A 142637-nucleotide genomic window follows, 5' to 3' on the forward strand; every position below is an offset into this window, starting at 1 on the left:
CCAGGATACAGAGACTAAAGATGCATATAGTTTGCTGTGGAGGATTGTGGCTCATGCCTTTCAACAACTAAGTCTTTGTTTTGACTTTTATTGTCCCACAAGAGAGGCAAAATCACTAGACATTTGCTGCTGTTGTTTTCCTTTGGTTACAATAAGACTTCCTGATTTACTTCATAAGCATGTTTATAAAAGGCTACATGGGTTAATAATATGCCCACTGTATTTCCTCGAAATGTACTTCCTACCCTGGAGCCGCTGTGTTTTTACAGTGTACTGCAGTCTAGTGGGAATAAATGTATGACCCTATTGAGAGAATGGCATGTTAAAAAGCTAAAATCCCTGTTGTGTGATTTCCTGTTGCACTGTGGGAGAAAAGCTCTTGGGTCAAAGTCCATTTCCTTACACAAGCAATAATAATAATAATAATAATGGTGACGTTGATGGTGATGAGAAGAAGAAGAAGAAGAAGAAGAAGAAGAAGAAGAAGAAGAAGAAGAAGAAGAAGAAGAAGAAGAAGAAGAAGAAGAAGAAGAAGAAGAAGAAGAAGAAGAAGAAATAGAAATAATATCCATCTCAGATTTTAGAAAACAACGAATAACATTAAAACATTTCTTGAGAGATAATGGAAAACACAAATAGTGACAACTTTATAATTACTTCTGAACATACTGATGTCATTATTCCTGTGAAGGGCAGGGACCTTGTAACGGTTAAATCCTTTCAGCCAATAGCGTGCGGGCGCTGGAATCTCAAACAGCGAAAACACTGTGCTGCATTCAAGTGCATGTAGGAACTTTATAATCTCAAACGTTATTCTCAGAAGGAAGAATGTGCCTCTGAATATCTGAGCGAAATGTACCAGTTTTCCAGTGTGCAGGCCATGGCACATTTTTGAGTGCCGCAATGATGGGCTGTTTTTGTCACTGGATGCAAATACCAGAAAATAAACGAATTGACTCGAAGTGTGAAATATAGAAGCATACACTTCGAAAATGTGATAATGTATGCCTGTCAGGGGACTCAAAAACACTCTCCAAATGTTGGAGCACAAAATGGCAAGCCTTCTATTTTTGATGTTCTCCTATTTTAAATAGGTGGTACCTGAGTCACAGTGTGATTGACATCTGTATCTGCAGTGGTGACATGTAAATACATTTACTCAATTAATGAATGTAAAAAACGAGGTATTTGTACTTGAGTATTTTCACATGATTATACTACTTTATACTTTGACTTTAGTACATTTTGAGGCATATTTTTTATTTGTTTACTCCACTGCATTTATTTTACATATTTAGTTACTGTGTAGATTTAGGTTATTAATTCAAAAATATAAATAAACTATCACATATAATAAATTATTACAAATTGTTCCTTAACATTTTGGAGGGGACTGTGAACGCAGCATCATGGGCGGGTCTTGTGAGTATCGGTTTGGTTGATTTTTACTCTGACTTCAAGGGACGAAAGACAGCAGGAGGGGAACACGGAGGTCTTTAACAATTTAACAGCTCACTCTTGAAAGGGTAAGAGTTTTTATTTTTTCTTAAACTCATTGCCTAACCTGAAGAAGACGATGATGTAATAGGAAAAGTAGCTTCAATAGACGCGTTAAGGAGCCGAGGTCCAGCAGCAGCTCGGCGAGTGGAAACCTGTTACTTGTTTAGAAGTTTTTCAGCGGAATGGCGGCGTGTTTCGACATTTAGTTGATAGTAATAAATGATGAAAAGTGAAAAGTAAGATCAACTTGGGGACACGCCTGGTTGTTCTCTCCAGTCGGTCATCTATCGGCATTCCTTCCACCGTGACCCAGCCCTGTCTCTACCCACAATTTACTTCATTACGTAATTTAATTATATGGACTTCAGACAGAAAGAAAGCATTTCTACTCGCTGTTAAAACGTTATCGCCTCTTTCTCTTCATGAACCTGTTTGACTAGTAAAGGGGAGTTGATGGCATCGGATGGTTTTCCTTTGGACAGGAATTTTTGTAAAGCAAAAAACACATTTAGACAACTGTGTGAGTGAGCGTATTTGTTTAGTTGTGTAGTCCAAAAGTCTCTTATCTTCGCCTGTTTTTCTTTGAATAACTGATAAAAAACATGTATCCGTCCCAAGGAAATTCCTCTCTCGGAGTCACCACACCCTTGTTGTGCTGCTCGGTTCCTGTAGCACAGACCCTCATCTCACAGGCTCGTCTTTGCACGTTCCTCATGTCTTTGCACGTCCCCATGACAAAAAGGCTCCCTGTTTTTATATGAGATCTGCAAAACTAATGCCATGTTGCAGCTGCACAAAATGCAATTTTGTTTCTTTCTACGCTTTCCAGCACACATAATGTTACACTGCAGTCAGATACACAGAGGAGGAATTATTACACATATCTTCAGTTCTATGTGTGCTTGATGGGGAGTCAGGTGTTTAGTTTTTGTGGCTACTACAGGAGAAAGTATGATGTCATTGATGAACAGCTGACTAAGCTGTTTGCAAGTAGTGGTCAGAAATGGAAGTGTTACCCAGTCATACACAAATAACACTTAAATCAGTGCTACTGCAGTGTCAGGACATGTTGTGGAAGTTCCCCATCTAGAACACATTCATGTAAAAGCAGAAGTCGTGATGTCTGCTGTTGTCAAAATCATCAGTTTTCACTTTCACTTTATCAAATGATGTAGTCCAGAGCGAAGTGGGCTCTATTTAAAAGCCAACAGATGTTTTTCCAAACAAATGTGGTGTACTCTTTTGAAAAAGAAGAGCATATCAACGGAGAAATCCTTGCAAGAAAGCAATTAAAGTATTGAAAAAGTTAGATACCTGTAAATAAAACATTGATTTATTAATGGTTTGCAAGCCTTTCTCTGACTTGTGGTGCAGACACAAGAAATACAATTACATGTATTTCCTCAATGTTGTTATACAAATGATTTACGGTTATAGTTTTGAATCGGGACTTTTTGTGGATCAAGAAGCCAGTAAATGTCATGTGTCGGAACAACATTGGTTTGAATATAAGCATTGGAATGAATTGCAGGTCTCCCTTGAAAAGGAGATCTATGATCTCAATGGGACCAATCTGGTTAAATAAAGGTTTGAAATGAAATGAACTTGCTGTACAACTCTGTCATGAGGGAGTACTACGATGTCAATCATAGTGCAGTCACTTGAAGTTAAATGAGTGACACTCCCACCTAGTGTTGCACGGTGTACCGATACTTGAAAGGTACCGCGATACCCTGCCGTTAAAAACGGTACGATTCCTCCGTTTCATTAGTATCGGTACTTTAAGAATGACGGGGAAAAGTACTCCCGTGAAAAAGCGCCGTTTTAATAAGAGCCGTGTGTGTTCAGCGCTGTGTGTTCAGCGCTCTGCTTCCACTCCCTGCAGCCGTGCCTGCAGTCCCGCTCCTCTCAAGCACGTTCTAAGTCCCTCCCCTCTCTCGTGCACGCGGCCACGCGCTAGCTGCCAGAGCATGTGAGAAAACGAGAAGCATGGCTGCAAGTGGGAGTGCAACTGCCGCTGCGCCTCGGCTTGTTGACAAAAAAGACGCCAGAAGTCTGTGAACGGGCCGTTCAGGTGTTCAGAGCAGAGCTCCCTGTCGGAGCGGCAGAGCGTGATGTGCACGGAAAAGTGTTTCTGTCGCAATATTATCGTTGAGCAAACGTAACTAGCAAACTAGCATCACTATCTGCTAACGTTAGCTTTAGCCTTCGTTTTCTATTAGTTTTTTTCATAGGCTATAAACGGAGGTGGTATAAGTATATATCTTGTACTTGAGTAAAAGTAGAAGTACCCAGGTCTTGTACTTGAGTTAAAGTATAAGTACCAGAATGTAGGAACAATCCTGCAATTAAAATGTTCCTCAAATAAAAGTACAAAAGTATTATCATCAAAATATAGTTAAAGTAGCGACAGTAAAAGTAGAAGTACTCAGGTCTTGTACAAGAACCACCAGAGTGTAGGAATACTCTGTTACAGTAAAAGTAAAAAGTAGCGACAGTAAAAGTAGTCATTGTTTGATTGGTCCATTTCAGAATAATATATATGATATGTTTTATAATGATTGATCATGAAAGTGTTCTCAAAGCTGGTGAAGGTGCAGCTAGTCTGAAGTACTTTGTAGACTGCAGGGTAGCTGGTGAAGGTGCAGCTAGTCTGAAGTACTTTGTAGACTGCAGGGTAGCTGGTGAAGGTGCAGCTAGTCTGAAGTACTTTGTAGACTGCAGGGTAGCTGGTGAAGGTGCAGCTAGTCTGAAGTACTTTGCAGACTGCAGGGTAGCTGGTGGAGGTGCAGCTAGTCTGAAGTACTTTGCAGACTGCAGGGTAGCTGGTGGATTCACTCCAGGTGGAACTAAAGTCTGATTCAACACTTGATTAGATTTCACATCATTCATCCAGATCTGTGAAGTAACTAAAGGTATTAATACATGTAGTGGAGTAAAAGTACACCATGTACCTCTGAACTGTAGTGGATTAGAAGTACAAAGTAGCAAAAGAAACATTGAAATACTTAAATAAAGTACAAGTATCTCAAAATTGTACCCAAGTAGTACTTGAGTTTATGGACTTAGTTACTTTACACCAGTGGCTATAAAGATAGAAAGACTAAGCCTTGCACAGAGGCATGACGATACATTTTCAAAATGCTCAACAGTGCTGCCAGAATTATAAACTGACTGCTACACAATTAAAATAAATGCTTTTATATATTTATATTAGATGTGACTCTTTGGCGTTTCTGTTTTTAGTAACTGCTGCTTTAGTTGTTCTGGCTGCTAAAATCATTGTTATTCCTAATTTTAAAGCCGATATTCCGTGGGGTCGGGGGCTCGGATCCTTGTCACCTTTTTCATACCTGATGAGTTTGCATCCCTGATTATATTTAAGACTGTTTCCCTTTTTTTAAGAAAAGTATCGAAAAAGAATCGGAATCGCAATTCTTGACTTGGTATCGGTATCGAAACCAAAATGTTGGTATCGTGACAACACTACTCCCACCCAGCCGCACCACCAGTGTATGTAATGTGTGGAATGCAGCCTATTCTTTTCTTCTTGCCTTATTGGGGTCATCTCGGAAGAAGCTGAATGGCTAGGTCAGTACATAATCCTTAATGGAGCTGTTATGGAGCTACATCTCATATGCCAGGATTGCCAGAGGCCATTTCACCCTGTCGCTGAACTACATTTTGTTCTCCTTGGCATGTTCTCCAACACTGACCTATTACAAGTGTTGTTGCGTATTATACGTGTCAGACTGAGGCAAACACATGAAGTTCTTCCTTGCAAAGCTTTAGGAAGTGGGATGGAAAGGGGGTTGCCCAATGAACAGTTTTTCCATCCTGCTACCAGCTCTTTTTTCTTTTTGTACTCTATCTGCTACTTTGTGTATTGTCGAGCTATAGGTGCTTATAGGTCAGTCAATGTGTTCAAACACAATGTTCCACAGAACTTTCCATCAACAGTGATTTCCAGGGAGGCCAGTATCATACTGAAAAACATATTGCAAGCCGTTTCTTTTACACCAAACGCAGTTTAATGCTTAGCATACTTTCTGTTTTGTAGTTATCTGATGGTGATGTACAAACATGGCCGCTTGGAAAATGGTGTCTGTGGGCTGGTGCGTGTGTCAGATGCAGAAGAGAAAATCATCTGGGAGGAGAATTATCTCTGGGAGGGTTTCCTGTTGGGATCTTGGTACTTGCAGTTCAGGAAATCCCTAAAAGCCCAATTTGTAAATGTAAACATTTCTTCTGAGTAACATTAGCATCAGAGCCCCTAGGGATGGGTTCTGATAGCCCGTTCCTTTTTTTTGGATCCAGTTCCCATTTGGCGAATAACCCAGATTTGTTAGGCAGAGATGCTAACAAATCTCTCATGAAACCTTCCATCTGTCCTCACTCTTGTATTATCGAAGAGTAATGGAAAACCTAAAGGCTGCAGGCAATACACTGTGTATACAGCTGTGTTGTGAATAATGTAACTGCTATGGTAATAAGATTGCTGGCTATTCTGTGCTCTCTGACGCTGGTGCCTGTATTCAGATAAAGATCGTAGCTCCACTGAACAATGAGTGTTTGAGTCTTCTCTTAAGAAAAAATGTAGCCTATCAACTCGCATCAATTAAAGGATCTCCCTATTAAACCTTTAATCATATATCAACATGTGACAGTCATTTGTGTGTGTGTGTGTGTGTGTGTGTTTTGAACATTGAAAACGGAAGTGTTTCTGCCTCATTGTCATAAGCGAACAAAAGGTGATTACACATCTCTTAGGTGCAGCTATTTATACATTTCACTGCAGCCAAAGTTGAAAGGTAAACATGATATGATAAGGCATTTCAAAGGATTCAGATTTGATGCTGCATATGAATAATATTCAGATGCAATGGGAACTCAACCCTCGCACTTCACATACTGCAGGGCACAGGTGGACTGGGTGGATGAGAGGATCTGTGGTGGTGTTGGTGTTGGTCACTCCGTCCAAGCTGCGTACGTGTGTGTCAGCCTTGGCTTTTCATTTGTGCTGTGTGTGAGTCGGAAAGGAGGAATGCAGCACCCTAAGGATACGGTACATTAGCTCCCTGATGGTGACATCACACTGTCTGCAACACAGGAAAAGGGAGAGAGGAAAAGAACGAGATGAGGAGAGCAAGAGACCGGAGGAGGATGTGTTGGAGAGAGGCAGATAAAGGAACAGTGAAGACAAAACCTTGATTAGCGCCCTTCCAAATCCACATTTATTCATCCCGTAATTATGGAATAGTAATGAAATAGTTACACTTTGGTATGTTTTAAGTTTCTCTATCGGTTTCTTGTGCTACAACACGTTCATGTAGCAGTTTTGATCACCACGCCTCTCCTCCCTTCCCTCGATCTGTCGGACTTCTCCGTGTGTTTGTTCTGCGCGCAGAGGGCGGATGAAAGGATGATTCTGTGTGATATTTCTCTCTCCTTCGTCCTCTACTCTGAGCTGTGTGCACTGTGATGAATCGGGCCGGGTGAGTCTCAATGGCTCTGTCCTATTTCAGGTTCTCGTTCTTGAGCTGCTTCCTTGGCCTGGATCCTGAGCAGACACTTCTGGTTTTATTCAACCTCCATAATCTGAGCTTGGCTTCCACTTCTCTACAATTTGTTAGCCAGTTTTAATCAGAGGTCGGTCCAGTATGTATACTTAAGCATTAAATATTTAGTTAGCTTTATTATACAGCAACACACTGAACACTTAGCCTCAAGTGTCTACATTGAAATGAATGAAGCGCTCTCAGTACTTTTGGTCAATTAAGGAAAGTACAGCCGGCAGCTTCTTTAATAGTGTCCTTTAAAACAAAACTTGAATTCATGCTTAAGTCTGTTAACAGGTCTTACAGGAGTGTATTACTTCATTTGGGCAGTGTTTGTGGCGTCTGAAGACAACACGTTTGAAACTGAAAACAATCCTAAAAGTAAGCTTACCAGACCTGTCGCATAAAAAAACAAAATCCATGACTCAGCTGTTGTAGTTGCATTGTGGGTAATGTAGGCAGCGGGTTTTGACAATAAAAAAAGTTCCGATTCATCAATGTTGAGGCTTTATTTAAACTGCCCATCGAGACCCCAACAGTGTTAAAACCATGGTTTCTAACACAGCTCGATAAGGGTTAGACTGATGTACATTTTTTGTATTTTTGCTCCACGTGGATTGTACACTCCACAAGAAATCAACTGTACACGACACGTGTTCCCAATCTGTGCCATGTTCTCGTTCACAGAGACACTCAGAAAATGTCAGCCATGTTGTGCCTCATGTATAATCCCGTCCTCAACATTTCAACCAGGAGCAAAAGGAGGAGATACTGTTGGAGGGAGGGATGCTGTGTGTTTAGAAGAAAAGGGTGAGGGGTGTTGAAAGTGGGTGAGACATTCCTCCAAGCTGACGTCCTCCCACAATGTTACACAGTCTGACAGAGTTGTGTGTGGGCATTCAGTGACCCGCTATTAATCATCACGTGGAATGCATTTTTGCTGCTTACACTAATCAGTGTGTCGATACCTGAGCTGTTAACACTCAGTCAAAAATGTGTGTCTGTAACAACTCAAACTCCTTGCTCATAAGGCAGCTACAAGTGTGCTGTTAGTGCACAGTTCACAGGGAGTCGTCCCACCAGAGCTGCTTTTGTCAGTTCCCAAGGAAAAGGTAATCGGGAGAGAATGCTGAGTCATGTGTGTGTATAGATGCAGGACTTCTGAGCAGCTACAATCCTGTTTGTTTATCGTCTCCTTATTCGATGTTTATATTTCTCTGCCCATATTCAGTAACTTCTGGACAACATCTTTAGGGGCTGAGATTTTGTATATAATGCACCTAGAATTTGACAAAATAGAGGAAACAAGCGTAAGTTGTAGTTCATCCGTTACATAACATAATTCACCATATCACAATTCCCATGCTCTGTCAAACCAGATGGGAGAATGAGACAACACCTTCAGGTTTCTGTGTGGATTTTCATTGGACTTAATCATTTTTTGAGATGGTATTTTATATTTCTCAAAGGTTATCACGTTGGAAACTTTTCATAATGTGAAAAGTAGAAATATGCTCTTCGTGTTACATAGTAATCCACCAGGAATGTGCCCTAGCATGCATTTAATTGGACACGCATGCAGCAGTGCCTCGTCATATGACCTAAGGTTGCGTAGGTTAAGAGCCTTACGCCTACTAAACACAGCCGTGGCAAAGGTGGTAAGCATCATGTGATGAGATGTCACATTTATGCAAAACCTTTTTGAAATGAATAATATCATATAATGGTTTATAATAGGGCTGCCAGTGAAGTCACTCCCATTGAGGGTAGCAGGAAGTTGGACAGCTTCACACTCAAAATACTTAAGCCAAAATGCACCTGCCAACAATTGAAAGGTGCGGTTTACCTGCACATTGCCACTGAAACAGAAGCATTTTTTAAATCCCAAAGCAGCTCATTGCATTTCGTGCTGCTGAAAATATCATTAAGAGAACAGCTGTTTCCTCCACCCATTGTTCACTCACAATTCTGGTTGGTTCTACAAGACACAGCAGGGCATTTCAACAGCTGGCACACCCAGGAATAAATCAAGTGAAGACTTGATATGCATTGCGACTGTAGTCATCATGGATCCATCGATAAATACCTGGGTCAGCTCAGATTCTGTGGATTGTTGTGTCGGTCACCAAATGCTCAATGTCATCACAATGAGATATGGCTTACAGTAACGGCCCGTCCACACTACAGCTTCAAAAAAAGCTTGGAGCTGGGCTTGTCTGAAGCTCGACCAACAACCAATCACATGAATCTCCCGCCCCTGACACACAAGCAGCGGTTTGATTGGCTAGAGCTTGTACTGGCATATGATTTGATTGGCTGACGCTTCCACCGAAAGCTTCAGAAGCTTCAAAAGTTGAACATTGCTCAACTTTTGCAGCCTGAAACGCCAGGAAAGCTCCGCTCTGCTTCCCACAATGCATTCGGCGAAAAGTGACGTCACCCCATTCAAAGTGAATGGGCAGACGCGTTGGAAACCGTTTTTGAAGCTGTCGATGCTGTAGTGTGGACGGGCCGTTACTTATGAGTCTTATCATTTGGACTTCTGGAGATAAGTCTCGAAGCTTATTGGCGACTGATAAGACCAGACCTTAGCTTTATGGCCCCTCACTTTTGTGTTCAGTCGGACACTTGGTCCTGTAACAACGGAGGTGAAAACACATCCAGAAACATACCTTGATGATTATGCTTCAGTTCGTCTTGTACATGACTTTTAATAACAAAGCCTTTATGTTTATTGTCTTTATCAAATGGTCCACAAATTGCAGTGTTTCTCTAAAAACCTTGAGTCTGCTGATCCATGTGATTTAGAATGTGTCTTTTATTGCTTTAATTTCCTCTTACCAGTTCTAATGATCAAGATTGGCTAATGTGTAACCAATCTGGGGTGAGAGTGGAGGGATGAGGGAGGAATAAGCGTTCTTGCAGCATGTACGGGGAACGAGAACTTTGTCCCCTGCATCAGCACACAGGGACAAACATTACGCAACACAGGATCACTCTTCTTGGGACGTGTGTGTGTGTGTGTGTGTGTGTGTGTGTGTGTGTGTGTGTGTGTGTGTGTGTGTGTGTGTGTGTGTGTGTGTGTGTGTGTGTGTGTGTGTGTGTGTGTGTGTGTGTGTGTGTGTGTGTGTGTGTGTGTGTGTGTGTGTGTGTGTGTGTGTGTGTGTGTGTGTGTGTGTGTGTGTGTGTGTGTGTGTGTGTGTGTGTGTGTGTGTGTGTGTGTGTGTGTGTGTGTGTGTGTGTGTGTGTGTGTGTGTGTGTGTGTGTTCTTTGTAACAGAGAAATGGAGCTGTGTTATCATGTGACTGGCTTGGTCTGCGGCTTTGTCTGTCCAATTCACTTCTACTTATGAACAATTTTAATGTAACCAGGATATTCACTTTTTAACTGATATTCACTTTTTAACTGAGTGTATTTTGATTGTTTTCCACTCTAAAACAATGTCCCCCAAACACTGATAAAGGTCTACTTACGTTACATAAAATCAACGCCTGACTTAAAATATTATTGTCATAATACAAAGCAAATGGCATAGCAATAAATAGCTGCACACAATGTGCCAAGATGATGCTCTGTATTTAATTGTATAATTAAGGACAAAAATATGAAAACAAATCATCACTAGCACCTGCAGATGCTCACCTAACGCCATCTCTGTTTGGTGAACTGGAGCTAGCAGCAGAGACTATTAACTCAGTAATATAGCATACAAATAGATAGTTGATGAGTTAGTACTTTCTTTAAAAAAAAAATCAAGATGTTCCACAGCTGCTTTCTTTACAGCTGGCCACTCATTCTTCATTGTTGTCAAAAAGTGTGTTAAAGTGTGACAAGTGTATCCATGTATTGGCATATTGAACAGGCGGTTGGTTTGCTCAGCCTTTCTACCGATAAACTAATCACCTGTCGTATAAATCACTGTTTAAGGGGAGCAGAACGCACCCTAAAATCAACTATTATTTAGAAAAGAAATCCTAGGAGACTCTGTCCCAGCTTTTTGTGTGCCCACCCATTGGAGCAAAGGGAAGGGGCATTATCCCCACTGAGCACCGTGTGCTGCCTCTGGCACAGTCGCTGAGAGAGCTCCTCGTCAATACTAGGGATGAGAATATGAAAGCAAATGTATATTCGAATATTCGACCCCCAAAAAATGGTTAATCGATTAACTGAAATGTACATACCCTTTAAAAAAATTGGGAAAAGTGTTTACCAAACAAAAAGATTTAATTTTGAAAATTAAATAAAAACATGTTCAAATAAGTATAGAAACCAAGTCGAATTTGTCAAATGTATTGAGCCGGTGATCACAGTTTGAACAGTTGCCAGCTATAGGCCTACAGCTTTCATGCTTAAAACATAACTTGGTTTTTAAATGAAAGAGGGATCAAACACGAACAACATAACGGGTTAGGGTAACGTAACCCTATTACAACAGAGATCAACCTATAACAGGGCTTATGCACAGAATGCAGCTATTCATACTCATTCTTCTTTAAGAATATGAGCATGTCTACTCAGGGGAGAGGCGGGTGCGGAGGCGATTCACTATCAGGCCAGCTGTAGAGAAGACCCTCTCAGCTGGAATGTGGGCATAAGAGGAGGTTTGAGTCTGCGTGTAGGGAGGGGCAGCAGCCATATCATTAACTAGAACTAGCTAGATCTGATGGATTTGGACATAAACGCGAGTGAAGTATAACCGGACACCAGAGAGAGAGGGATCCGCACCTGCAGCTCTGCCCGCTGAGAGGGACCGGTGAGCGGCGCAACACACACCTTTAGACCTAACACACTTAGCTATGGCACTGTCGTATACATTGAATTATTCCATTTGATCGTGTGTGTGTGTGTGTGTGTGTGTGTGTGTGTGTGTGTGTGTGTGTGTGTGTGTGTGTGTGTGTGTGTGTGTGTGTGTGTGTGTGTGTGTGTGTGTGTGTGTGTGTGTGTGTGTGTGTGTGTGTGTGTGTGTGTGTGTGTGTGTGTGTGTGTGTGTGTGTGTGTGTGTGTGTGTGTGTGTGTGTGTGTGTGTGTGTGTGTGTGTGTGTGTGTGTGTGTGTGTGTGTGTGTGTGTGTGTGTGTGTGTGTGTGTGTGTGTGTGTGTGTGTGTGTGTGTGTGTGTGTGGCGCAGCAGCAGCCTGCTATCACAGAGAACAGGTGGCTTTCTCCAAAGAGACAAACTGACAACACACTGGTCTGATTGAATGTGTGGGGGAGAAACTGAACAATTGTCTTTTCAATTCTTGTGGTGAAAATGGTAACCGGGGCCAACACAAGCTGAGAATCAAAGGAGGGGTTTGGAAATGCAAATGTCATTCTTGAACATCCACAAACGCCTGGGCTCATTATCTCTTTAAACTAAGCAGTAGAAATAAATGATATATCAAGACGTCTTGAAATGACAGAATAAACGGTGTTGGTCAGTGCGTAGAGGAGCCACCATGCGGCCTGTAAGAATTGAACTGGCTTTAGTTTCTCTAAATATTTGGTATCAACAGGACCTCCCCAGCCCACCTGCTGACCAGTTCAGAGGAACCAACTGTTTATTCACATAGTGCAGCAAAACCCTGTTTACCATCCCACAGCACAACAGGATATGGGTCATGCTGCAGTTACCAGTGTATGTGTTTGGGTTGGTTGATCTTATGAAGTTGATGATTATCAATTCAGTTATTTATCAAGTGCTTTCTTGTGTAAGGCCTTCTTCTTGATTGTTTTTAAGCCTGCAATAAGTTATTTTTAGCCACTTTGCAGGGAAAACAAGTTGTAAACAGAATCATGGCATATAATCACCCCTACATTTATATGGGGAAGTTGTTATCGAACAGATTCTTATTTACTAACCCAGTAGATACAAAAACAGCATCCTAAGTTACGGGTGCTAATGTTTCCTCTTTAGCTCTTTCTCGCTCCACTAACTGCTAAATGCTCCACCTTGTTCCCCACCCGGTTGTTTTCTGTGCCTGAGTGCTGTTTGACTTGGACACTAGGTGTGAAGGCAGAAGGGTAGGTCTTTGTTTTGGTCCAGGCAGTCGTAGGATGGTGAAAGCTGTATTGTTGGCAGGCCGCCAGTACGTTGTGTCATCCCCTACTGCCGTGTGTGTGTGTGTGTGTGTGTGTGTGTGTGTGTGTGTGTGTGTGTGTGTGTGTGTGTGTGTGTGTGTGTGTGTGTGTGTGTGTGTGTGTGTGTGTGTGTGTGTGTGTGTGTGTGTGTGTGTGTGTGTGTGTGTGTGTGTGTGTGTGTGTGTGTGTGTGTGTGTGTGTGTGTGTGTGTGTGTGTGTGTGTGTGTGTGTGTGTGTGTGTGTGTGTGTGTGTCCAGATATTTTTCTGACGAGCCACATTTCCCTCACATACTGTATATGTGGACATTCTCACGTAACTGACACAATATGGCACGCATACACCTTTTAAAGGTGGGGTAGGTCATTTTGGAGAAACCAGCTCGAGTGCGCTAGAATTTGAAAATACACAACCTGCCACTTCCTTACAGAGCCCCTCCTCCATTTTTATGGATTTTTTTTGTCAAAGCACTTAAGATATTCATTGCAATCGGGATGTTAAAAGCATTCCATGGAATGTAACAACAAGTGTATCTCGAGCCGGTTTCTCAAACTTACCTACCCCACCTTTAATGGGTACAAGCAAAGAGGATTGTGTGCAATACAGGAGACAACAATAACATCCAGAGCTTTGGATCCCAGGCCACCGGGATGTAGAAGACACACGAGGGTTGTTTCTAATGTGATTGTGTCAGTCTGTGCACATGCAGCACTGAGGCTGCAGCATTACAGACACTGTGGCTCTCTTCCTGTCCCCCCCCCCCCCCCTCCCAGAGCAGACCCTCAGCCGGACTCTGTTTTCCACCTCACACACAGGAAGGGAAGAGGGTGCGGCTCTAAAACAGACTTAGATCATCTTTTTTCCCCTCGTCGCCTCACTGTACTATTTCTGGTTGCATTGTTCCCCCTCCCCCCTCTGGTTGAAGACACTTTCTTCTCACCAGTTTACTGATGTTTCGCCTCATTGCTTAATATATAGACTGACCTCAGTGTGTTCTGTTTGCAGATGGCTGCTATCAGGAAGAAGTTGGTGATAGTTGGGGATGGAGCGTGTGGGAAAACCTGCCTGCTCATCGTCTTCAGTAAGGACCAGTTCCCCGAGGTCTACGTCCCCACTGTGTTCGAGAACTACATCGCTGACATTGAAGTGGATGGGAAACAGGTACTTTTCTATCTTTTGAAATGTCTCTTTTATTTTTAGATGATTATGAATAATTAGCAGTGAGGAAAATGTTGTACAATTTCTCAATTACAGGACAATTTGGATATACTTATATATAATTTTCCCAGTCTTTAAAATGCTAAGACATGAACATTAGGTTTTTATGAATGGTTTTATATAGTTTAGAATGGATTATAAAGCTAAATGTGGGAGCACCTCAACCAACAATGCTGCTGATGAGAACCAAGCACCATCAAGATCTGTTGGGAAAATGCCTATTGTTAGGAAATGTGTGTTTTCTTTCATTGTTATAAAGCGCCAGACCTCTAGCCAACAACAGGAAATGAATCAGTGCCACCTTCCTTCCATGTGTTGAAACCCCCCCCATTCAACATGACTAATGTCCCATTTCCTGTCCCTGTCTCCTGTGCGGCATAATACAAGATGGACTGTACTATAAGCCTCTGAACTGTGGTAGACGGATGCATTTAAAAATATGAATGAAATACTGCATGAGTCAGTGAAACCGTGTCACTAGTTATATTCCTATATAATATTAAGTCATGGTTACAACAACCAAAACCAAAAGCTTCAAGGAGGAGTTTAGCCAGGCCACAGATGGAGGCCGGCTCCTGAGAGACACTCAATGGTAAAAGATTCCAAAAGCAGCTGAAATGGAAAAGGCTCGGTCATGTTTTGGTGTTGCCCAGTTTCCCCAAACAGGAGATGTGGCTCAGCTCAGTCCGCTGATATATCATGGAAACTGCCAGTGAGGCTGTGGTTGTCATGTTTACAAGGTTGTTTAGTGATTAAATCAGTAGGACACGAGATAAACTAGGAACTATGATTGCAGTCAAAGTAACAGACCAAAGCTATTTGGAGACTCTTAAGCCAAAATCAAGATGATGCATGCGAAGCTGCTACTAGGCTCCCGTGTAGAAGACATTTCTACTTTCCACTTGAATTGTAGGATTGCCAGCATGTGCTTCTGACCCGGCTGAACTCCAATGCTTTTTTTCTCTGCGTTTTTTAAATCTGGAACAGGTCATGCACTCTGGTACTTCTAGAAGTTGACTAACAACCTAAGAACATCTTGTGGGAACCATGTCCACCTCTGGGGACTAGTTATTTTTTAGGAATTAATTGTTTTAAATCCTTTTTCCTTCCTCCCTCAAGTTTTTATGTTCCTATTCTTGTTGCCCATTTTGTCTTTGTCTCTTCATCCTGCTGTTGATGAAGTGGGAAGGTCCTTCTTTGTTTTGATGATGTCTCAAATTGAGTTTCTAGCTAGTAGCCACGTGCCTCACTCGTGTGATTTGTCTTCCCGTGTCCCCAGGTGGAGTTAGCGTTGTGGGACACAGCAGGTCAGGAAGACTACGACAGGCTGAGGCCTCTCTCCTACCCCGACACGCATGTTATCCTCATGTGTTTCTCCATAGACAGCCCTGACAGTTTAGGTAAGGTCACACACATATTGCTAAGTAACATTTTCTGAATTATTCTGTCATTTTCTGGAATAATAGTCAGTGACATCAAAAATTGATAAATGTTCTTTTATTTGGTAGCTTGAAAAAGTCTCATATGTGGGTTTAATTCACAGATGCAAAAACAATGATTATTGCTGATGCTACTGTATCACTGCAGTGTTTCCTCTAGGTGTACTGCTTTGGGGGGGGTGCTGCCTGAGCGGGGGGGGGGGGGGTGAAATTGGGATATATTTCTTTTAAATCCTCTGGAGCAGAGAGAGGAGCTGTGGATTATTGTTATTGATTAGTGCATCAGTGTTTCTTCGGGTCAACAACACTAAACTCACAACTTAAAATGAAAGTGTTTAGTTTATTTAATTAAAGAGCACATGTTCAATGTGAAAAGTGACAGTAGACATAGATTAGTTGCAATATGGTGCTATATATATATATAGACAATGGTAGGGGAAACACTGCACTGATATATGAAACTAATAACGGAAGTTGCCTCTGAGCATAGAAAAGTGCTTTGAAAGAGTGATAATCAATAGAGATGCAGGAAGGCAATTTGGCAAATGCTCCATTATAGTTCCACATCTTTAACCACAATGAGTGAAATATACTGCACTGCCTCTCTGAGGTTTTCCCCTTTTGAATAATTTATGTTTTTTTCCAGTACATTTCCCTGATTTCAACCTTTTGGCAGACATGCAATGAATGATCCATTTCATGATAACTTATTCAGATGGTGTTTGTGTGATTAAAGCATTGGTGTAATTAATCTGTTTACTGTTGTGGTTTAGTCAGTCAATTAGGTGATTCCACACTTCTTAACACATGACTGTTTCATAGCTTAACTAGTTTGAATAAATCATTAGGAAGTTGTAACTTAAATACAGTTGAAAACAAAAATGTTTATTCAACGGGAAGTTAATAGAAGAACCTATAAACAGTTCTCAAGGTTGACCTCTTTGTAATTGATTCTGATGAATGGTTCTTTTATAGACAAATGCACTTTAAGAGATGTATTTGTTTCTACATTAACAAGGGGGGAACACTTGGACTTTAGCGTAGCTGCTCTTGCTGGGAGGGTTCCGAAGCGTACGTAGGAAATGTCACGTGTACTTCAGGCTTTCTCCCTCGAGGTTTTTAGATATGGGCTTTGCTCCAGGTGGGATGTCTACTCTATCGTATTCTGGCATCTCCTCCAGGACAGCACAAGGTTTGGCTAGCAGGCTCCAGCATGTATCAGGGAGGGGTCAGCGACCTCTCAATGTTTGTCTGTGCAGTCACGGGGGAAATGGTGAGGGCCTTTCCCCACTGGCCATGTAGGGAAAGAAGTCTGGAATTTGCTGCATAATGACTTTACTTTTTTTGTTTTCATCCTTCTAGAGAACATTCCAGAGAAATGGACGCCCGAAGTGAAACACTTTTGTCCCAACGTCCCCATCATTCTCGTGGGTAACAAGAAGGACCTTAGGAATGATGAACACACACGCAGAGAGCTGGCCAAGATGAAACAGGTGTGTGTGTGTTTCTGTATCCTTTTTAAAATACATATTTAAGTATAATTATGTTAGTATTATCACCAACCTTGTGCCTAAAGTATTACAAAAAAAAGGTTCCCTGTCAATGTTGTACTATTATATCATGTTCGGGACTAGTTTTACTGCTGCATTTAGTTGAATGTTGGATTTTATTGCAGTTTTTTTAATAAGCTAATTTGACTATATATACTCTGTTGGGTAGTTTAATCTACGGCAATACATCACAGATTCTTCAAATCAGCATATGTTTGTAGCATCGCTGTCATGTGAGAACCACTTATCTCTAAAATATTAACCCTTCATGAGGTCAGACAACTTTTAGCTGTGTGCCGATGGATTAGCAATCTGATCCACGGTTTTTAAATAGTTTAAGGAGAACCTTCTCAAGTTATAAAGGAGTGCTTTATTCAGTTCATCCAAACCTAAAGAAATCACTACATCTGGAGATACATGGATACTGGAGTTTACTATGGACAGGAAGGGGGTGGGAAATAACTCAACAGTCAGACAAGTGAAAAGTTGTATTCATTTCCCATGAGATGTTGTGACATTTTTATAAAATGTAAATACTTGTGAATAGTTCAGTACATTCTTAAGGTACATTCAACCTTTTCCCAAAACTAACAATCTCCTTGTTGAATGTCCACAGCATCATTTTAACCCACTGCCTGTATATTGACCCTCCAGGAACCCGTTAAGTCTGAGGAGGGCAGAGACATGGCGAACCGCATCAGTGCCTTCGGCTACCTGGAGTGCTCGGCGAAGACCAAGGACGGCGTGCGGGAGGTGTTCGAGATGGCCACCAGGGCGGCGCTGCAGGTCCGCAAGCACAAGAGGAGGGGCGCCTGCCTGCTGCTGTGAAGGAACGGAGTCTGTCGCCCAATCGGCACCTGAGGGACGACTCCCCCCTTACACACAGCGCAAACTTAGAGAAACCCTAAATCAATGGCTTCCGTGGACTATACTTACTTCACAATATATGCCACAGGATAATATGAAGGACTGACACACCCGTTTTTAAAAGCAAAACAAATCAGCCTTTTTTTTCTAAACTTTTCCTCTGCTACTCACACACTTGTTTGTTGTTTTGTTTTCCTCCAGCAGCCCCTTTGTGTGAACAACCTGTCCCTTCCTCCTATATGAATGTATGTTTGTATTTCTATGTGCATATACTTTACAAATATATCATGCCTGTGTTATGGTTGTTTACAAAGAAGGTTTTGTGAGTCACATTTCCACTAAATGGCATTTATTTTTATTTTCTTTAACATTATGGAACCCCTGCTTCTCCTTAGTCTCCTTTTATACATCAGCTTCAGTCACGATCCACCCATAATGTCCAACCTATTAATTCTACACCCTTATTTCACCATGTGCTAAATCAGCAGACCTCCATTTCCCCCGGCCTTTCTCTCCTGACATTAAGGACTACATTTAGAGCCTGTTCACTCTGCATTAATCACTGAAACCTACAGTTACTATTTGTGCAGAGAGGTTGTGGACAGCACCTTGCTCCGTCTGTCCTCCATGGCGATGGCATAAAACAGTGGTCTATTGTCATGGACACAATACACAGTACATATCGCTGTGTACTCAATCTGCAGGTTTAGATACACTTACAGATTAATATTTAGGCATATTATGTGTACACAAATGTCTAAATGACAGATAAAATGTTGTTTTTACCTATGTGCCATGTCCTTGGTTTGGCTCACAGATCATTAGCACCCATGACTATTTAAAACTGGGGCTTTGTTGTGTTACAGGCCTTTATTTGACACTACACACAAGGGACGATCCTTGAAATGTGATTGGATAGCCGAGTGCATAGCCAGTAGTTCTATTTCATGCCACTGACACCAAGCATATTTTCTAGTCCCTACATTGATCTTACCAACATCATAAGCAACAACCGTGGTGATCTTTTCATCCAGTACATTCAGCTCCATGGAGATCAGAATGTTACGGGTTTGGCTCATTTCTGGACGGTGCCTCTACGTCTAATATCACACGTCATAGTCCACAATAAAATGTTGATTGTGATGACGCTTTACAAACAGGAGTGGGATGTGTTGAATGTTATTAAAGTATTTTTGAAATACTGCATAATCTTAACTAGTTTGGTTTAAAGCTTGCATTTCTTTTTAAATATTTGTACAAAATGGCTGACACAAAATCTTTCAAAGTTTTTAATCTTTTTATAAATGCATTTACATTCATGTTCCAGCATGGTTTGTATAACATTCTGAATAGCACAATGACTTTTGTTTGGATTACATGAGAAAACTTCCGATTTTTCAGAAAAAAATGTATTACAGTTTCAAAAATGACCATTAACATTTTAAATTTGGTTATAAAAATGTTTAAAGGCAGTATTGTGTAAATCTAAATTGATTAAACAATTAATCATTATTCTAAAAGCAGTGATGATTGAGAAAAGTAAAAACAAAAACAACCCTGAGAAAATAATATTTTCATCGCAATACATTTAAAACTAACAAATTAAGTCTCCAAATCATTTGTTGTGAATATTACAAGCTGTTTCAAGTTAAGTGGAATGAGCGCAGTCCACCGAGGTAGCTTATATAATTGGTCTGCTCTTAACATTTATCAGCTGCTCCTTTCTCACATTTGGTCGAGTTCATAAAGTTTACATAAACCAATAAAAACTGAGATTTTTTGAAAGATGCCAATTAAGCTCAATTTCTTGAAGGGATTAAAAGGCCCATGTCATTTGCAAACCTCGATGCAAAATGTATCAGGAGGGAGGTTTGTGCTCTCCTCTCCTCACAGGTCGCTCCTCCACTCGGGGTCCAGAAGCTGCTGAACAGCGCTCTCTTCTGTCTCCACTGGGGAGAAAAGATTCACAGAAACAAAGAGAGGTGGACAGTTTTGACGTCAATAAAAAACAAATTGAAAGTGTATTATAAGATATTAATGAAAATTCAAAAATCTGCAAGTTACCTTGAATACCAATGTCGATGCAGAGGGCAGAGAGTCTGAGCACCACATCATCGTCTTCCTCCATGTGCTCATAGCCGGTGTAGCCTCCTTCATCTCGACAGTACTTTATGAACCTGCAGACGAGCAGGGAGGGAGAAAAGGATCTTATCAGGGATTGCTGTCTCAAATTAAAATGCAAATGCTATTATATAATTTTTAATTGAAGCAGAAACCAGTCAGCCATGCGACTAGCGCTGTATCTGTCTTCATGTATTGATGATTACATTGACATTTAAATAAAATGTGAATACACTTAAAATATCATGTAAATATTCTGATATTGTGTGACAAATACCGGGCCCAGGTAGCATCGGCGTCCAGCACTCTGGGGTTTCCCACCACGATCAGCAGGGCTTTGGCTCGAGTCACAGCCACGTTGAATCTCTGGAAGGGAGAGCAGCATGTGTCACAATCCTGTTTTGCGTGTATATACACGGTGCATGTGTTGGTGTTTCATACCTTCTCATTCTTCACAAAGCCGAGGTTGAACTTCTTGTCTACCTCTGCGTAATCGGGGCTGCTCCGCACCGTGGACACCAGGATCACTCTCCTCTCCTGGCCTTGGAACTCCTCCACCGAACCGACCTGACACACAAGAAATGTAAACGCACTAAAGACACTGATTCTATTTGATTTGCTTTACTGAAGTGTGAAAAATATTGTTACCTTTAGACATTTCATAGTGTGTATTTTAAGCTCTTTCGCAACTTTGTCCAGGGCCCTGCGGATTTTCTGCACCTGCGACATCAAGATAAAACAGCTCTTGCTTTTAATCCACAAATAATAATAATGTTTGTACTTCAACTTGTACTTGGACTGCAGTAATGCAACAATAAGCTACATTGTACATTTTATTCAATGTGTGTTAAGTTAATTCTGACCTGTTTCCTGTAGGGGGCGATGATGCCGATGTCACTGGGGGAGATGGTGGCCAGGCCCTTCTTGCCCTGCGTCTGCATCAGCTTCCTCACATAGTCCATCAGCACCTCCACCTCTGCTACATTGAAGAATGAAGGGCTGTTGCCCTCCTGCTCATCAACACCGGTCACACCGTGGAACAGCACCGGGAATTTCTGGGAGGTATTTTTTATTTAAAGGGGTTAATAAAATGGTTTGGGAAAACTTTACACTACATACTGAGTTGTTGTGAAATGCAAGACTTTGACTAAACTGCAAGAAACTAATTAACATAGTGCATGTACATACTAACCAAGTGTGATGCACATCATAATCTATTGAATTCTATATTCAATATAGAACTGAGAAAATAAGCAAATCCTGACACCACAAAATGTATAAAATGTCCTTGGATAAACAAATATGTTCAGCTCTAGAATGATAATAAATGGCTCTGTTATATATTGAATAACAATGACACAATGAAGTCTTAAGGTGCAGGCATATTGCTTTGTACTCTTATTGACACCGTCTGTCCAGTGTGTGTACGTGCTAAAAGACGAAGCATTACCTTATTCTTGAGGTATTCCCATCCGCAGTAACAGTTGCGTAGAATTTCATCTGCGCAATACAGCAGCTCTCCCTCGTAGAAGAGCTCGTTGGGAACCTCCAGAATGGCAGGATGGGACCTGAAAAGGACCAACCGTAATAAATTAATCGATATCAAGCATAACATGTCTTTCGAGGTGTGATCAAAATCCATGTCTTGTACCACACCTGTAGTTTTTCAGCAGTTTGGTGACAAAGCGATTGTCGTACTCGCCTTCGACCTTCTGGTAGGGAGAGCAATCTTTCATCATGCGCTCCAAGAAGGAGAACCCTGCAGACAGCAGAGCCTTTAAACTCCAGTAACACACACAAGAAGGGCAAGTCTGCTATTTACGTTAAAGGTCACCTATTATGCAAAATCCACTTGTTCATGTCTTTTATACATAACCATGTGTCCCCTCTGTGGAAAGAGATTCGCTCACTTTTCATCCTGATCCATTTATATAAAAACCTGTCTTAAAATGAGCTGATCCGATTTTGGCCACTTTATGATGTTTGGCTGGTGTAACCATTAGCCAATCACCAACCAAGGTAAAATCTCCTGAATCTCCTCCTAGAGCACCTTTGTGTTCTTTTTAACCAAATCTCTCTCAGAGGGGCGTGGGGAGGGGCTCCTTATTTTCATGTACAGCAACAGACAGAGAATCAGCACTTTTGAAACAGGGCTGAAACAGAGGGGATTATGGGTAATGCTGAAATGATCTGTTTGGTATTTGGAGCCAAACTCTTCAGAGACGTGTTTTGTATATATCTGAGAGCTATAATATATTGATGAAAAACAGTATAATAGGCGACCTTTAAAGTATATGCATAAACGAAAAGCAGTTACTGTATGTGCAAAACTACAGTGTTTATCATTTTGTTATAAACAGAACAGCTTACATGTGAGTGCGTCATCACTTACCCATGCCGTATTTCATCGCAAAAGGGGATCTGAGGATGGGGCCGAGCTGCTTGGGGTCTCCTGCCAGAACAACCTGACCAGTCGCTGCATTGAGGAGCCCTTTATAACACAATAAACAAAAAGTAACCAACACATACCACGTTTAATTCAATAACAGAAAAACACACTGCTTGTTTCCTTGTACCTGCCAATGGGACTAAGCTCTCGGTCTCCACAGAGTGTCCTGCCTCGTCCACAAACACGTGAGTGAAATGACCGTCAGGAATGTCTCCTGTGACCAGCCTGCAGAAATCAGAGAGTTCATAAAAGGCAGTAAAAGCACCTCCATAGAAGTTCATCTGAGGAGTTGACTGTTAGTCATTTGGATGTGAATACTGCAAAATAAAATTGTGAAATGTAATGTTGATGCCGTCATGCAGTTGAGAATGTCCTTGACTACCTTCCAGCTGTTAACAGAGTGGTGACCATGATCCTATACTCCATCAGCTTCTCTTTAGCAGGATAAAGGTAACTATCCACTAACAGGTTAGAGCATGCCTGTGAAAGTACCACAAAAACTCCATTAGGCTATAAAAAGACATTTTTTAACATATAAAGCAACACAAAATGCAGCAGTATGGCAGCAAGGAAGTAAGTGAATGGTCCTGTAACATCTGATGCCACTGCTATGCATCACAACTCGCACTATGGTGTAAATAATATAACTGTGACCACACGACTGAGAGTGAAAGATGTGAACGTCAGTTATGCAATGATTAACTTAAAAAAACATGTGATTAATGAATGGGCACTGACTTTGACTTCTTTCGGGACATAGTCTGGGTCGCGGCTGCTGGCGTACATGCGGAACACTTTGTGCTCGTCCACGTGCTGCAGGATCTTCATGCAGAGCAGATCAGCAGCGCTGTTGGAGGGAGCGCAGGCCAGGATGTGGCAGGTGGCCTGCATCTTCTCTATTTGCTTGATCGCCTCCACCACAGTCACAGTTTTGCCTAAACAGAAATAGAACAGTCAAGGCAAGTGCTTCTAAAGTATGGCTTTGTGCACAGCTCGTATGATATCAGATCAAACCTAAATTGCTTAAACAATGGGGTGCACTCTATGTTAATGTGTCTCCCTTGAAGACGAGACAAATTGATATGCTGGTAATTGCTGTACCTGTTCCAGGTGGGCCAAACACTAGGTAAGGGGCCGGTTTGGAGGAGCCATTCACAATGTGCTGTACGGCCTTCAACTGCTCTTCGTTTTTCTCCAGTTTGCGGTCAAAAAGCCTGTTGACATGAAGATAGAGGAACAAAAGTATTATGTGATGAAAGAGTCATTGTGAACGCACAGTACATCTCCTCAAATGCTTAGGAAGTTTCCTAACTGAGAAAGTGCTTCAAGGCTTCCTTTCTTATGACCTTTAGCATAGGGTACAAGGGAGCATCCTTAGATGGAGCTACACATTTGAAAGCCCCCTCTAAAAAAAACAATTGCTCTGATCCCAACATTGTCCTCTTATTGAGGTTGCTGTCTGTGTCGTGTTCAGACTTCTTCCATGTACACGTAAAAAAAGTCACAGGGTTTGTTTAGCAATGTTGCATAACCAATTATTTCTAAACCGGCATGGATTTTGAATACAGCATTTAGCACTGAAATAGCCAGCTCAAACATGAATATCTATATAACATTAGATACACTCTTCAGTATATGCTAGCATGCCTCACCTGAGGTCGGGAAGCTCAGTTTGCTGGGAGGGGTCAGCGGTTGCCACGGGGAACAACACCTCTCCCAGTTTGACCACAGCTGCCAGCTCTGCCGCTCGGTGCTGAACACGCACAGTCAGCCGGTTGACAGTGAACTCAACATTGAACTTCATGTTATCTATGAAGTGATCCAGCAACCTGCAAACACACAACAAACTGTGTGACTCTTAGATAATAAAAAAAACTTAATATAATAAATCAATACTTTTATTTGCTAATTATAGTATGTTACAATAATGTAGGGATCTTACTTTGAGCTGAAACCGAGTTTGACGCTGTCCAGAAGCACACTATGGACATAACCGCGGTACTTCACCTTCTTCTCTCCGGCAGGATACACCAGCAGGGAATCCCCCCGGAGAACAGACGGGCGGTTCTCAGCCACACCGGGCACCTGGCACGAGAAAGTGAAACAGGAAGGAAGAGAATATGCAGGTGAATATAATGCAATGTTTATTAAATTCATTTTAAATGTATGTATTTTATCTTCATCATATTGCATCATAACCTGGTCTCAGGGATGTATGGTTAACAGTCAGTACATTGCTCACCCACTACCATCACATACTGTAAAGACACCTGTAATGAATGAATATCAATGGCTTAAATACGTGACACAATCACATCACTAATGCTTGCCTTAAAGGTCACCTATTACGAAAAATCCACTTTTTCATGTCCTTAATACATAAATATGTGTCCCCTCTGCATTAAGAGATTATATTCTGTCTTAAAATGAGCTGATCAGATTTTGGCCACTTTATGATGTCATGATTTGTTGGCTTGTGTAACCATTAGCCAATCACCAACCAAGGTAACCCCCCCCCTCTCCCCCACCTTATCACCTGAATCTCCTCCTAGAGCACCTTTGTGTTATTTTTAACCAAATATCTCTCAGAGGGGTGTGGGGAGTGGCTCCTTATTTTCATCTGAAGTAACAGACAGAGAATCAGCACTTTTGAAACAGAGGGGATTATGGGATGCTACAAAGCATGATCTATTTGGTATTTCAAGCCAAAAAACATCAGAAATGTTTTGTATATAACTGAGAACTATATTATATTGATGAAAAAGAGTATAATAGGGGACCTTTAAACTTTGGTGTATGATATGCACTTGCCTTTTTGTACCCGTTTTTAAAAAGTGAAGCAAAGAGTGGTTATGCCAGCACTGAGTGAATGAGTGAGCACATATTAACCTCCAGCATGAGGAGCTTCTTGTTGGTCTTGTCTCTGGACATGGTGGTGTGTTCCTTCTCGTTGTTGGGGATGTTGTATCTCTTGATGTCCACCTCCATCTGAAGCTCCTCCAGATACAGCAGCAGCTGAAACTTCTCAGTGTAGTTTTCCCAGCTCAGGGGACTTTCCAGCAAGGCCCTTCTAAAATAACAACAGGGGAATTAACAAATGTGGCAGTACATATATTATTGTAGTTGTATATAAATAGGAATATTGGCATTTGCATTGAGTGACCCATAGACTCAATGCAAATGCCAATATACACAACAAAAACACTTTGGTTGAGGTAAGATAATGTCTTTGATTAACTGTTGATGAAAGTTGTAGCTTTTATTTTAAGCCATTGCATAATTTATCTGAACTAAACTAAAACTACAGTATTTCCATCACCTGTATCTTAACATACCATAAAGTTTATAAAGCAATAGTCACTTCAAGTATATATTGCGCGATTGGGTATTTTGGGCAAAAATGTATCAAATGTGTTGTACGTGAACATTTTATAGATTTTTTCAGTATCGTAACATTTTTGCGACTAGCCAAATAAGTTTAATAGCAACATTTCCTCATTATGTTGAAAGACAAATAATAACTGACCAGGCTTATGTTCTTTCTAAAACAGTTTTTTTTTTCTGTTGCAAATCAGTTGCATGTTAATGTATTTCTATTGGCTCCACTGTGACCTTTTATAGACATTAACATCATAGTGAAAACGTGTAAGTGAAGATAGGCTTTCCAGTTATTACAAAAGTGTTATCCTTTATCTACTGGAAATATCAAAAACTAAACTCAATGTACCTTTTATCACAGGAGTAAAGCTGCTTCAGTGTCTGGATGAGCAGGGCCATTTCTGGTGGTATTCTATACTGTTTCAGCTCAATCACATTTTTGAGCTGCATCACTGACAGCCTGGAAAGAGGAGACAACATGGACACATTTAGATACATCACCAGGGGACATATCACATTTAAATAGTTACATCTGCAGTATATTTATTATGATTGTGCTGAGGGAATGCTGGTACCCTTCAGGTTTCTGCCCATCCTCAATCGAGAATCTCTCTTCGGGGGTCCAGGCAGGGAGGGGGAGGGGTTTGTAGGGGGCTACAGGAGCCAGCTCCAGTCCTAAGGCAGTTACACACTGAGCTTCGATATAGCGCACTATGTGGAACGCAGCAGAGGACTGCAGGTCTTCTTTGAACTCAAAGGCCAGTGTAGCTGGATAGAAACCAACCAAACTGCAGCGGAAGTTAACCTGGATGTTATAGCTGGCACCTGACAATAGACAGCAACAGGTCATAATGTTTAGTGTAGTCATAGCGGTTTATTGTGTCCATAAATTCTCTCTCAGCTGAGCAAAATATGGCATCATAAATTAAGATCAAATTAAACTTGTTTATGATGTGTGCGCAACCTGGTTTTAGACACAGAGGGTTTGTCTTGGTGACGTTGAGCTCATCCTTCAGCGTGAAGTCCCTGAGCCAGTGCAGCGGGGTGTAGTAGGTGAAATACACTGGTTCTGTTCCAGTGTTTTCCACCTTCAGATTTACCACACACTGTTTAAAAAAGAAAGATATTGATGCAGTGTAACTTAACATTTACACCACCAAGTAGGGGTTAAGTGTTTCAGCAGATGGTCAACAGAGAATGCTGTCGGTTTGCAACATCAATACCTCACATGTGTTATCAATGCGCAGGGAAAGTTTCCCGTTCTGGAACTGTTCAGTGTCAGTGTCAATGCGGACACCATGTTTGTCGGAGATGAATTGAGCCCTGTGGAAGAGAAAAAAGAGCAGGTTTAATTACGTTTGCCTTGTGTCTGTAGACAGTGGCGCATTCCAGTTTTTGTTTGTATTGAGTTGTCTACAAAAAAATACTGAACATATTTTGTTTAAGAGGATCGCACAGTATAGAAATAGTAGGAGGTCAGCATTGAAAAACACAGAGGACTCATAATAGTTGGCACCCGTTACCTGTTTTTCTTCAGGCTGGTCATCAGAAGACTCGCAAGTTTCCTTCGGGCTCGAACTCCCGTTAATGCCTGATCTGCAGAAGTAAAGGTCTCTACTGTCCCAGGACTGGCCGCTCCATTCAGGACCGGTTCTGGCTGGCGTCTCTTTGGTGAATGCCACTGGTCCAGAAAAATAGCTGTGACCTGTGCAAAGGATCACTTGCAATGTCAATTTTGTCTTAAAATGGAAAATTCCCCAATCAAGTAAAAGTGTCCTCTGTTTTGACGATTTGCTTACAGTTTATATAATGGTATCCACACCTTTTTGAAAAGGCACATGTGGTGTTTTTTCTCTGTGCGCGTATTTTAAGGATTTTGTCAGACATGCTTTCACCAACATATTATAACATATTGAATTTCAATACAATTTAAAAATATAAACTAACCATAATGATAAACAAGACTATTCAAAATAGAGATAAATAAACCTCATACATATAAAAAGAAAAGTAAAACATATTTATTATTATTCTTAATCAACTGAAGAACTTAAACACCGCTTTAAGAAAGAGGGTGAATAAAACTAAAACCTGGAAATTACGACACTATAATGACCTTTAAATAAATAACCGATCAACCAGAATAACTATTTAGAACATATATAAAAAAGACAGATGTGTATACTTGACATTGCAGCAGTGACTTGTGGTGCAAAGTGACATCACTATGTGATCTGTCAGATATGTATTAGACTTTGACCCATGAATTAAAACAATTACATTCTTTAAGATTATATTTGTATATATCCAGCTCCCAACTATATTCAGTGTGTCATTAAAGGGACAAGGGTCTCGTTGCAGCTGATGAAAGCCAGTTTGAACATTGTATTTTCATTTTCAAAAGCTGTAGTTCCGGTTACCCTTACATACATACATTATTAAACATAGGCTAAGGTGCACAATATAATGCGGAAGTGCATACCGTGGAGTTAAAGCGGATATTGTCCCTCCGTCTTGTTATTTTGTTGGACATCTTCAGGGCATAGAGAAGTGAACCAAAGTTTGGATCTCTGGACAATGCATTCCTTAAAAAAAAAACATTTCGAAAGTATTAATAATAACAGTCAAAAATATATACAATAAGATGTTATTGGATATCCCCATTATGCAGAATGTACCTGGTCCTGAACTCGTTGTTGTAAATGTCTCTTAATTCCAATCTGTCTGTAATGGATGCTCGTTCACTTTCCTTCAAAAATTCGAAAAACTCGACTCCAATTGTGCAGCGTACGGATAACTTTATATTAACCATGATCGAAAATTGATGTTTGAAGTTCAAATAAGAAAAGATCTGGATTATTCGACCTAATACAGTGAATCCTTCGATACACTCCTTACTGTATATTTACATCACAGAATAGATTCCGGAGACAGCGGTTATCTTTATATCCGCGGACAGTCCACAGGGGCGGTGTTTCTGTCTCTCGTGTTACAGAGCAGCAACACTGAGGCCGGCAGGCTACGTTCAATAAAGCAGGTGCACCCACACAGCCGCTCAGTCCGGAGAAACGAAACGTAACGTGTTTACACATTAAAACCAAAAGAGGCAAAGCGAAACTCCTAACTACGTGGAACAGAGGAGTCATACAAACACATGATCCGGATGAGTCAGTCAGTGAACAGTCAGTAATAACGTGACCTGTCAGATTGTCATTTTATTCTGTATAATGCTGCCTACTCGGTTATAACTGTAAGGATGTAGCAGAACATGGAAGATACAATAAAGCAAAACCATGCTGACTGCAGTCTAATAATAAACAAGAGTGAAATGTTAACATCTGTAGAGCAGTTTTATCCATGGCCCTTTATTGCTAAAATGGGGATGTTTACATTAAAATGACCAGGTAAATAGTCCTTTATAAAATGTATTCACCTTATTGTTCTGAATGTGCCAAATAATCTGTTATAATGTGAGGCAGATTAATCAAAAATTGATTTTAAAAAAACAATGTTGTTGGCATGAGATTGCGAGCTGTGGTAGTTCAGTGAAGTAGACAGACACACACACACATCCAGATAATAGGTGTGCCTATCAGTACTAAACCCACCCTAATGCAGGAAACGTAAACCTATTGTTTAAAGGGTGCAAGGAAAGTCTTACTGGATTCCCTTCAACCTTTATACATGAGGCCAATAAGATAAACGTGTTACAAGTAACAAAGATCATTTAGATTGAGATCATGACTTTGTGCAACTGTTTCCTACATTGTTTTTTGTTATTTTGTCTGGCCTTCCTAAATTTTCCCACACCACTCCGCTCCTCCGCTCCCTTCACTGGCTTCCGGTAACTGCTAGAATTCACTTCAAGACACTGGTACTTGCGTACCATGCTGCGAATGGATCTGGCCCTTCCTACATCCAGGACATGGTTCAACTGTACACCCCAGCGCGTGCTCTACGCTCTGCATCAGCCAAACGACTCGCTGCACCCTCGCTGCGAGGGGGACCCAAGTTCCCATCAGCAAAAACACGTGGGTTTGCTATCCTGGCTCCAAAATGGTGGAATGAGCTCCCCATTGACAGCAGACAGCTTACACACCTTCCGGTGCAGACTGAAAACTCATCTCTTTCGACTCGACCTCGAGCGATAGAACTACTAACAAAGAACTGCTAACAGAGCACTTATATACTAATAAAGGACTGGCTTATCTATAGCCAGTTGAGTAGCACTTGAAATACTTGGCTCTATGAAACCTGATGTACTTATATGATTCTGTTTTCTTCAAGGTTGTGTCTTCCTGGTCGAATGTACTTATTGTAAGTCGCTTTGGATAAAAGCGTCAGCTAAATGCAATGTAATGTAATGCATCGCCAGCTATCAGATTATAAATGATAACGCACTCTGTTAAACTTTCAACGCCTTGTTTTTTAGTTTCCCTCTTTACAGATGAAATTGGCTAAAAAATAAAGCTTCTTAAGTACTCAACTTGTAAAAAAGGGTGAAGATAGAAAATTAAATTGCACACATTAAACACACAGGAGGCTTATCATAACAGTAATTGGTACACTTGATGATGACTTCTTTTTGTGATTATTACAACAAGTATTTGGTTATGAGATAAAAAAAAAAGATAAAAATACTACAGATATTAAAATATCTGTTTACTCAACAACTTGATGAGTCATCTCAATGTCAACTGATAAATACATATGCATAGGCGTTCCCCTAGCATTTCTTGTTTCACAAGAATTAGCAAACCACAAAGTAAGTCAATGTTTTTCTATATGTGTCAGTTGTCAGCAGATGTTACTGATTGTAACCATGGGAACATAGCTCTTCTTTTTGAAATCAGATTAAATTGCAAATCTATTTCCACTTCAATTTTCTTAAACATCTTGTTCACATTAGTTGGTCGAAATATAAAAAAATAAGTTGTTATTTCTACAGCCGGTTTTACATAACCTAATAATGATAATTATTACACAAAAAGTCAATCTGATAGGAAAGTAATGACTCAGATATGCAGTTTTGCCCTGCGTCTTTTCTGAGTGAACGTACACTCACGCTTAGTTTCTCAACCAGTTCTTTATTCTTGCTTTTGTTTTGTTAAATATTCAGCCTATGCGAGGGGTGTTGCTCCTTCAACATGGTTGCAGCTGTTTCTGAATCACTCTTCACTGTGGGGTGTAGATCAAATGCGGAAAGAGAAACCAAACATTCCTCAGTCATCAAGATGATTTTTAGGACAGTGGAAAGACAAACAGAGCAAAATGTGTGGGAGTTCTGGTGAATGTGCTAATTACCAAAGTCACTCTGAGTGTACATTTGGCAGTGCATCTTCTTCTTCTTCTTCCTCTTCCTCTCCATCAGACACTGTAATGCCACGGTAACCCCCTTCTTCCGAGCAGTAATGGATGAATCTACAAAGAGAAGGGATTTTATGAGGCATGTTGGAATTCGATATGTATTTGTCCGAACAAAACTTGAAAGAGAATTAGACCAATGAGTCCTTACTTGTTCCAGATTGGTTCAGTTTTCAAGACTCTCGGGTCTCCGACCACAATCAGTAAGGCTTGTGCTCGGGTCAATGCTACGTTGAACCTCTGAGGAGAGAGTTTTTGTTAGGGTGCATGTATTAAAGAAGTGTCTTTGGATTGTTGTGCAGGCATGAAAGGAACTCAACATTCTAAAAGGAGCATGTAAAATACAACGGAAATCTTGTAAAAATATTGCCTTTCAGTTATTGTGTGTCTTTGCAATGCTTCTCACCTTCTCATTATCAACAAAGCCTATAGAAACTTGTTGCTTGTGTGCAGTCAGTTTGGGATAACTGCGCACTGTAGACACCAGAATAACGTTGCACTCTTTACCCTGAAACTTCTCCACTGAACCGACCTATGAAAAAAGAAATGCAAATTGTTAATGCTGTTCCAAAATGTATTTTATTAAACATGTTTTGTAACAAACACACAATAACTTTCTATCCCCATACCATTATGTTTTCTAAGTTTTCCTGCCTGAGATCTTTGTCCGTCTGAAGGGCATTTTTAATTTTCTCCACCTTTCAGAACACAAACATAGATGATATTAACAGGATTACTCTAACTAGATGTGGTTGTGGTCACTTTAATGCTTGTTCAAACGCAAACGTATGCGCAACTTTCACTTAAGCAATATTGGATACGACACATACTGGCTCAAAGAAGAAACCTATTCAATCCAAAGAAAGTTGTTTCCGCATTACATTGTCACACAACATATTGTACAGCATGTTTTGTAGATTTTAGACAGATATCTATCTATATATTTAGATAAAAACAGCTTTTCTATAATCTTAAAGTGTTTTAATAATGGCGGTCTACAGGAACGTGTACTGCGATTCATAGGCGATTGTTTTTGTGTTGTTTAGTTCTCGGCACCTTAGAAGAAGTAGAAGCTAATTTTGTATTTCCAGGAATATTGTATTATATCCAAGTCTATTAATACATCCAGATTATTGTGATAACATATTCACCTGTTTTGTGTACGGGGTAATGATGCCAATTTCATTTGGTTCAATTTTGGTCACACCCTTTTTGCGAAAATGCCGAACAAGGGCTTTTAAGTAATCCTTCAACACCTCCACCTCCGCCATGTTGTAAACAGAGGGACAGTTATGGTCCCGTTCATCAGTACCTGCCACTCCATGGAAGATCAAAGGGAAACCCTGAGAAAAAGACGTGAGAATAGAGTGAGGGGTAGAAAGAGAGAGAGACTTTGTGTGTGTGCACATGTGGACATTACTTTTCTGGGCAGGCACTCCCAATCGCAGTATGCACTATATGTCGCTTTATCAGCATAAGGCTGAAGTTGTCCAGCATAAAAGAGCTCATTGGGAATCTTCAGAATGGCAGGATGTGACCTGAGAGAGAGTGAAGAGGGAAACAAGGCTATTGTGAATTATGGACATGTTCAGACAAAAGCATGGGATGGTTGCCCGTGGTTTCATTGTGATTGTCGTAATGTGGTTTTATTACATGTACAGCACTTTGGCTCGACCAAAAATCGCTTTTAAATATGCTTTATAAATAAAACTTGATTTGATTTTGATTTGATTCAAAAGTGACATTGTGAAAGGACAACGTGACTCATTAGGGCATCATGACAACTGCACCTGTAGTTCCTCAGTAGTTTGGATACAAAGCGGTTGTTGAACCCGTGCGTCTCATGTGACTTGTAAAGGACAATGTTGTTCATCAGACGCTCCAACATTGACACACCTGCACAGAGTAATTATTTTAAATATTTGTTTGTATGGCTTTAGGTACAGACAATAATAAACAGACATCAAACACCTGACCAATATGTTCAAAAGGAAAAGACAGTTCTCACCTAGGCCATGTTTCTCTGCTACTACGGATGAGAGGATCGGGCCCAACTGTTTAGGGTCTCCAGCCAGCACTAACTGGCATGTTTGTGGATCCAGTAAACCTTTGGAACAAACACAAATTAGGTCACACCTCATGCAGAATTTAAAATAGTGATGTTAAAGCTCTGCTTGCTATTCACCTGCTAAAGGGATGATACACTCTGTTTCTGTAGCCTGGCCTGCTTCATCAACAAATAGATAGGTGAAATGACCTGGAGGAATCCCTCCTGACACTAGCCTGCAGGAGAGAGCAAATCAAAAATATTTAGATATTTAAGATAAAGGAGTTGCTGTTTAGTAATAGTAACACACAGTGGATTATGTGCTTATATATGTGAGTAATGCTGCTGCTATGGCTGAGAAGTGTGTTGAATGTTTAGCAAGTGTCTTGTTGCTGACACTTGCTGATGAATCAGAGATGTACCTAGTTACATTAGTTATGGCTTTTCCCAGTAAACCATGCTATTGAGCGAGCATGCACGCTACCACACTACTTGGAACTGATACACCTAAATGAAAGTCAGCCATTCATTGTAGCCTACTATTATTTCTCCTGTTCTTTTCCTGTTGTGAAATGTCAAAAATGATCATATGTTCGGTTAAAATCCTTATTGGCTATTAAAAAAGAATGTAACAACGTAATGTACCTTCCAGCTGTTTGCAGGGTGGTAACCAAGATCCTTTGCCACATCAGAATTTCTTTATGGGGAATCAAGAGTGTTTTTGTCTTTTCTTGCAGGTTGCACTATACAAAACAAAACAAAAGCCCACATTTGTACAGACACAACAGCAACACAAGTTAAAACAATGGTCTCAGAGAATGAATGATGATATTTGATGGAGGTGAAGCAGCAACACTCTGTGTATTGGTATTACCAAGCTCTTTGGGGGGATATTTGCCACAGGGTAGCTTAGGGCATACAAGCGATACACCATGGATGTGGGTATGCTTCCTGCCCGAATCTTCTCACATAGATGGTCAGCTGCACTGTTGGAAGGGGCACACGCCAGGATGTGACAGCAGGGCTGCCTTGTCACTATCTGCTTGATGGCTTCCACCAAAGTCACAGTTTTTCCTGACAAAAACATGTAAAATAGGTTATTTTAAATGGAAATACAATTCAAAACGTAAGCATCACAAGGCATTAAAGGTCTCCTATGCTATTTTTAGGCATATATTATGGGTCTCAGATATATACAAATATATAAAAAACATGTCTATGATGGGTTTTGCTCAAAATACAAACAGATCATGCATTTTAGATATCCCTCATATCCATCTATTTCAGGCCTGATTCTGGGTCCTTAGCTGGGAAAAAAAGAGGATGGGGGAGCTTGTACCTGCTCAGAATTCTACGAGATACAGCTAAATGCTGCCGTGATTAAACGCCATATCATGTTTCAAACCACATCAAGGATTATTTCTTAAACAGTATGGAGCTCAAACGCTGTTTCTCTTGCAGGTTTACCACAAGGTGATTTCCTTTTTTAATTTCCTGCTTTTTTACACATACTCTCTCCAGCAGGGGCGTGCACAGGTACGTGCTATTGTTGCCCGAGCAACGGCCCGTTTCCCCTTTATGGCTGACCTGCCCCTCTGGAGAGAGCATGAGGTTTTTTTTTCTTTCTGTTGTGGTCGAATCACCATAATAAGCCCACAATTACTATTGTAGTGTCTCGCTGCGGGAAACACACCAGCTTCATTTGACTTCTTCTTCTCCTTCTTCTTACATGTAATTGCCTGCATGGTAAACTCCCTCGACGGGGCCGCTCGCTCTCTTCTCTTGATCGCCCTCTCTCAGAGAACACTTCAATGCCCTCTTCATTGTAGGATTTCTGCCATGTCTCTACTTTAATTTGACCACCTCTGTTATTAAGTTATGGAATACTAAATAAGTAATTAGATACCTTACCGTTACTGCGCTCATAAAGAATGATAAGAATAATGCATATTGAACTGGTTTCATTAATTAGTGAGTTTATTTAAGGTAATTATAGAAGCCCTATTTTATCAGTATGTCTGCAATGGTCAAACTACATTGAATTGTCCCCATGTTTTCTTTAATAGTTACTAACATTAGATATTTTAATGAGATATGGACCGCAAAACAAAACATTTCCCTGGTTTTCATTTAAAAAATCAAGTCACTGAATGCAAGTAGTTGCCTTAGCTGTGAATTACTGTTCAAATTAATTAATGTAATAATCGTTTTGGTCTTATATATTTTTTCGGGGGGAGGCCCTTTTTCCAGTTTAGAGCAATAGCCCCTCCAAGTGTCTGTGCACGTCCCTGCTCTCCAGTACAGGCTAGCTCTGAGTGTTAGCGATGCTTGCTAATGTAAACAAAGACCATATTACGTCCAAAACAGTCGGGCATTATTTCTGATAGCATTGTTTCTGATAGGGCCGTGGGTGTAAAGCCAGCCCACATTTCCGATATTACGTCATATCGGACGCAAATCTGGATCAGCTCTGTTGTACCCCCGTTTTTAGAGATTTGGGTACGGAGGAAAAGAGAGAGGGCTTTGTTTTCTGACACTTTGTGAATTCCCCGACACACCGGGGACACATAATTATGTATAAAGGACATTAAAAAGTGCATTTTGCATGGTAGAAGACCTTTAACCCACATGCATATACTGTACCTGTTCCAGGTGGACCAAATACCAGGTATGGGGAAGGTTTTGCTGAAGCAGCTACAATATGTAGAACGGCGTTGCACTGCTCAGGGTTGCTTTCAAGCTCTATCAGCCTAATGACAGGGCGATAGAGGTGCAAAAGAAGGTTAAAGGTTTGACCCCTCCCCCCCTCTCCCACTGCAGCCAACATGTCAAGCATCCATGGTATATGTAAGTTGCTTCGGAAAAAAGCAAGGGTCAATGTGATGTATTATTGTAGCGAAAAAAGTGACATTTAACTATTGCTTGTCTTTTATCTGCTAACATGTTAAATATAGAGAAAAGGCAGATGTCTAATAAAAAACAAGTACTCAAACATGGGTAAAAAATGAGTAGCAGCATGACAAACAGTAAGTCAGTAGGTTAATAAGACAGCACTGAAGTATAACCTTGTTCGTATCATAATGTTTTCCCTGGCTTCTTGACCTTGAGGAACTCTGACCTGTCTAGGCGTGAATGGTGGGAAGAAAACTTTCCAGTAGGGAACAGCACCTCCATCAGTCTGTGAGTTTGCACCAGCTCAACTGCTCTGTGCTGGTTACGCAATGGCATGCGGTTGATAAAGAAGAGGAAACGGAACCTCATGCCATCCCTGAAACAGCTCAGGAACCTGTGTTTATATTTATAAGAGCAGCACTAAAGAGTGAACAACTTAACACATTCAACATAGCGGAAAACAAACAATAAAACACTTTAAGATGTATTCCTAGTGCCACGTCTACAGTACTAAGTACTAAAAGAACTACCTACCATCCTCCCCTAGGACACCTTTGAAGAAGTGCAGTGATTATTAGTATGTTGTTGCATGTACTTATTTAATTTCAAGCCCTGAGCTTGTTGCAGGAAAGTACATTCAACTTTAGATTAGAGCAATACCAGCTGTGAAACAAACTAAATGCAGAAAAATCAGAGTTCTCTGTCTTCTTAGCTCTGTTTATTAATGAAAAGTGTTGAAACCCCTGTTTCAGAAACAATTTGAAGTCTATCTTTTGGTTAGCACTTGGAGCAAAATGCTGTTTTATAGCTCAATCTCTTATTGATTTGAATCTGCAGCAGTAAAAAAAAGAAGGTGCATATAGATTGAATTATATTGGGCAAATACACCACCAGACAATCAAATATTTTTTGTGTCAACACCTCAAGGGATTCATCATTTAATCCCATTAGTCCACATCTTGTTTTTAAACAATTGTCTTACCCTTTATTACATTGCAGCCACATATTTTCCAGATCCACATGACAGACCCAGGCTTCATAAGATGTCTCATTAAGGCCTCCTAACGGGTTTAAAGGACACAGCCGCAGTTTGTTCCCGACCAGCCTCGAATGGGAGTTCTTAGCAGCACATGCAATCTGATCAAACAAAATGTTAATGTGAATTTACGGTTTTATTCTTAGATGTGAGATGTGTGTGTGTTTGTGTACGACCTTCAGAATGAGAAGGTCTCTGTTGTCTTTGTGTCTGAACAGGGGCGCATCCTGGTTGTATTTCTCAATTTCTGTCTTTTGCTGGAGCTCCTCGAGATGCAGCAGCAGGTGAAACTTTGTCGGATAGTTTCCCCAGTTCAGAGGCATCTTCTCCAGCTCCCTAAAACAACACGCTTAATCAAATTGGATCACTGTAACAGGCTTAGCAGGCATGTTCCCTCTCTTGGAAGTGTATGGCTCAAAGTGGCATTTCACTCAGGATCCTCTAATTTGAAACTGTATTTTGTATTCTTGCATCTGTCGTAAAAACCAGTTGCCTCTACAAACTGACCCTTTCTATTGCAAAACATTTTCTATAACAATATTGTGTGGAATCAAAATGCAGGGAACTGGTTCGATGTGTTATGTAATATCAACAGTCATTATTCAATTTTCTTTTACTTATTACATTTTGCCCTGACCTGTTTTATTGATAATGAAGCTCAGTATTTACAATATACCACAACATTTGGTAACCACTACCTTATTATAATGAATACATTCTAGTACAGATTATGCACTATTATTACTTTCTCATTTAGTGTATATGTGTGTGTTTGTGTACTTTGAAATACATACATGGTGGTTTGCTTGAGATCTTTTATACTGTCTGGCATCTCGTAACCCTTCAAAGGCACCGCCATGGGAAGCAACGAATAATTGAAACTGAAGAGGAAAACAAGAAAGAACACAAGACATTAATGATTAACAATAGTACTGTCCAAAACATCTGCCTTCTGCTTTATTTAAATTGGGAACAATTGCAGTGTTCCATTTGATTTAAGACTGTCCGAGAGGAAGCAGAAGAAAATGTAAAACTTTACACATTTAAACTTTCTGTACATTTGGTTCAAGTCTGAAAAAGGCCATGAGAGATGTATTAGGATTATTAGGTCAGTTGTGAAAACATAAAATGTGTCTGTATTGGACGATTTCGAATCAACACATATATTTAAACAACATTTATATCGCATTATATTAACTTGTTTACCCTTCAACAGGGACCCATTTCACAGTTTCGATGTCGCACAATGAGTCTGGGACTGTAGTGAGGGGCTCTTCATCATATGAGGTTCGTTGGTTGATTTCCAGGAGGCGCATAACCTCAAATGTATCTGTAGACTGCAGCCGTGTTTCAAACTTAAAGACCAGTAGCTGTTCATAGAAGCCTGCATGCTCTGAGTTGAAATGGACCTGGATTTGATATGCCTCTCCTAGAAAGTGCATGGGAGGAAAACAGCTGAAGAAAATGAGGCTTATACAATATTCATTAATGTTAATTTATAAATACTAAACTGAAGATAGTAGATATTTCAAGGCTGGATTTATCATAAAATAATACATTTATGATACACCACATGAAATAGCTATAACTCATGTGTTGTGTTACAGTATGAATTCAGCATCCTCATTGATAAACCACTGAGTTTTAACTGTCCCCAGTGCTGAGCCTAATCTAACACAATACTTTCTGGAGTACTTCGCATAAGGCGTATGAGACCTGTCTCTTGATTGTAAGTGTCTTTGTCATACCTGGTCTAAGAGGGAGTTGCGTTAGCGTCTTGATCATATTTCCATGACAGTCACTGACAGTGAAAATGTCCTTTACGAGTTCAGAAGCCCAAAAAGATAAATAGACCATTTTGACTTCAGAGTTTTTCACAGTGAGGGGCACCATTATCTGTTGGGAAGGAAATGTATAATGAAAATTGTTAGTTATTGTCATTGCAGCAAAACCAAATGCATTCGCACACAAATATGACCCCTTACTACCCACATCCGCCGTCATATGCACATTCTTGGAGACTGCTTTAGGAATTGTACCTAGGTAAGACTTAATACCATCAAGTGTATTTAGTCATAGTGTATTCATTAGGGGTGTTGAAAATAATCGTTTCTACGATGCATTGCGATGCGGACGTGGACGATTCGGTCTCGATGCAGTGACGGAAGATAATCGGTTATAGAGTAGTAACGTTGCTTCCTGATTTTCCGGCCGCGGCTTTACTATAACGTTTTTTCTGTCACTTTAATATCAAATCGGTCGGTGACGCAGAGATCAGGGAACATACGTGACAGCGGCACAGCAACACCGAACACGGAGCAGTCTGCTTTATCCACCAACACAAGAACACCAGTCCAGAACCCACAGCAGAAGGACCCGCTCTGAATCACTCCGTGTTGCTGCGGCTCAGAGACACAGACAGGGATTTATGTTTTTCAAAAATAATCGCGTTACAATCATGTCAGGTTTTTGGTGTATTTAATTAAGTCTTGGATTGCAGAGTATGAATGTCCTCTAGCAATTTTCAGATGATATATACGTGTGTAAAGTTTGTGAAGGCAGGAGGAAAAAAGCTTCCGCGATCACCGTCTCCTCTCCGTTCCTCCAAGCCCCGCCCCCTCCCTGAAAATAATGAGTGACATGCTTATAGTGACCCGATAGAAACTTTATTATTCACTTAATCACTGAGATATAATGAAGCTAATTTTATCTTTCATTCATTGGATTTATGTAACAGTAAAACAGAGAATGTAAGTGTGCACCCACATGCAGTATTTTAGTTTGTATATGCTGTTGTAAATACTCCTGTTGTCTGCTGTGTTCAGACTCACGTCCTGTGTGTGATGCCTCATTCAGGACATTCAGTGTCCTTTCTTAACAGAAGGCCGTGGCTAGAAGCTGCAGCTAGACTGCAGAAGCATTAGCTTTTTGTTTTTGAGGATGGAACAACTTCACACACGGAGGCTAGACCTATACAATTCATTTATTTTGGTTTATAAATTAATGTCAAGACATTTATGTTATTGATTTCTGAAGCACTTTCTAAATAATAAAAAGAGAGTTCATATGTATTGACTGCATGTATGCATTGATGAAAAATAAGCCATGTGCAGTAATATAGAAAATTGAGGATGCAACGCATTGGTATGAATCGAGATGCACCGGGATGCACCGGGATATCGAACCGAATCGAATCGTTGACAGGATAATCGTAATCGAATCGAATCGTGAGACCAGTGAAGATGCACAGCCCTAGTATTCATATAAGAACACTAGGCCCTTGTAGGATAACAGAGATGTGTGGGCTCACGCAATACATTAGGTAATTATATATAGTCAGAATACTCTTTTCTTTAAAGGAATGAGCAACAAACGATTGGCTTTTACTTTACTCATACTTTATTTATATTTGCACTTATTCTTTAGCTTAATCATCAAAAAGCATGTCTTATTAATCATCATATACTCACATTGTTGTCATACACAGTGAGGCAGATCTTCTCTCCCTTTGTCGGAGTATCTGCGGTGACGGTGACATTGTGTTTATTGTAGATCAGCTGAGCCCTGTGTTGTAGGATAATAAGTAATAGTTAAGTAATAGAGGATAAGAAGAGATTGTCAAAATGTGTTGAGATAACAGTGAGTAGTTTGGTTTTTGACAAGACCTCAGAGGTCTGAAAGTAGTTAAGTGTGGGATTTGAAGTGTACTTGTCTTTAAATATAGCAGCAATATCACAACCTTTCCTCTCAGGTCGAGATATGTTCATAAATGGCTCAATTGGAATTGCTGTACTGCTATTATCAAGTGTAATATAAAATTAGTAGGTAGTGAGTAAGAAGACCATTAATTACAAATCCCATGGGCATCAAATATTCTGCAGAGCTACCTTTGTCCAAGTATTGTGTATGATGGGAGCAAACTGAACATGGCATGGCATTTGTAACTGATAAGCCAGATTTGTAGCAGACTGCATCACTTTCTAGTGCTTACCCAGACAGGAATAGACACAGCTTCTGGCACACTGGTTCCTGGCATTTCCTTGGACTCATTATATATCAGTGAGAGTTTGCTGTTGGTTTAAATAATTGCAGTTGTCCCAACTAAACGTGCTGTATTTGTATCATGCTTGGGAGACAGATGCTGTGGAGGAGGGGTTAAACTCTTCAGTTGAGGGCTGATGTAGCTCCCTTTCAAGGTGTATATCATGTTGTGAATTCCTTATCATTGCATTGCTTCCTCCTGTCTCTTGTCCTTGGTAGACAGAGCAGATGGTTTTGAGAAAAACTCCTTATTTCCATTAGCACTGTTTTGATGTCTACAATCCCATAACATGTTTAAATAGTCAATAAAGTGCACTGTATTGAGTATAGTTGAAAACCAGATGTCAAGTGCTAAGATTCTGCTTAATCTCTCAAATCCTCTTCTGTCTGATGGTAGGTAGGTTCACTAATAAAAACCTTGGGATTAAGTTAGCTTTCCCTGTAGCCTTATTAGATAACATTAGATAAAGTATGTTTTTTTTGTTACCAAATCTGGAAATGTGTTTTACAGTGGGAGCAAAAAAGGCATTACATATAGTCAAATTAAATTAAAATCTGTTAATATATGCTAATTAAAAGCATAAATATATACATCTATAGCATATCTAAAGAACACACAATACACAATGTAAAAACATAAAGAATAAGTTTGAGCAAACTATAATAGAATGCCCTATAACTAAACCTAACCTAGTCAAAACATTTTAAAAGTCATGTGACCTGGGTAGTACAGTACCTTTGAATAACAGTAATCACAACCTTCTAACCAGCTTGAGCTTTAAAATTCTAATTCAATGCTTTCTAACCTGTATCGATGAAATAACTTTGCGATTGTCAGACGAGCTGCAATCTTTTTGCGGGCCTGCTGAGCCGTCTTTGCTTCCACATCGGATACATGTTGTGGCCCATTCAGTTCACCATATTTTCTCAGTAGTGTATACTGGGCTGACTGCACTGCAGGCAACATCTGCGGCTGCAGTCTCTCCTGTTCAAGTAAGCTCATTTGGTCCTGATGACACAAGAAAACAGAAAGATAATTAACCCACTGGCTGCAGTATGACTATGCAATGAGTTGTCATTATAGATGAATCCTGTATACTTATGTCCATTACACCATGATATCTGTTGTGAGTTCTTGCTTGTGTTAAATGCAATGCTTAATTTTTCAGGCAGCCTCGAACCTAGAACACCACAAAACATAATGCCGGAACTCAATATATAATAAGCATTTATTCCTCCAAAGAAATGTTGTTGTTCAGTTCACATAACCTCCATGACAGCCAGTGGGGTAAAGTAAGTAGATGTACTCAAGTACTGTAGTTAAAGTACAATTCTGAGGTACTTCTGGTTAACTTAAGTATTTCAATATGTTGCTACTTTGTACTTCTACTCAACTACAAATCAGAATGTACTGTATAGTGTACTTTTACTCCACAACATGTAACACCTTTTAAGACCTGGAGTAAAATTCACAGGTTACCCTGCAGTATATCAAGTAGTTAAACTGCACCGTCAGCTTTTATAACAATCTAATGTATTAATATTTATAATCAAAACATATGATGCATATTCTAAAATGGGCCAGTCTGCATAATGAGTACTTTTAATGTTGGTACTTTAAGTATCTTTTTTGGATTATAATACTTTTGTACTTTGTTACTTGATTAACATTTTGATTGCAGGACTTTAACGTATCAGAGTATTACTACACTCTGGTAGTTCTACTTTTACACTATTTGAGTACTTCTTCCACCTCTGATGGCAGCCAGTTAACATAGGCCTACTACAAGTTACTAAACATAGAAAAGTCTGAATAGCACCATTTAAGACGGTATTAGCTGCTGATAGTGAAGTGAGTCCAGTGTCAGTCTAATTGGGAAGAGTACAACTGAAACACTCTGATGGCAAGAGGCGCTCTGTTGTGCGCGTTATAAACTCAGTCTATGGTTGTGCACCTGTCTTGGTGGAATGAGTATTGCACTGAAGGTACTCCTGTGCCTGACTTTTTTTATGGTATTGGACGAGGAAATACAGTGATAACAATGGTTAGTTAGCTAGGTGTAACTTCCATGCCAAAGACATAGTATGCTTCATGAATCCGCTTAGTGAAACACCAGGAGGAAAGCTAACGTTAGCTTAACTAGCATACACGGATCAGCTTGACACAAGACTGACTAGCGTTAATGAACAACGTTTATAACTGTATTTATAGGTAAGTATAACACTAAGCTAGCAAATTGGTGATTTACTTTAAACATTTTAATTGTATGATTAATAGTTAAAACTGTAAAATAAATGAATAAATCTGCTAGCTAGCTTTGAAACAGCACTAACATTAGCTAACTTTGATATCACAGCAACATAATGTACTCTTTAGCAAGCATATAAGAAAGTTATAAAAACGTACTTTATCGGAGGGCAACATGTTGTCAGCAGGGGACACCGGAGAGAAACTGCATATAAAGTAAGGTTTAGATTTAAAGATAAACAGAATCCCAGTAACCGATAGCAACTGCAAGTGATGCAGATTTTAAAATGTCAACAAGTGTACAGAGGTGTGTTTACTTTTACCCATAGACTGTATAAAGGTTTTACCCCTGGAAATTATTTAAATCAGGTTATGGTTAGGAGTCACAAATGCGTCTGATTAGGCACTATTGAGATAATTTTGCTGAAGAGAATCACAAATCGATGTGGAAACATTATCCAACACCACACCTGGAGTTATGTGCCAATTAACGCCATGGCCTAATTGTTCTGCGCAGTGCGCATGCATGGTTGGGTGCACAACATATTCCTGCTTACTGGCCCAGGTCAATATCAACATAGATTCACATATTTTGCTCTAATTATACTCAAGTTGTAAAATTATATATTATATTAGCTCCTAAACATATTACTAAATGGGGGTGCGTTACAATGTCACCTTGTAAGTAATTTATTTGTTTATTTATTTTTTGAGAAAATTGTGATATTTATATTTGCAAATCATAATGTATTGCCCGCCACCTATCTATAAAACAGAATACATTGAACACAGTACATTATATATATATATATATATATATATGTACATGGTAGACTATCAGGGGGACACTGACACATTATTTTAAATATTAAAGATGACAATTATTGTTTTTAATAAATGGCCAATAGACGTTAGTTATGTGATATTAAACAAACCATAGTTTTGTAGTTGTAGTTTTTGCATAAATGAAGTTGTTAACCAAGGGGGAAATGAAACAGTTGTTTGTTTATGTCTTTGAGATATAAATAGGATGACTTGAGGGAGTGAAACCATTACAAAGTTAATTTGCAATCTGGTCCTCATGAACAGAAATAATTTAGTAAATTAGTCTAAAACAGCTGGCTTGTGTTTTACATCGTTGACAGTTCTGCTGTTTAAGTGACCTACAAATCCTGCCTCTATGAAATGTATCATTTTCAACTAAATGTATAATTGGCTTTATTTTGGTTTGATGGAAAGTAAGTATTTTTTAGAGATCTCTTACCAGACATCTGAAACCAGACTTGGAACATGCTGAACTTTTGAACTATGCACACGCTCCAGAACTCATGTTGGTTAAAGCGTAAGTCTTTATACCAATTGCTGAAAAAGAAGGCTTTGTGGTTTTGACACATTGAGAAAAAAGACCGCGGGGAAGCCAGATGATGCAAGAACAGTGTGCACAGGAAGAGTGAATTGTGTACTATGATTCTGTGTTCAGCTCCAACATCCGAAGTCATCAGAACTACTGTAAGTGATAGTTCAAATATTTAAATACGTTTATTACTCTTAAAAATTAAGGTAAGAATACCCTTCCTTGGAAATGGCTGATTGATCATTGGAATTTCAAATTTGATATGAAGCTGAAAACATGCTAAGGTTAAGCTGTAGTTTCATTTTGGTAACTGTGGTTGATTTGGTTTTGATTGATGCTGAAATATGACATTTGCTTTGCTGGAATTGTAATAACACAGTTGTTATATTTGTGTGTGACTTTTGCTATTGTCAGTCTTTTAGATTATTAAAATGCGCAAAATTAAGATTTGAAAGGGGATAGGGATTGTGGGTTTGTTCTGATGCTGCCCCACACCATAGACTGTATATCCCCACACCGGGGAGTCTCCGCTCCCAACTGACAAGGGGTTTCTCTCCTCCAGGGCCTGTTAGATATTTTTCAACATTTAGACTGTGGCCACTAGAGGGCAATGCAGACTAATCTTTGCTGAGTGTGTTACAGCAGAACTTTTTGCTGCATTTCTTCAATTAAAGGTCTAACATTTAAACAAGCTCTACGTGATAATGACTGGCTATTATCTTTTAAATAATGTATTTTGTCTCTCATTTGTGTTTTGAGCACAAGGAAAAGCGCTATATAAATTACATGTATTATTATTATTAAAGACTTGAAAAGTGATATATAAATTAAGATTCATTTGATTTGATTAAAAGTCGTCTCTTCACTCAGACACAGTAACTTATCTGTTTACTGTTTGGTGTGTCTGCGATTCTTTGTGAGCTTTCAGTGACTGTCACGACATTAATGGCAGCACTGTCACATGTGTTGTAATTACTTGCATTTATTCTTGTGTCAGGCTTGTTATATGGATCAGGATATCATTTTTCTACAGACAGTAAATAAGACACACCCCACATAACCTCATCATGAAATAGGGGACAGTATTATAAATAACATCATTATGTATTATGATATCAATCAATATTTTACTGTCATTGCAAGTGCAATTCAACTCAGTATCTTGATACAGTGTCTATTAATAATTGCATATAATACATATAGGCCTACATATAATATATATTTTTTTTCAGACCAACATACAGGTACAATTATGTTATACATTACAATAGTTTCTAAGGATTTACAATAGAGGATTCTGTAAGTTGTGTTGCTGGTTGTGAGTTTCAGGGTCTATTGATGGTTAGTGTGTGTGCATGTGTGTTATTTGTGTGTGTATCTGAGAGTAGGAGGTGTCTATAACAATGAAGAACATTTGGAAACGGCCTAAAGACGATTGGAGAAACAAGGGGTCACGTTTGTTTGACACAGAATCTTCAGAACAATCCGAGGTGTTTGTTTATCCTGTGTTAGTGCTGTGCATGGGTCTGTTGGTCTGTGTGTTTCTGTCAGCCTCCTATCTGTCTGCGTACCCATGTTTGTGTTTGAAGCTGGATGCTGTCAGACTGTAAGATGACTCAGCTGTCCGGACTGTCTTACTGTACCATCATTTCTCTCTCTCAGCCCTGCTGTGTTAATGTGACTCAGTGATCACCTCGCTGTCCTGGAGGCTACGACCCCACAGAAAGCAGAGATGCAGTGTTTCTGCATCTGTGTGTGTGTGTGTGTGTGTGTGTGTGTGTGTGTGTGTGTGTGTGTGTGTGTGTGTGTGTGTGTGTGTGTGTGTGTGTGTGTGTGTGTGTGTGTGTGTGTGTGTGTGTGTGTGTGTGTGTGTGTGTGTGTGTGTGAGAGAAAGAGAGAGATAGTGCCACTGATAGCAGTGTGCATGTGTAACTGTTTATCTGACAACATGTCAATGCGTTGTGTGTTTGTGTGTCAATGACCCAGAGAGACAGCAGAGCCAAGAAATGACTTAAACGGCCGCAGCTGCATTTCTATGGCAACTGGGTGTTTTAATGGAAGGACATTATGGGCTAGAGAGCAGGGTAATGACCGCTCTGGCCGTCGGAATGCCTTGATCTTATCACCATGGCGAGAGGGGATGCTCTCACTTTCTGATGGTCTAATAGCCCCTGCTCTAATAGACAGGCAGCCTGGGCCACTGAGGTCACATCGGAAACACAGAACCACCACACACACACACACACACACACACACACACACACACACACACACACACACACACACACACACACACACACACACACACACACACACACACACACACACACACACACACACACACACACACACATAAACGTATAGCACTGCTTTTCCACATAAGCCCATAACTGTGTTCAGTTTTTCTGGTGATGCACTGTAACAGCTGGTTACTTATTAAAGCGCTGCCTCTCTGAAAAATGTAGCTAGTGGATGGAAATGTAATCAAGGGGCAGTTTTTTCCAGGAGGGGAATAAACAAGAGAATAGATGAGGAGAGAGCAAATACTAGATAAGAGATTGTTGAAAACCTGTTTGCAGAAGAATGGCCTGTCACTGATTTTGGCACCCTTATACACTCTAGTACTCGCACAGCCTCGTGAATCTCACACAGCACGGCAGAGTGTATACACTCGCAAATCCTATAAGTCCATTTGAATACCACAACAGTCTTCATCTAATCTGTTTGTTTGAAATTTGTGATGAATCGGCAATTTTCAGCAGACCCAACGCAGGCCTTATCCACACCTTTTTGTCCATGTTAAGGGTTGAGTTATTTCTCAACATGATTGGGTGAATACCATTGGAGGAGTGTGTGTGTTCCTTTTTATCTCACTCAATGAGTGAGTGGAGGTTGACTGTAAGGCTATCTGTCCCTCTCAGACACCCAATCTGTCTCTGTCGCTGTGCATGCAGCCTGAGCATACTCACATTGATATACTGGCCTCAGTGACGTTACCTTTCTCAGATGCTGATATCGCATCACCACCAAGTTACTGTGCATTTTGTACTGGCCGGACCCAAAAATGACTCAATTTGACTAACTACAGTCAGTTTTTCACTTGGACTTAATTGTAATCAAATTAAGAGTTTTGATCCAAGGTGAATTTATTTTAAAGTCTATTTCTCTCTCTGTTCTGACAGGCAGACAGCCAGTTCTCAGGGTGAATGCTGGCCTTTACTCAAGTGTCCTATTGAGTTTCCTCAAGTGACTTATCTCCTACCATCCCTGCTCGCATCTCGCCCTTCACTGGATCCAGACAGGGCTGAGCGCCACACTCATCCTGCCCTCCTCACACCAGAGAGGCCTCTCTTCTGGACTCGGTCCCACACTCAGACCCCCTCAGCCACACATCCTCCTTACAGTTGGCAGAGTGCTGCATGATACTCAAGGTAATGATCTTGGTGATGATGATGATGATGATGATGATGATGATGATGATGATGATGATGATGATGATGATGATGATGATGATGATGATGTTGACAGATCTTGGTGCTGCTAATACTGAGTGGACAGTGAAGTTGTAATCAAGAAGAAACACTTGCTGCTATAGCAACCAAACCCCACTGCAGTCAGCATGTCGTTGTGTCCCTGAGCAAGATACTTCACCCCAAATGGCTCCTGTGGGGATTGCCCTCAGTATTCGCTTTGGATAAAAGCGTCTAACAATTAACATGTAATGTAATTAGGAATAAATATATTTCCCAGAAATTGTGAGTGTTAGACTACATTTGGTGATGCTCCTTGCTGTTTCTTATTTTCTTATTTCATAAAAAGGGAACTTGTACTATTTCATCTATTTGTGTTCCGGCAGTTACCTCACGCAAAGCTGCTTGCAGTTATGTTTGTTATGTTGTATTCATCCGCATGTTAAACTATAATCCCCCCACTAGATCCCTCTTTTGTATTTTACTTTTTTCATCCACAATTAATTAGGTGATAAATTCAATGTAACACATTGGGATGGTTTCGGAGATTACTTCTGCTGTGATTTACCCGTAGTAGGAAGCTTTTCAAGCATACACTGCTTTCGCTCTTTCTCTCTTACTCTCCATCTTTGAGTCTACACTATAGGGTGAGCAAGTGTGTTGTATTTACGTTAGAGATATTGTCACATTCAACCAAACAACCCAAGACGGAGACCACCTTCAACCTCACCTTCCCTTACTGCTTATTACTCCATCAGATTACATGTTCCTCGTCCTGTTGTTGTTGTATGTGGCTTGGCTCTCTGCGGTAAACAGCTGTTGGTGTGTGTGCTTTAGTGTCTGATAAACACATTAGACTGTTGTTTACTTTCCCTTAAACTATCTCGGTTCAAACACTTGATGGAGACGGAGCTTCAAGCCAATATTGAAGATCTGAGCTTCATTATATTACTGTGGCTAGTGAGAATACACACACACACACACACACACACACACACACACACACACACACACACACACACACACACACACACACACACACACACACACACACACACACACACACACACACACACACACACACACACACACACACACACACACACACACACACACACACACACACACACACAAACACATTTGATGAGATAGTTTTACTGTTTGTATAAAGTATAAGTATGTGCATAGTGGCAAAACGTTTCCCTGCTCAAGGGGTTTCGTGAGACCATGCAGAATATAAGAGTTATTTATGCATTTACACCCTGTGTGTATGTGTGTAATGGCTGTGTAAGGGAGGGTTTGCATTTACGGTGTACATGCGTGCGTATATCATTTCATATATGTTATTGTGCTGGATCTATGATCTATAATATACACATAGCACAGGGAGTTTGCTGCCTGCCCCCACAGTCTCTGCACGAGAGGAGCAGTTTTCCAGTTTTTGTTGAATCAAAATGTGTTCAGGAATCGTCTTGTGTGGTGCGTCCCAGCCTCTCTGTCTGATTGTGGGTAGAATAAAAACCATTTATTAAGGTACACCAAGAGTTGTGATTGCTTGCCTTCCATTGTATAGCTTTTAGTTATGTTACATACGCTACAAAGTCCAGTTTCTTGATTGTGTAATGTTTTCTATCCTATTATAATTCGTTATGGCCTGTTACAGAGCATTCAGTAAACTTTCCCTTTTAAAAAAGAAAAATAATGTTGAAATTGAAAACGAACAAATTAGTCTTACCTATTTACCTGAATTTAATGTTGTATTTCTCTCACTTGAAGTAGCAAGTTTAAATCTTCCTCATATCTCATATCTTTGTTAACAAGGAACAGTACAACCTCTAATACATTACATCAGGCTCCAGATGTAGGTGTTGTAGCATTAGTATCAAAGCTTTGTTAAGCTTGTGTGAAAGCTCTATTATACTTGATTGAATTATCTCCTTACAGAGAGTGGGAGGCCGAAGCATAAACAAGTCACTCTGAGAGGAGAAAGGGACAGATGAGTTTCCTTCTGTTGTTTTTGTTACTCCAGCACTTTATTGTAAAACTGAAATGATATTGTTCCCGTGGCAGCTCTGTGTAAATGTTTTGTGCGCAGTATCCCTCCATTTCATGCCGAGCGCTTGCTCTGTTTACCACTGTTTACTGAGCGACTGAGGCTACTGTACTGTGTCCTTGCTCTCTATCAGCTGTCTCAGTGCTGGTAGTAGGTGAAGCCCAGTCGGGGGTAGTGTGTGTGTGGGGGGGGCTTATTATTGCTGCACTGGGCTGCTGGCATCAACAGACTGACTGTGAAGACGACCCATGTGAAGTTAAGATAATCTCACATCCCACATCTATAATTCTATGACTGGGCCAATATACGTGAATATACTTATTCTTGAAAGATGAGCAAGAAGATGAATATTGTGTTTGTTTGTTTGTGTGGTGTGCGTTTGTGATTTGTTGTACAAATGAATATGTGTGTATCTTTAGTGGTTTGTGATTTAAAGGTCAGGAGTCTAGCAGACTGGGAGTGAGAAGTTGGCTCCAGTGATGTGGTAAACACATCTTCTCCACTATAAGCAACAATAAACACTCAGTTGTGAAAATGTTTGAGTACAGGTAGACACTACTAAATGTGTTCACCTTTCACCCATATCCGTCTTCATAAGCTAAGGACGATATTTCTTGTTACATTTTGTATAGTTGAGGTTTACGGAGACAGGGCGTCCTACCCATTTGAGCAGCTAATGCTGAGTAAAAGTCACAGGGATGAGCTAAGATTTGGTTTGATTTTGTGTGCATGCTAGGATGGCTCAGCACTATCTATCATTGTCATTCAGGTAGCCATGGTATCACTGTTAGTGTCAGCATCAGTGTGTGTCAGCTGGTATCCCTCACTGGTATCTATGTCTGTGAGGCCTACACAATTTGACCCTGACCCTGTATCTCTCCTGTTTCCCACACCTCTGTCTCTCGATGTGTGTGTGTGTGTGTGTGTGTGTGTGTGTGTGTGTGTGTGTGTGTGTGTGTGTGTGTGTGTGTGTGTGTGTGTGTGTGTGTGTGTGTGTGTGTGTGTGTGTGTGTGTGTGTGTGTGTGTGTGTGTGTGTGTGTGTGTGTGTTGTCAGTACAAACCCCCAAATTCCCCGGCATGTTGGTGGAATTTCGACTATTTTTCCAGGTCACCGTTGTTTGTGCCTTGCGAGGTGTGTCTGTAAATTCCCACACAGGGAGGGAGATAAACACACTCACACTGTCACAAGCATATACAAGCCTCGTCACATTGCAGCCCACACCTTGTAAGGTGAAGAATTCACCGCGACTAACTGTCTTCAATGTCTGTCTCAAATGTCCTTTAACCCTAATGGCTGCTGTCTGTGAGCCGAACCTGCAAAATATATTCTGCTATCCAACTCTAAGCTTGACTTCTGGCCTAACAGTGAGGGAGTCATATCACAGATAAATTGGGGGTGACAAATTGGTGCTGTGTCAACTCATGGAAAAACCATTGAGGTCAACCTGCATGCGGTCGTATGTGTCAGTCATTGGAGCAATTATAGAAGCACTCGAAATGTTTTACATGTTACCCCTTTTTGGAAATGACAGAGCAAAGCTTGCAGTTTTTTATGTACATTTTTGGAGATAAGTGTTTTGTGTCATGATCCCCTTATTCCCTCAATGCAAACGTAGCAATCCATACTTTCTCTCCCTCTCTATCTCTACACCCCTCGGGTCCTGGCAGGTCACGTAAATATTAGTCTGAGCTCCCTAATAAATCTCCACCTCTTACTGCTCCCACAGCCTCCCAACCCAAATCTGTTCCTGACAAAGCTGCACAATCAAGTACCTAATGGCTGACACCCTTCCCATCAGATAGAGACAGAGCCAAAGGATAAAAGATGAATTGAATGGTTGACACTGTAGGCAGCTACACTGAAGGCCTGCATTGAATCCAGCAGAGCAGGTGGTCTTTATATAATAAATTCAACCATTTGCTGGCCAGCCAGAGAAGAGCTTAGCTACATGAGCAAGCCGTTAATGTTTAGGAGGTGTCATCAGGCGACGGATCAGTGGGGGTTGCTCATAGTGCTGAATGTTCCCTGTTGATGCACCTACACTTTCTGACCCCTGACCTCCACCAGACTCGGGACAAAAATGACCCAGGTTCTACTGTGCCTCAGGGGTAAACTCAACCCACCACACTTTCTGGTCCAAAACTGTGAGTGACAGAGTAGAAGAGCTGGCTAACATACTCACGGTTCTACCAGACAGGTGATAGGTGCGCTCAGGGGGCACTGAGGGGGTCCTATCGTAGCCTGCAGGTATGTACATGTGAATGTGTGTGCAAAACAGATCGCATGGCTGACACCCGGACCACCCCAAGGTGAATGTTATTGGAAAAAATTGTGCGTGAGGTCTACGGCTAGATTCCCACAGACAGAAGCCTGTATCAGAGGCAAGAAGTTGGAGGGAGGCGGTCAGAGGGATGTGGCAGGTGGGGCGAGTAATGATGATGAATTGTGGGGAACACGGGTCTTTCTGCCCAGATTAGGATCTGCTGATAAACATGCCTGTCAGGTCTCTAGGTAACCCTATACATTTCTCCCTCCCCTTCAACCATCCATGTGACTCCTCCTTCTTATTGTGTGAAACCTCTTATTTTTTTCTATCGCTGAGTTCAAGACGAATTTTAGATGTTTTAGTCAACTGACACAGTGGTAGAGGTCTGCCATGTCCATGTACCTCCAGACTATGCATGTGTGTGTGTGTGTGTGTGTGTGTGTGTGCGTGTGCGTGCGTGCGTGTGTGTGTGTGTGTGTGTGTGTGTGTGTGTGTGTGTGTGTGTGTGTGTGTGTGTGTGTGTGTATGCATGTTTGTGTATGTAATCAGAGTGTGGTGTGTCCTCTATTCTCAGGGTTGTTGTCATTTGGTAACCAGAGCTTAGACTGACATGATTTACAGCCTGGACATATAGTTGATACATCTACATAACTGTCAGTACTGAGACAGATGTGGATGATAGTGAGAGAGAACAGACATAAAGATGACACAGTTGAGAATAACTGTGTTGATATTATATAAATAATTGAACTGCCTAACAGTCTAAAGATACTGCAGCAATGTGTGTGTCAGTATAAAGGTATGGCCACATAACGTTTCCGTTTGACAATGTTGCCTCGTGCTGTGTCCCGGAAAAGGGGGTGATGCAATGGTTATGAAAAAGGATATATTGATCAGGGTAACCACAGAATAAAACAGTGTACGAGAGTGTACACATGATAACATCTTCTACAATTCCAAACCTTGTGCAGCACTGCTACTATTGGCCAACCAAGCACATACATTTGGTCAATGTTGAGAAACATTCAAGTGTGATCATCTTACAGGCTTCTTCCGTTGAATGGATGATGGAGCAAATGTTTATAGGACAGAAGCATATAAGATGTTAAACAATAAGGGCTATTCATGTTAGAGAATTTAAATTTAGCTGAACCAACGTTTGAGCTGGAGGAATTGTGACTGTGATTTGGTCCCAGTCAGATAACTTGGCCTTGCTGTGGAATTAAAGGATAATTCTGGTTATTTCCAACTTGGATCTTGAGTCTTAGCTACCAAGTACGTTTCTGCGATCTGAAACCAGGGATGACATTGCAACAATGGATCCATACATGCAAGACATTCATTGTAAATATTTTACTACCACTTTACTAAACCACTTACAATCGCAAGTGAGCCCACTCACAATGCCCATAATAGTCAGACATGCACCAATACTGATTTCAGATAAAGGTCAGGTACGCACTACGCACTCAAAGAGCTGGATCGGGTACCATGACAACCGGCTGATCTGGTATCTGAAAACTCTATTTTCATTAATAATACCTAAGTACATTTACATCTATGTATAACTTTGTTGTCAATTGTTTTTTTTCAAAGTTCAGAAAGCAATTTTGCCTTACACTATAAATAATAATCTTAGTCTCTTAAAAATAGCAGGCATGTCATCATATATGATAGAAATTCAAAACGTATTCAAGTTGAAGATCTCTTATGTGGCTTAAAGCCATACCTGTGCCCTCAGCAAGTGCAATCTCTCTGGCCTATAGCACTGCCTGCCAGCTGTGAAGACTAATGGTTTGTCTGTGAAACCCTGCAACAGGAATGTTCTCAGTCTGGCATCCAGGACACAGATAGACTCTGCCACAGAAGGCTGACACTAGAATAGTCCCAATGACTGGAATTGCTTGATAATATTACCCTGAGGCACAATAAAGCTTATCTTATCTAACGATATGGGCCTCCTGTGACTATTAAAAGACCTCTTCTAAGATGTTGAGGGCTCTTCTTGGGGCGGTTGGTTGACTGAAAGTAAATAATGATATTAGTCCAATAAAACTTTGATTATAAAGCATTATCACATAAAAAGAGATTGTATTGATTGAAGGGACTCAATTTTGTATTTTCAATGTCCTTCGCCTGTTTTTCTATATCCGAGTGTGTTTCTGCTTCCTGTATCAAGGTACCTGCAGGTCAGATCCTTGCATTTCCTGTGTCATGGAATTAGTTTGTCCAATCAGTCCTGAACATGAATGCATCCTGTCCCAATCCTGGGCATGGAGAGATTATCTTATCACTGGCACACATTGCCCAACACGGCATACAGGGTTAGAGCTTTACAGAAGAAAACGTTTGCTGAGTAAAAACGAATAAATGCTTAAGGCACGCAGTTCTGTTGCACGTCTTAAATTTGCCATTGTGTGTGTGCAATATTCCTTTGAATTCATGTTATCAGGATTCTCTGGGCTCTAATGTAACATAGATTGAACTGGACTGAGAGTCTGGGGAGCAGAGGGGGCTGAGGCAGAGAAGATTGCTGGAAAGTATTCCCTTTGATAAGCCGGCCAAGAAGCCTTTGATTAAATGTGGTCCCAGCAGGAGCCCACACTAGGTCCTCTGTGGCACGACCATGTCCAATCACCAGCTATCAACAGCCCAGAGTAATTACAGCCATCTAGTCATTAGCCTGGGACCCACCTGGAATTCCACATAGCGAGGGGTGGGATGAGGCCAGCAGGGGTTGGGGTTTAGGTTGGGCCTTTAATCAAACACTTCCCTCCCCTTGACTGATATAACGCACCCCACCCCAACTCACACAGAATCAGCCTTTGTTACCGGCACAGATTGTATTATTACTGCCCCAGTGTCTCTCAACTCATGCTGGTGAGTAGCGGCGATGGTGTGTATATATGTGTATGTGTGTGTGATGGGAATAACATGGCAGGTTATTACAGCAATGCAAGGGAACTTGCTCACTATCCTGCGCGGTCACACTGATTAGTTCTGCTCTGTCTGCACCTAGTCTCTTTTTTTGCCTTCAATCTTTTTGTTTGTCTGTCCGAACAAAAAACAAAGATTTCAGTGTCGTACTAATGCACCATATATTTCATATGAACAAGGCAATATACACAGTTATACAGGCAAGCTGAAGAGCAGAGAAGGGAAAACAGTCTGATGTTGTAATTATGTGTGACTCAATGACCATCCAGGCCATCTTCTTTTTTCTCCTCAGCGGCAGTTTGTCATCTCACACACTGAAACTAGAGTACACTGTATAATCATAATAATGGGAGTGCTCTTCTCTCTCCTCTTGTCAGCCAATGTAGTGCAGTCTCACCCGCAGATGAGAAATGAAACAACACTTAACAATTTAAATAAATCTCTTTAAAAAGCATTTGTTTCCTCTCTTGTTATACAGTTGCATTCAAAGTCCCATCTGTCCATTTATTCATCTAGTGTCCATCTCCTTGTCTTCTTGTAGTCCATAGCCTGGACTTCTGCTTGTCCACACAGAGTCAAACTCATGTCTAGATTATCACTTCTCAAAGTGCACTTGTCAAGCTACTTCCCAAAGTCCAACCAAGTGTTCGTTTTGGGTAGAAAAGAGTGTATTTCCCCCTAAAAAGAGAAACAATTATGCGAGTATATGATGTTGTTGTATTAATACTGAATACGTTTGAAGGCTCAGTTAATATAAAAATGTGTCTTTAAAGCATCATGAAAGCAGCAAACCATTCTTAACCCAGAGCCACACGCTAGAGAAAAGGCCATCTGGACTAATTCTTCAATAAAAGCCCAATTCACCCAAACCCCAAAGTTTTCACTGGTTTCACCGTTCATCCTCTGATCCCAGCAGTTCAGTCACAGGGCCATTCACGAACCGGGGCTTCTGGGTGTTCATTCATATTGATGGGTAGGCTACTGAATTCTAGTGCTTTCACAGAGACAGGTTGAAAAGCCATGCAATGATGAACCAAGATGGGGGCAGGGGAGGGCGGAGACGCAGAGCACTTTTATACAATCTTTCCCAGAATGCCATGTTCCACAGGATGTCCTGTAGTAAAGGGAAAAGGGGCGGGGTTGTATTACAGGGGGCAGCGGGGCGTGTCCTCAGGTCTGTTCCAACCATTCAGCTCGTTTGGGAGCTTTGCACGTGTGTATGTCCACAGCTTCCTCACAGTCCTTACACTCCACGGCGCAGCACCATTTGAACTTGCACTCACACTTGGTGATTTGCTTGACTCTCGTGGTGTCGTAGCCCCGCCCACAGCACATGACCTCACAGCCATCTGTGCCGCGTGATGTCTTATTGCAGACTCGACCAGCCGTTCCCAGGGAGCCTGCAAAGAGCACAAAAGAGGTTGGATATTAAAAACTAAAAGTTAACTAAAGCAAGTTTCTGGTCTGCTATGCTTTACTTCCCTGCCCGTTATTCTCAAGAAAACAACAACTGGCGAATCATTTTCTATTGTCCTCATAATGATTGGATGCATCAAATAGTCAATCAAAAAGACAATATATTAGCAACACTTCTGATATTCGATAAATTGTTTGATGAGCTGAATAGATTCAATTAGTGTAATATTGGACTTGTAGATGTTACTACCAGCAATTGTGACTGTGCAGCTTTTTGATGGTCCTTCTGTAGTTGTTTTCACCAAGAAAGAGACATTGTAACCGTCAAAAATGTCCAATCATTTTGACCCAAATGTACAGTGTGGACGCTGACTTTAATGGTTTGCCCAGCTACTTGAAAGATGACAAAATTAACCCATGATGACAATCTTTGGCTTAGGGCAGCTAAAACAAAACCATGTCTGCCTAGACAGGTGTTGACCTCAATATACTGTTAACAAGTTTAGGTTCTGGGAATGGGCTTCTGGTTATTTGCATCAATACAATATAACAGTTGTAATTTGCCTTTAGCTTTTCATTTGGTTGGATGTTGGATCTGCAGTAGCATGGCAGTCGAGTGTATGGTAGTGTTTCACATTATGGCTATTACCTAATGCAGTGGCATATAGTCTGTGTCTTATGTGAATGTCATCCCCACAGAGATTAGTTCTGGTGTTTTGTGTGAGAAGGTCCCTGTTTGAACTGCTACCTATCACAACAAGCTGCCCATAGAACAACAGACCCACACACACAACTATGCGGTGTTGGTAGAGTGGCCTATGGTTACACTGCCTTTCCCAAGCCACTGCTCCCTTTGAAGCCACGTTGTGTGTGTGTGTGTGTGTGTGTGTGTGTGTGTGTGTGTGTGTGTGTGTGTGTGTGTGTGTGTGTGTGTGCGCGCGCGTGTGTGCGTGTGTGCGCGCGCGTGCGTGTGTGTGTGCGCACGTGTGCGTGTGTGTGTGTGGGGGGGGGGGGGGGGGTAAATGGACAGTGGAGCGTGACAGACAGACAGGCTCTCACACTCTGAGGCCCACTCTGCCCTCCAGCTACGCTTAGTTCAGACAGACAGAGAGGGAGAGACTGTGACAGACAGAAAGAAGCAATCTTTTTTTTTTTTTTTTTTTAAATTAGCTGCTTGTGTCCCTAGGCTGTGGATTCCACTGGGAAGGTGAGAAAGAGGGGGTGGATGGACGAAGAGAGAGGCAGACAAAGGACGAGGAATAACTACACGGAGCTTCTGATTGATGTAGGTGGTAATGCTAAATATCGTAAGAGTTTGTCCGGATGTTTAAACCAGTAACCAGCCAATCAAAAACAATCATAACTAACTAGGTGTATTGTGTAAAGGCTGATCAACTCAGTCCATGAAGGTATGTGTGTGTGTCTGTGTGTGTTGACAGAGACTGATAGAGGTCAGGTGGTCACAGAACGACCATGTCCCCAGGGTACAAGGATATTAGCTTCCACCGACATCACACAGGAGACCTGATGTGTTATCCGACTACCATTACACACACACACTGACATTCACACACACAAACACACTAGTCATGCATGAACATACACACAATATACACATAACACCCCTAAAACATAACACAGTCGGGGTAATCCATCAACACCCATGAGAAACTGCCTCTCTGCGTCTTTCAGCCCAGTCCACCCTCTTCGTCTTCTCTCCGTTTAGTCATACCTGCTGTTTTGTCTTGTAGGCAGTAATCCGGAGAGTTCTCAAAGTAGACCAGGTCGTTCTTGGTGGCCTTCCTGAAGGCTTTGTTAGCTACGGCAAAGCCTGTCCCGTCCTGATTCATTGTCACCTCGATGGCCCCGTTGTATTTTCTCCTCAGGTAGTCCCCGGTCTTCCTGAAGTCTGACATGGCCATCCAACATGTCCGTAGCGTGCAAGAGCCACTCACACCGTGGCATTTACACTCCAGCTTCATGAATCGCTTTACAGCCTAAAAACATAGAGAGAAGAGGGATATGTGGTTTTAAGCATCATGACCTTTGGTTCTCAAAATGCAGAAGCGCTTCTGGCATAATGTTCTTTTTTATTGCTGTGACCATCACAAACAAAAGGTTTACCTACAATGGACCCAATTATATACTTAGAACTAACATTTGATCAGTTACTGTAAACTGTTTCTCAATAAGCACTCTCCGGATTAACGCCTACAAAACAACTGTTTTACACAAGGTATTAATGCCCAAGAGCTGTCAGTTTCACCAAAAATCTGGTTATTTTCAAATGCATCCCACCTAGTTCCCATCCGTGATTTATAGGAAACCCCACCTACTGTATAAACTCACAATTAAGTAACTGAGGAGGTTATTACAGATTGATTATTTAAAAGGGACAACTCAGAATGCACTGCAATTTGTCACTGCATTTAAAAACAGGTATACTTTCTCCTTTGCCACATATCAATGCCAGACATAGATTTCATTTTAAAGCCAGGTAGAAATTATGTTCATGATGCAGATTTATCTAATCTCTGGCAAGCAAAATAGCCCAAATCTGCATAGATATACCACAAGATTGAAGTGAGAAAGTGTTTTTGTTGTTGTAATCGAACACTTACTGTTCTGCCACAGCGGTTGTTGTGTAGGTTCATGAGCGCCCGTGCATCTCGGACAGTCCTTTCTTTGGCATCTATAAAGGCTTTGGCAAACTTTATCCCATAGTTGATGTTATCACTACAGCCACCCCAGTCAAAATCTCCTCTGTCATCGCTGTCCCGTCCACGCTTGTGAGGGTCGCAGTTACACGTCTTCAGCTCCCCCTGGCTGCAGGCGCGAGTGAGCGCATACACCACTCCTGCTGAGGAGATGGCGTAGACGAATGCTGCTTCACGACTACCTGAGAAAGTAACAGAAAGCACAAAAGAAACCAAGAGTTTAGACTGAAGTAGGTTAAAAAAACACAGCCAGGAAATTGCAATAATTCATATTTTGCTATACAATAGATTCTCTATGATCTAAAGACTTACAATTGCACATCCCACATGTTAACATGCATTCACAGATACACATAATGCTATAACCCGGTCTGGGCCTGAGCCATCAGGACATGAAGGTGCAGCTGACGGGGGCATATCAGGCCTGATGTGGAGTATAGGACAGCTCTGTTTAAATATTATCATGGAAATAATCCCAGCTGCGGGGCTCTTCTCTGCTCACATAAATTGTTTAAATACAGACACAGTGATACCCCATTAATCAGCGCCAGGATGATGTCATGACAGCATTTTCTACCATTGCTGTGCTTTTTGGGTCTCTTTAGTTCCTTACAATATGACTCATATATTGTGTGGCCAAAGACACATAGAGAATTAGATATAGTAGTTAGTCACCGTTTTTGCAGCACTCGTGGGAGTGGATTTTGCAAAAGACAACAGCCAGAGACAGAAGAACTTGTCCACCTTTAGTCACAGCCTAACAGACATATGGTGTTCACTTGGTTCCTCTGTACTCTCACACAACATAAAAGAAACTCAAATGCTATTTCAGATAGAAGAAAGGAATGCACCTAAAGTGACATTTTAGTTTCCCCAATGAGTAAATTGCTCTTTTGTATGATCTGTGCACCTTGTAAAGTAAAAGTAAACATGTCTCGCAGGGGTTGGAATCTTTGGGAATCCTACAGAACGCTAAAAGCTCATGTGTTGTTATTTATTAATTCATTAATTAAAGTGCTGCAGAGTGAATTGTTAGCTGATCTTGTTTGTTAGAGCTCCACTCGACTAACATGACGTAGTCACTTGGAGATGGGGTACAGATTTTCCACGAAAAACTGTACTTTCATTTTGCGAATCTTATTCAAGATATTAAGATTGCAAAATGTGTGTGATGTCCATTGTCTGTGTGCTGCACCATGCTCTTGCGGTTGAGTTGGCTTGTTTTTTGAAATGCAAGCAAAAAGCAACATTTTCATTTACTGAAGGCAGCTTACAAAAATCACATTCATGCTCCCCAGCTGATGAACTCTTTCTATTTTGGACCCTACTTAAATCTTTCTTAGCCCCGCCTTCAGGCTAACATTAATAATAGAATGTTTAACCCCTGTCTACATGGAAAGTTTTAGATTTAGTCTGATCAGAACCTCAAGTCGAAGAATTTAAATGCTGTAGTAAACGTCCCATAATCCTCATGCTATACAGTATATATAGGAACTATCAACACATCAGATTTACCAATCATGTTTTCATCCAACAAATCAACCTCTTAATACACGAGAAAAGCAAAGATTGTGTACGTTCATTCAAAAGACACTCAAGGACCAGCACTTCAAGCCAACATCACAAAACTATCTGATATAGTAATATTTAGACATGACTTAGGGCGGGGCACTTTGTATCGGAAAGCAAGGTTCAGTCTGCAGACCTATCTGAACTAGCCGGGGCCAGAGGAGTCTGTGTGATCCAACCTGCTCGCTCTGTATTCCCTGGAATGTCCCATTCCATCTCCGTGGGTGAGGAGAAGGGGGTAGTGGGTGCTGCTGGGGGGGGCGTATGTGGGGGAGGACGGAGGAGGGCATTGCTTGTGATCATTCAAACCTGCGCCGTTTGTCTGACATTGGGAATATCTCTCTAAATATTTACATCTACATTAATGTTTATTCTTTTCCACCGCACACACACACACACACACACACACACACGCACGCACGCACGCACGCACGCACGCACGCACACACACACACACACACACACACACACACACACACACACACACACACACACACACTTGCAGCCTGTATCTCTATATCTGCTATTTCCTTCATACATCGTGGACCCCCGTCCATGCTGAGAATGGATGGATGAGAAACAATAACATCTCAGATGCTAAGTCACAATCCCCTTATTTTGTGCACCCTAGAACCAAATCAACTACAATAGACTGCTGTAATAAGATTAGACCACTTATAAAACAGTCATACATTATTATTTTTTGCATAATAACCAGCTGACATCTAGGCTATCAGGTGTTTCGATGAAGAGGCCATGTTCCTCAGCTATGACTCACACTGTGTTGTTAGATGGCCCCTATAAGGAGGAACTATACTGTACTTGCAGAAGCAACTAGGAAAATATGTATTTTGTTAAATGCATGTTTGACTGTGTACATATGTGTGTAGGCATGAATATATTGCAGAGCAGAGAGGTCTTGCAGAAGTGGAAAAACAAAATGACAACAAGCCCGCGTTTCGAAGCCTGTGTGTTTATTGACGAGGCATACGGCATTAACAGTCCATTAGCGATTATAAACACGGAGCACCATCGTACGTCAGCATGAGAAGGAAAGATGGGAGAAAGAACAGAGCAAGGGGAGAAGGGTGGAAAGGAAAAGGGAGAGATAAGGCAGCGAAAGTGAAGAAAAGAGATGAGAATGAGGGGTGAGATTTTAGCAGATGGGGTTCACGTTCAGTATCTCTACGCTTTGGCTAAACAGTCAGTAATCAAACAGGAAGACGTGTAGACACACCCATGGACTTACTCCGTAGCAAGACACGTCCAAACACGGTGTGGTCGCGGTCCAGCGTGCTGCAGTTCCAGCGGTGGTGTCTGAACTGGTGCTGGCATTCTCTGATCCACTCTTTGGTGCCCTCGCCGATGGCCTGCATGATGTCTGGATGCCGCTGGCAGAGATGCCGCTGCTTGTTCACCAAACCTGGGATGTTGTCGCAGATCACACGGGCCCCGAGAGCACCGATGTACCTGAGGAGGCAAAACACACAAGAAACTACTAGGGGGTTTGGAACTAAATCACCATCTTCACTCAAGACTTGTGGAATATGTGGTGCAGGAGTGATTGATGGTATATTGCAATAAATGAGCACAGATAGGCGCCCTCATATAGTAGGTGTGTACACATGTGGATACACACACACTCAAAGGTGGTGAGTGGCTTGAAGGAGAGCTGCAGTAACAGTCCTCTGTGAGTCAGAGTTCACTACACTTAACAGTTTAAGGTTTGCGAGCAGGAGGGGAGTGGAAACCATTTACTCCGCTCTTCAAATAAATAAGCACTTAACCTCTTCCCACAAGACTTGCATGTGTGTTTAAATGTTTCCCAATGGGATAGTTGAAATCGTGTCGTCACAAATCAGAGCACAAAGTCTGGGTCCTCCAATAACCCTGTCAAGCTAAGACCCCATTTACTATTTGTATTGTCTTCTGCCTTTTCCCACTAATGCTTATCTAACTCACAGTTCTCTTGTGTGTCTCTTCCAATCTTTCTTCCTGCCCTAATAAAACAGACTTACAGTATCCTAACAAGATAAATGCTCCCTCAAGCTTACCCAAAATATACTCTAGATCTCATTGTGTGCATCTCGGTGGCTGCGGGGCTTTGGCGGGTCAGCTGGTGGAGGTCAGGGAGCGTGTAGCTGTGTGGTCGAGTTTTACGAGGCTGGGCAAGAGGATGGAGACTGGAGGCTCTCTGCTCCCCAGAGAGGGATTAGAGAAGAGGAATATGAACAGAGTGCTCATCAAAGGAAAGGGCCAGAGCAGCAATTCACACTTAATTTTCGCTCTGAGAGTCAAGAGGACTTGTGGATTTTATAGGATGATAAATCATTATCCCCAGGTCTAAAACAACATGCTGTAAAGCCTTGGGACTATACTGTGAATCATAGAAGAGAGACAAGTAGGACACAAATTGAAAAGGCTTCTATGACGCAGCTGATATTACATTGGCGTATTGTTGCCCTGTCGTTCTCTCAAGCCTTATTGGATCACACCAGAAACACTTTTGTAGCAAAAGTCATTAAAAGTACAAATGATTTCAATTTAGTCTTGGGATTTCCTGTCAAATGTTCTTAAGATACAACAGACAAGTCAGTTTGCTATTCTGTTACTTGCAACTTCCTGGCCAAGACATGCACAACGCTTTTCGTTCAGACACCTAATAAAAACTGTGTGTTCTCTTATTTCACAAGAAATCTTAATTCATGTTTGCAATGAGCATCTGCTATGATGTATTTGAATGACATAATACATGCTTGTTTCCAACATTTGTCAATTTGTGACATGCCACAATAATCTTTGCGACCCCCTCTGTGGTGTTAAAGGCCCCGATCTATCCATATCATCACTTACTGTACACCAACAGAACTTTGATAAACAGTTAGATACAGTATCTCCTGCACTAAATTCCCCTCAAAGCCAATAATGCCCCGCCAAAGCCATGACACACACTCTCTCCCACTACTCCCCATAACTGCTTTTAATCTACACAAACTATTAGGCATTCCATCACCCCCATACCCGCCCACACACAGACACTTCTCCTATAAACACACTCACACAAATGGACATTTTCACTATGTTATTGTGCAGGCAATGAGATATTTTTTCACCCCTCACCTATGCTCTAGATGGCTGGTTTTGGGGTATTTTAGTGAAGTTTGTGCGCGGGCCTGTGCGTGTGCATGTGTGTGTGGTACCTGGTGAATTAATGACTGCTCTGCCTTGTTGAACGCAGGCCCCAGCTGAGTTGAAAACGCGCTCAGCCAACAGCGCCAAAATAAATTACATTTATTGCTTTATTATTATTGCTCAATGTGGCAGGCCAACAATCGGACACAAAAAGAAAATGCTTCTAGAGACACAATCATAAAGAAGATTGACTCTAGTTTACAAAATCATAATTTAGATTTTACACTTCATCGTGTTTTAGCTATTTTTTCCAGGAGCATGTCATTTTGAATTAAATTAAGTATTGAAAGAAAAAGCACATTCAATGTTTCTCTGTGTTGTTATTTCACAATACAATTAATAGGACAATACTTTCATGACTAATAATTGCCAATGAAATCAATTGCATTTGGATTTTTTTTTGCCGCAAAAATGCACACAAAAATGAATAGCTTAAATAAATACTAAAAGTAACAATTACTTAATCGCGTACAGTAGGCCTATAGTGAGTCCGCGATAATAAATTAACGATACTCAAACGTAATACTGGCCTTGTCTGTCTGCTGTAATGGCATTTTAAAATCTTAACGAAAAAATGAATGCTTGTCAAAAATCCCAGCTCCGTTTCAAATTATTAAGATCAATAATAATAATAATAATAATAGGCCTGATAATAATAATGTTAATTGTTTCTTTGTTATTGTTTATTTCAAATAATATTCAAATACAGTACATTTCGGCCAGTTTAAATCTCAGGTCTGTAGGTGTGATGTGTGCAGACAGTACTCACCACCACGAAGAGTCCACCCGAGGCGTCACCAGCAGCAGGAGCAGCAGACACGCACAGTAAATCCTCGAACTGGCACCGGAGTTTTGGCATGAAGAAGACCGGGGGGAGAGCTTGGCTACGGGCGAACTACTGCTCCGAATCCGGGAAGCCCGGAGGCTCAGAATCCTGTTTAAACCCAGCATGGTTCTGCTCTTTTTTAACCAACAAAAATTTCCGAAAAATAAAAGATTTGAGGAGGGCAAAGACCGGCTTTAAAAGACGAGATTTAATGTGAAGTAGGTTAAGCACCCATTCAGAAAGTAGGCCTCATTATCCAGTGTGTGGCTCCATATTAATAGCGCAACTGTCAGGAGTGTGAGGTGCGCGTTTTCGGTGCCATGTGCGCACCAGACTCTCCACTGAGCACTTGTGGCTGCCGACAGGAGTTTCACCTGAGAAGAGCAACTAATGTCGGTTATGACACTTCTCCAGTAAGCCCCCCAAAGACTTATCCTTAGTTTTGGCTTAGTTCAGAGAAAAGTATATGTTCCGAATCAAAGCTCGAGCCAAATGTTGGCAGATGCGGGACTTGCTGCAGTTCGGTCGGCTGTGTGACTCTGTGCTGGGTCGGATGCTTGCATCGGACCTTTCCTTTATCAGTGCGCTGTGGACAGTCAGAGCTGAGAGAGAGAGAGAGAGAGAGAGGGGGGGGGGGGGGGGGGGGGGGGGGGGAGAGAGAGAGATGAGGGAGGGCTCGCCGCTGACGGCTCCTCTCGCCCATTGGGCAGATGCAGGGGTTACAGAGTTTAACTCATATGAAATAGGGATGTGTGTGTGTGTGTGTGTGTGTGTGTGTGTGTGTGTGTGTGTGTGTGTGTGTGTGTGTGTGTGTGTGTGTGTGTGTGTGTGTGTGTGTGTGTGTGTGTGTGTGTGTGTGTGTGTGTGTGTGTGTGTGTGTGTGTGTGTGTGTGTGTGTGTGTGTGTGTGTGTGTGTGTGTGCGTGTGTTGTTGATAGGTGTCAGTTGAGGTGATGATGCTGTTGAGGTTGAGATGTTGGAAATGTGAGGAGTTCATCCATGCACAGTCAAAATTACTTTTGATTAATGTTGGCGCCTTCATTTTACAACCTAGTAAAACCGGATAATTAAACCACAGGGGAAAAAAATCAAATTACCAATGATTTTTTCCCCCTTTTTTATGAAAAATGTGTGCAGAAAAATATCAAATGTCCAAAACAGATATGTTATAATGCATATGTTATTTTCAGAGATATTAAATATCTAGTGTTATTGTCAACCATTCCTAATTACAACCAACATACTCATATTCAATGGGCATGTATTTGATTGTAATTATAATCTTCATGCTGCAGACATAACTCTAATCCGTTCACGATTACTGCGTAACATATACGGTAATGTTAACACAATGTGCCATGCAGCTGCGGATAGATTCTTTCTTCCTTTTGGCTGAATCTGACACAGTTATATCAGAATCAGAATACCTTTATTAGTCCCACAGAGGGGACATTTACATTGTTATCACATTAATATTAAGAAATGTGTGCTGTGCCTTTATTACGAAATCAATAAAGTAAGTAAATCCCTGACATTGTTTAAATTATTATGAAATCAGGGGTATTTTTTTTAGTTTGAGTTGCCAGATTAAAGGAGAACTACTGGCCCTTTTCCTTAAACTTCGTGGAATAGTGTAGCATGGAGAACCCATTACATTTTGGAGCGGATCAAAATCACAGGGCAGATTTACAAATCATTTTTTTTACCTTTGTTACTATTGCAAGATCTGGGCACAGCCTTAGTGGACGTCTGTGATTTTGGAGTCTCCTTGAAGTTATAATGATTATTATAAAATGTGTATTCAAATTTTGGTTATGCATGAAGCCATGCATGAAGCCATGCACCACCTCAAGCCCAGCAGAAATAAAAATAAGAGAAAAAAGAATGGGAAGGGAATGTGGGACAGGGAGAACAGAGCCAAATAGTCCAGTGGAACAGCAATATGGCCTAAATATGAACCACATGTGTAAGACAGAGAGTGCTGAGACAGCGCTGGAATATAGCACACACACACATACAATACAATATCCCTGGAGATCAACCATCCTTACCTTTTTCCCATGCGTGTGTGCATCTTCAGGTCGTCTGTCGGTTTAGCAGGGAGCTGTCATCCATCATCAAATCTCTGATATTTCTCTTTGTCCTTAAATGACCCTTGACAAAACAAACCAACTTTGAGTATCCAAAGATCGATCCCAAACTTTAAAAATGTTACCAGACACAAATTCACACAGATTTTTTATCAGCCCAGACTTGAACTTCTCCGGCTAGTTTGTGATATTGGATTTAGAATGCCACAGTTGATTCAGCTGACCCAGCAATGCTACAAACAAGTAAACAAATCAGGAAAATCCTTGTTGGAATTGAAACTATTAGAATGTCGCAAACTGCTATTTCATCAAAAGCTTGAGAAAAAAGCTCTTGTGTTTATGCCAAAGCTGCTGTTAAAGCTAAGCTCCTTTTAGAGACATTTGTATTTCTGCTTAAAGCTCGGCAGGCAGGCTGGCTGCTGTCAGAATCGGACACACACACACACTTAAACGTTTTTAGACACAGACATTCAAAAACAGCAAGACTAGAGCGGCATAGGTTTGTGAGAGGCCGCGAAGTGAGGCAAAGAAGATCAGATCTGGTGAATATTTGTGCCCGGCGGCTTAGCTGATTTCTGCTAAATCAAAAGGAATTAGGGAAGCACAAACATGGCTGAGTTATGCTCTCTCTCACGGGGCCGGAGCTGGAACAGACTTTCTCTCTCTCTCCTAGCCTGTGAACTTGACCCCAGCTTTCTCCTCATAAACAATAACAGTCAAACGCCTTGTTGTCAGTTGGAAGAAAAGTTTGCCCTGATGTACGAGGTCCAATCTGGCAACCATCTCCTCAGAGGAAAAGTACTGAAGGGGGTTGCTATGTTTAAACCCTGAACTGGGGTGAAGGAGGGATAACGGTGAGATTTACAGAGGCGGTGGGTTTTTGACTAATCCAATTGATTTCTGTCTTGATACATTATAATCACTCAGGATTATTGCTGATTGGGAAGTTGCAGGGGAAAGGGGAATTGGCTGAATGAACCAAAGGCAAGTCGGAAGCATGCTCTGTAGGTGGAAGAGTTGGACTAATGGTCCAGTAATGTGTCCCTCGTGGGGATTATGCTGTGGGCTGTCACCATGCAGTCAGCAGTCCAGGGATGAGCTCAGCAAGTATTCCCATCGCCTGGTAGGAGGGAGCAGGGAGGAGAGCCTGTCATCAAACAAGGCAGAGTCACGATTGGACACACATTGAACACCATGTTAATGGAACATGAACAAGGGACAGGTGGGAGAATGATAAAGACCAAAAGGAGATCGAATTAAGCAAGTTAGGGAAGGATGGAGGGTGCTACTGTGTCCAAAATAATCTCCATATTGTGTTGTATGCTTTACAGATTGCAAAGCTCCTTTAAGCAAATGTGGGTACCACTTTACAATAAGACTACCCTTATAAAGGGTTTACGAATAGTTTGTAATTCATTTATTAATTAGGTTGTGATAAGCCAGCCCTTTATTATAATATAAGTGCTTTGTTAATAGTTCTATCGCTCGAAGTGGAGTCGAAAGAGATGAGTTTTCAGTCTGCGCCGGAAGGTGTGTAAGCTTTCTGCTGTCCTGATGTCAATGGAGAGCTCATTCCACCATTTTGGAGCCAGGATAGCAAACCCACGTGTTTTTGCTGATGGGAACTTGGGTCCCCTTCGCAGCGATGGTGCAGCGAGCCGTTTGGTTGATGCAGAGCGTAGTGCACGCGCTGGGGTGTACGGTTTAACCATGTCCTGGATGTAGGAAGGGCCAGATCCATTCGCAGCATGGTACGCAAGTACCAGTGTCTTGAAGTGGATTCTAGCAGTTATCGGAAGCCAGTGGAGGGAGCGGAGGAGCGGGGAGAATTTAGGAAGGTTGAAGACCAGGCGAGCAGCTGCATTCTGGGTGAGCTGCAGAGGTCGGATGGCACATGCAGGTAGACCAGCCAGGAGGGAGGCGTGAGATGACGAGAGCCTGGACCAGAACCTGCATCGCTTTCTGGGTCAGCTGGGGACGCATCCTCATGACTAATATCTTATAGTAAGTGCTCCAGCCTAAATTATAAAAACCCTCATTCACCATTGCATTACTAATAAGCTTTAACACAATTTGGCCCACACAATCTGTTACTTAAACAAGGATTGACTGATGGTGGGAAAGGAAGGGTGAGGACAGTGTAGAAGTTGGACATTTCTTGACTTATTTAGGCATTCAACTGAACTGAACTTCTTTCTAATGAGGCTATGCGGTACTTACAATGAATGCTTCCTCCACTTCTTCTCCTCAACTGTCATTTCTCGCATGGTCACCAAGCTGCAATTTTGTATATATCCCAATTGACATCACAGTTGAATTAAAGATTCACCTCACTAACCAAGATAGTTCTATCATGGGGAAGCTGTGGCTCAGTGGGATTGTGCGCTGAATTTAGTGCGCTGAACTTTGAATCAGGGGATAGCAAGTTCGAGTCCCACTGCAGTTAGCATGTCGTTGTGTCCCTCGGCAAGACACTTCACCCCACAGTACTGTAAGTCACTTTGGATAAAAGCGTCTAACAAGTGACATGTAATGTAATAATAAACTGGTAACTTAGCATTGGTTGAGCTAACGGTACCTCAGTGGGTCTTGATATTCCGCATAAAACAGCTGTAATTTTAAGTATTGAATACATCACTAATGCTGCTATTTTTCAGACAAGGAGTCAAGACAGGGTTATTTTCTCAATAATAAATGTATCTATATATCATTTCCACGTGTTTATTAGCTGTGAGGATAAAAGCACCAGGCCTGAGTGGCTGTTTTGATAATAATTAACTGAGAATCCAGTAACATTATCTATAAAGCTAATGGAAGGTCATAATACCACACAGAACCTAAAAATACACTGTTCTCCTCGGATAGATGAGCCACAATGTGTGTGTTCACGAGTATGCGCACATGCATGCATGCAAGCCAGAGATCCAGGTCTGCGATAATTTATTGTCCTGTAAATTTAGATCTGTTGACGGAGATAAACTGCCTTGAACAAACACAGCGTTGCTGGAGCTCCAGAAGCTTCTGAAGCATTTAGCTAGCTCACAGAGAAGTTGTTGGGATCTGTTGTCAACCATTTTCCCCTGATGCAAAGGGTGCAATGAAAGGCATGCACATTGAGAGAAGGAGTTTGCTTACACAGATGCAAATAAATCACCACACATATACTGTTGTATTATGTACCCATTATGGTTAGCCTCAACAGGGCTAAGCTGTGCATATCTGTGACCCTATCCTTCTTTATCCCCAGGGTAGCCTGTCATTAATAGATTGTATAGCTCCTGTGAACATAGATGTGAAGGTGATAACTCTATAATAGTATGTTTGCCAGGTTGCTGGAGGATGCCGTCATGCTGGACAAATTGGGAGTGTGCTAACACATGGAGTCACACACATAGACACATGCACAGACTATGGCTGTAGAGCAGGTGACACGGATGACATCAAGGGGATATCCTGGGCATCATGGCCTCTCTGACGTTTAACACATCTCAGACACTTCTTAGGACAAATAACAGACATTCTCCACTGGCAATACATGGCCTGGGACAATGATACAAAGAGAAACAGTCACACAGACAGAAATAGTCCTGCATACATGATTAATATTAGATCAGATAATAATAATAATACATTTGATTTATATAGCACACTTTAAAAACAACGTCATCTCAAGGTGCTTCACAAAGCTATAAGGAGAAAATAATAAAACAAATAAAATAAAAAGATATCTAAGGAGCATATTGAATAAAATATGGTAATATAATGAAAGGTTAACAGCATAAAAGGTTTAAAATAAAATAAATAAAGATAGACTTGTAAACACTTAGATCCGACTGCTTTGATCTCCCTTTCCTCTTACAAAATTTACATTTTAAAGAATACAATGTTGAAAATGTACCTTTATGGATGCTGGTCATTTTTACAGCACAGTGTCTCCTTACTCCCTCATAGTGGAACTGAGTTTGTGCTGAGTGGTTTCCTGTTTTATTAGGGAACTGTCTGCATGACGTACGCTGCAGGTCATGGGCAGCTGCTCACATGGTGGCTAACTGAGGTAACATAGTTAACAGTACATCTTTAAATCATACTTTGAAACAGTCACTTTTCTTTCTGTCTTCCTTCTCATTACACTGCCTAAGGTGTGAGTCACCATGTAAACTAAGACTGAAATAATTGGTAGAACAGCTACCTATGTTTTTATCCGCGAGAGCTTGTGTTTTTCATTTATTTGCGCAGGAGCTGAGAGAAAAGTGTAATGAAAGCATTATAATTAGTACATGCCAGGTATGTTTCTCATTTTGAGGCACCCACTTGGGGTCAAAAAGCGAATCCCCACAACTTTACGCATTTATTTTAGGATTGAGACGTGGTGTGATGATGTGTGTGCGCCACTGTGTTTATGAGTGTATGCATATGCAAGCAAAAATCGAGTTATTTTTGTCAGAGTTTCTTGTAATCATTACAGTCAGCATATACTTTTATAATGCAATACAGTCAAAAAACTGTTCCACTGGCTTTTCCCTTCCACAACGTTCCCCTTCGAAATCAGAGTGATTGAATAGCAAAAAAGTGTTTTTATTATATGTTATGTGATATGAGATGCTGTGTTGAGAGCTTATTGCATTGCCTGGTCAGAAAATCAGCAAATGCAGGTTTAGCAAAGGTATTGAATACATTCCTTTTTGAAGCATTGCAGTATATTCAACACATCAGGGAGAAATGGTTTGGATTGTGTCTGAGGGGGAAAAACAGAGAGGCATTTTGCCACAGGAGGACTCAATTGCTGATATTGTGTTGGATTTTGCATGGTCCCGCTTGGCTTACTATTATGGAATATGGAAGAAACTGTAGACAAACCAAATGATGTGTGTGGTGTCTCCCACTAATCTATAACCCATACATTTCCCCCTTTAAAAGTTTGTCCACATTCTTCGATAGTAGTAGTTATATAACATTTGGTAATCAAACAGACAAGAATAGAGCAAAAACATATTCTTAACTGGTCGACTAATTTCTATATATTTGCAGGTTAATGAAACCCTCATATCAGACTGTATGGTAGTGGTTATGTGAGCCTTGAGTGACCTTTGACGGAGGTGGTTGGTGCTGCAGGATATCTTATGTCCATGTTCTCAATCACTCTGTGTGACTGACATTGATTTCTGAGGTGAAAGTTGTATGGGCTACCTTGTGTTTTTGGTTTGAATTCTTCAGTGTGTGCCATTACGGCCCTTGGCAACAGGCTTCGTGGTGAGCGCTCTAAGTTGTGGAGAGGTCCCTCCACGCCCTGAGTGATGAGAGCAGGGTTTAACCGGCTGCAGGTGCGCTAAGACAGACGGGCAGAGCCTTTGAAGTAGAAGCCAACTGGGACCCCGGCCCATCTCTGACCAGCAGCCAACACAGACACATTCGCTTTCAATTAACACTCTCCCCTCTTTCCCGACCGCTCCTCTTTTGCTTTCTGCTCTCCTTTTCAATACTAATACTATCTCCTTCACTGTCTGAACATTGTGGTGCAGTCATTTTATATTGGGTAATGACTGTTCTATCTAATGCCTGTTAATCCTGTGTTTGTCTGATCGTGCGCTCAATTCTTACTTCACCTCTGGCTGAGGCTTCATGAATCTTCCTTGTGTCTCAGAGCCAAGTTGAGAGTCCAGAGAACTGCGAGTCCTCAGAGCTTTGACATGCTGATCTATTGTTTCTGATTTATCTTCAAGTGATGAAATCAGGGATCTCTTGACGAGCAAGCTAAGTCATACCAGTTGTATTACCTAAAGGAGTAATATTAAAAATACTAACTGTTTTATTTTATTTAATCATACACACAAGTATGTATGTTAGCAAGCACACATCTCATTAAACAGAGTGAACAAGAGAAATAAATGGTTGTTTCGATGGTAAGCTCCCTGGAGGCAGCTACATCTGGCTTCTGTTAGCCACAAGCGTATAAAAATCAAATGTGGTTTAGTCCCAGGCATTCTGTACCCCACACACACACACACACACACACGCACGCACGCACGCGCGCACGCACGCACGCACGCACGCACGCACGCACACACACACACACACACACACACACACACACACACACACACACACACACACACACACACACACACACACACACACACTGGGAGGTAGGACTCCAGCATGGTGGTCACCCCCACCAGGTCCAGTCTCTCTAGTACCAGACTTAGTGAACTCAGCAGACATCAGGGGGCTCAGACAGGGACTAGAACTCCTGGCACAAACAGTAACAACAATCCATACACAGCCTCTTTACAACATATTAAACCCTGTGGTTACCTGTCTGCTGGGCCTCTGCTAATATGTCTGAGTGAGAGCGGGGGGTGTCAATAATGGAAAGGGTTATAAAAATGTCTCAATCATTGTTTTGTCTGCTTACTGTTTTCATACAAAACTGGAAAAATAACTACAACAAAATACATTTAACTACAACAAAATACAACTTAAGCCTGTAGAGTGGATCAGTATCAATTGTTTTTCCTTATTCATTTCATTTTGGGCACATATAGTGTGACTCTTGTAGAGCTATAAAAACAAATGTATATATAAAATAACATTGATTATTATATCCTTAACTATAATAAAACTACTGCTGAAAATGAAGTAGGAACTTTTTAGATGAATAACATTTCAAAGCGCTGTTTACAGTAAAGCTGTGCTTCTACATGGTCTCAATGATAAGGCTGCCATCCTCATTTTTTGTATTGAGTTTAAGTAGAATTTTTAAGTTAAAAGAAATGTGGATGCTATGATTTTATCAACAGGATGTAAGAGTTTATACAACATAAACACATACTCATAGCCAAACTCACAAGACTAAAGCTCGACACCGCAGATGTCTGAACTTATCTGCTTACACTCTGTGACACATCGGTTTGCAATGAAATTGTGATTGTGATTCATGAATTGAACATCTTCATTGTTGTAGTTGTTGATGGTGAGATTGCTGACACACACTTGAAGCATGTGCTCTGGTGTCTGAGTAATCAGAGTGTAATTAGTAAAGCAACATCGTTAGGAACAAACTGTTTGTGGTGTTCAGGCAAGCAAAATAAGTTCATTTCTAGGGCGAGAAGACATTTGACATCATTAAAGACGGAAGTTAAAGGTAATTTATCTACCAACTTCTGGTTGTATCTAAATGTCACTGAGGTCAAAGCCAGCTCATCCTGTGTGTTCCTCAGAGCCCAGCAGACATGTCTGATAGACTCCGCAGCCCTGTGAGTCTGTCTCTGGCCTTTCATTTCCTGTCATGTTAAATCCCTGTCAGATGAGCCGTCTTCATTTCAGCTTGGGTGGGATTGAAAGCACTTTTTGTTTTACTGCTATTAGCATATATGTCAGTTATATCAAAAGTATGCACACCTGTGTTGAATGTCTGAGCACTGGCACCATCTATAGCATTTGGTGCACACACTGCACTGCTTGAAACAATGGCACGAGTTCACCAGCTCCATATGAAAGTGTTATTGCCAAAAAACATGTCAAGGAGCTGCAAGACACTTTCTTTCGGCATCCAAATAAAAACATTTTCTTGGTGAAGCATACCAGATTTCACGCCATATTTGAACAATAGTTGTGTTGTTGCCGGCTGAAGTAAAAGCTGGCATACACTTGGCAGCAGGCTGGCACTTGTCCTGGACTGTCAGTGTGAAATGTTGCCCTATGTCAGTTCTCGGTAAACTCTACTATCTCTGACTGTGCCCTCTCGCGGATCAAATACAGGCCGAGATACGCTAACGCTGAGATCAGCCGCTGGCCTATTTTAAGGGCCTGGAAGCCTCCGCTGACTTGTTGCTGCCAGATTGGTGTGGTGAGGATCAGAGAGTTTTAGGCCTTCTTTCACTTTGTTGCAGCTGTGGAAGAAGCACACAAATCCCTTAAGAAAAAATTGAAATATGTTCATGTTAAAGTAAAAGTCATGCATTTAAACTCCAACTACAGTAAAAGTGTTATCAGCGCTTTGTGAAACATTTGAAGTAAATTAGCTGAAAATGGATATATGAGTACACTGTATATACATATTGTTTATACTTGTGCATTATTGCAAATCAAGGATAGTTTAACTGTTGTAGCTGGTGGAAGTTTAGCTGTTTTAACTACTATATATTCTGTTAAAGAGTCCAGTGATTCCCAAGGTTCACAAGATAAATATGATGGATTGCATGATTCATGGGGGAGACTAGAAGAAAAACTCAATCATTACTTTGCATTTTTTTTACCTTCAAATTGTACTTTGGTACATAAGGACACTCACAGGTTAAATTACCCCTATATAAAAATGCAAACTCTGTGATTTCTGCTGCAGATATCTAAGCCAGTCCTCCCTGGGAGTCTCCTAAAGCACGGCTGACCTTCCCCACCAACCCTGATCCTCACACAGAAATGTTGCAATGCCTGGACATCTCACCATGTGCTTCTAATCCAAATCCAAGGTCCTCTTTGGTGGTCTTGTGTCTTTCCATTTTCCTACAGCTCTCTCTCAGATTGCTTGAGGATCCTTCTTCACTTAACCCTAACACTATCCAAAAGTATACCTGTTTACCCAGCTCCAGGTCAGCCCCCCCATTGCACCTGACCACATTTAACCTCTTTCCTAGTACACCTATAACATAAAGAGCTTTAATGAGTAGATTCCATTTACTATAGTGTCTTATTCTACAAAACACTTCAGTTCTACATTTAGTGTAATGTACTGATGTAGTACACAACACGTGGGCCAAGTAGCTTGTTCATCAGGAAGCAGCTACAATATGGCTACATTAAACTGTTATTTGTACTATTGATTCTTTTGTTGATTCATATTTGGTTTGTCAGTAAAGGCAAAGAATAGTGAAGAATGCAATTACCCAGACCCAAACATTTAATTAGCATACAAAATGAAAGAGAAGTTTACAAGAAGTTTAACAGGATGAGTTGGAGTCTTGTGTCGGGTAATGTGTTGGACTTTTTATTTGCCCGGCCAGTGAAAATTCCATTTTCATTATCATGTTATTGCATCTTAGTGTGATTGAGCATCACGAGGGTTTTTTGCACTTGAAGAGAGCCCAAATGACAGACTGTAAAATAATTAACCTGCAACGCATTTTGGTTCTTGTGAATGCCGCAGACTGCCTTATCGGCCTGCGCTCCGTGGGATTTAAACCAGACGCTTGCTTGCTCGTGCTGTGTGTATGTGTGCATTTGTGCCCTGTAGCAGACTGTTAGCAGGGGAAACACATGTCCACATTAGGCTGGTTCACTGATCAAACTGATATTACTGGAGATGAAAGAACAGAGCGGGAATCACCCTGTCCCCCAGACCCCCCTCCTCGTGCTGCTGCAACTGTCAGCAACAATACTTACATACTTTTCTTATGTTGCCATTAAAATTGTAAATTTATTTCTGCTGCTTACGAGACAAAATACTGTTAGATAGAATAGAGACAATCAGAGAAGATGTAATTGATTTGGAAGCACATGATATGAATTCAGTTTTCATGGTTTAGGAATTTCAACACGTTTTTGTAGACGTCTCCAAAGTGAGAAAAATGAACAGTGCAGAAAGGCGAGGAGGAGAACACAGGAGTGACTGATTGCAGGGCATCAGACCAAATGGGAACCAGAGACTGTGAGATGTCAGAACTACTATAGATTTATACTTTACCTGCTCCCCTGAGATCTGCCACACATACTAGTGCTCTGAGCAGAACAAAGAGGGGGGAGAGATATGAAAAAGTATGGGCACCAAGTCATAGGTCCAGCGGTGCAAGAAGATTAGTAAAAGTGGTGCACAAAAGTGAGTAAGGGATAGAGGACCAGAGAGCCAAAGGGCTGGGTCAGAGGAGAAACAGCAACATCAACTGGGTCCTATTTAGAGCAACCTTTTGTACTCTGAGAGAAGAACTGTGCGCCTGCTGTACATCTGCCCTCCGCATGTTGCACTGCAATGGGTGGGCTGCCCTTTTCTGCCTCAGCCCTCTCCTCACACTGCCATATAGCTTCGGTAAGAGAACTCTGTGTAAACAGAAACTGAAATGATATAATATATTTGAGGATGATTCCCTTGAGAATATTATTCTGAAACAGCACCAATTGTCCAGAATCATATTAAGAAAAGTGTGGATTCTTCGAGGTTATTACTTTTTTTTTAATGTGCAGTTTGTCAACATCTGTTTTATCTTTAAAGTGTATACAGTTTTCTGGGTGCATTTCTGGACATCTCACCATGCATGCTTCCTCCAATGCTTTGCTTAACCCTTAGATGCATAAGTGGGTATTTTTGGACCCGGTGAGGTGGTTTTCTTGTAATAAATTTTTTTTATCATTTCATATTCCAGCTATTCCTCAAAAAACATGTTTTGGATATCATGCCATTCAAATTTTAAATTTACATTTTAAGAAATTGTAGTTTTTGTATTACTACCCCAAGCTTCCATAAGTGTTTTTTTTGTTGACCCGGTGAGGTGGTTTTCTTGAAGTATCTTTGTAATTACATTTTTTTATCATTTAATATTCCAGCTATTCCTCAAAAAACTTGTTTTGGATATCATGCCATTCACATTTTAAATTTACATTTTAAGAAATTGTAGTTTTTGTATTACTACCCTAAGCTTCCATAAGTGGGTAATATGTGACCCGCATGCATTTTCTATGGGAACCTTTGATTCTTATCACCTGTGGCTGTCAGGAATACATTCACTGTAGACCACACAGACTACATCACAAGTGACACCTCTCAGGAAGATTATTTTACACAGCAAGATCTGATACCTGTCAGTATAATAATAATAATAATACATTATATTTGTATAGGGCTTTTCAAGGACTCAAAATCGCTTTCCAACTGACCCACAGACCCCCCCTCCTCACCAGTCCTGTGTTGCCCCAGCAAGCACAGACGCTGAGAAAGAGCCAGACATATCCAAGAGATAAAACTTTATGAAGGGACCTGGCGTTGACCAAGACGCCGCCGTGCATATGTCCCCCACACTCACACCGTTGAATAAAGCTGTCGACGCAGCCACAGCTCGTGTGGAGTGTGCACGGACCCCCATGGGACAGGCTCTCCCTGCCTGCTCGTAGGCGTGTGCAATGCCTCTGCAAAGCCAGCCTGCCAGGCGTTTCTTGGACAGAGCTTTTCCAGTCACCCTGCCCCGAAGCACACAAACAGCTGTTCAGTGCGTCTCAGGGTAGTTGTGCGCTCTACATAACATGCTAACGCGCGCACTGGGCAGAGGAGGTGTAATTTAGCTTCCCTTTCCCCACCATGGGGTGGAAGACTAAATCCCCCCAACTGAATAGCCCTCGACCTGAACACACTCCTTAGGCTCTTGGGCACAAGGGAGGGGTTCGGTCTGAGTGTCGCCCCGCCCCGGTCACCCCGAATCAGTAAACAGCTCGGGTGCACCGACAGAGCGGTTAACTCAGACACTCTTTTGGCTGACGTTAAGGCAAGAAGCAACGCTGTCTTCCACGACAGTGCTTTCAGGGAGGAGAGCTCAAGAGGCTCAAATGGCTCTGTGACCAGTGCCTCGAGCACCAGCGGGAGGTCCCACTGCGGGGTGGAGGTGCGCACTACTGGGCGCAGCCTCCTGACCCCCTGTAAAAACCGCAACATCAGTGGATGAGAAAAGGCTGACCTGCCGTTGAATCCCTCATGACAGGACGAGATGGCTGCTGCATACACTTTACAGTAGAATGAGCAAGTCCTCTGTCCACCAATAACTGTGAAAACGACAAAATAGAGCCCAACTCACAATATAGGGGCTCTATTTTCCGTTTCCTCACACCGTCGCTGGAATCCCAGCCACTTCGGCCTGTAACAGGCTGTGGTGGATCCCGCTCTAGCTGCCTGGATAGACTGAATAACACTGTCAGACAATACACCCTGTCTCAGCCTGTCCCTCTCAGGAGCCAAGCCTGGAGAGGACGGCCCAGAGTGGGTAACGCCCCGATTGCACCTGCCTCTTGAGACATCGCCCCCCAGAACTGGCCCACCTTCATCTGTGTCATCTCTGAGTACCACGGAGCCCCGACGCGATCCGGCGCTACCAGAATGACTGCCAGACGTTCTCGCCTCACTCTCCCCAGGAGAGGGAGAATGAGACACAGCGGTGGAAAGGCGTATAGCAGCTTCCTTGGCCATGGCTCGTGTGCAAACGCGTCCACCCCTAAAGGTGGGTCGTCGCTCAGGACCATGGAGAACCACAGGGCACAGTGGCTGTTGCACCGGCTGGCGAACAGTTCCACTTCCGCTCTCCCGAACTGGGCCCAGATCTGCTTCACCACCTCTGGGTGAAGCGTCCATTCGCCTGGCAGGGGGGCCGCCCCTCAACATGAGGTCGGCCCCCCTGTTCTCCAGTCCCGGGATATGGAGGGCTCTCAGAGATAACACCACCTCTGAAGCCCATATCCACAGCCTCTCCACTGTGGCCAACAAGGTGGCGGAGCGGACTCCGCCTTGCCTGTTGATATAAGCCACTGTGGTGCTGTTGTCGCTCCTGACCAATACATGTCTCCCTTGAATTAGGGGCATGAAATGCTGGAGGACTAACACTACCGCCCGTAGCTATAGGAGGTTGCTGTGTCGTGTTTCTGTTAGAGACCAGCGCCCACCTATAGCCCTCTTCAGGCAGGTCCCTCCCCATCCTGTTCCTGTGAACACTGTGATGTAGGAGGTTACCCGTCCCAGTGGAGACCCCCTCCGGAGGCGCCCGGCAGACCCCCAGAACCGGAGGTTGCCCTCCACTGAGGGGGGGATGGTCACCAGCCACCGTTTGTGCCTCTTGGAATCCAAACGCAGGCTGGAGAACCACCTCTGCAGGCGGCGCATATGCAGTAACCCCAGCGGGACCACAATGTGAGCAGCCGTCATGAAACTCAAAGTCTGCATGACAGTTAAAGCTGTCACTGTCGCCCCCTGTCGCAGCCTGTGAACCGCCCGGAGAAGGGACGCACTTCTGCTCCCTGACAGGGTGGCGCGTAGCGCGCCTGCATGGAACACCACTCCCAACTACAACGCCTGTTGGTGAGGTATGGGGGTGCTCTTTTTTCAATTGATCGCAAAGCCTAATTTGGTTAGGTGTGTGATCAATTGTGCTGTGCAAAGCATTGCCCAACACACTCTCACTCCCTAAGCGTCCAATAGCAACGTTTGGTCAGTGTCCGTGGCGTCCAATTGTGACTCTCCTAGGCTCCTTCAGCGTCATAAAGGGACGCAAATAGCTTATCAACTGATTGCAATGTATTCCCATCTGCGTCGGGATTTGACGCTCATGGAAGCACGGCATTCGTTTATGTCGGCTGCCCTTAAAGGCAATGTGAGCGTCCATTCCCATTGGATAACGGAGAATTGTACACCCGGAAGTAAGTATTCCTCTTACTGTCGATTGATTTTACAGTGATATCTGCATTACTCATCGACTAAAAAACACCAGATTATCCTTGTTAATTACACAACATTGATTGGTTTAAATTGTGTGCAATGCTTTTGTATTTTTATATATATTTTATTTTTATATTTTTTCTGAGTAAAGGATGGCAGAAGACACTACACTACCCAGAATCCCCAGCTATCGTTTGGACTACACCATGTGCTCTGTTTGACAAATCCCGTTTTTTTCACCATTCATTCCGATGGCTGGCGTCTATGTCACATGATCTTCACATTTCTCCCTGCAGAAAAAGAAAACATGGCCGAACTTCGTTTTATTCTAGGTGTAAAATGCCTATTTTAAAGTTAGTTTGGCCATTAAAATGCGTTTTGATGTCATTTGATGCGAGAAATATGAGTTGTTATTTCAGATTATGTGTGCAGTGGATGTACATGATCTTTAGTTTGCTAGTTATTACGAAGATTACTTCAGGAAATCGCGACGTTTTCATTGTTACCAAGGTGGTTGCTAGGGACGCTGCTATCGATATTATTTCTGTTATGTTGTGTAACTGTTTAATGGTGTTATCTTTATTGCTACCCCCTTCCCCGTCAATGTATAGTGTTGGTCCACAGCCTAAACATATTAGTTTAACAAAATCCGCATCTAAAGATAGCCACGTTATTTTCCCCTGTGCAATTCCAGTCTCACATCTCACAGCACATCGTCATTAACAAATACCGGAAACAGACCGAAAACATTTTAAAAAAATAATAATAATACTTTATTCCGAGTGTGCTTGCTTTTCTCTTTGAAAGTCATCACATAACGGCATTGTAATACACGGTTCGGCTGCATTACATATTACATATCTGCCGTAGTTCTGTATTTATAGAGCCCTGATGAGAAGACCTCTAGACAAACATGAGGAACTGAAAACGTGACGTGGATCATAAATATATCAGCCATTAAACAACATCTTACATTTCTTTTCACACAATACGTCTCCTTGGAGTATCAACACTAATTCGGCTGACTTTTATATTTGATCCAATTGGTAGATAGGCTGTATTTACACCATAAAGGTGCACAGCTGATATAAAGGTACACCTGGTGGTTAAAGCATGTTATTGAATTTAATTATTTTTATTATTAGATATTAATACGATCCCTATAAAGTATATTCATTACTCGTTATTCTCTACTAATAGTTAATTAAAGACTGTATATAATGACTATTTTGCACATTCCTTTCAAGATTTCAAGATTTTCTAAGGTTTATTGACATATCATATAGGCCTACACAACTATAGTGTAGTTCTGCACTGAATGAAAAACTTGGGTTGCAGGTTCCTCAATAGTGCATTACAAGACATCTATCAATATGTGTGCATACCTCCAGCAATGTTAACTATGTTGAAGCACTTATTTTAACTGATATTATACATAATGTATTATACTCTTATAAGATGTATGTAGATATTTAATCTCCGGCCTTGTCAGGTATTGAACAATCAATAAATAAAGAACACAGAATTGTTGAATATAAAACACAGAATTTGTGTGATTATACTAAATGATTTTCAAATAAACACAACTGCATATTTAACTGTTACACATGCTGATGTAACGCAAATGTTCCAACTTGGGATCAATAAAGTATATCTTATCTTAAGCTAATCGATGGCTACTGCCATATTTGCAAAATGTGCCTCTGAACCTTGACAAGTGCATGTTTCAGGCTTATCAATTAATGTAATGTAATGTTATCACAGGGGTCACAAACATAAGACCAGCTGTTAAATAAAGCTCTTCTGACCTTAGCTGGCATGTGGGTATATATATTAATACTGCCCATAATGGGCACAAGCAATTTTCACCCATTTATTAATTATATGTTTTAAATTTGAGTGTTTCCTGTCCCCTAAACCTCCAGGGATGTACACAGTTTAATACTGGCAACTTCTTATTATGGGAAATACGAAAACGTCTTTTAAAACTACAACTCCCAGTAGAGACGTGCCATAGAGAACATGTTGTGAAACAGAATAGCCAGCATGTGTAGTTCTGGGGACGGGGTGGGGGAGGGGGGACGCGGTGGACCCGTTCAAATCCAGTTTTGGACAGTCTGCCGTGGTTCCATCCCATTTCAAGTGCTGTTCGAGAATCGGCTTAACCCTCGGAGCACACTCTCCAATCACAGAGCTTGAGGACTATCACGGGGTTTGTCAAACAGAGCACATGGTGTAGTCCAAACGATAGCTGGGGATTCTGGGTAGTGTAGTGTCTTCTGCCATCCTTTACTCAGAAAAAATATTTGTTTCTCCGAATCGAAGGGGAAAAATACAAAAGCATTGCACACAATTTAAGCCAATCAATGTTGTGTAATTAACAAGGATAATCTGGTGTTTTTTAGTCGATGAGTAGTGCAGATATCACTGTAAAATCAATCGACAGTAAGAGGAATACTTACATCCGGGTGTACAATTCTCCGTTATCCAATGGGAATGGACGCTCACATTGCCTTTAAGGGCAGCCGACACAAACGAATGCCGTGCTTCCATGAGCGTCAAATCCCGACGCAGATGGGAATACATTGCAATCAGTTGAAAGCTATTTGCGTCCCTTTATGACGCTGAAGGAGCCTAGGAGCGTCACAATTGGACGCCACGGACACTGACCAAACGTCGCTATTGGACGCTTAGGGAGTGAGAGTGTGTTGGTTCCCTGGACCCAGCCATGACTATGAGGTCGTCTGGGTAAAAGAAAAACTCTCATGCCGTGGGCGCGCAGCGGTTGAAGCGCAGTGGTCACACACTAGGCTTGTTTGAGACAAGCAAGACCTGCGCAGACCTGCGCAGACCTGCGCAGTTGCGATCAACGTCTTGCTAGTGCGTTTCATGATGGTTAGTCATTTTGTCCGACTTGCTCTGGAGGCTCGCCCACATGAGACTTTGAAATCTCGCGGGACAAAGACGCCCGCAGCCTTGAGAGCGAGGCGAGGCGAGTTGGCGCAGTTGCTCTCCACGAGCTGCGGAAGCGAAATGCTTGATGGGAAACGGCTCGCTGGTATCTCGAGCTGAGCGCTCATTGGTGGTTTTTACCACGTGCTGCTGATGAAACTCTCCAATTGGCTGGCAAAAGTTTGTTGTTGTTTTGTGTCAGTTTTACGTCGCCACATCCATTCCCATTTTTCATCATTGTTCCACAATGTTTCTCATCATGAAATTAATATCTATATATTTTATACTATACTGCTTACCGTTTTCATACTTTATATATCTTAGCATATTCATACACACTGTTCATACTGCTCACAGGCTGATTTCTAGTGTATTCATACCCCACTGTTTATTCATCATTCAATTCATTCTATGTTATTCTGTAGATTGTGTACATTACTTTCCACTTCACTGCTTGTTGCACCTGGTTAGAAGCTAAACTGCATTTCGTTGTCTCAGTACCTGTAATCTGTGCAATAACAATAAAGTTGAATCTAATCTTGAGCAGGAACAAATGTATTTACTTAGTACATATCTGACATTAACGACACAACACATGTGTGCATTCTTTATAAATGCAAACCGAGTCAAGCCGACTCCGGAGGTGGCGGTATGCACCTTAAAGTTGTTTGCAATCCGCCAAAAAACCGAGAGAAGAAGAAGAAGAATGCGAAGAAGAAGATGAAGAAGCCGACTCGGAGCTGTCCGACTTCAGGCGAGCTTTTTGACACCTCCCCCGGCTGCGATCAGCTACTCTCGTCTACTTTCGAGGCGAGCCGCAATGTGTCTCAAACAAGCCTAGTGCTTCGAAGCTTGCTTCAAATCACGTGACATGTGAGGTCCGTAGCAACAACTGCTTCAAATCACGTGACATGTGACGTCCGAACCAGCAACTGCTTCATTTCCTGAATGAATCAAAGTTGGTTCGCCGTCCAATCAGGTGATTCAATGCACTGCCTCGTCTCGATTCTGACTGGTTGAAACTGTTTGAATTTGAGTGTCACTTAGTAAGTAGGCTTGTTTGAGACAAGCAAGACCTGCGCAGACCTGCGCAGTTGCGATCAACGTCTTGCTAGCGCGTTGCATGATGGTTAGTCATTTTGTCCGACTTGCTCTGGAGGCTCGCCCACATGAGACTTTGAAATCTCGCGGGACAAAGACGCCCGCAGCCTTGAGAGCGAGGCGAGGCGAGTTGGCGCAGTTGCTCTCCACGAGCTGCGGAAGCGAAATGCTTGATGGGAAACGGCTCGCTGGTATCTCGAGCTGAGCGCTCATTGGTGGTTTTTACCACGTGCTGCTGATGAAACTCTCCAATTGGCTGGCAAAAGTTTGTTGTTGTTTTGTGTCAGTTTTACGTCGCCACATCCATTCCCATTTTTCATCATTGTTCCACAATGTTTATCATCATGAAATTAATATCTATATATTTTATACTATACTGCTTACCGTTTTCATACTTTATATATCTTAGCATATTCATACACACTGTTCATACTGCTCACAGGCTGATATCTAGTGTATTCATACCCCACTGTTCATACTGCTCACAGGCTGATATCTAGTGTATTCATACCCCACTGTTTATTCATCATTCAATTCATTCTATATGTTGTTCTGTAGATTGTGTACATTACTTTCCACTTCACTGCTTGTTGCACCTGGTTAGAAGCTAAACTGCATTTCGTTGTCTCAGTACCTGTAATATGTGCAATAACAATAACGTTTCTCTTTAAGTTAAACCAAATCATTAAAATAAAATCTATTGTAATGTAATGATTTGGTTTAACCTTATTTATTGAATACATCATTTAAAATGGCAAGATTAAATCAAATTACATCCATGTTGTACACATCATAAAGCTTAAAGTGGCAGCTAAAGAATTAACACAGCAGCAGGTCTGTTCAATTCATGCTCATGAAGCTTCATGTGTGCGGATCTGAAGGGACTGATCATTTGTAGCCTGTCCACCTATCAGTTTTTCAAACATTAAGAGGGAGGAGCATTTCTATTACATCCACTTCATCTGCAACGAAAAACGCCAATGCAATTTCCGCCATTGCAAACCCAGCCAGTCAAGCCGACTCCGAGTCCGAGCTGTCCGACTTAAGACGAGCTTTTTGACACCTCCCCCGGCTGCGATCGGCTACTCTCGTCTACTTTCGAGGCGAGCCGCAATGTGTCTCAAACAAGCCTACTCTATTGGGTCTGCCTGCAGACCTCCACTCTCAGGACAGTTCCGGTGCAGACCTCCACTCTCAGGACACCTCCACCATAGATATATATAAACACTAGATGGCTCATGGGAGATTTTCCAGCGTAGCTGACCGGCCGCCATCTTGCTACAGTTAACAGTCACGGCCCCTACACACGGCCGCTTCAACGCTTCTACCCATTCACTTTGAATGGGGTGACGTCACGATTCGCCGAACTGCATTCTGGTAGTAAAGCGTAGCTTCTCTCGAGGTGCTCGCTGCAAAAGTAGAGCAATGTTCTACTTTTGCCGCCTCGACGGAGGCGTCAGCCAATCAAATCCCTCGTATGTAAATCTGACAGTACAAGCAGTAGCCAATCAAACCGGGTGTATGTTGGGAGAGCCAGACCGAAGTTATTTCCCATATGTCAACAAAAGGAGGAGAAAATGATCGTGGCGGTAGGGAACATACAGGGATACAAACCGGAGGAGCCAGGCATGGGGGGAGGTGGCAGAGACAGTGGGGGAAACTGGTAGGTTTTCGCTTGTTTGGGGAGTTTATATCCAGTGTATTTCGTTTGAATGGACAGCTAGCAAGCATAGACAGTATATTTAGCCAGCATGGATGTAGCATGAATGCTTTGCTTTGTATGTCCGGGGCGGGACATTCATGTGGTTGGTTGTTGGTCGGGCTGCTCGCGTTGATTCCCCAAGCTCAAGACACGCCCACCGCCAAGCGGCAACGCACGCCTCCGTGTGTAGGGGCCGTTACTCTGATTCGCGTTATGGTAGCTGTTGTAAGGTGAGTGATCTGCACAAAAATACTCTTAACTCACTGAAATCTTGACTGATTTATAAACGGTTTGGTTTATTATAAACATGATTAGCATGGCTATGATACAGGATGCTTGGACATGTTGAAATTGCAGCTTTTCTTTGTGTATGTGGTTGTATTTATTAGCTGGCTAATAACAAGAGGCTGTCAGTGAGACCTAGTATTACAAAGTTGACCCAGCAACTTTACACCAGTGGGAGAGGCAGAACTGCTCTTTCTTTTCAACACAACTTAAGTTACACATGATTTCTTCCAAGTGGTTTGGCTTGTTAAAAACATCTTGCATTATGATACAGGAATTTGCTGGCTTTGTGTTTACAGAAGTACCTGACTATGCCGGACTTTTGTGCAGTCTACGGATGCTCTAATCACCGCAGTCTGGAAAAAAGAACCCGTGGGATCACCTTTCACGTGTAAGATATGACAATATTATGACTAAAATTAGGATAATCGTTAATTACTTAGTGGATGTATGTACATTACAAGTCCTGCTACACAGGATCAGTGGGGCTATGTGAGATAATAGTATTGCAAGATTGTTGTTGACCCAGCCTCTTTAGAATATGTTGTTACCATTTCTTTACACAATTATTTAATGTTTCTATTGGACACTTTTTTTTATTACTCTTAGTGTGGTTGTCTTATTCTTAAAGTAGGCTATACATACATGCATAGGCATACATACCAAAAATATGATAATTTCGGTGTGTATTTTTGTCCTACCCTTAATGTTAAAGGAAAGAAGGGAGGAACATGTTGACAATAATTTATATATCTGGCTACCTTTCTCATGTTTTTAAGGTTTCCCAAAACCAAAGAGAGGAGGAGGCAGTGGGAACTCGCCCTAAGAAGGGACGGTTTTGTTTCCTGTGACTGGACACTGCTCTGCAGTGAGCACTTCAGGAGTGAGGGCTTTGACAGGACGGGGCAGACTGTCCGGCTTAAAGATGGTGTTGTGCCAACAATATTCAACTTCCCAGCTCATCTTCAAAGGGTATGTGTATCATTGGCCAACAACAATTCAAGGTGTATAAGATTGATATATAAATATGTGATTAAATGTCACACTTTAGTTTTTCTTTCTGCAAGTTTAGGAATAAATAATGTGTTGTGTATTACAGCACATTTTAAACACTCAACATGTCTTTAATGTTTATTTTAGCCGGAAGCAACAAGAAGCACAACCACTTCAAGAAGAGCGGAAGATGAACATCAGCCTAATGTTGTGAGTATTCTGAATGTGGCCAAGACCAGAGAGATGGTCATTGATTTCAGGAGGGTGAGGACGTCTCCTCTACCCCTGTGCATTCTGGGAGAGGATGTGGCTGTTGTGGAGGACTACAAATACCTGGGAGTGCACTTAGACAATGGGCTGAACTGGAGGATCAACACTGACGCTGTGCACAAGAAGAGATATTAGAAGAAGGATATTCATTTCCATATTACTATTATTTATATATTCGTATATTTTGATATTTATATATTAATGGCGAATCGCTACCACTAGGAGCATATATCGCCACCTACTATGTATTTATGAAATCTTCATGTTCCATGAGACGCAGCACTATGTTCCCCACATATGTTTATGTTTGCTCAGTCTAATAAACCCATAACATGGTTGTGAAAGAATACCAAAGCTGAGGCTGGACGATGATTGATTGTTGGTGTGCCATGTGTCACCGTGTGTCTTATTGGTTTTGTGTTATACTGTATTTTATTGTGTGCAGCTGGTCCTTATCTCTAAGACACATTTAAAACAAATAACCTTGAAGTCCCATCTCTCCCCACCTGCTCCTGCTTCCTACATCCCCTCCACACCACACCAAGTTGTTCTTCTTAATAATAATAATACGTTTATTTTGTGGGGCCGCTTTTCATAACACCCAAGGACACATATGATAGTTTATGTTTAAATTGTTCCCTATATTGCATAGGGGCAATATAGGGAACAATTTAAACACTGGATTTTGTGATATATCAGCCGGGGTGAGACAAGACAAACCACAAATGGACTACAGAAGGACACAAAAGGACACATGGTACAGTTTATATTATTATTGGAATTTTTTCAATAACATATTTCAAAGGTTCTGGATCTGTTTACAAATCTAGAAACTAAATACAAAACTAGGATGATATGAAGATCTCATGTCAAAAATAATTGTGATAAATTAGACAGAACTGGCCTGTCTGTGAGCACATTTTATGTTGGTTTGGTTCTTCTGATAGAGGTGTGAATATCTAAATAATATACCAACATATGCTATTGTCATTAGTTGTGTCCCTGTTCTTAAAGCTAAGGCATTGCTAACTTAACAACTCTTGGCTTACAGAGTGGTAACATGAGACCGATTTTTATATATAAAATATAAATGTATTTTAATTTTATTTTAAATATTAACAATATAATAAAATAAATGGAAATATATACACCGGCAAATATTTAATATAAATACCTTGTGTGTGTGTATAGCTATTGCTTTATCTGATTAATGTTATTTTCATATGAAAGTCCATGATTATAAGTATGCAGTATCATAACTACATCTTTGATGTTTATAAAAAACCAAACGGTTTGAAAATTGGTTGAAAATTGAGCACGCTATGGTTATTTAAATAGTAAACCATAATGTTATGAATGAGAGAACTCCCTGTAGCAAGATGGCGGCCAAGTGGCAACGTCGGTCTCCATTGGCCAGCAGCGCGGGTGAGTCATCTTGTGTTTATATCTATGGTTTATATATATCTATGACCTCCACTGTCAGTACAGGAAGTGCAGGCTAAGAATTCCAAAATAAAATCACCACTATCACTACAGTGCCACTTTCCAAACAGGAAATGCACGCAAATACAAAATAAAATCGGATCGTGACGGATCGTGACCATAGACTGTATATATAAGTCATAGACTGTATATATAAATGGACGTAGGGTCCGTGACGTCACCCATAGGATTCTGCAGAGTTGCCGTGAAGCCCTTACACTACACTACAGTACACTACAGCCCTTACACTACACTACACTACTCTACACTACAGCGTCGATAGCGTCGAAAACTCCAATCTGCCTATTCACTTTCAATGGGGTGACGTCACGTAGCCTCGCTTTTTCGCCGAACTGAATTGTGGGTAGCAGAGCGGTCCGTCTCCACCGTCTCCGGCGTCAGAAGTTGAACAATGTTCAACTTCTGACGCCGGAGTAGCCAGCGCCAGCCAATCAAATCCCGATTCCCAAAATCTGACAGCTCAAGCCGTAGCCAATCAAACCGCGTCTAAACTGGGAGAGATATCGCGCCGTTCATTTCTATATTTCAAAAAAAGTCGGAGGAGAAACTAACTATCGCCGTAGCGAATCACCCGGTTTTGTATGACCAGACCCTCTTCACCTACCGGGATACAAACCGGAGGAACCAGGCATGGAGGGAGGTGGCAGAGACAGTGGGTGAAACTGGTAGGTTTTCGCCTGTTTGGGGAGTTTATATATATATTGCTCCCATAAAATCCCCGGGGTTTTTTGCTCTGTATGTCGGGGGCGGGAGATTCATGTGATTGGTTGTTGGTCGTGTTGCTTGAATAAAATCCCCAAGCTCCAGACACGCCCAGCTCCAATCTATTTTTGAAGCTGTAGTGTGGACGCTCCGTTAGTAGGCGGAGTCGGCCACTAACGGCTCGACAGTGACGTCAGAGTCTAACTCCCACCTTCTCCAAATAAGGGCAAAGAGGCGGTGCTGAGGCGGGACAGGGCGGGACCTGCTGCCACCGAGCGTGACGTTCCAGACCTAGCTCAGGCTAAGAAGCTAAGCTAACATGCTCTCAGTATTAAGCTAACAACCTATGCTAATAACACAGTCTATGCTAACAACCCAGCTTGCGGTCACTGCTCCTCGTTCCCGGCATATTCTGAAGGTAAGATACCCTGTAACTTTACAAAACTTGTCCTTTTGATTTAAATGTTCTTGAACCTACACTATACAATTGTTTTTTAAGTGCTTCACCGTTTTTCAAATATAAATGTCATTTGTAACTAAACTTTGTAAACTAGCAGAGATATGGCCAGTGTTGCGTTAATTAAATGTAATTAATGAAATATGACTGTAGAAAAAGAAAGGTGCTTTTATATTGATTAAACCATTTTTATTTCTTTCAGCATTAAGAAATAAGAAGATGGCAACCTCCTCCACGCCAAACTGCACAACCTGTAAATTGATGGTCCTGGCTTACTTTACATGACTTCAGATGGTTGACATTACACACAAACATACTATACATATATGTATATACATGTGTGCACAATTGTAGATAAACAGCACACAGTATATAAATATATATAAACTGTGTGCTGTTAATCGGTTTTGCTCTCTTGTTACTTTTAACCATACAGGTGTGATTTCATAGTTATTTTGTATGTTATTGTCAAAGGAACAAAATGAGCAACCCTTTATACTTAATTTGATTTTCCTCATTATCTGAAGCATTTGTTACTCTCATTTATTTTCCTCCCATAGTGACTGTATGGATAATCGGAGACAGCTATGTCCGGCGTGGAGCCCAGAGAGCTACAGAGACCATCAGCAGCAACCTTGGCCTCGACCTGAGGGTGTGCTGGTTCGGTTGGGGTGGACTGCGCTGGAGAGGTGTCCTCCCTTTCTTTTCCTACTCTCTGCGAGGAAGAGCAGTCCCGGATGTCCTCCTCATCCACTGTGGCGGCAATGACTTGGGGGATGTGCCCAGTGTTCAGTTGCTGAACGAGATGAAGGAGGACCTGCACCAGCTTCACCATCGGCACCCTGGCTTCAAGATCATGCTCTCCCAGAGGCGCCGGTGGAGGGCTGGTGCAAATCCTGTCAAAATTGACAAGGCCCGGAAGTTTGTTAACAGTGTTATGGCTACTTTTGTTCATAGCCTAAATGGTGCCATTGTTGACCACTCCAACATTAGACATGACAGTCCTGGGCTGTTTTTGCGAGATGGAGTTCATTTCACCCCTAGGGGAAATGATATTTTTTTTAAGTCACTAGCCAATTGCCTGAAAGACCACCTCCAAAGACTGTGAACTGCTAAAATGTCAGTATCACTGTCTTTGGATTTGGCCTTTAGAGTATGTATTCTAAGGCCCTTGCTAAGCCCAGACTGTCATGGCTAATGTTGAGTTAGATATTACATCTGTAGCCATAACACTGTTAACATGGCTGCTCTTCCTCTTCCCCACATCCCACCCCCCCCTCTTACCCCCATTAGACTCTGTAGCTCTCCAGGCCCATGCTGGGCATGGCTGTCTGTCAAACCTTTTATTTTATATTTGTTATGATGTTTTTTGTTATTTTATTTGTTAAAATAATTCTGTATTTATGTGAATATTGAAAATAAATTACATTCATATTTTCACTTCTTTTGTCTACTGCTTACTGAAAATGTTAGCTATCACATCCAAATGGGACTATCAAATGAAAGGATAAGCTTACCATACAATACAGAAAACATTACACATTAAGGCTCAAATCTTTTCCCAAGCCGGAGCAGTCTGAAAAGAGTCCCAAGTTTAAAAACACAAAATCTTGACAATGAATACTACGCTGTCATTTATCATGACAATGCAAACAACAAGAAGGTCTCCCCTAATCCCATGTATTTTGGCATCAATGTCATAAGCATACCATAGATTGTAATTATGAAGTGCAATACCCACAATCCCTACAGGGTCGTAACATCACAGAAGATAATACCTTTTAGAGAGTTTTGAAATTGTTCAGTATGCAGATAAATATTTGTTTTACAATAGAAACATTTTTCTCCATAAATGTTCCCACATGTTGTGAGCATCAACTTTAAATCTTTTGTCAACAAATAAAAAACATCTTAATTTCCTTTAGGACAACATTTTGTTTATAACACCACTACATTAACAATAAGCATAGGAAAATGATAAATGTCAACATTTAAGATTGTGCTTTTACTCTTTATTTAATCAGATCTATTTCACATTGAAAATGTGATAAACACACATTGAAAGTTACATCTTGCATTTTATGAAAAGTAAAGGTTTCGAATCATTTTATGACTTAAGTACACTAGAAAATAAATTAAAGATGTGCAACAACTGTATCAGTAATTAAAATGATATAACTTATGTACAGGGTTGGGAGGGCTACTTGCCAAAAACACAACCAGTAACTTCATGTGAGTATCAAGATATAAAAGTAATGTAACGTGATAACTTTATTTTTCTTTTGGATTACCTCAATATCAAATGCAATGCAAATAAACACTGAAGAGAAGAAATATTAATATGATTTTTTTACTTAAATGTATAATATAATACCATAAATCAGATTCAGGCAGTAGGTGTATAGATTCACAATTAAAGTATTAGCCTACAGAACAGTACGGCTTCCAGAGTAGAGATACCATTTGATCATTTTACAGCAAACACTATATGCTCTTTTTAGGTTTTGAATAAGATTGTAATCCTGAGTTTCCCTATTATTAAAAAAAGTAAAACTAATCTGATTACATATTTTCCTATGTAACTAAGGATTACACTTTCCTTTTTTTCTATACGATCTTGATTCGTGTTAGATGTAATCCATTACTGCCTAAGCCAATACAAATCATAACTTTTGGAAAATTGTCTCAAGTTATAAATGATGCCTTCAATCTCTTTCACGTGGAGAAGACATCCCATTGGCCGAAGCGTTGCAACTTCCCTCAAGCGTCCTACATGAAAGAAAGATCACATGTTAAAAATGTGTGCAGAAACTATTCAGTATGACCCGTCTTGGTTTAAAGCCCAAGTGTAAGAGTGAACAGAGGCGGAGTCTGCCTGTTTTCCAATTTGTTTTGTTTGATGGTTGCTGCTACCCAAACCAACATCCTCACAAGCATTGGCTGTTGGAATGTCATTATGCTCCACATGTGGAACAACAAAGGCTTCTTCAGGTGTGCCTTGTATCATAATGATATTGCTCTGATCAGCAGCAAGACTATTTTCACCTCTACCATGGTCGACATCTGCAACCTCCTCATTGCTGTTAACAGTCGAACTTGGACTGTCACTTACCTCGTCATTGCTACTCACCCTGCTTTTCCTTCTAGGCTGTTGTTCTTTGGTGAAATAGAAAATAGTGGGCACTGCAGTGTTTTTCAGGCATCTCCTTCCCTAATAAAAATAATAAACAAAAACACATCAAATAACTTTTTGAGGTCTGTAGATATTCAACTTTCTTTTGAATAATGTTGTTTTAAATGTAAGAGTGCATTATAAAAGACAATAGAGGGCCAACATGTTAACTATGCAGTTAATCCATTCAACAATTACGTGTTTCCAAGATTCAAGATTCCAAGATTTTTTTTTTACAGTGATAGCTGTTAAGATAAATAAGTTATAAGATGACAACAGATGAATGAATGTTGCTATTAAAATAATGTAAAAAAAGGTAATATAATTCATCTGTTTTTAACATAGAGTATGTGGGGGAAATGGCAATTCTCTATCTATGATAAAGAGTCTTTGCATAAATTGAAGAGAAATGTGATGGTTTGCAAAAAAAAATCGATTTCTATGTTTCTTTACTTAACTGGCTAAATCTTAATTTGGCCTTTAATCAAAAGAACATTACTCATCACTGATGTGCAAGCTGTGCCATAACAATTATTTAGCATTGTATGATGTATAACATGTATTTAATGAAAACCGACCCAAAGACAACAGGAGGGTTAATGCCATATTCACTTAATAACGCATGAACAACTTTCACAAATATTTCTATATAGTCTGTGTTGGTAAATGTAATCTAGGTTGCACATTTCCTGCTGAAATACATGCGTGAGCCTACCAAGTTACTGCGTGGCACTTTGGTTTTGATAAAACAGTGTAGTTCCACTATGTAAACGTTACATTCATAATCAAACGAGACAATATGCAAGATAAATAGCTATTTGTTGTTATTCTTAATGCTTGTCATTCACACGTTAAGAAAATAAAATAAGTACCGATACATAGCAGAACAATTGTGGCGATGTTCAGCTTAATAAGCCTTGTTCAACATCATTTCTTTAGCTAATACTATAGCAGGCTGCAGACGAACCAATTCCGCGTTTCGCTGCATTCCTTGATCTCCAGTTATAACGCCGGGCTCCGCCGCTGGCCAAAGCTAACGGAGCCGCAAAGGGCGAGCTACGGCTCCGGTTAGCTTCGGCGGCGGACTCCGGCGGCCACCACTGGGATAATTGGGTCCCCTTTTAACATTTGCTCCCATTTAGCATTATGGGCGTCATAGCCATAGACTATAAAAGTCTTACCCAAGGCTGAATGATAAACTAAACTGTATATATATATATATATATATATACACATGTATAAAGGGTTACGTCCTTAGCTGGCTAATAAGCTACATAACAAGCTAAGCTAACAAGCACACAAACACCTGCTAACGGGGGTTAACATATATAATATTATCATTTTACTCACCGAAAAAAGCTGAGAGTAGACTTCTTGGAAGTTCTGTTAGTACATTCAAGCGCACAGCACGACATCTTAATTGTCTGGTATTTGTAACAATATTCCCACAATCACCACGAACACGGCTAAAGCTAAAGGGTCAAGTACAGTACTTAGTACTATGACTAACTAACGTTGTAGCCTCTATGGTTGTAGCCTAGCAGAGTGGACAAGTTGCTGTTAGCTGACAGTGAGGCATGTACGTGTCCATCAACGTGACCACGCCCTAATTAATGCAAAAACTTTAAGACCTAATATAAATAAAAGGGTCGTGTTAGAAAACAATTCACTCACAGATCCATAATCATGAAGGTGGAATCTAACTATATCGATAATAAAAATGTATGGAGCCAGGGGTAGAAACATGTCTTTTTCTGCTGTAAAGTTGGGTATTTTAACATGGGGGTCTATAGAAATTGCTCCTTTCTGCAGCCATCGCCTATCGGCCAATATATGAACTGCAGTATGTGGCACTTCCGTATTGGCTTCCCGGCTGTTCCCCAGAGTTTGCCGCTTGATCGTGACCTATGATCGTGACACTTATTATATACATATGTATATATCTTTATATATATATATATATATATATATACGGACACCTTGTATTGTAGTTACTATCAGTACAGCCGCAGCGCCACTTTCCGAACAGGAAATGCACGCAAATACAAAATAAAATCGTACTGACACTTATTATATACATAAAGTATATATAGATATATATAAAAATAGGGACACCTTGTATTGTTTACTCTCAGTACAGCACCACTTTCCGAACAGGAAATGCACGCTGGACACAGGCCGTGGGGGGGACACCCGAGACCGGGCAATGTCCCCGAAGAAACCGGGTGAAATAGCCAAAAAAATAATAAAACCGGGGAAAAGTGAAAAAAAGTGTCTCGTGAGGAGGGCAGAGTCCCCTGTCAACTCCCGTTACATTCCTCCATGGTGTCATGTGAGCGAAAAACTTTTACGAGAACCAGGCTGGGGGGGTCAAAAGGGCTTGACCAAGGCCGACCCAAAGTGCACGGTGGTCGGACTCATCACCTCCGTGATGCCACCTCCGTGATGAGTCTCCATTGTGATTTGAAAACTTCCATCAAACGAGTCCTTCGGTGGACGGGAAAAAAACGCGTCAGAATCGTCACTTCCTGTACTGACAGTGGAGGTGTCCTGAGAGTGGAGGTCTGCACCGGCACTGTCCTGAGAGTGGAGGTCTGCAGGCAGGCAGGCTCCCATGCATAATGCAGCCTTTACCACTATGGAAAACTGCATTAATTGGAGTCTTTGCTCTAGGCGTAGTGTGTTCTCTGACAGCAATACGCCGGCCATAATGTCCCTGCACCCGCATAGCGCTCTCCTTTAGATAGCACTCCTTGCGGTTCATCCCTCTCATCTGCGCATGCCCACTAGCCACCTCCTTTACAGGAGCTACAGCTGGGACAGCGAATGGGGAATTTGTACGGTTAACATTGTGTGTAGCCTAAGTGTAGCATTTATGGAAACAAAAGATACTCTGAGGGTCTGAGCTCTCTTAATTACATCGTGTCAGCACCGGGCCCGGGTACAGGAGGGGTAATATCGTTCTTATTATACATCCATGGGTAATATGAGCGTTGTGGTTCAACGGTTCAACCGATCTGAATCGCTTTCTGAAGCAGTCACGTGGTATCGACAGGCAGCGAGGCTTCGTTTGTCATCGGTGACGTCACTGGTCCAAAACGATACAAGCCTCGATACATGCTTCACAAAAAGCTTCGGAGATTACTCGACACACGCTCCGAAGCCTCGGTGCAATACGTAACATCTCTACTTTTCTCTTCCCTCTCTCTGAACCATCTTCTGCTTGTAACATTACCGCACCATTTTAATTAAAGTACCCATTTGAACCTTCTCAGAGACTCCAGGCTGGGGGGGTCAAAAGGGCTTGACCAAGGCCGACCCAAAGTGCACGGTGGTCGGACTCATCACCTCCGTGATGCCACCTCCGTGATGAGTCTCCATTGTGATTTGAAAACTTCCATCAAACGAGTCCTTCGGTGGACGGGAAAAAAACGCGTCAGAATCGTCACTTCCTGTACTGACAGTGGAGGTGTCCTGAGAGTGGAGGTCTGCACCGGCACTGTCCTGAGAGTGGAGGTCTGCAGGCAGGCAGGCTCCCATGCATAATGCAGCCTTTACCACTATGGAAAACTGCATTAATTGGAGTCTTTGCTCTAGGCGTAGTGTGTTCTCTGACAGCAATACGCCGGCCATAATGTCCCTGCACCCGCATAGCGCTCTCCTTTAGATAGCACTCCTTGCGGTTCATCCCTCTCATCTGCGCATGCCCACTAGCCACCTCCTTTACAGGAGCTACAGCTGGGACAGCGAATGGGGAATTTGTACGGTTAACATTGTGTGTAGCCTAAGTGTAGCATTTATGGAAACAAAAGATACTCTGAGGGTCTGAGCTCTCTTAATTACATCGTGTCAGCACCGGGCCCGGGTACAGGAGGGGTAATATCGTTCTTATTATACATCCATGGGTAATATGAGCGTTGTGGTTCAACGGTTCAACCGATCTGAATCGCTTTCTGAAGCAGTCACGTGGTATCGACAGGCAGCGAGGCTTCGTTTGTCATCGGTGACGTCACTGGTCCAAAACGATACAAGCCTCGATACATGCTTCACAAAAAGCTTCGGAGATTACTCGACACACGCTCCGAAGCCTCGGTGCAATACGTAACATCTCTACTTTTCTCTTCCCTCTCTCTGAACCATCTTCTGCTTGTAACATTACCGCACCATTTTAATTAAAGTACCCATTTGAACCTTCTCAGAGACTCCATTGGTCTCCTTATTTTTAAAGCTTCTCTCCTGGACGCGAGAATAACGAACAAAGCTATCAAAGCCAATGTAGAGATTTCAGAACCGGACTGATGTGATCCACTCTTTTAGTGTTAGTCAGGACACTTGCAGCAGCGTTCTGAATCAGCTGCAGTTTTCTGATGGATTTTTTTTGTCAGCCCTGTGAATACACTATTGCAGTAGTCGAGTCTACTGAAAATAAAAGCATGGACAAGCTTGTCTAAGTCCTGTTGTGACATTAGTTTTTGTATCCTCGATATATTCTTCTGGCTGTTGAAATTCAGGTCTGAGTCAATCACTACTCCTAGATTTCTGGCTTTATTAGTGGTTTTGTAGTCTGCCGACTGAAGCTCTGCGATTACTTTTAATCGGTCCTTCTTTGCTCCAAAAACAATGATCTCTGTTTTTTGTTTGTTCAGTTGGAGAAAGTTCTGAGTCATCCAGTCAGTGATGTGCTCAATGCACTTGCTGCAGTGTTCTAATCGGAGAATCCTGGTGTGATTTTAAAATAAATCTGGGTGTCGTCTGCATAGATGTGATAGCTTAGATCGGTCTTTTTAATAATTTCAGCCAGAGGTAGCATATAAATATTAAAAAGCAAAGGTCCTAAGATGGAGCCTTGAGGAACCCCGCATGACATATTTGTCAAAGTTGATGTGTAGTTGCCTATTGAGACAGTTTGTTCTGTCCTTTAAGTAGGAGCTAAACCAGTTTAGAGCTGTTGCTGAAACTCCCACCCAGTTTTCTAGATGGTCTAGCAATATGTTGTGGTCAACAGTATCAAAGGCAGCGCTGAGATCTAATAATACTAAAGGCCCTGACACACCAAGCAGTCACCAGAGGACTAGCAGACGCTGAAGTCGGCTGTTGCCTGGCCGTGTTCTCCTGCGTTTTGGCCATGTGTCGCACGGGAACACACCGCACCGACTTCAGTGCGTGAGTGGCAATAACTCTCCTTACCAGCAGGCGGCGGTAGTGTGTATTCGTCATTCAAAAGAGGCAACAACCGGAAGACAGAGAAGAAGAAGAGTATCTTTTCTCCGTAATATCATACAGAGCTGGCCTCTCCTGGATCAAGGTGATGAGCAGGTCTTCGTTTGCATCATTCCAGATCGCCATGATGAGATGAAAATGAATAGCAGTCTGTGTGTGCCTTCTTAAATCGTTTGTTTACGTCCCTCACTTCCGCTTCGCTTCTCATGCACTGATTTGCTAGCTGAACAGCCAATCAGAGTGATTATTTGGTCCGACTGCCAGACCCGATGCATGGCCGATTCAACATGTTGAATCGGCCATGCATCGGGTCTGGCAGTCCAAATAAGGCGTGTCACGGTCGACGGTGCGGGACACACCAACCTGACTACGGCGCCGCGAATGCCCGACAGCCTCTGACGGCCTCTGACTCCCAAAATCGGGTTGGTGTGTCAGGGCCTTAAAACTGATATTCTGCCACTGTCTGTGTTTAAATGAATGCCATTTAAGACCTTTACAAGTGCAGTTTCAGTGCTGTGGTTAGGTCTAAAGCCTGACTGAAACACATCAAAACCGTCATTTAAAAACATGAAATGACTCAACTGTTGAAAAACAACTTTTTCAATCAATTTGCTTAAAAAAGGAAGGTTTGATAGGCCTGTAATTATTCATTACAGTTGTGTCTAAGTTATGTTTTTTTAGGAGCGGTTTAATTACTGCAGTCAGGGCCTGTGGAAATACACCTGATTGAAGAGAGTTGTTTACATATGTGTAGTATATCTGAGGCCACAGGGGGGGGGGGGGGGGGCTATGAGTAGACAAGATGAGAAGAGAGTTTTGAAAAGGGACTGGAATACTGTGTGTCTCAGAATAGCGGAGATCTTTGGGACAATATGTTCAAAACGTTTCTTTTCAAAATGTAAAATTATAAATTGTGAAAAATTAAATATAAAATATTTCTAGGGTGAACCAAAATATAATACTAAATATTATACCAGTGATTAATCTTAACCAAAATGACAAAAATTGCATAAAAACACATTATTCTAATACGGGTCCTTTTAGACCCACTTATGGAAGAGTGTAAGGTCCAGTCACTCGTGCATCTAAGGATTAATAGCTCCTAACATAAACCAATCTACATATTATATAAATAAAGCCAGGATCCTGGCATATTATATTCAGTACACTCCAGTGGTGGTATGCCTTTTCCTTGAGCCACTGGCCAGTGAGCAACTTACCGCCACCCAGACACAGACCATGTCCGATAGACGTGGCTCCCCCCACAGACAGCTTGTTGGGATTGCTACATGAAACCACCAAGTGCAACTGACAGACACACATGACAGCTAACAGACCACGGAGCTGCTAACTGCTACTTTGACTGGAGGCTGGTCTGAGTTACAGCCCCTCGCCCCCTGAGCGGACCTCAGACCCTGATGAAAAGAAGCTAACTCCTGGATCAATTACACCCGGCCAGGTGATTGCAGGGTAGTGACATTTGTTTCTTTTCACTGGCCAACTTAGCCTATATGTCTTGATCCTCCTCCCGATCTCTCCTTCTGTTCGACGTGCTTTTAAAGACGAGATGCGGGAAAAGGTGTGTCTCACCTGTGAAGAGTTAAGACTGAGCAGCTGATATATCTCTAGGTTGAGCCTCCAGGCCTCACAGACAAGGTCTCTACTAAACACAGCTGTAAAATCTTTATAGATATGTCAACCAAACTTTAACATCAAACCCGCTGAAAGGCTGCCTCGGCTGATCGTAGGTCAGCTAAAAAGAGATTACTATATAGATGTATCATCTATGGGAAATCGTGGACGTAATAGCATGCAAGCAGTGTGACATGACATTAACAGATGTGTGTGTGTGTGTGTGTGTGTGTGTGTGTGTGTGTGTGTGTGTGTGTGTGTGTGTGTGTGTGTGTGTGTGTGTGTGTGTGTGTGTGTGTGTGTGTGTGTGTGTGTGTGTGTGTGTGTGTGTGTGTGTGTGTGTGTGTGTGTGTGTGTGTGTGTGTGTGTGTGTGTGTGTGTGTGTGTGTGTGTGTGTGTGTTCATATGGCAGTCACTCATGTGGTGGTATATACCAGTTAAGGGTCTAACTGGCCTTATCTAAAAGTGCTTGGATGTTATTAGAAGGTCACATGGACTGCCAGGCTGTAGGTATGACTGGTCGAGGAGAAACATATCCAGATGTGTGCTCGTATGCATGCGTGCGGAGGCCTAATGGCCCACAGTGACTTTCTCTGATCACACAACACAGCAAAATAACACATGAAAGGTCTGTCAAAAGAAACTCCTCAGGCCCCCTCACAGGAAGACCCCATTACAGCACGTGCATCGATAAAACAGTCCTCCCATCTGCCCTGTGGCTCCTGATAGCGATCTCCTCCCCTCAGTGGGATCCTACTCAGGCTGCGCAGGTCCGACTGTATAACTGGCCCCCAGGGAAACAACATAATGGAGTTAAGGACTCTGTTAATGCTCCAGATAGAACACATTTACCCTTACTTGATGCCAGATTCCCCATATTGCTGGTGGGCACATACATATTAGCATGCTGTGTTTTAAATGTCTTCAGTCATTTTAAAAGAGTGGCACACTTTGTGTACACGTGTGTCTGTGGCAGAGAGCATATTTCACTTAATATTGGCCACAGTAAAGATTATTCTTGTGGTAGTCTGATTAGTTTGACTGAAAAATAAGTAAACTATCCTCTTTTGTTGTAATGTACAGTGCAAGATCAGAGACCACCGTTTCTTTGTGAAAATGCTACTCTTGTATCAACATCTAAAACCCACATGATGCCTTTTTTTGTCATTTGTTCATTTTCAATGTTATATTGAGCATTGATGTGTGAGGAGCAACATCATTAAGGCTCTCTCTCTGTCGTGGAAAAGGTTCAATCATATGCTTTCTGAAGTAGTCACAGGTCACAGTTCATCATGGGCTTAACAGTTTCACTTGAGCTTGACTTAAATTCCCAGTCTTTGTGCATGTTGCACTGCATCTGCCACATAACGATGCAATACTATGATGTCTTGTTACCCTCAGAGTTAAACTGAAAGCCTGTTTTTTCCCCTTGCAAAAGTGCAATCTCATCATGACATTATAATGCATATGAATGGCCCTGATCTAGCACACTCTGCTCCATCACTGCTAATGGAAGAGAGAAGTCATACTTCACTGCTTGTGCAACTCTGCTGGCAGATCACTCTCAATTTCGAGACCTTGCACCAAGACAGGAATTTGTAATTGATTGCAAGACTCACAGAACAGTTATATACATTAAGTCATATTTGTTGTTTCAACAAATCTGGTACAGGAAAACTTTCACCCTCCTTAGATACTGTATGTTTCTCTTGACCCTATCTTTTCCAGTGGCTCTAATCAGTCTCAGGATCAGCCATGATCCCCACTTGACCTGGAAACCTCAATAAATCAAACTCCCCTGGACTGGCATCCCATTGGTACAGTACAGTGTTCACCCAAAATACCTCACAATACATCAGGAAATGGTGGAGAAATCAGATATCGATCGCTTTTGTTTGAGGTTTCGGTTTTAACTTCTTGGCTCAGATTTGACATGTCATACAGTTCGTTGTAGTATTTCTATGATGCTCCTTTAGTTTATCTAATTTGTCTAATCTATCAATGCTGAGTGTGGGAACCACTTAGAATAAAGCCTCTGCCTCCACACTGAGTTTACGCAGTGAAGTCTGAGCCTGTTGTCAGTGTCTCCCACTATAAACAACAAACAGCCAAAGGAAGGGAGTAAAGCTTGCTACAGTTAAAGTGTTCGACACACTCACACCTACATGCACGAACGACAGTATGTGTAGCTTTCCCTCTCGCTGTGAGGGATAAACACCCTGTCGTGTGGTCCGATCTGTTTACGAGTTAGCCTCTGGCCGGCCAGGGTCGTGGAGGTTGTGTGTGTGTGTGTGTGTGTGTGTGTGTGTGTGTGTGTGTGTGTGTGTGTGTGGTGTGTGTGTGTGTGTGTGTGTGTGTGTGTGTGTGTGTGTGTGTGTGTGTGTGTGTGTGTGTGTGTGTGTGTGTGTGTGTGTATGTGTGTGTGTGTGTGTGTGTGAGTGTTAGGGAATGTGTGATGGAGGGATTACAGGAGAGCTGGCCGCTGCTTTTATGAAGAAAAAACAAACACAAGCACAGAATAAGACAAGCCTCTGTGTTTAACGTTTATTTCCCTCAAAGTAGCCTGCTGTACTCATTAGAAAAATGGCCCCTATATCGTAGATTAAAAGCAACGTCTATCAGTAAAGGGGTCCCAAACACGGGGAAACACTATGTAAATGTACATTTACCATTCTCTCTCGTTCTCCCTCTCAGCCAGTAACTTGTGTTGATAGAGTCTGTGGTGGGATTGACATTCTCGGTTAGTTCCGCTGTGTGATCCTGCTGGAGGTCGGTCCATCTTTATCCTCGTGGGAAAAGTCTCCACCCAAATCCACATCCATGCATCCGTCTATCGATCTATAAAACATTGTTTCCTTTGTTCTGATCTTTTATTTCATCTTCTTTTATCTAGAACATTTATCTTTTTTGTTCCCCTGTCATACTCCACCTTTCCCCTGAATGACGCATGTTGGACCCAACTACTGGCCCACGAGCCCTGGGACACATGCTGCTGAACTTACCCACTGGGATGTTTCACAAGAGGCCAGCTGGGTAGTCTAAGGGAGCCAAGAGGAAGGTGAAGGAGGTCGGAGGAGAGGGTAGATAGGATGAAGCAGAGGAAAAAGAGATGAATATGGGAGGAGGATTAAAGAAATGAAGTACTGGTTTGTGCGTGAGAAACGTGTTGGAGAGAAATGGTGGGAAGCCTCTAAGGAGAAGGATGAGATGCATACATACACACTATTTGTTTCCCTTTGTTCTCATAGAAAACTCTAGAAACTTAAATGGAGCACGATTAGACAAGATATAAGCACTTCGGACATTTTAATTTCAATAATTGACAATTATTGTATGACTATTTGGTCTTGAAGTACCTCAAGCAGACTGCATATCTTGCCTTTAATACTAAAACTATTTATTTTCATGAAGTTTATCCTTAAATTGACCTTCCTAGCGCACCTGTATTAAATAAACACTTGTGCTTTTCAAATGTGGGAGCTTGCAGTTTAACCGGCCACACTCACCAGGCATCATTTCTAGGGCTGTCCCATCTTAGCAGTTATTCAACTAATCTATTATTTATTAGTTTTGTTTTCTCTCACATGTTTTTTCCCAAATCTTGAATCATCATAGGTTCAAAAATAATTGATATTCAATGTTATCTCTAAAAATTAACCCCAGAGCAATACACCTCAGTTGAAAAGGCAAGCCTTATATCCTCACTTATTCAGTCATTGAAACAAATGTTTTACACCTTTTTTGTCCATATTTGGCTGGAGCTTAGTGCGCAGTACGTCTTGGAGTAGCTGTCTGCTACACGTATTGTGACACATTACAAATCGGCTAGAGTTTATCAACATTTCAAAATGGACTGAAATACTGTGTTTTTACAACCAGAAATACTGATTCCATTATTGTACCCGCGTCAAGTTAGGTTGCATGTCAATTACTAGAAAGATGAAAAGCACTGAACTGCCTGACAGCAGGCCTTGATGCCTAATGGCAGTAAAAGCATAATCCAGAAGAAGAAGGAACAGTTTAAGAGAAATAGGATTTATATTTTCTCTCTACTCTGTCATATAGCCAATAGTGGATTTCTGAGGCTGATGCTGATATCCATATATACACACTGGATTATGCTGGAACACAGTTGCTAGTTAACTACTGCGAAATATATATACAGTTCATAGAACAAACTTTGTTTAATATAATGTAGTAAGCTGATACCATCATAGTATAACCCATGGTGTTACATTTCAGCAACAGTTTGCTTCATGATTCAGCACAGCATCTTCAAATCACAGTTAAATACTGCCACCTCCTGACGCATAATAGAACAACCGAACATCATCTAGATTCTACACCATAATTCAAATTAATGTATCCAGTGACTCGCAGATCAATACTTTTATATCTGCAATACTGGACAACAACCCAACTGTCCTACAGAGCTAGTGAATCCTGAATATTGAGAATATTTATCCTCTGTTTGACCACTTATGCATTCACTTTATGAACCATTAAATGAACTAATGTTAAACCTTTTATACAACTAAAACATGTGCAGTGATATAATCTTAGTGTAGAAAATTACTACCTCAACAAGGATCACACAGGCCCAATATAAGAGGACAGATTACATCTCAGATGACCTTCTTCCTTTCTGTCTTTGTCTCTGTCTCTCTCTTACTCTACCCCTTTATCTGTATCTCTCTCTCTCACACTCACTCACACACACACACACACACACACACACACACACACACACACACACACACACACACACACACACACACACACACACACACACACACACACACACACACACACACACACACACACACACACACACACACACACACACACACACACACACACGCACACACGCGCGCAAACACACACACACACCACTTGTTGGTATTCCTGTGATAGACCTAATAGTCTCTAGTGTTTAAAAGATAGAGCCCTAACTCATACTGACAGGACAGATTAACACACCGGCCTTAAACACGAGTGGACCAAGTCAAAGGTCAATACACAGAGAGAGATGTAAACTGTGCTTGTCTCTGTTTGTGTGTGTATTGTTGGTGTTTTTAATTGATGATTTATTTTTAAGTTAAATAACTACTTACTAACTGTGTTCTGTAGAATATGTACATACAAGTAGGGCCTACTTGTCTCTTTGATCTCTTTCTCATGTTCTTCTTCTCTTTTTATAACAACCCAAAAAAACAGTAAAAATGTTTTGAATAAATATATTGCTATTATTATAACTTCTTGTAAAAATAAGTCAAATGTTTTCTCTTCTTTGACTCTACAGATGTAGTTATTATTTAAAGTGTTTAGATTTGCTTTTCTTAACATTACCTTGTTGTTTTACCCTCTGGAGTCTAAGGGTATTTTCTTGATTTTTAGATGTTTTCTTAAATCACCTTTTAAATGTATTTCTTCTAACATGGCACCCCATGTGTTACATATCAAAATGTTCAGGACAATCTCTGGTATTGCTATATATGCAAATTACTCACCTTAGAGCACTGTTTGATGAGATAAGTAGCTAAAAAGCTTAACATTTGACATCTGATTTTCTGAAGATCTTCAAAACTCTTGTGAAAACACAAATGTACTCATGTGATCGAATTGTTTTGGTGTTTTAGATTTGGTTACCAAAGTCTTAGGATCACAAAAGCAGTGAAATATTTGAATTACACTGTATATAAATGTGTCATTCATGTCTAAAATGAAAAAAATTCAATTCGAATTTTGAGTAAAACAGGTGTTTATCACTCTACTTTCACTACAGCAGGGACTGAGATACATTAGGACTGAATAATGACTTCATTTTACATACCAAGGTTCATGTGATGTGTACAAATACAAACTTTTTTTCAACCAACAATTTATTATAAATATGTTTTTTTCAACCAACTATTTATATTAATATAAGAAACTGGAAAATATAGCTATTTACAAAATTGAACATCAGAACTTTCAACCAACTATTCATTATAAATGTCAAGACAGTGTCAAGGACTTTGTCTGTCTTCCAAGACAGTGGGTCTGGCTGCTGTGTAGGGTGATGGTGCATGGGCTGCTGTGTAGGTGGGGTGTACAAGTGCTATACGAGACCTCCACGAGACCTCCTTGCTGGTTGGGTTGAAGTTAGGGATGTCCCGATCACCTTTTTTTGCTCCCGATCCGATTCCGATCATTTGATTTTGACAATCTGCCGATACCGATTTTTCCCGATACGATCTTTATGCAATGCATTAAGAGAAAAAAAGGTAACAGATAACGGCTGGTCATCCAACGCGATGAATTCAGCTATCTTGGCTGTTATTTGTTTGGCCTTTTCACTGTTCTGGGGCAGTTTCTCTTTCCTTTTAAAAGTCTCTGAAAGTGTCGGTTGTTTCAGTGCCGTTACCTGAGTGGCCGCTGTGTACTCGTCGTGTTGTTGTTGGTGTTTGTTTCTCAGGTAGCGTATTAGATTGGTCGTGTTGAACGTAGCTCTGTTCTTTCCACCACGCGGAACCTCCGCCTTGCAAACATTGCATCTGGCTGTTACACTGCCTTCGCTTTCAATTTTATAATACTTCCAAACTCCTGACATTTTCTCTGTCTCGACTCCCGAGTCACCAGCTGAACGTAGCCTCTCGTTAGCTTACTGCTACTATTAGACACTGCGCCCTCTCTGTTGCCAGATTTTATAGAAATAAGCAACCAGGTCTATGAAAACAAGCCCAAAAGAAGCAACACATACATGATGTTGTGTAATTTTAAACCTAAACTAAGGCCTCAGGATGACTTTAAGACGTGAACATGGTCATTTTTGTTTAAATAATAAAAATATTTTATAAAAAAAAAAAATAATAATTCCCGATCCCCGATTTTTTGAAAATCACGTGATCGGCTCCGATCCCCGATCACGTGATCGGATCGGGAAATTTCTAGTTGAAGGTGATGGCTGTGGTGGAGCCTTTGTGCTGAGGTGTATCTTGACCTGGTGGCAGCCGCAGATGGAGGTGGAGGCAGCTGTAGTGATGCTGGTCTGCTGGTACTTGGTGGTGATGGCTCTGGTGAAGGCCCTTGAGCCACAGATGGATGTTCTGGCTGCTGGATAAACGCCACCACCTGTGGGCCACTAGGCCCAGACAGCTGTGAAACATCTCTGTAAAACAAATTAAAATGTAGGACAATAATTACAACTAATTTCATTGAAATAAAGTTCAAGTAAACTGTTGCTCAAGCACAAATAACAATGCACACATAAAAAGAAAGTTTGGGAGGTTGGAGAAGGAGACTCACTCACTCACTCACACACACACACACACACACACAGGTATTTCCAGTTACTTTACATTCAGTATAAAATCACAGACACATATTTACACAGGCTACATCTGATTACAAAGTCTCATCTGTACAGGATGGTAAACATAATAACAGGCACACATATAAATAAATCTATGACAAAGTCTCATCTGTACAGAACAGTAGGATAAAATAATCGATGGCAAAAACATGTCACTGTAAATGTCTCCGTTGTGGAACGAATAAATGATTAATTTAATCATCTACACATGTAATCTCACTTTTACATACCAAAATAACATTAACACAGAGTAAAACGTTTGCTAATGGAGAGTCTATTTTGTGACAGTGACAACACCAATAACAGTTAGCTGCTAATGGTAGCCACCAGAGTATGCAGCTTCCGGTTTTGGCTACGCGTCACTCTCACTGTGTGTTATACTCAAGCCCCCAGGAAGTGCGCCGGAGTCTGATGAGAATATTCGTTGTGGCCAAACGGCGGTACTACACTTCCTTTAGGTTGCTGGGCCCGGAAACACTTTTTCCCATTGACTTACATGGGGAAAGAGTGGTCTGTAACTCGTTGTATAATTTTTTTTAAACTAAATAAACAACCCAGTATGAACACCTGTTCTTATTATACATCCATGGTTATACTGCGCTGGACTGCCGCATAGCCAAGACCGGAAGCAGCAGCCACTCTGGTGGCTACCATTAGCAGCTAACTTTTGCTTTTTACATAAAAACTCTAGTCATTGTTTTACTCATAAGAAAACATTAACATAATGAAAACCCATTTTGTGGTGAAAGTTAACCATTCACTCTAGTCATTGGATAATATTTTCATGTTTTACTCCAGGGTTGCCAACTTTGGGTACCTGGCTGGAGTGAGATTTTGGTATCATGGGTTTGATTACACATATGAGCACGAAATGACTGCTATCGTGTCAGTAGCGAATCCTTAGCATATATATAGGATATATATACACAATATATACAAATACACAATATTGGACACAGACTATAAAGGGCACACAGTTTCATTCACTAATGAAAGTCAAACACATGTTTGTTTCCACTGTTTTATTGTGTGCATAGGCCTGTCGCGATAAGCAATTAGTTGACTTATCGTAAGATAAATAAAAATGAACTTGATACATTCCCATTTACATGAGGATGTGACTAGCAGTTTGAAAGGATGTACTTGAATTATTATTATATATTATCATTAGGTCAGTGGTCTAAAATGGTCATACAACGGTGCCGACAATATTATCGTTTATCGCAATAATTTCCGGGAAAATGTATCCAACAAAATTAATTATCGTGAGAAACACGCACACACAAACAAATGTACAGACTTACTCCAAACTGCCAAATATATTAATTAACACAATCTCACTCTCATATACTCTTTGACTCTATTTTGGCCTAGTTGAACAATACTTTTTATCATTTCTACTGGATCTTAGATCTGCGCATGCGCAATACGGGTCGGCAGTAGCGGCCACGGAGTATTTGTGTTGGGTAATCTATGGTAGGGCTGGGGCTAACCCATACAGCGGTGGGGCTCAAGTCAGTATTTGCAATGTAATCACATACACGCTCCCCTTGACAGTGAAACGCCACGCGTGAGGTTTAGATTATTTCCTCAATCCAAATTGAACTGTATGAAATAAAAAGGCACATTTGTCATGTAGTAAATAAAAAGGGCGACCTGGAGCCAATCCTGCAATTTCTCCACAAGTGAAAGAGTTGACATGCTGAAAACCCAAGCCCTGCAGGGGAGTCTGGGGAGATTCTCCCCCAGGAGATTTTTTGAAGTACTAACATAAAATACACATTCTGGTACTCTCTTCAGAAGAAAAATAAATACATCTATTACTAAATATTTTAAAAAATGAATGCCATTTTAGTTTTGTGTTACTTTGTTCTGAAAGCTGAACCTGCTGCTCCTCACAGAGACAAGAGGAGAGGCTGTGAATTACTTTACATAGTGGATAAGGGTGGATAGCCCCCATTGTTCTGTGTGTCAAAATGAAAGACAGCCCACACACCTATCAATCATCAAACCGTGCGTCGTATTTAATTACGTGTTGATTTCTATCAACACGTAATGTTGTACCGATGTATAGAGATGTACTACAGCAAAAGTATTCTCCGTCGGGACTTCCTGCAACAACACCACGCCGTTATCTTGATTCTGATTGGTCAGAAGACATTATCAAAGATGTTCTATTGAGAAGATGATCACTACATGACAACAGTTTTCAAAACCGTTTCTAGTCTTCGGTATTCTTGTTTTGGCGTGAGAATAGTTTGGGCAGCGTGAGAGCGTGAGATTGAGAGTGAAAGCGTGTGTCACACGCCAGATGCGTGAGAGTTGGCAACTCTGTTTTACTCATAAGAAAACATGAACATAATGAAAACCCATTTTGTGGTGAAAGTTAACCCTTCACTCTAGTCATTCGACTCTAGTCATTGGATAATATTTTCATATGTTTTACTCATAAGAAAACATGAACATAATGAAAACCCATTTTGTGGTGAAAGTTAACCCTTCACTCCAGTCATTCGACTCTAGTCATTGGATAATATTTTCATATGTTTTACTAATAAGAAAACATGAACATAATGAAAACCCATTTTGTGGTGAAAGTTAACCCTTCACTCTAGTCATTAAGCCATCACCCATGTTGGATCAGCCCAACACGTTTCATTAGGCTTGTTTGAGACAAGCAAGACCTGCGCAGACCTGCGCAGTTGCGATCAACGTCTTGCTAGTGCGTTGCATGATGGTTAGTCAGTAGGCTTGTTTGAGACAAGCAAGACCTGCGAAGACCTGCACAGTTGCGATCAACGTCTTGCTAGTGCGTTGCATGATGGTTAGTCATTTTGTCCGACTTGCTCTGGAGGCTCGCCCACATGAGACTTTGAAATCTCGCGGGACAAAGACGCCCGCAGCCTTGAGAGCGAGGCGAGGCGAGTTGGCGCAGTTGCTCTCCACAAGCTGCGGAAGCGAAATGCTTGATGGGAAACGGCTCGCTGGTATCTCGAGCTGAGCGCTCATTGGTGGTTTTTACCACGTGCTGCTGATGAAACTCTCCAATTGGCTGGCAAAAGTTTGTTGTTGTTTTGTGTCAGTTTTACGTCGCCACATCTATTCCCATTTTTCATCATTGTTCCACAATGTTTATCATCATGAAATTAATATCTATATATTTTATACTATACTGCTTACCGTTTTCATACTTTATATATCTTAGCATATTCATACACACTGTTCATACTGCTCACAGGCTGATATCTAGTGTATTCATACCCCACTGTTTATTCATCATTCAATTCATTCTATATGTTGTTCTGTAGATTGTGTACATTACTTTCCACTTCACTGCTTGTTGCACCAGGTTAGAAGCTAAACTGCTTTTCGTTGTCTCAGTACCTGTAATATGTGCAATAACAATAAAGTTTAATCTAATCTTGAGCAGGAACAAATGTATTTACTTAGTACATATCTGACATTAACGATTAAATACATTTGTGCATTCTTTATAAATGCAAACTGAGTCAAGCCGACTCCGGAGGTGGCGGTATGCACCTTAAAGTTGTTTGCAATCCGCCAAAAAACCGAGAGAAGAAGAAGAAGAAGAAGAAGAAGAAGAAGAAGAAGAAGAAGAAGAAGAAGAAGAAGAAGAAGAAGAAGAAGAAGAAGATGAAGATGAAGATGAAGATGAAGATGAAGATGAAGAAGCCGTCTCCGAGCTGTCCGACTTCAGGCGAGCTTTTTGAGACCTCCCCCGGCTGCGATCGGCTACTCTCGTCTACTTTCGAGGCGAGCCGCAATGTGTCTCAAACAAGCCTAGTTACAGTACAACAGGCTGCGTTCATACTCCGGTACGATGGGTGGCGCTGGTGCTACTTGCTGGTTTCTCAACCGTCGTTACCATACACGAAGAAGAGGAGGGCGGAAATTAAAAACAGAAGAAGAAAAGTGTGTTTATTCTGACAGTTTTTAGTTTATATTGTAAGGGTAGCTAGTGCTTCATATCAGAATTGTGTATAAGGTAAGATACATGCGTTTTAGTTTTGGATAGCGCTTAACTACGTTATAATTAGAATTTATAAAATGTAGAGTAATGAATTCAGTCGCTTTGGATTGCCCGCTCCGCCATAATGCTGTCTAAATGTATCTGATGCTAGCTAAAGCTTTTTATTTATCATTGCTGTATCAGGCTAACGTCAGGTAAGTCGATGCACAAAAAAGTCAGAGGTAGGATGTACAATTTTTAGATAAAAGTGCATTACTTGAGTATTTTCTTTTCATGATGCTTTCTAATTCTACTCCACTCATTTTTGGCACTGGCTATATGTGATGAATATTGCCAGACCTTTTAATAATCTAATTGTTTTAATCGTTTATTAGTCACAAGATACATTTTTCTGCATTTAATATTTTCATTTTTAATACTTTACGTACATTCCCTGTTTATACTTTTTCAATGAAGATTTTGTAGCACACTGGTCATGCTGAAAGTAGAGACCCCACCCAAATCCATTGTTGTTGTACTTAAATTATCATCAAATTATTCATGTGAAATCATTATTAAACTAACTTGAAAAGGTAAATACATGATTGTATCTACATTCTGAGTTCTTCGGGTAAGCTACTTCAGCACTTTTTTTTGTTATAATTTTTATATTTGACGTTTTTGAACACAATATAGTGTTATATCGCCACTCACGAAACACACAAAAAATGTATTCAGATATATGTCTTGACGGTTATGATCATCTTTTTTTTAATGTTTTTATGAACCCACAGGGACACATCCCGGTTACCCTTTTGAAACAATGCACAGCAACAGTGATCATGATGGCGTTGACGTCACCTCCTGGGTGTCAGTGTGTCCCGGAGGTCTCTGGAAAGTCCAGCTAAAGCAAACACATGAAGAGAGTCAGGAGATAGTTTCTTATTCTGGAGATGATGCAGGTATGATGCTTTTCTATTATGTTCTCCCTCGAATGATCAATTTGAGTCCATATTTGCGGAATATAAATGTATTATTCATCTAGTAATCTATCTCACTTAATGTCTCTTTGTATCTTCTAGCATGTTCATCCAGTGACTGTCCAAGGTTGGGGTCTCTATGTCGGGTCCGGGTGCGGCTTAAAGCTAACATGGATGGAGCAGAGAGTTTAGTATCTGAAATGGGAAATGAGAAGCTGTCAGACCAATCAGTGGCTGAGATGACAGAGGCCACACCCTTCCCAAGGTGTCAGGACGCTGTGCTGCAGGTCCCGCTGGGTGACTGGATAACACTGAGGCTCGGAGAGGGTCAGTGCGACATCACTGAAGCATGTGTGGAAAGGATGAGAGCGGGACAGAAAACTGAGGTAAGAGAGAAGAGGATACTGGGATAGTAATTTAATGTCATTGGTTGTACAGATGAAAGTAATTAAAAAAACGCCAAGGCTATGAACATTATGGTTTTCGTTGATGATATAAAGTACTTGCAATAGCCTGACATACAGTATATTGACAGGACTGGAGTAAGAGTGTTTTTCCTTTGAAAAGTACATGCTCTCAAGTCTCTTTGCATCTGAAAATGAAAAGTTGGAAACCCAATATAATGATCAGGTGGGACAAAAGCTAATTTGATACTAACTTTATATGTCGCTTGTTTATTAACAAAACAAATTGTCCAAGAAGATTAAAGACAAATTGTGAGAATGTCAGTTAACCAGCAAACAGTAAAGGTTGTGGTGTGGACCAGATAAAGAAGGCTTAGTAGGAGTGTATCTTACAAAAAGTGTGAACCCAACTTTGGTATTGTTTCAAATCTCAATTGTGTCCCAGTTGTGTGCTTGTGAGCCCTGCCATACAGCACAAAAAAATGTGTCTTAAATCTCAATTTCTTCATGTATGGCAGCCATTCCATTCCAGTGTCTGTAGAATTCCAACACAGAGACATGTTGTCAGTTGTTTTAAGAATGCAATACAAACGTTTTTAATTTATCTCAAAGACATACCTCTAAATAGTAAAACCAGAGAAACTGATAATGCTGCAGTGGTCTCTTAATTTTTTTCAGAGCTGTAAAAGTCACAGCAGTTGAATTTGGATTCCAGGATTATACGTTACACACAATATTTTCTGTAGATATTGTCTGTTGACATTTTTGTTGTTGTTCTCAGATACTGATATCTCGAGTGGAAAATGGACAAGACGTCTCTGCTCCTGCTAAAGCAAAACTGCCTTTATGTGCCACAGTTGAACTCAAATCTTGCACACCAGGCAAGGAATCCTGGGAGATGAGTCCTGATGAAAAGTGGCAGTGGGTGAAGTCACACAAAGAGCGGGGTGGAGTGAGATTCAGGAGTGGGGATGTGTGGGGAGCAGCTGACAGCTACAGTCGAGCGCTCAAACTTATCATCACTCTCCGTGTTCATGGTAGAGAGGAGGAGGAAAAAGAGCAGGAAGCAGAAGAACAGAGAGACACAGACACTGGTGATAAAACGCATCAACATCCTTCAGCTAATGAAGTCAAATCCATCAAAGCAGAACTCCACTCAAACCTGTCCTTGTGCCAACTTAAAGTGAACCAACCCGAACGAGCTAAGGCCAGTGCAACCAAAGCTACTCTGCTGGAACCAGGTGGAGCTAAAGCCTGGTACCGCATGGGCCAAGCCTACCAGATGTTGAATGAGCTGGAGGAGGCCAGGAAGGCTTTTAGGAAACTGCTGGAGCTGCAGCCAGAATCACCTGCTGCTCTGAAGGCACTTAAAGACATTGCACGTATAGAGAAAGAGAACAATGCTCAGTTGGGACTTAGACTCAGCAAAATGTTCAGCTGAACAGTGAATCCTATCCAGTTATTAACAGATGTGATCTGTGGAACTGTATGTTTCTTCTTATGAATTAGCATTAAAGGGTACAGCCACTGACTGAATGCATGTTTGTCTCACTACTTTATGATTACATTTCAGATTATAAATCCATAGTACAAAATGGCATGCCTTAAATGTATTTGGATGAACGTATTAACTACCTAGATTAAGGGGTGCATAAGATTTTGTCAGTGTGTCCAATACATGTGTTTATCTGTTAAAATACAAAGGTTATTGTGCTCCTAGTCAACCACAAGGTGGCAGGCTTTGTCTCCTAGTCCCACAGCCGGTGGGTTGTTAAAGGTCCCATGTCATGGCCATTTCTACTGATCATAATTCCATTGTTGAGGTCTACTAGAATAGATTTGCATTGTTCAATGTTCCAAACTCACATTGGTTTCTCATACAGCATCTCTGCATAGTATGTGTATTCACTCTCTGTCCTAAACGCCTTGTTGGAGCTCCTGCCCCCCCCTCTCCCTATGAGCCCACTGTGCTCTGATGGGGTGCTGAGGGGGCTGCAGCACCCCATCTGCGAGGCTCCACTAGCACCCGCACCCCCCAGCGCGTCACAGTTTCGCCGCTGAGAGAGTGTGAGGGTGTTTCTCAATCGCGAGTAAAGCTGCTGCAGAGCCACTATTTCAAGCATACTACGTCATCGAGTGCCGCCGGCGTACTTCGTTAGGAGAAATTTCGAGGCTGCACTGCACATGTGTATACTCCGCGGTCTTAAAATCCCCACAATGCTTTGCGCACGGACCAATTTCCCCAAATCTGTGGCGGAAAATGTAAGGCGGGGCCTCTCATATGATGCACACCTGCACACTTGCTAGCCTGTTCCACTCTTTGTTTTCCGAATTCCAGGAAGTATTCTTGCCGCGCTTCTGAAGCAAGATGCTCGGCAGACATGTGCAAGCAAGCGTACTCGCGATTGAGAAACACCCTGTGTGTGTGTGAGGAGCTCCACGGATTGATCTATTTGGACCACTGGGTCCATTTGGGTATGGTCACGTCACTGTACCCAGGAAGAAAAAGAGAAATCTCCAACGAGGCGTTCTGGGGCAGCAGACAGGTATTTTCTGTGTTTTACTCGCGACAGGGTGTACTCTGAGGGTTTGTGACTTTGCAGACCGTTTACATGCATAAAAACCTTCATACCACACAAGGGGACGGGTAATAACTGGAAAAGCATGACATGGGACCTTTAACGTATGAACACGGGTCTGATGAGAAAACATGCCGAAATCCTGGATCGAACCAGGGACCTTTTGATCTACGACGCTGAAGTTGGCTTCCGATTCAGAGCATCTGATTCGGCAGTTAAGGGGAAAGTTAAGGGACATTTAATTTACAGCGCTGAGCGAACAATCCTCCGTGTTTGAACCTCTTAAATCGCTGCATAGCCGATTTATTTGGACTGGATTATCCCAGAGAGCCTAAAGATTCTTTATAACACAGTTTCAGATTTGTGAAACCTTAATTCTATTTGTACAAAAAAGGGAGATATCAGTGCTTTTTTTTGTACATGTAAGGCAAGGCAAGTTTATTTATATAGCACTTTTCAACACAAGGCAATTCAAAGTGCTTTACAAAAAATGAAAGACATTAAGCATTAAAAAAGAAAAGCTAATAAAATCCACATTATGTAGACCACATTAGACCCGGTCCTGATCTGAAACCACTAGACCTACACTCATCAAATCTGGACTGGATTATCCCAGAGAGTCTAAAGATTCTTTATAACACAGTTTGAGATTTGTGAAACCTTAATTCTATTTGTGAAAAAAACAAAAAAGGGAGATTTCAGTGCTTTTTTCACATGTAGACCACATTAGACCAGGTCCTGATCTAAAACCACTATACATAGGCTCATCAAATCTGGACTGGATTATCCCAGAGAGGCTAAAGATTCTTTATAACACAGTTTCAGATTTGTGAAACCTTAATTCTATTTGTGAAAATACAAAAAGGGAGATCTTGCTGCTTTTTTTACAAGTAGTAATGTAGTTTGTGCATACATTACTATTGAAACATGTGTTAATTTTCTTCATTATTAGTCGATTTCTTTTTGGACGAACGCTCCGGGCCAGTGGTTACAATGATGGGGCCAGTGATAATATAATGCCAGTGGCATTTTACCCCTAATGCCTACCTCTGCGGTAAGTCACTAGCACCGCGGTGGGCCGGCGGTACCGAAGTGGGCCGGTCGAGAGTCCCGGGCTGATTTGTAGTCCCAGTCCGCCCCTGATATAGGCTATGATATTATATGATCGATGATCTGATTGAATGTGATATGAATGACAAGTGCGACACGTCGGCGTCTTCTCGGCATACAGCAGTTTAAACTGTATTTCCTTTATCCTGTAATATGACTTGATATATTTAAACTCCGCACACTGAGCTCTGATTGGTCAGCAGGCGGTGCTTTCACTGAGTTGATCTCTTTTCTATAGACGCCGGAGCCGGGCAGCGTCAGGTAAAAAAAGTGATTTAGCCTTCCCAAACCTGAGCCTCACGCGCCGCCTATGCCCTCATCCCCCTTGCAAATCTAACCCTGACAAGTGTTTTTTACGAACATTATTGTTAATTAAACACAAACATTCCCTCTGATTTTATTCACAAATCGCACCCTGCTTAGCCTACTATAAAATGTTAATTGCTAAAACAAACTGTTTGGGTGCACGCATTAATTACTACTGGAAGCTATCACAAGAAATTAATATTGTTCTTTGATTTGTCAGGTTTAAAAAATGGATAAATTAAGAAGAGGGCAAAGACATGGCTGTCCAGATTTATGGACACAGTCAGGAGGAGAGGACAAGATAGTTGCTGAACTGGCAGCTTTTGTTCATCTTAAAAAAAAAATCCCTTGGAACAGCCCCATGTGGGAAACCTTGGCTGGTAAAATATTTGATGACAAGGCTGTTAATAAAAAGAAGTGGCTGTACACTGTATGGAACTGTGACAGAAAGTGTATCAGAACAAGAGCACTGTTGAGGCAGAAGAAAAATAATAGCAATAAGAGGGACAGTGACTGTGGAGTAAGAGTGGAAAGTGACACTTTGGAAAAGAATGTTAAGGAAGGACCCAGAAAAAATGAGGATGAGGAAAACGGAGACACCAGGTCTGAGATTAAGGACGCAGATCAGGATAAGGGCCAAGATGAAACAGAAATAGTTGAAAAGGACACAATGGATCCCAGTACTGCAAAAAACATTGCAGAAAGTGGTAAAAATCACATAACCAGAGACCCAAGAAACAGAAGCCCCAAAGCAGACAGTGTTGATTCTGAAGACAATGCTCAGACCAGGGACAGAGTCCAAGGGGCAGAAAATAGTGGGGCTGGACATATTACTATGTACAAGGACAGATTGCATCAGGGGAAGAAAGTTGAACATGATAATGCAAATGAAGATGAACAAAGTGTTATCTTTGATACCAGGGTTAATGGTGATGATGGTGAATACATGAATGTTTCTAAAGCAGAGGAAAAAACATTGCAATGCATGGAAGACATGGTAAAAAAGACACATGAGGATGAAGTGATTACGATGGCCAAAGCCAGTGGAGATGAAATGGCTGAATGCATTGAGGCAAATAGCATTGAGTATCCAGATGACACCTTATTTTGTGTTTGTAAACAACCAAATAATGCCAGTGAGCCATATGCTCAGTGTAGCATCTGCAAGGACTGGTTTCATCCTGTTTGCATTGGCTACCAAAGTGTGGAGGACATTGCTGCCATATCCCCATGGCACTGTCCTTCCTGTAGCACAGATCCCAAGGCAACAGACTCTGGACAAAAGGACAACATAAAAAGGAGGTTATCCTTTGGAAGAGATCTGCAATCTTGTCCCCCATATTTTTCTGTAACCCTGACGAGGGAGGAATGGTCTGCAATTCAACCTGATGATAGGGAAGCATACAGAGTGTTGAAAAAAGGTTGGACTGACATCATCAGCCGTAAAATAGGCACTGTCAACAAACTGTGTCCTTTCATTCAAAAGCAATAAAATAAAATCTATAAAGAGTCGGAAAGCTAAATGGAACTTTTGGAGGGGTAAGGCTGTGTGCAAATTCACAGGTTGTACCACTTATTTTCTTACAATTGCAGAAGATCCTAATCTTACAACAGGTGATATAAATGTACATGTCACAGTGCAGGGCAAGGTCTGCCGTGTGAGGAACAACACACGCGACATTGTCATCAACCTGAGCGTGAAGACCTCAAAGGACAACTTGGAGAATTTTCTCCCATGCTTGTCCACAAAAAAAAACTTGCAAGAGATGAAGACAAACTTTTAGCAGGGAACCACACCGATGTAAAGTCTGTCACAGTTCTGCAGAAAATATCAAGTGAAAAAAATCTTGAGAATCGCTTGGATAGGGATGAGTTTGGAGATGTGCTTGGAAATTCAAAAAAAGCAGGATGTGAAAATTCCCAGCTCAAAAATCAAGCACAGTACAATGCTGCAGTATGTTGCAATGTCTCCTTTTGTTGTTCACTCCTATTCTGAGACCCAGCTTCAGATTTTGCAAGACCTACAAAAGAATAAGCGTTGTTTCTTGTATTTGGATGCCACTGGAAGTGTAGTTGCAAAACCTCAACCATCCAACCATCAGTACTTTACTATGCTCTTTGTGTGTCATGCCAGTCAACAACAAAAACGGTGGTTCCTGTGGCAGAAATGCTAACATCTGATCAGAGTACTGCAACAATCCTGCACTGATTGACTTGCCTGGGTCGCGACTACTTCAAGCCCCAAAAAGTCGAAACTGATTTCAGTTGGGCCATGATCCATGCAGTAGTTCAGGCATGTAACATCACCAGTGTTCAGGAATATCTCAAGCTTTGCTTTCAGGTGTGCCAAGGGCAGGGTCAGTGCAGCTGACAGTAATGTACTGTTTTGCCCTCCTTCAAAATGCTGCTGTATTTGGCCAGGTATTGTCAATTTCAAGGTGTATGGTACATATTTTTTCATCAAAGACTGAAACTAATGGGTGCAAGAAACATCTCTCAGCACTGCAGGATGCCATACGGACACAGAAGTCAGAAAATATCAATTTCAAAAATGAAGATGAAGACCACACACCTGCTAATTTTGAAGACATGCACAGATCTCTCGCAAAATCATCCCCTTTCTTTGCTCCTATCAAAGAGGTGGTCACACAAGCACAGGAGGAAGCAGGGAAGGAGGATGACGCAAACGGAGCATCCCAGCCAAATCCTCATTATTGTGAGACACTTGTGGAGATAATTCTCCATTACGCTGGTACTGTGCCTCTTTGGACAGGTCTGATGCTTAAAGATCTTGGAAAAACCTGTGACAGTAATGCTGTTGTAGAGAACTGGTTCCGCACAACAACAAAAAGTGATCCTTTCATCAAAATTGCACAGAAGAGCAGGAGACTTTCTCCAGCTACAGCAAGAGTTTGTGGTTGGAAGACTCAAAGGCGTCGCAATAATGAAAAAACAGGTGCCTCCTTCCAAAATATACGCTGAAGACAAAAGACAATCTGAGGGACCAGAGACACTTCCTCTGTCACAAGAGGAGACATGGAGGAAGCAAATTAAAACCCAGAAAAGAAAGTCAAAGTACTTCAGCCCCCCTACTCCAACTGCTCAGAGAAAAAAGTATAAACTGTCTGAAACAGATGCAAGGGAAAAGCAAAAGGGATGCTGTCCACATTGTGGGGGAGAGGGAACAATTGGACAGCAAACTGTGTCAATGACAAACACTTGCACAGTGGACAACCTCCTGTACACCCTGCATCATCATCATCATCATCATCATCATCATCATCATCATCATCATCATCATCATCATCATCATCATCATCATCATCATCATCGTCATCATCGTCATCATCGTCATCGTCATCATTCAAAATGATTTGTCAAAAAATGCAAATCTTGACTCATGGATGTCTATCCTGCTGCAAGTCCATAGGCTTATTGATCAAAGGGAGTGGTCACAGGGAAAGCTGCTGTGGCTGAACACAATAGCCAGATTCAAAGGACAATCATGGGATGCATTTGGGACTGAGGAGGACATGGTTGTTTCTCGACTGGACTACTTGCAAAAAACAGAAATAACATGCCAGAATGTGGCTTGCCCTGTCGCCAAAAGGACATGCAACTCAGTTGATATAATGTAAGTATTTCCCTATTTTGAGAAATTAAATTAATATAATGTATTTATTAAATCAAATAAATAAATCAATAGTATAATTTATTGCACCCAAAAAGAAAGTCTCATGAGTTAAAGATTGCAGAGATTGGTAATATTTAAGTTAATTTACTTGTCTTTTTCAATTATGTTTTATTCCCTTTCAAGATGTGCAGATTTTGGGAACATACAGCCCTAAAAGTTCTTCCTTGCAAGAGGTACTAAGTACCATATATTTCAAATAATTCATTGTAAAATGTATATGCCAAACAGTTCCATTGATCTACATTGTAAATAAATGATTGAGGTATGAAGACCTTGATGAATCACTTAGATATGTGACCATTGTCCTGTAACATTCAACTGTTATCAAGAAAATTGAAATATTCTGAACCTAGTTGTAGGAAGTTAACACAATTGAAAGCAACAGGACAATATCACCCATATGTTTACAACTTCACTGAACCAATTTCAAGCCTTGCCATCAAGGTTGATCAGGATTTATTTGTTAAAGTGTCAATGCTATAGAGGTCTTATGTACACTGAACAAAAATATAAATGCAACACTTTTGTTTTTGCTCCCATTTTTCATGAGATGAACTCAAAGATCTAAAACATTTTCTATATACACAAAATAACCTTTTCTCTCAAATATTGTTCACAAATCTGAAAAAATCTGTGATAGTGAGCACTTCTCCTTTGCCGAGATAATCCATCCCACCTCACAGGTGTGGCATATCAAGATGCTGATTCGACAGCATGATTATTGCACAGGTGTGCCTTAGGCTGGCCACAATAAAAGGCCACTCTGAAACATGCAGTTTTGCTTTATTGGGGGGGTCCGAAAACCAGTCAGTATCTGGTGTGACCACCATTTGCCTCATGCAGTGCAACACATCTCCTTCGCATAGAGTTGATCAGGTTGTTGATTGTGGCCTGTGGAATATTGGTCCACTCCTCTTCAATGGCTATGCGAAGTCTCTGGATATTGGCAGGAACTGGAACACGCTGTCGTATACGCCGATCTAGAGCATCCAAAACATGCTCAATGGGTGACATGTCCGGTGAGTATGCTGGCCATGCAAGAACTGGGATGTTTTCAGCCTCCAGGAATTGTGTACAGATCCTTGCAACATGGGGCCGTGCATTATCATGCTGCAACATGAGGTGATGGTCGTGGATGAATGGCACAACAATGGGCCTCAGGATCTCGTCACGGTATCTCTGTGCATACACAATGCTATCAATAAAATGCACCTGTGTTCGTCGTCCATAACATACGCCTGCCCATACCATAACTCCACCACTACCATGGGCCACTCGATTCACAACATTGACATCAGAAAACCGCTCACCCACATGACGCCACACACGCTGTCTGCCATCTGCCCTGAACAGTGAAAACCGGGATTCATCCGTGAAGAGAACACCTCTCCAACGTGCCAGACGCCATCGAATGTGAGCATTTGCCCATTGAAGTCGGTTACGACGACGAACCGGAGTCAGGTCGAGACCCCGATGAGGACGACGAGCATGCAGATGAGCTTCCCTGAGACGGTTTCTGACAGTTTGTGCAGAAATTCTTTGGTTATGCAAACCGATTGTTGCAGCAGCTGTCCGAGTGGCTGGTCTCAGACGATCTTGGAGGTGAACATGCTGGATGTGGAGGTCCTGGGCTGGTGTGGTTACACGTGGTCTGCGGTTGTGAGGCCGGTTGAATGTACTGCCAAATTCTCTGAGACGCCTTTGGAGGCGTATTATGGTAGAGAAATGAACATTCAATTCACGGGCAACAGCTCTGGTGGACATTCCTGCTGTCAGCATGCCAATTGCACGCTCCCTCAAAACTTGTGACATCTGTGGCATTGTGCTGTGTGATAAAACTGAACATTTCAGAGTGGCCTTTTATTGTGGCCAGCCTAAGGCACACCTGTGCAATAATCATGCTGTCTAATCAGCATCTTGATATGCCACACCTGTGAGGTGGGATGGATTATCTCGGCAAAGGAGAAGTGCTCACTATCACAGATTTTTTCAGATTTGTGAACAATATTTGAGAGAAATGGTTATTTTGTGTATATAGAATTTTTTTTAGATCTTTGAGTTCATCTCATGAAAAATGGGAGCAAAAACAAAAGTGTTGCATTTATATTTTTGTTCAGTGTATGTTGGATCTATAATTTCATTTTATTAAGCCAATTATTATTTATTTTTCCTTTTATCTCAACAGAGATCTGAAACAATGCACTTTTAAGGAGACAACAGCGCAGCGTGTCTTCGTGCATGGAGAGCCCTGTATGTTACTACTTTCAGTAATAAACCATGGGAAGCTAACCAACAAGCATCATCCTACAGCCTTGCCACATATGGTTACAATTCTTGGTGGAATGTAAGACTTACATACAGTACATATCACGTCTTTGGCTTTGCTCAAATGTTGCTGTCTGTTTTAACTTGTTCCATTTGTTTATATTGCTATTTCACACAGTCTTTGTAGAATACTCTTGTCACAAAGGTATGAGCCAGCTGCTGTGACATATCACCTGGGGCCTGCAAATCACTTTGTGGCATTCCACAAATTGGGTTTAGATAGAAGTTGGCATTTCTATTATGGCCTTGAAGAAAATGAAAAGCCTGGAAGAGGAGATACCATCATCAAAGAGACGCCCATCCAAAGAAAATTGGGGCTAACTCCCGTGTTGGCCACATTGTTATGGTCCGGGTAAGTATGGACAGCTAATTAAGGAAGAATAAAGTATTTACTTCTCAAATTTATTATAATTTTTTGTTGCAAATAAAAATTCAACAGATAAGTATACTGGTACTGGGAGTGTCGTCCTGTTTGTGCCCGCCCGAATAAAGGTTTCACAAATCTCAAACTGTGTTATAAAGAATCTTTAGACCCTCTGGGATAATCCAGTCCAGATTTGATGAGTCTAGGTATAGTGGTTTTAGATCAGGACCTGGTCTAATTTGGTCAGGATGCGAAAAAAGCACTGAAATCTCCCTTGTTTGTATTTTCACAAATAGAATAAAGGTTTCACAAATCTGAAACTGTGTTATAAAGAATCTTTAGCCTCTGTGGGATAATCCAGTCCCGATTTGATGAGTCTAGGTCTAGTGGTTTTAGATCAGGACCTGGTCTAATGTGGTCTAGATTTTAAAAAAGCAGCAAAATCTCCCTTTTTTGTATTTTCACAAATAGAATTAAGTTTTCACAAATCTCAAACTGGGTTATAAATAATCTTTAGACTCTCTGGGATAATCCAGTCCAGATAAATCTGCTATGCAGCGATTTAAGAGGTTCAAACACGGAGGATTGTTCGCTCAGTGCTGTAAATTAAATGTCCCTTAACTTTTCCCTTAACTGCCGAATCGGATGCTCCGAATCGGAAGCCAACTTCAGCGTTGTTTTAGATCTTCAGTCTAACGCTCTCCCAACTGAGCTATTTCGGCATGAGAAGGCCCAATTGTACAGGGTGCATAAATACATGCAGAAAAATCGATTGTAAATAAATAGTTTGTATTCATTGAAACAGAACTCAAATATAGAGAAGAATACCAGGGTGGTTAAAGAAGCACTTTAAATTACTTTAATATTTTGTCCATTTATAAAGTAACATGTAAACAAAATGAAGATATTAAAAATCAGAATATTTATTTTGCTACTCCCAAAAGTTCCACAAAGCTGAAAAAAAAGTAAATGTATTGCTGTATGCATACAATAACATACTCATACTCAATTAAGTTATTTGACGACAGGTGCAATATGACAAACCATACATGAGATATGCCTAAAGATGCATGCCTCTTCAACAGAAAAATAATCTGCAACTGCTTTGATAACAATCCATTGTTAAAGTAGTTGACATGCAGAATGGCAGAAATGACTTTTGTCAGCATATAAAATATGCTTTTCTCTTCTTTTAACATATTAAACTCAATATCTTTGGGTTTTGGACAAGACAAAAGACCTTGAATATAATAATCTTGGGCTTTGAGAAAATAGGATGAACATTTTTTAAATGTTTATAGACAAAAAAATTATCAATTAATCTAGAAAAATGATCTGCACATTAGTAGATAATGAACATAATCGGTAGTTTCAGCTCTAGCTCTGTCAGAATCCAAACAATTAATCATTTATTTTGTCCCATTGAATGTATTGATTTTCACAGCACAAAGTGTATGCTCTTCCCGGTTGTCTTTTCTCTTGTCCCTCCTGTAGAAATTGTCTCGTAGACCCACAGTCAGATTTTCCTGTTGTCAGTTCCTCTTAGACTTTTTATTGTCAGTCTGTGTCTGTGCAGCGGACAACTGTCTCCAGGCATCCACAATGAGCACTAGCGGTATGATGATCCATAGCACGTTCATGAACACAAAGTAAAACCAGAAGTAAATTGGATGCCCCAACTCACTATGAGAATAACCATCTCTGTGCTCTGTGTAGAAGTAAAGCACTGCTCCATACAGCTGACCTGAAATGAGATGTCGTCATAAAACAATCATATAAATATGACAACAACTTTGAAAATTGGGGTAGTAATTACACCATCTTACCTAGTGAAATAATGAGTTGCAGAACAAATCTGTAGGGCTTGTTGGTTAGGAAGGCAAACACAGCCCAGAAACTGAAAGGTCCCCATAACCATGCAGTCACAGTCTCCATGCAGACAGTGAAGTTATCCGCTCTAGAAATGTGCAGGGTACAATTAGTGACAGTTTCTCAACTTATTTTTAATGCAAAAGATGAACGTAGCTCTGAGAAAAGATGAACTCACATCACATATCGACTGTCCCCTTTGGAGTACTCTTTCCCTGAGAGAAGAAAATTAAACATATTTAATCTCATTTAATCACAGTTTATACACTTTTCTAAACATGTTGTTCTTGTTCACTTGGTTACTCACACAGCTGTGACAGGAAGCTCTGGTCTGCTGGAATAATATCATAATACAGTGAGAACCATCCCTCTATGACGCCATGGATGAAACCACAGACAGCAAACCAACACACAGCCAGACGCCTCCATGTCCCCAGCCTGCCAGTTTTCCCTTTCTGACCGGTGATCAGCCAGGTCACAAGCAGAAAGAGCCCAGACACAGAAAACAGGAACACCAGAATCTCTGACATGGATCGGTCATTGGCCACATACGTGGGAATCAAAAGGTCCCGTGGCCAATAGGGATGCAGAACTCCAGTTGCTGATGTGGCATCCATTGTCTGTTTCAAGACAAGATGGTCAACAATCTTCATCCACAGTACGCTTAAAATGTGTTGACTTTAATCATGTAATGTTAAAGGGAGACAGTACAGGTGAAAAGGTTACACTGATTACCTATTAACAAAGCTTTTTAGAAATGTTATGTTTAAATATGTAAATGGTGCATTCTCTTATTAATTGTGTGCTAATGTGCATACATTTCTAGGACAGAAATATGAACATTGGATGTTAAAAAATCTTGTATCTCTTTTTTGACATTAAAAGCCGGATTTTCAATATACTGTATCTGTGCATTGCTCCATAATAGTACAAATAGATGTAGTTCAAGTAACATCTTGATGTATTTTATGTCACCACTAGTCTAAAAGAAGTCATGTTATACAGCAAAGGAGCCTAACATTCAAAATTGACCCATTTTTAAAACACATTATGTTTTTGCCTGTAGACTGTCTCGGCTTAAGAATAATTGAGCATGTTTAATTGATGAATAAGGGCTCTCTGCAATGTACTGCACTACGTTTTTAACATTAGCTATTTGTCACACATGTTTACACCAAGTAAAGAAAGGTTGTATTGATATGATATACTCCAGATATAGCAGCAATGGGCTAATGCATGTGTTTTTTGTCCTTACCAGTAATGCTTAAAAAAACGCGATTCCAGCTGCAAATGTTCAACGTGTATTGCCACAAGAGTATCCTATTAGATGAATTCAAAAATGAAGTATCGTGGAGATCCAATAGTCCAGAGCTGTCTAATTGCATACCATATCAGTGAGTAAAAACTCACACACGGAACTGACCAGAGCATGGGGCGGTAACTTGTGGTGTCAAAGACCAATCAAAAGATAGTATGCATAAAGCTAGAAGCACATGCGGTCTGCTGGCCCGCTGATTGGCTCATCATCTCGGATCATAGATGTGGTCGTTGGCAACAACCAATAAAAACGTGTCGCCTAACCCAAAGTTTCGTCCCCTCTTCTCATTGACAAGTTATTACACATTTCATTATCGGTGAAGGGTGAATATCAGTAGGCTACTCTAAGGGAAGATATTGCACAATGATTTCTAGCAAAGATCTTTCACTTCGAGGTGATCGTATGAGACTACTGAGCACTAATACCTCAAATAACTTCTATTAGATTTCTGAAGATTACAAAATCTTATCTTGAAAGAAAACATGTGATATTTTGCACAACAAGCCTATAAACGTATGTCCAACTAATCCGCGAACCAAAATACACAGGCAGATGATTAAACAATGATTATTAGTGTGTTGCTATAATGATGAATTACGTTATGCAGATTTTCTTTTTGACATTTGATTTTAATAGTTCTTATGCTGGCTGCCCTCAAATCTATCATCCAATCATGTACATTGTGAGACTGGACCTAAGCCAATCCCTCCGCGAGTTCTCACGGGACGGCTTCGCTACGAACCCGCCCCCCTCACCCTGTTGTTGTCTGACAGTGGACGTGTCGCGAGGCGCATCAGAGCTGTTCAAAGTAAGCAACTGGTATACAGCAACTTCAGTCTGCATAAAGTTAGCAACCCAGCTAACGGTAACGTTTCAATGTTAAATAAACGTTAACTTAATTAAGACTGTCAACAGTAATTTAAATAACTTGTTATACATTTATTGTATTAATGACACCTTTTTATGTATATAGTTTGGTGTATATATATATACTAAACTTTGTTTAGAATTTGTATAGGATTTCTCCTTGTTTAAAACAAATAATGATGATACCAATACCTCCGCAAAGAAAATAAAAATAAATTGTCCTCCCAAGCCGTGTCAGGGATTTAACCCTGCCGTGACCCGGATTCGAACCGGGGTTGCTGCGGCCACAACGCAGGCCCTAACCCTATATGTGTACTGTGTATATATGGCTCTTATGTCAACGGCAACTACGGTAGAGATAGTTAGCAAGCTAACTTGGCTGCTAGCATATATCAGAGGTTAGCAGAGTTTTTTATTTGAGAGAGGTTGAGAGCTGTCGTTTTCTTTTACTTACTTTGCTTTTGGTCGTATTCAATATAGTCAACGCCAGGGAGGCTTTCAATCATATTTTACGGTACCCGAGTAACATTTTACCTTAAATTAGATAACGTAACGTTGACCGAAAAGTGTAATGTAATGTTAGCAAAGCTAACTATCTATTCGGTCGGATGAGGTACAACGTATTTGCAAATATGAAATATTGTTTCAAGGTATTTTCAACTTCTGCTTCAGCTACATTTGTAGATTTTAATCAACACTTTTAATCTTTCGTATGCATAAATGACCCATCTAATTGGTATAAAAAGCTAAGTCTATCTTAGGCAATGTATCGGTCCCATATGGTCTAGCGGTTAGGATTCCTGGTTTTCACCCAGGCGGCCCGGGTTCGACTCCCGGTATGGGAACTACCTCTTTTGTCCTTTATTGTGTATAGTTCCAAGATAAGTAAAATATTAACGTGAACTGTTTTTCGGCAATATTTGTGACGGATATACGTTACAGTTACACCCAGTACACAAAGTTCTTCTTTAAATGGCAATGGATGTAATTCATGCCCTTTTTTCTATTGGTACAATCCGGGACATGTGATGTTTTATGGAAAGAATGATAACAGAAAGGCTGACGTAGAAAAAAAAATGAATTAATGACTCTATATCAGAGTGGGTTTAGAAGGGGCGGAGTACTTTAGATCCACTGCTGTGCCTGGAATCTGAAATCAGGAAAGCTCAAGCGAATAAGGATGTTAGTATTTTTTGATATGGAAAAAGCCTATGATATGATGTGGAAGTAAGGATTATTAATAAAACTGGACATTATGGGTTTGGGAGGTATAGTATATTGGATTATGGATTTTTTTTGTTTGAATGGAACCCCGCAGCGGAGCGTAATTAGTCCTCTTGTGTTCTCTATTATGATAAATGATATATACACAAATAGGATCCGATATTGGTAAATCACTTTTTGCAGATTATAGAGCTATTTGGAAAAGGGGTAGAAATGTAAATTATATTGTAGGTAAGATTCAGGAAGCAATTACGGAAATTGAAAACTGGTCTCTGACATTGGGGTTTAGATTGTCGGTAGAAAAATCTGAAACTTTATTTTTTATGAGAAAAAAGATAGGTGAGGAGGTTAGGTTAAAACTTTATGCACAAGAAAGAAAGTGAAGACATTTAAGTTTCTGGGAATATGGTTGGATGAGAGAGTCACATGGAGTTTTCACATTGATAAAGTAGAAGATAAATGTAAAAAAGTTTTAAATGTTATGAGGTGCTTGGCAGGCACTAAGTGGGGGGCTGATAAAGCTGCTTTGAGGAACTTTAGGGACAGCCCTAATTAGATCAGTCATAGATCAGTCATAGAAGACTAATATAGTGTATGGTTCAGCTGTATACTCTGCTCTACAAAAATTAGATTCCAGGCACAAGCACTAAGGATGCTGTGGGGCAGTCAGATATACACCAGTGTCGGCACTTCAGGTAGAGGTCGGAGAAATGCCAATATAATTGAGGAGAAAACAGTTAATTGTTAACTATTGGGCAAATCTACAGGGCCATGAAGATACTCACTAAACAAACTGTAAAAACAAGTTGGGAAAGTAATACAATTAAAAAAGAAAGTGTTTGTGTTTCGGAATTATGTAAGGAATTCAAAGTTAAGGAATGGAATATTAGTCCGACTGTGTTGATATCAGCTGTTCCACCATGGTTACTACCTCAACCTGTAATAGATATATCCTTACTGAAACGGTTACATTCAAAGAAAGATAAAAAAAATCAATGTGCAGGCTTATGTGAATAATGTAGCCTACATGAAAAATATGGGCAGTTTATACAAGTATTTACTGATGGATCCAAAAGTCCAGAAAATTGTAAAACTATAGTTGTGCATTTTATGAGCGAGTGATCACATCAGAGTGTTCACAGTGGAGATGATGGCATGCTCTGACTCCAGCGCCGCTTTGGAGAGTATAGGCTATCTTTTATCGTCATTCCGTCGTCAGGATATTCTGCATGAAATATTGCACATAATGTAAAGGTTAGTACATTTGGGAATTGTTGTTCTGTTTGTGTGGATTCCTCTGCATGTGGGTATTAGAGGTAATGAGGTAGTGGATCAACTGGCAACAAATGAATTGAAAGCAAATCAGATTGAATTAGCAGTAGCCTAGGCAGAAGTAAAATCATTTACGAAAGTTATTATCAAGTAACAATGGCTAGTAACACTAAAGGAAGGGACACAAAGGGAAGTAGGAATGGAAAGCACTTGGGGGAGTATTAGAACAGAACAGAACATTATCAGCTCAGCATGATACAATTGGGTCACTCCGGATTAAACTCATCACTGCATCTGATTGGAAAACATCCAACTGGCAATTGTGATTGCCAACAATCAGAGACAATAAATCATGTATTTTTTTGCTGCCCGGAATACAAGGCAAAGACTCATTCTGAAAACTGCAATGGAACAACCTAACAATCAAGGACATCAATTTCAAGTCAATATTCACAAGTAGGCCTAACTCAAGAAATGAAGAAGTTCACAAACTAATCTTCAAGTTTTTCAAAAACACTGGTCTGAGGACAAAGATTTAACTTGAAGATTCAATAAGTCAACAGTAGGTGGCGATAATGCCCCAAGTGGTTGCGACTCGCCATTAAAGCAAAAAAGAAGAAGAAGGCATGTGATGTTGATCACGTGACGGCGTTTGTCACATGATGTTCCCCGTACACGGAAGTAGTAACGTCTTTTAAAATCGTATAGGTCAATTTAGTGCGTTAAAACCTGGTTTAAATCTTGAACGGTTGTTTTTTTTTAGTAAAAACGACGCCGGGTAAGATTGTATGAAAAAGCACTCGAGTTGGTAACGCTGAAAAAATCGACATGGTTGTTTTAGAATTGGAAGAATCTTCTCTGTTACTGGACGAAAAGCTGCTCCGGTTCATGGACCAGCTGGAGTTACTGGAGGAGAAACGAGCCGATCTCAACTCTCTCATTGAGCAGGTAGCGCACAGAAAACAATTTAGAGTTAACTTGATCACTGTCATCTATCTAGGTTTAAAATGTGTTTTAATGAATGTGATAAATCTGCACAAAACGTTTTTGTAGTGGAAACCATTTTAAAATCGAGCTGAAATGTTTGATCATTTAATAAATGTTTGCTACAAACATAGTAGTATAGTTCTTTGATTTATAAGGATTTGCTGTTTTTGTGTAGGCCTACTATTATTTTGTATTTAACTACTATTTGTATTATTCTTATTCATCAATTACAAGTCATCTATTGTGCCTACGTTATTTTTTCAAATGTATGTCCTCAGATGTAAGTGCATACACACCTAATATTTACTTTTTTATCTTGTATTTTTTTTAATATTTGAAGGCCTTTATGTTATCCTGTTTCCTCTACTTCCGCCAACAATTTAGTTTCAATTTCTTGTTCCCCACAGGGATGGTTTTCCATGTCCAAGGCACGATATTCCATGGGAAATAAGCGCGTCTCTGCACTTCAGTATGCAAGTGAGATAGAGCCTCTGGTCTGTGTCCATGCAAGGTGAGGTATTAGATGTTGTGTTTTGAAGAAATGTTTGCTTCAAGCTTAATCTGTGTAGTAGACTTAGAATGATTGTTAATTGTGATGTCTTGAATTGATGCATTATAGAACACTGGACAATGGTGAGGTGGATTTCTGCACCGAAAGGTCCAAACAAAAGGCTAGAGATGAGGCAGGAAAAGAAGCCAGGTCAATAGAGGATATTGGACCTCAGGAAGAAGGTGAGTCTGCTACAGTCCATGTGGTGATACAAATAATGTTGTTTAAATTAACCTAAAACAAATCCATTTTTGATGTATTAAATCATGTGGTTTTATAGGTGTCAGGAGAAGAAACAAACCGAAAAATAATGTCCCAGAAAAAAAGGAAGGTGAAGAAGCCAGCAGTGAGAAAGCTCCTGAAGTAACTCCAATAAGAAAAAGTGACCAGAATCTGCAGCAAGATCCACTGAAATGGTTTGGGATTCTGGTGCCACAAACTCTAAAACAAGCACAGTCGTCATTCACGCAAGGTATGATGTTAGGGAGATGTGTGGCGCAGTGGGGTAATGCGCTGATCTTTGAATCAGAGGATAGCAAGTTCGAGTCCCACTGCAGTCAGCATGTCGTTGTGTCCCTGGGCAAGACACTTCACCCCAAATTGCTAATTATAAAAAAAAAAGTAATTATGTCTTACATACTTAATTCTGCTATTAATAGTTATTGTTATCTTTTTTTCCACAATGTACCAAAACAACCATCCAATAACAGTTATACACAGTTCATCCAATATAACAATATGCTTTACCCTGAGATTCTTGAGGTTGTCCTTAGAGCTCAACTTATAACAACCTAAAAAATAAATGCTTCCGTAATTCAACATAACCTATTGATCATTCACAAAACAATGCAATAAAATAATACACTGGCAATTTGTGATACACAATCTGCAATTTAAAAACATGTAGCATTACCGGCGATACATTACCCAGCCTATATATGCAGGGTCTTTTGTTATGCCACATGATATAATAAGTGTTATCAGATGTTGCTTATGTTTTGTCAATTTCAATTCTTTAGTTGCTATGGTTTAAGCTCTCAAGTTCACATTAGGTTCTTGTATATAATCGTATAGTGTGTATATATAGCTGCATGTGTATACTTACAACAATAGCTATATGGTTATAGATGTTTATGGATGGATAGATCAATTAACTTGGAGAAAAGGAAACATAACTGATTGTCTTGCTACCTCAAATTAATTCATGTAAAATTAATTCTAAACCGGCAAAAATAAAAATTCTGCATAAGAAATTACACTCATAAGGCTTAGAGAAATAACTGTTTTTTGTATTGGTCACTGGTATCGTTATGCATGTGTACAAGATGAAAACTGACAGAGTTCTCAGCATACTATCGGTAAATCATTTTCAGCATCCCTCATCTTCTCTCCTTTCTTTCTGTCATATTACAGTAATTGAGCTGTCAGCTGAGATTGCAACCCTTCAGACTGCCATTTTGAACAGCAGGCAGGAGCTGAAGCAATACAGGAAGGACAAACCCATTCTCCAAGAAGTCTCAGCAACTCGGTTGGAAAAGCTGACAGACTAAATAACTGTTGAGTTTAACCTGAAAATGACCTGAGAAGACTCTCTGGCTAAAGAGAGTGACAGGTTGGAGTCAGTCTATTTCTTCAGGGCCAATTGAACTCAACATGGATCCTCTGGGTGGATTTTGAACGAGAGATTACAGATTATTCTGTTTGACTGAATGAGTAAATAATATTAGATAAAGTTTGAAGTTGTGCGTTTTTTGACAATGTGTTTGTGAATGCTGTATTAGTATTTCTGTGTTGTAGACAAGATCACTTTTTAGAATCTTTCAATAAATGGATGGTACCATTTCTCGAGAATGCACCATTTATAAGACATAATAATAATAAATAAGCATTTACTCATAATTAATAGATCATTATAGGCAGTTTAAACTAACCTATTGTAGGTTGCCAGGTTGTAAACAATGCCTTTGACTAGTGTTAAATGCATTATATTTAGTTGTAATGCAGTTATATTGAGTCTCTGCAGCCATTTAGAAAATAAAACGGTAAAACATGATTTGCATATCAATTATTTGATTTATTATATATTAAGGTTTTTGTGTAGCCTACTCATTTCCACATGTTGATCGCACAATGTGATCTTTGTTTTGTCCAACACTTTTGGTTTGAATAATACTGTAAATAAAGGTTATTATACAGTTGTGGGTGGTTCCACAACCTGTCCACTTATTAACCATTAATAGAGCCATTATTTACAACGTTTTAACCCCATTATAAAGGCGGCCTTTTTGAAAAGTGGTACCAAATTATATAAATGTTCGATTATGTCTTATTTCTTCTAAATATTTCATGCAATAAATAAATGTGATGTTTAATAAAGTAAGTTTTTTTTATTTGATCATCTAGACAGAAATGCTGTGTTATTATTACATCATATTATCATAAGTATTATAGGCTACCAGAGGATGTTCTGCCTCCTCTGGACTGGGGACAGCCGAACATTTCCGGGAACTGCCGAAAAGGAAAACGAGACTCCCGTTTAGTGTGTGTACTTCCTGGTCCAATTATAATACTGATATGCCTCCATGAAACGGCGCTCTACCTCCCCTTCACTTGCGTCCTATCGACTGTTGGGAGCGCAGAAACAACGAATCACTGTATTATTGTTGGTGTTTCCGCAGCAGCCCGTCAGATTGTGGCCGATTTCTGACGACGCAACTCCCGCTTTGAATTACATTTCCTTTTGTCTGCGCAGCTGGCAACCTTTAATGCACGATGAGGGATAGAGAAGTAAACACACTGGCCTGTGCTCATGTTTAGAGACGATGTGAGAGATTGATACCTCACGCTCAGATTGTCCTTGATCGCAAGTTGATTTTACCCAACTTGAACTGTGGGCTCCAATGGCGTCAGTTTCGAAGGTGTCTATTTTGGATTACTTTAATATTGTGTTTGAAGGTGAAAATGGCAAAATCGAGTCCAACTGCAAGGCTTGTGGTACCAAGATCCAGGCGAAACGGAGTGTCACGTCCAACTTCGTAACGCATCTCAAGGTAATAATGTTAACTATAAATATATATTTGTAATTCTTAGATTTGTATTTATTTCTGCACCGGCCGAAACAGCTGTCCTCACAGCATCTGTAATACTACACAGTGACCGCTATATAAACTCGTCTGTGTATTGCTGCTCTTTTACACTATCCTCCTTCACAGATATATCAATACAGGGCAGTATGGTGAGACGTCAAATCACTGATCCACCACTAACATGCTGTTCCTCTCTCCCATTCAGCGGAAGCACCAGGCTATGTATGATGACTTTGTGAAAAGGAAGGATTTGAAGAGAGAGGGTTACTCCTCTGGTTTCCTGCACAGTTTCACCACAAATGGAGGAAATACCCGCTTCGCTCACCCCATCAGTACTCGAGTGGGAGTTGGAGGAGGAGGTGTTGGAGGAATGGCAACCCTTGAGGGAGGAGTAGGAGGAGGGTTGACCAAGTTTGATAGACATGACCCACGTCAGGTGTGTGTTATTCAGCATCACTTTAGATGAAAGTAACTGAGCTACTATTTATGAAATCAAAACAAGTGGTTTTCATTTAATTTGCTATAAAAAGGGTTATTTATTTTTGTTGTCACCATAGGTTCTGATCTCTGAGGCTATAGCTAAGATGATTGTGCGTGATCTGCAGCCAGTGTCTATAGTGGAAAATCAAGGCTTCAGAGAGCTGCTTCAGCTCCTTGAGCCACGCTACACCCCCGAGCCCCAGCACTACGTCCAGAGCCAGCTCCTCCCAGCCTACGCCTACCAGGCCCAGATAGCAACCCGCCAGGCCCTGGCCTCCGTGCACGCCCTTAGCCTCAGCCTGGATCTCTGGAGGTGCTTCACTGGAGCCACTTCAGGGTAAGGAGGTAAAATCAACAAAAAAAATACATGAAACCCTCTTCGTTTGATTACCTCACTGATGAGTCCTCTCTCTCTCTCTCTCTCTCTCTCTCTCTCTCTCTCTCTCTCTCTCTCTCTCTGTAGGTACCTTGGTGTCACCTGCCACTTCCTCACATCTGATTGGCAGATGCATTCGGCTCTCCTGGCGTGCCTTCCTCTGACTGGAAGATTCTCTGGGAATAGTGTGCTTTCAGATTTTGATGAAGTATGTCACTCTCATGGCGTGTCAGGGAGGGCATTTCGTGTGGTTGCAGATCCTTTCCTGGTAACAACAACAGTAAAGCCATGTTTTCTTCCTGGTTTCCTGCTTTCTCCTGCTCCAACTACGGGGCAAGACGTAGTTGATGGAGAAGAGGAGGACAGTAGTAACAATGAGGAGGAAGGGATACAGAATGGCCATGCTGATGGAGGAGAGGGGAAGGACTCGTGGGAGCAGGGTCTGGGTGTTGGTCGAGTGGACTGTTTCTCCCGCTCACTTGAACAGTGTGTGAGAGAGGGGTTACACTCCTCTCCACAGATCACCTCCACACTGGCAAAGGCTGCCGGTTTCTACAACTACATTACCTCCGCGGTCCCTCCTGAGAAGCTGAGCCAGGTGTTTGATGGTCCTGGGCTGAGCATGGGGGGGCCGGGAACTCCCCCTCATGCAGCAAGAGACTGGGCTGCTCAACTCAAGGTATTAATAGTATACAAGAAGCCCTACACTCCCCCTACTAAGCATTTATAGTATATCACTTAATACCTTCTTACACCATGATGTTATTATCAACACACTTTTAAGTTTGTGTAAATGCATGTGAATCATTTCATAATCAAATGTTTTACAGCTATATATTCTTGTATTTTCAATCACCAGTTGCAACATTAATTAAAGGTCTTAAGTGAGGAGTTGTAGAAACAAAAACTTTAAATAACATTTCAAAAGGTCCCAATACCGGCTTGCAACTACATAATAGTGTGTTGAAAGCCAGATTTAAGCTGTTAATATACTGCTTATAAATGCTTGATAGGGAAGTTAATATTAAAGGTCCCATGTCATGGCCATTTCTACTGATCATAATACCATTGTTGAGGTCTACTAGAATAGATTTGCATTGTTCAATGTTCCAAACTCACATTGGTTTCTCATACAGCATCTCTGTATAGTATGTGTATTCACTCTTACCTCATTCACACCAACGGTGTTTTAGGGCCGGTTCGGAGCTGGAGCTTGAAAAGCACCGGGTTTTCCTCTTCACACCGCAGCGGAGCAGCCTCTTAGTTCCGGAATCCGGTTCGTTTCAAGCACCAAAAAATTGTCCGGCCAGAGAAAAAGCACCACATACGTCACGCTTACGTCGAGGCGGGGGCAGGGGCAGAGACAGATCAACTCCTAAACAACAACAACAACAAGCCCGCGTTTTATCCAGTTTGTACACAACGATGGAGAAACTTAACAAGAGTGTCAGTGTTTCTGCCATAGACTGTATAATAAAGGTTTCTGCTCATGGTGAAGCAAGGTGTCTGCGTGTTAAGGTGGAACCTGAGCATTCACGTTGATCACCTCATTATAACTCATTATAAATCTATACAACTATACATATAACACTTTACTTCACGTGTTCATTTGAGAACAGCTGTTACATACCTGGGTGAAGGTTACAGTTCATTTAAATGAAAGATACAACGTTACTCCACACTCATGGTTCAGTCCACCTTAAGAAATAAGACCGACCTCGGAAGCAGTTGTGTTTTAAAAAAACCTTTATTGACACGAGTACAATTTTATAAGAATATAACTAAACCACAGAAATGACTCCGGAAAAGCCGCAGATAGAGCCATAAGAAATGAATGCAACTGATTTCATACACGCGGTTTGGTTTTATGAAGCAGGCATGCAAACGGTTACGTCATGACGCAAACGATGACGCAACGACGCATTACCAGTCGGACTCTGGGCGGTGTGAAAAGAGCCAGAGCTAAACCGAAGAACTGGTTCTGAACCTGAAAAGCTCTAGCACAGAGCTTGAACCGGAGTTGCGTTGGTGTAAATGAGCGGAGGTATCTCTGTCCTAAACGCCTTGTTGGAGCTCCTGCCCCCCCTCCCTATGAGCCCACTCTGCTCTGATTGGTCAGCTCGCCCACTCTGTTCTGACGAGTCCACCACCGTTACAGCGGAACATCAGTGTTTATGTGTTACAATGGTGTTTGTTAGCAACCAGAAAATGACACCAGTAATGACAAACCGATGAGAATGCTGCGTGGGGTCTGGGTGCCGTGTTGGCGGGACGTTGCGGGGCTCGCTGCTGCGCCCTTTGAGGCTCGAGGAGCGGACAGTGTGAGCTGGATTACTGGGGCCGTTTCCTGGTTGCTGCGTGGGGTCTGCGAGACACCGCGAAACTCACCTGAACTCAGCCTGTGAGTTTGTGTCTGTGCTCAGGCTGAGTTCAGGCTGAGTTTCGCGGTGTCTCGCTGTCTCAGGCTGAGAAATTCACTGAGCCGCAGCTGAGAAAAGATAAGGCTGATTGCGTGTGTGTGTGTGTGTGTGTGTGTGTTACCGTTACGTCACTATGCCCGTTTACGGCACTTTACTCAGGAAGAATACAATGGAAAAAGAGAAATCTCCAACGAGGCGTTCTGGGGCAGCATAGACAGGTCTTTTCTGTGTTAGAGTTTTACTCGCTACACGGTGTACTTTGAGGGTTTGTGACTTTGCAGACCGTTTGCATGCATGGAAACCTTCATAACACACAAGGGGACGGGTAATAACTGGAAAAGCATGACATGGGACCTTTAAGTGTTACCAGAAAGCAGTATGATCCATTATAACACTAATGTCCTGATTATGAAGATGTTTAAGCTGTTAATATTTCGATACTGATAAATGCTTTTCTGTAATGACAAAATAAAGAGTGTGTGTGACCATAGTTTTAACCGTATAGTTTATTAAAAAAAAATATTTCTGTTTGATGCAGGTGCTTCGGCGGCTGCTGGACTCCATGGAGTTCCTGGAGGAGGTGAGCGGTCCAGAGGAGCTGGTGCCAGGGGTTTCAGAGAGAGTGCTGCTGAGGGAGCTCACTGACACGTTGGAGCCCTTCACTGAGGCCTGGGACATGGTGCAAGGGGACAGGCAGGCAGACAGAATGACAGACAGACATGTGTCCATCAGTCTGGCCTTGCCGTGTGTTCTGGGCCTTCGTAAGCATCTCTCTGAGACGTCGACCCCACACTGCCCCTCTCTCCTGCTGGGCCTCAGCCAGTCTGTAGAGCGCCGGCTGGCCCCTGTCCTGGAGGACCCTCTCTACATCACTGCCACTACTCTGGACCCCCAGTTCAAGCTCACATGGAGCAGCAACCCCGACTGGCACAGACAAGTCCTCATAGAGGAGTTGTCCAAACATTCAACAGCCTCAAGCCCCATAGAACCCAACACAGTCCTACATCCTCAATCCCAGACCCCTCCTACCCCAGCTCCATCGCCGGCCTCCTCGCTTTCCCGGCCCTGTAAGCTGTTCTCTTTCATCAAGCAGAGACCCACAACGCAGGCCAAGAGCCTGGAGCAGGAGCTGGCCGTCTACCTACGAGAGGAACCCACAGATGAGGAGGCTTTGCATTACTGGCGGCGTAAAGCTATTGACTTTCCTCTGCTTGCCAACGTGGCCAAGAGGGCGTTAACCATACCTGCTTGTGGCACTGTAGTCGAAAATATTTTCACTTCTGCTGGGCGCTGTCTGCGGCCAGAGACGGGCCGCGTTTTACCAAAGAACCTGGAGACACTCATCTACCTCAAAGCGAACTACAGATTATTATGGACTTAAAGCTCTGAGTCCAGCATTTCTTTAACCTAAATAGCAACCTTGAGGTGTTATACCTGCAGTTAAGTTTCTTCTTGGATACTAACCATTGTTTCTCTGTGAGTGAACTAAGCTAGCGACATAACATAGTCATCATACTACACATCATTTGATGTGAGATGGAATAATTACCTATCATTTCACGGCTGAGGCTCAGTTTTCCTTCTTTTCCAGACTGGACTAAGTGTGGATCATTGTCTGTTCAGCACATAGTCAGCATACAGACTACTACACCACATTCTGGGCAGAGGGGACTAGAAGCAGATCAATACTAAACCATTTACTTTGAAATGATTTTGCCTGGTCTGGATCTTCAGACATCCGCAAGACCACAAAGACTCTACTTTCCCATTCACATACAAAGCTTGTGTTTTTGACATACCAACGATACCCAAATATAAATGATTGCATACCGTAGCTTCTTTTTTCACTAATTAATTTAGAGTAGTTCTTGAAGGAAGACTGCCAAACAATATATCAATGCACCATCCACTTATTTGTTTCTCTCTCTTTATGTATGCCTCGTCACTGGGACATAATAAACAGGTTTTGATTCCTAACGCAGCGTGTATGCATTTTGCAGATGTGAGTGCACCCATACATGTGCGTCACACAGCTAATATGTTCACCCTAATTCATTTGTATTTCTCTTTGCAAGTCCTTTCTAACTTGTTGTGTGCTTTGTTATAGTAGAGGTCAATTCAATTTCATTTTCTTTATCTGCACTTTTTGCTATGTCCAATTCTACATTGCAACTTTCAGGAATAGTAATTGGTTTGACCCGGCATCTGCCCTAGAGAACTAGCAGAGGATGAGTGCACGTGGCACAACAGTGGCTGTTGCTTTGTCTGACCTAACTCATATATCTTGATAGCACTTTGCAGGGCACCGCTTTAAAGGAGAAAGTGTTAACGCTGTAGTGTGTGTTTGCTTTCATTCAGGGCAATGTTATCTTTGTCTAGGCCAGTGGGGAGGCAGGGTAATGGAAGTAATTCCATTACAGTTAATTTTGAGTCAGCAGGAAGTCAGCAGTCACATCCTACCATGTCCTCTCCTCATAGCCAGCCCTGCTCACAAAGCCTTCTTACTAATGTACTTTGATGGCAGGAAACTATATGTAGCTACTGTTCTCTTGTCTAATGCTACAACAGACGGCATACATTACTTCACTAAACCGTTTTTTATGTGATAAATAATGAACAATGGCATCAACCAATCTGAAGATGATGGCTGTGAAGGAATTGCAATGGATATGTTAAGGACTGTCAAAAGGATTACATCTCTTTTTAACAAAAAGCAAAACAGCTTGAACACCACTTCAGAGGAAGTGTGCTACTCTGGGTGAGATAATTAGATTTCCAACATAGATCCTAATAATCAAAGACTGCTGTTTCCTTAATGATTATCACCGCAGGATGCCTCTGTGGATTTACATGTTTTGCTAGATATCTGTGAATCTGTCTGCGGGTTCAGCTCTGAAAAGTGTTTTTGTTCATCCCCAGGGGTGTGTGTGTGTGTGTGTGTGTGTGTGTGTGTGTGTGTGTGTGTGTGTGTGTGTGTGTGTGTGTGTGTGTGTGTGTGTGTGTGTGTGTGTGTGTGTGTGTGTGTGTGTGGAGCAGTCCCCCCCCCCCCCCCGTGACAGCTCATCCATTAGAGTTGGTGGAGCACGCTGGGCTTCTGTCCTATTGGTAATTGCCTCTGAAATGAATTACTTGGCAGAGAGTGAGAAGGAGGGAGGAAATGAAATTGTAATTTAACTGCCCCCTCCCTCCCGAACCTCCCTCCCACCAGCTCCCTTATGCCTCAAGTTATTACATCTGCAGTGCAGAGAGCCATTTTATGTCTGCACATACACATTTAGACTGACACCAAAATACACACACTATAGAGCAATGTTTTCCCTCCCCATAAAATGGCCCCAGCAGAGGACCATATTGATGCTGGGTGATTTCATAGATTGAGTGTTTATTGGCACAGGGTAACACTGCAATATTCTCTTAGATTGGTGTTTGTCTTGTACCGCACTGCCCTTTATCCAGGGCGCCCGCTCCCTGACCTTTGTGTATTGCTAAGCTCTACGGTATGCAGGCCGATGAATTTGGCACAAACAAAAATATCAAGAGACCCCTGGTTACCTTATACACAGAAACGCACAGCCAAACATCGGTAAAAATAACCTGCCTGCTGCTGGCCTGTTGACAGTCAAAGCCTGATGGATTAAAGAGCTGCCGCTAGTTTTGTTTAAAGTTGTTATATTTATACACAGAATATGGTCGTTTCCTTTCTTAGATTGGCAGCTGTATTACATTTGCTAAGCCAGTCCAGTCTGGGGGAGTGGGTCCACTTACCCCCGGCCTGAATCTAACCACACAATAGGATCTATTTCTGTAAAGGCACTCGGGTTATCTCAGTACTTACCCTGAGCTATTTCTCGTTCCATGTCCCTCCCTCTCTTTATCTAACACTCTAACCCACTTGCTCAAAATCATGGCGGACAGTAACAGCCGGGTCACTGTTAAGAGGAAAGAGAAGAAGGTAGAAAACAAAGCCAAGGATGAGAAGGACAAAGAAAAGGAGAAGGGGAAGGGCAAGGAGAAAGTGGTGAAAAAGCCGGACAAACCTGTGAAAACTGTGAAAACTGTG

General features: G+C 41.3%; 10 protein-coding genes and 1 non-coding gene across 22 annotated transcripts in view; 7 read left to right on the forward strand and 4 right to left on the reverse strand.

Annotated features, from left to right (window-relative positions):
* The first annotated feature begins 1418 nt into the window (after positions 1-1418).
* On the forward strand, positions 1419-19402 carry LOC117450100 (rho-related GTP-binding protein RhoA-D). The gene is made up of 5 exons (XM_034088136.1): positions 1419-1526; positions 14119-14274; positions 15611-15731; positions 17133-17263; positions 17975-19402. Exons 2-5 carry the CDS (start codon positions 14119-14121, stop codon positions 18146-18148), a joined length of 582 nt encoding a protein of 193 aa, XP_033944027.1. The 5' UTR covers positions 1419-1526; the 3' UTR covers positions 18149-19402.
* A 61-nt stretch (positions 19403-19463) lies between these two features.
* LOC117450065 (putative helicase mov-10-B.2) lies at positions 19464-29064 on the reverse strand. The gene is made up of 23 exons (XM_034088069.2): positions 28814-29064; positions 28618-28720; positions 27659-27840; positions 27359-27458; positions 27100-27241; positions 26711-26960; positions 26485-26595; positions 25647-25827; positions 24700-24842; positions 24410-24586; positions 23859-23971; positions 23496-23692; positions 23140-23237; positions 22885-22982; positions 22701-22799; positions 21965-22067; positions 21759-21876; positions 21172-21363; positions 20957-21028; positions 20750-20875; positions 20586-20674; positions 20252-20364; positions 19464-20136 (listed from the first exon to the last, which is right to left on the reverse strand). Exons 1-23 carry the CDS (start codon positions 28945-28947, stop codon positions 20075-20077), a joined length of 3003 nt encoding a protein of 1000 aa, XP_033943960.1. The 5' UTR covers positions 28948-29064; the 3' UTR covers positions 19464-20074.
* A 2013-nt stretch (positions 29065-31077) lies between these two features.
* On the reverse strand, positions 31078-43990 carry LOC117450066 (putative helicase mov-10-B.1). Of its 2 annotated transcripts, none has more exons than XM_034088071.2 (22): positions 42322-42408; positions 41466-41615; positions 40945-41038; positions 39223-39370; positions 38681-38903; positions 38269-38355; positions 37651-37810; positions 37421-37575; positions 36665-36832; positions 36190-36296; positions 34421-34620; positions 34192-34289; positions 33685-33782; positions 33508-33606; positions 33290-33395; positions 32920-33037; positions 32651-32842; positions 32129-32197; positions 31906-32031; positions 31651-31739; positions 31440-31556; positions 31078-31313 (listed from the first exon to the last, which is right to left on the reverse strand). In XM_034088071.2, the coding sequence occupies exons 2-21, from the start codon at positions 41522-41524 to the stop codon at positions 31445-31447; spliced, it is 2508 nt and encodes an 835-aa protein (XP_033943962.1). In that variant the 5' UTR covers positions 41525-41615; positions 42322-42408; the 3' UTR covers positions 31078-31313; positions 31440-31444. The 2 variants fall into 2 exon arrangements, with proteins under 2 accessions (XP_033943962.1, XP_033943961.1); XM_034088070.2 differs by lacking the exon at positions 41466-41615 and adding an exon at positions 43923-43990 and having other exon boundaries at positions 31079-31313; positions 42322-42524.
* Positions 43991-48411: 4421 nt separating this feature from the next.
* On the forward strand, positions 48412-88643 carry LOC139434179 (THAP domain-containing protein 5-like). Of its 2 annotated transcripts, none has more exons than XM_071203764.1 (4): positions 48412-48548; positions 87393-87484; positions 87873-88065; positions 88234-88643. In XM_071203764.1, the coding sequence occupies exons 1-4, from the start codon at positions 48537-48539 to the stop codon at positions 88489-88491; spliced, it is 555 nt and encodes a 184-aa protein (XP_071059865.1). In that variant the 5' UTR covers positions 48412-48536; the 3' UTR covers positions 88492-88643. The 2 variants fall into 2 exon arrangements, with proteins under 2 accessions (XP_071059865.1, XP_071059866.1); XM_071203765.1 differs by lacking the exon at positions 48412-48548 and adding an exon at positions 55762-55788.
* On the reverse strand, positions 55995-71615 carry LOC117450079 (protein Wnt-2b-A). 8 transcript variants are annotated; one of them, XM_034088097.2, is made up of 9 exons: positions 71553-71615; positions 71046-71194; positions 68728-68801; positions 67616-67718; positions 65509-66167; positions 62785-63017; positions 59883-60160; positions 58994-59258; positions 55995-57245 (listed from the first exon to the last, which is right to left on the reverse strand). In XM_034088097.2, exons 5-9 carry the CDS (start codon positions 65688-65690, stop codon positions 57016-57018), a joined length of 1188 nt encoding a protein of 395 aa, XP_033943988.1. In that variant the 5' UTR covers positions 65691-66167; positions 67616-67718; positions 68728-68801; positions 71046-71194; positions 71553-71615; the 3' UTR covers positions 55995-57015. The 8 variants fall into 8 exon arrangements, with proteins under 8 accessions (XP_033943988.1, XP_033943991.1, XP_033943989.1 ...); XM_034088100.2 differs by lacking the exon at positions 68728-68801 and having other exon boundaries at positions 71064-71194; XM_034088098.2 differs by lacking the exon at positions 68728-68801.
* A 23361-nt stretch (positions 88644-112004) lies between the features above and the next one.
* fkbpl (FKBP prolyl isomerase like) lies at positions 112005-115286 on the forward strand. The gene is made up of 4 exons (XM_071203763.1): positions 112005-112114; positions 113161-113328; positions 113449-113732; positions 114532-115286. Exons 1-4 carry the CDS (start codon positions 112051-112053, stop codon positions 115189-115191), a joined length of 1176 nt encoding a protein of 391 aa, XP_071059864.1. The 5' UTR covers positions 112005-112050; the 3' UTR covers positions 115192-115286.
* Positions 115287-125027: 9741 nt separating this feature from the next.
* On the reverse strand, positions 125028-127427 carry ebp (EBP cholestenol delta-isomerase). The gene is made up of 5 exons (XM_034088129.1): positions 127253-127427; positions 126305-126617; positions 126176-126212; positions 125955-126085; positions 125028-125872 (listed from the first exon to the last, which is right to left on the reverse strand). The coding sequence occupies exons 2-5, from the start codon at positions 126612-126614 to the stop codon at positions 125661-125663; spliced, it is 690 nt and encodes a 229-aa protein (XP_033944020.1). The 5' UTR covers positions 126615-126617; positions 127253-127427; the 3' UTR covers positions 125028-125660.
* A 652-nt stretch (positions 127428-128079) lies between these two features.
* Positions 128080-140554, forward strand: LOC117450070 (zinc finger BED domain-containing protein 4). Its single transcript, XM_034088078.1, has 6 exons — positions 128080-128123; positions 135171-135265; positions 135507-135737; positions 135859-136118; positions 136245-136836; positions 139116-140554. The coding sequence occupies exons 3-6, from the start codon at positions 135522-135524 to the stop codon at positions 139956-139958; spliced, it is 1911 nt and encodes a 636-aa protein (XP_033943969.1). The 5' UTR covers positions 128080-128123; positions 135171-135265; positions 135507-135521; the 3' UTR covers positions 139959-140554.
* ccdc115 (coiled-coil domain containing 115) lies at positions 128493-134610 on the forward strand. 2 transcript variants are annotated; one of them, XM_034088127.2, is made up of 6 exons: positions 128493-128580; positions 131520-131626; positions 132073-132176; positions 132285-132397; positions 132496-132687; positions 133629-134610. In XM_034088127.2, the coding sequence occupies exons 1-6, from the start codon at positions 128508-128510 to the stop codon at positions 133763-133765; spliced, it is 726 nt and encodes a 241-aa protein (XP_033944018.1). In that variant the 5' UTR covers positions 128493-128507; the 3' UTR covers positions 133766-134610. The 2 variants fall into 2 exon arrangements, with proteins under 2 accessions (XP_033944018.1, XP_033944019.1); XM_034088128.2 differs by lacking the exon at positions 128493-128580 and having other exon boundaries at positions 131309-131626.
* trnae-uuc (transfer RNA glutamic acid (anticodon UUC)) lies at positions 128956-129027 on the forward strand. The gene has a single exon. It is a non-coding gene; the product is annotated as a tRNA-Glu (tRNA).
* Positions 140555-142308: 1754 nt separating the features above from the next.
* The window catches only part of apobec2b (apolipoprotein B mRNA editing enzyme, catalytic polypeptide-like 2b), a 3569-nt gene continuing 3240 nt past the window's right edge, over positions 142309-142637 (forward strand). The window contains exon 1 of one of the 2 annotated variants that reach the window (XM_034088123.2): positions 142309-142637. This exon is cut by the window's right edge and continues 158 nt beyond it. In XM_034088123.2, coding sequence (XP_033944014.1) covers positions 142482-142637 — 156 coding nt within the window. In that variant the 5' untranslated portion in view covers positions 142309-142481. The other variant, XM_034088122.2, reaches the window with a different exon arrangement.

Source organism: Pseudochaenichthys georgianus, chromosome 7, assembly GCF_902827115.2.
Source record: "Pseudochaenichthys georgianus chromosome 7, fPseGeo1.2, whole genome shotgun sequence".
In the NCBI taxonomy this organism is placed as follows: Eukaryota; Metazoa; Chordata; class Actinopteri; order Perciformes; family Channichthyidae; genus Pseudochaenichthys; species Pseudochaenichthys georgianus.

Excerpts from the sequence above, each read along its gene's own strand:
- LOC117450070 (XM_034088078.1), top strand. The coding sequence starts at position 135,522 with ATGTATGATGACTTTGTGAAAAGGAAGGATTTGAAGAGAGAGGGTTAC. Across the intron at positions 135,738-135,858 it reads ATAGACATGACCCACGTCAG|GTTCTGATCTCTGAGGCTAT; the intron begins GTGTGTGTTATT and ends TTGTCACCATAG. Across the intron at positions 136,119-136,244 it reads TTCACTGGAGCCACTTCAGG|GTACCTTGGTGTCACCTGCC; the intron begins GTAAGGAGGTAA and ends CTCTCTCTGTAG.
- ccdc115 (XM_034088127.2), top strand. The coding sequence starts at position 128,508 with ATGGCTCTTATGTCAACGGCAACTACGGTAGAGATAGTTAGCAAGCTA. Across the intron at positions 128,581-131,519 it reads GCTGCTAGCATATATCAGAG|AATTGGAAGAATCTTCTCTG; the intron begins GTTAGCAGAGTT and ends TGGTTGTTTTAG. Across the intron at positions 132,177-132,284 it reads CTGGTCTGTGTCCATGCAAG|AACACTGGACAATGGTGAGG; the intron begins GTGAGGTATTAG and ends GATGCATTATAG.
- LOC117450079 (XM_034088094.2), bottom strand. The coding sequence starts at position 65,598 with ATGCCAAAACTCCGGTGCCAGTTCGAGGATTTACTGTGCGTGTCTGCT. Across the intron at positions 63,742-65,508 it reads CGGGTGGACTCTTCGTGGTG|AGAGCCTCCAGTCTCCATCC; the intron begins GTGAGTACTGTC and ends TCTGGGGAGCAG. Across the intron at positions 60,161-62,784 it reads GCTACGGAGTAAGTCCATGG|GTAGTCGTGAAGCAGCATTC; the intron begins GTGTGTCTACAC and ends TTACTTTCTCAG.
- LOC117450065 (XM_034088069.2), bottom strand. The coding sequence starts at position 28,947 with ATGGTTAATATAAAGTTATCCGTACGCTGCACAATTGGAGTCGAGTTT. Across the intron at positions 22,068-22,700 it reads TGCGATGAAATACGGCATGG|GGTTCTCCTTCTTGGAGCGC; the intron begins GTAAGTGATGAC and ends TGCTGTCTGCAG. Across the intron at positions 20,137-20,251 it reads CATCGACATTGGTATTCAAG|TGGAGACAGAAGAGAGCGCT; the intron begins GTAACTTGCAGA and ends TTTTCTCCCCAG.
- LOC117450100 (XM_034088136.1), top strand. The coding sequence starts at position 14,119 with ATGGCTGCTATCAGGAAGAAGTTGGTGATAGTTGGGGATGGAGCGTGT. Across the intron at positions 14,275-15,610 it reads TTGAAGTGGATGGGAAACAG|GTGGAGTTAGCGTTGTGGGA; the intron begins GTACTTTTCTAT and ends CCGTGTCCCCAG. Across the intron at positions 17,264-17,974 it reads AGCTGGCCAAGATGAAACAG|GAACCCGTTAAGTCTGAGGA; the intron begins GTGTGTGTGTGT and ends TTGACCCTCCAG.
- LOC139434179 (XM_071203764.1), top strand. Across the intron at positions 87,485-87,872 it reads CGTGGGATCACCTTTCACGT|GTTTCCCAAAACCAAAGAGA; the intron begins GTAAGATATGAC and ends CATGTTTTTAAG. Across the intron at positions 88,066-88,233 it reads TCCCAGCTCATCTTCAAAGG|CCGGAAGCAACAAGAAGCAC; the intron begins GTATGTGTATCA and ends TGTTTATTTTAG.
- LOC117450066 (XM_034088070.2), bottom strand. Across the intron at positions 34,290-34,420 it reads ATATCCCCCCAAAGAGCTTG|TGCAACCTGCAAGAAAAGAC; the intron begins GTAATACCAATA and ends TGTTTTGTATAG. Across the intron at positions 33,607-33,684 it reads GTGTATCATCCCTTTAGCAG|GTTTACTGGATCCACAAACA; the intron begins GTGAATAGCAAG and ends TTTGTTCCAAAG.
- ebp (XM_034088129.1), bottom strand. The coding sequence starts at position 126,614 with ATGGATGCCACATCAGCAACTGGAGTTCTGCATCCCTATTGGCCACGG. Across the intron at positions 126,086-126,175 it reads GGGGACAGTCGATATGTGAT|AGCGGATAACTTCACTGTCT; the intron begins GTGAGTTCATCT and ends GCACATTTCTAG. Across the intron at positions 125,873-125,954 it reads GCAACTCATTATTTCACTAG|GTCAGCTGTATGGAGCAGTG; the intron begins GTAAGATGGTGT and ends ATCTCATTTCAG.
- fkbpl (XM_071203763.1), top strand. The coding sequence starts at position 112,051 with ATGAAGATGAAGATGAAGATGAAGATGAAGATGAAGAAGCCGTCTCCG. Across the intron at positions 112,115-113,160 it reads TCCGAGCTGTCCGACTTCAG|GGACACATCCCGGTTACCCT; the intron begins GCGAGCTTTTTG and ends ATGAACCCACAG. Across the intron at positions 113,329-113,448 it reads TTATTCTGGAGATGATGCAG|CATGTTCATCCAGTGACTGT; the intron begins GTATGATGCTTT and ends TGTATCTTCTAG.